The sequence below is a fragment of the Salmo trutta genome, chromosome 39, assembly GCF_901001165.1.
Source record: "Salmo trutta chromosome 39, fSalTru1.1, whole genome shotgun sequence".
Classification (NCBI taxonomy): Eukaryota; Metazoa; Chordata; class Actinopteri; order Salmoniformes; family Salmonidae; genus Salmo; species Salmo trutta.
Genome location: NC_042995.1, coordinates 25,305,487 through 25,449,665, shown reverse-complemented (window position 1 = coordinate 25,449,665; position 144,179 = coordinate 25,305,487). Strand labels below are relative to the sequence as shown.

The following is a 144,179-nucleotide window of genomic DNA, read 5'->3' as shown; positions in this document are numbered from 1 at the left end:
TAAAGATGTTTGCTGGCGGTTCAAAAGTACCCTGGGCACATAAAGCAGAGACGATGCCGAGCATCCACATTTTTCATTCACATGAAATCTTCTAAGCACAGACATAGATGTTTTATATTTGTTTAAATCAATAGTTTTTCTTATTCCACAACTGTTCTGGTTTTGTGCATCTAATTCCAAAGTTACTTTTCAATATGTAGGCCTATACTACTCTTTCAGGTCATCAAAATGTCCTGCCATGTAAAATTTCCACCACATAATCTTCAAAGTGAAGAAACTTCTGTTTTGTTCCATTGATCACAAAATGCTTTACCACAGAAAGGGATGCTCTCTCTGATCTGCTTTTCTTAGTAACTATTCAACAATGGGAAGACTGTTTCTGCTGCATTCTAATATTCCTGATTGCTTTTCAGAGTGTGGTTTATGAGGAAGCTGCTGTTATTCCTTTTCTCAAAGCGAACAGAAAGAAACAGTAAGGCTTCTCTTATTTTTATTCAATTTTTGTTGGCCCATCAACCACCCCCCTCTTTGGAGGACAAAAGTAACTTTGTTCTACATTTTTGTTTTTACACACATATGATTATTTTCTTTACATTAAGTTTATCTAATCTTGTTTTGAATTGCAAGTCTGTCCAATTGTAAAAAAATAATGATAATACTACAACTATTTATCAATATAAATGTCTCTTAAAATGCATGTGTGTTTCATGACAAATACTCAATGCATTCCTTGTCACTTTTGTTTCAGATGACAAACTAGAAGATTTAAAAGTTGAAAAAAGAAAAATCGTAAGTGTAGATTTTTATATCTAATTTATTCCAATAATTTTTGATCTTTCAGGGCAGTGCTGGTTTCCTGGACACAAATGAATCCTAGTCCTGGCCTTAAAAAGCATGCTCATGGAGAAACCAGCCCTTAGTGTTTTGAAGTAAGTGTGTCATTGATCCAGAGCTGATATCTTAATGACACAATGACTCTTTCCCTGATTTCCCTTTTAATAGCCCTAAGTGTTTAATCGTATCAGGAGCCCCTTGCACAACTCGCATGCGCTCTAACCTTTGAAACGCATTGATGTAATTTGTGCTGATCTATGCATATTACACCCCTTTTTAGAATTTTGGCCCCCCCATCTCCTACCCCATTCCCTTAGTAGAGGGAGGCTCTTTGCTACAGCAGGCAGACATTGAGTACAGGTGCCTCAAGCTTACAATGGAAGTCTCCTGCCTTCTTAGGAAGCCTTTATTGAGCTCTTAGAGCACTTTGCAGTGAGCTAATTGCCAGTGCTAAGAAATAATCTAAAATCAATGCAGGCTAATTGGCAGAGAGACTGTGTTCCATAAAGCGCTCCCTTAGCGATTCTCTGTAAATTTATAGCAGTAAGCATGGCGAGGATGTCATTTTCTGTCATGTCTAATAACTTCCAATAATTGCGGCTGATGGATTTTCACACCCCATTACCGATTTTGGTGCATGTTATTATTTATCTTCTACTAGCTAACAATTAACAATGTTTGGTGTTTTCCTGATGCAAAGTTGAATTGCAAACCATATTGCTGGCTTGCAAAATCAGAATTTCCTTACTTAGCAGTTTTTGTGTTCGCACCTACGGGTCCCCTTCTGCCACTGAGTACACATTTTCGTTTACAACAAATGAAACCACTAGGATAATGTTATAAGCGTAAAATTATTTTAAAATCCTGTTGTAGGGTATTTACTATTAGTGTTTATCATGCTATTGTATTTGTATTTATTATTGATCCCCATTAGCTGATGCCAAAGCAGCAGCTACTCTTCCTGGGGTCCAGCAAAATTAAGGCAGTTTATACAGTTTTAAAACATTACAATACATTCACAGATTTCACAACACACTGTGTGCCCTCAGGCCCCTACTCCACCACTACCACATATCTACAGTACTAAATCCATGTGTATGTATAGTGCGTATGTTATCGTGTGTCTGTGCCAATGTTTGTGTTGCTTCACAGTCCCCGCTGTTCCATAAGGTGTTTTTTTTATATGTTTTTTTAAATCTAATTTCACTGCTTGCGTCAGTTACTTGATGTGGAATAGAGTTCCATGTAGTCATGGCTCTATGTAGTACTGTGTGCCTCCCATAGTCTGTTCTGGACTTGGGACTGTGAAGAGACCTCTTGTGGCATGTCTTGTGGGGTATGCATGGGTGTCCGAGCTGTGTCAGTAGTTTAGACAGACAGCTCGGTGCATTCAATATGTCAATACCTCTCATAAATAAAAGTAGTGATGAAGTCGATCTCTCCTCCACTTTCAGCCAGGAGAGATTGACTTACATATTATTAATATTAGCTCACTGTGTACCGCCAAGGGCCAGCCGTGCTGCCCTGTTCTGAGCCAATTGCAATTTTCCTAAGTCCTTTTTTGTGGCACCTGACTACACGACTGAACAGTAGTCAAGGTGCGACAAACTAGGGCGTGTAGGACCTGCCTTGTTGATAGTGTTGTTAAGAAGGCATAGCATCGCATTATTATAGACAGACTTCTCCCTGTCTTAGCTACTACTGCATCAATATGTTTTGACCATGACCGTTTACAATCTGGTGTTACTCCAAGCCGTTTAGTCAACTCAACTTGTTCAATTTCCACATTATTTATTACAAGATTTAGTTGAGGTTTAGGGTTTAGTGAGTGTTTTGTTCCAAATACAATGCTTTTAGTGTTAGAAATATTTAGGGCTAATTTATTCCTTGCCAAACACTCTGAAACTAACTGCAGCTCTTTGATTGTTGCAGTCATTTCAGTCGCTGTAGTAGCTGACGTGTATAGTGTTGAGTCATCCACATACATACAAACTCTGGCTTTACTCAAAGTCAGTGGCATGTCGTTAGTAAAAATTGAAAAAAAGCAAGGGGCCTAAACAGCTACCCTGGGGAATTCCTGATTGTAACTGGATTATATTTGATAGGCTTCCATTAAAGAACACCCTCTTTGTTCTGTTAGACAAGTAACTCTTTATCCACATCATAGCAGGGGGTGTAAAGCCATAACACAAGTTTTTCCAGCAGCAGACTATGATCAATAATGTCAAATGCCGCACTGATGTCTAACAAGACTTGTGCCCCCACAATTTTTATTCATTTATTTATTTCACCTTTATTTAACCAGGTAGGCTAGTTGAGAACAAGTTCTCGTTTACAACTGCGACCTGGCCAAGATAAAGCAAAGCAGTTCGACACATACAACAACACAGGGTTACACATGGAATAAACAAACACAGTCAATAATACAGTAGAAAAAGTCTATATACAGTGTGTGCAAATGAGGTAGGATAAGGGAGGTAAGGCAATAAATAGGCCATGGTGGCGAAGTAATTACAATATAACAATTAAACACTGGAATTTTAGATGTGCAAAAGATTAATGTGCAAGTAGAGATACTGGGGTGCAAAAGAGCAAGATAAATAAATACATTATGGGGATGAGGTAGTTGGATGGGCTATTTACAGATGGGCTATGTACAGGTGCAGTCATGTAGCAGTCATTTTATCATCAATTTCTCTCAGCCAATCATCAGTCATGGTGTCAGTGATGTGCTTATTGAGTGTCCTTCCCTATTAGCATGCTGAAATTCTGTTGTCAAGTTGTTTACTGTAAAATAGCATTGTATCTGGTCAAACACAATTTTTTCCAGAAGTTTAGTAAGGGTTGGTAACAGGCTGATTGGTCAGCTATTTGAGCCAGTAAAGGTGGCTTTACTATTCTTGGGTGGCGGAATGACTTTAGCTTCCCTCCAGGCCTGAGGGCACACACTCTCTAGTAGGCTTAAATTGAAGATGTGGCAAGTAGGAGTGGCAATATCGTCTGCTATTATCCGCAGTAATTTTCCATCTAGATTGTCAGACCCTGGTGGCTTGTCATTGTTGATAGACAATTTTTTTCACCTCTTCCACACTGAATTTATGGAATTCAACAGTACAATTCTTATCTTTCATAATTTGGTCCGATATACTTGGATGTGTAGTGTCAGCGTTTGTTGCTGGCTTGTCATCCCTAAGTTTGCTTATCTTGCCAATGAAAAAGTAATTAAAGTTGTTTGCAATATCAGTGGGCTTTGTGATAATAAATGAAGGAGCAGAGTTGGCTTTTTTCCCAAAATGTAATTTAAAGTGCCCCAAAGCTTTTTACTGTCATTCTTTATATAGTCTATCTTTGCTTCATAGTGTATTTTCTTTTTCTTTTCATTTAGTTTAGTCACATGATTTCTTAATTTGCAGTACGTTTGCCAGTTGGGCTGCCAGACAAAATTGCCATACCTTTTGCCTCACCCCTCTCAACCATACAATTTTTCGATTCCTCATCAATCCAAGGGGATTTACCGTAATTTCCGGACTATTAAGCGCACCTGAATATAAGCTGAATTGATTTTTTTTTTTTTTTTTTGAACATAAATAAGCCGCACATGTCTATAAGCCGCAGGTGCCTACCGGTACATTGAAACAAATTACCTTTACACAGGCTTTAACGAAACACGGCTTGTAACAAAAATAAATAGGCTTTAACGAAACACGGCTTGTAACAAAAAAATCTAAAATTAGCAGTAAGCTTTAGTTGTCTTTTTGCACTGAGTCAATTCCTCACGCTGCTGTTTCCAACGTCTTATCATCGACTCATTAAGACCAAGCTCCCGTGCAGCTGCTCTATTTCCTTTTCCAACAGCCAGATCAATCGCCTTCAACTTGAAAGCTGCATCATATGCATTTCTCTGTGTCTTTGCCATGATGAGGGTGACAAAATTACTACCGTAATCAGAATGATGGGAAGTTTGAGAGCGCTCGATTTAATCTAAACCGTAAACCAAAAAGTTATTTGACCTTAACCCGTTCGGCAATTTCATTGTTCTAATGAAAGCTTCATGCCGCCAAAAAATTGAGCATTTCACAGAATGTGTTTTTTTGGAGAAAAAACAATTGAAAGCGGGAAAAATCCATATATTAGCCGTGTCATTGTTTAAGCCGCGAGGTTCAAAGCCTGGGAAAAAAGTTGCGGCTTATAGTCCGGAATTTACGGGAACCGTTTTTACAGTCCATTTTCTTAATGGGTGCGTGCTTATTAATAACTGGAATAAGTCGTTTCATTAATGCGTCAAGTGCAGCGTCTGGTTGCTCCTCATTACACACCACAGACCAGCAAATATTTTTTAGATCATCAACATATGAATCACCTCAACTTCTTTTATAACCTCTTATACACTATATTAGGCCAAGGCTTTGGAACTTTGGTTTTCCTAGATATGGCTTTTGTGTATTTAAGAAGGTCATCAAAAGATTTGCTGTGCTAGGGTTGCAAGCTACCAGTAATTTACCAGTGGTAACTTTGGTCATTTATACTTGTATTTATTTTTGTATATCTATGTCCATATTGTCCTTGGGTTTCTAGAGGACAGACATATGGTTCAAGAGAGAATAGCTTAATTAATGAAAAAAAGCATCTACAATGACATAATTTTCAATTAACTCTAACTCTTCCAACTATTGTTTTTTTCTCACAACATTTACAACAAAGACATAAAATAACAGTATGTTAACAAATATATGAAGGATATTTCATGCTGAAACCCTCATAGTAAACACAAATGGTATTCACTTAGTTGATGATTTATTTTTAGGTTAATGTTTTACAGCTTTGTCATTCAATTATTTGATTATTTTACATGTGAAAAGGCCGCACAGAGGGCCAGAAATAATTAGACACCTGTGATAATCTGAAGTACCCCAAAAAGCCACTAGATGTTTTCTGATGTATGCACTTAACAAAAATATAAGTGCAACATGCAACAATTTCAAAGATTTTACTGTGTTAAAGTTAATAAGGAAATCAGTCAATTGAAATATATTCATAATGCCCTAATCTATGTTTTCACATGACTGGGAATACAGATATGCATCTGTTGGTCAGATAGGGGCGTGGATCAGAAAACCAGTCAGTATCTGATGTGACCACCATTTATCTCATGCAGCGTGACATCAACTTTGCAATGGAGTTGATCAGTGTTGATTGTGGAATGTTGTTCCACTCTTCTTCATTGGCTGTGCGAAGTTAATGGATATTGGCGGGAACTGGAACACGCTGTTGTACACGTCGATCCAGAGCATCCCAAACATGTGCAATAGGTGACATGTCTGGTGAGTATCCCATGGAACAACTGGGACATCAGCTTTCAGGAGTTGTGTACAGATCCTTGTGACATGGTGCTGTGCGTTATCATGCTGAAACGAGGTGATGGCGGCGGATGAATGGCTCGACAATGGGCCTCAGGATCTCGTCACGGTATCTCAATCAATCATTCACATTTATTCATGAAGCCCTTTTACCTCAGCCAAAGTCACAAAGTGCTGTACAGAAACCCAGCCTAAAACCCCAAACAGCAAGCAATGCAGGTGTAGAAGCATGGTGGCTAGGAAAAACTCCCTAGAAAGGCCGGAACCTAGGAAGAAACCTAGAGACGAACCAGGCTCTGTGGGGTGGCCAGTCCTCTTCTGGCTGTGCCAGGTGGAGATTATAACAGAACATGGCCAAGATGTTCAAACGTTCATAGATGACCAGCATGGTCAGATAATAATAATCACAGTGGTTGTAGAGGGTGCAACAGGTCAGCACCTCAAGAGTAAATGTCAGTTGGCTTTTCACTGCCGATCATTCAGAGTTAGAGACAGCAGGTGCGGTAGAAAGAGTATCTCTGTGCATTCAATTTGCCATCGATAAAATGCAGTTGTATACGTTGTCTGTAACTTATGCCTACCCATACCATAACCCCATCGCCACCATGGGGCACTCTGTTCACAACGTTGACATCAGCAAACCGCTCGCCCACAGTATGCCCAGTACAGTTGAAACCAGGATTCATCCGTGAAGAGCAGACTTCTCCAGGGTGCCAGTGGCCATCAAAGGTGAGCATTTGCCCTATGAAGTCAGTTACAATGCTGAACTTCAGTCAGGTCAAGACCCTGGTGAGGACGATGAGCACGCAGATGAACTTCCCTTAGAAGGTTTCTGACAATTGTTGCAGAAATTTTTCGGTTTTGCAAACCGACAGTTTCATCAGCTGTCCAGGTGGCTGGTCTCAGACAATCCCGCAGGTGAAGAAGCTAGATGAGGTCCTGGCTGGCGTGGTTACATGTGGTCTGCGGTTGTGAGGCCGGTTGGACGTACTACCAAATTCTCTAAAATGACGTTGGAGGTGGCTTATTGTAGAGAAATGAACATTAAATTCTCTGGCAACAGCTGTGGAGGAAAGTTCTGCATTCAGCATGCCAATTGCACGCTCCCTCAAACTGCACATTTTTGAGTAGCCTTTTATTGTCCCCTGCACAAGGTGCACTTGTGTAATGATCATGCTGTTTAATCAGCTTCTTGATATGCCACACCTGTCAAGTGGATGGATTATCTTGGCAAAGGAGAAATGCTCCCCAACAGGAATATAAACTAATTTGTGCACAACATTGGAGAGAAAAGCTTTTTTTGTGTATGGAACATTTCTGGGATCTTTTATTTCAGCTCATGAAACATGGGACCAACACTTTAAATGTTGCATTTATATATTTTTCCAGTTTATATGTATTTTAACTTGAAAGCTATCAAAATGTTTGTTTACTGGTAATATACCCTCCCTTTGTAACCTTATGCTGTGCAGATAGAGTTCCTTAACTGATTTTAATTTTAAAACCTTTTTTCTACAGTTGGAAGAGGTGATGGAGACTGAAACCTACAAAAATGCCAAGTTAATTCTTGAGAGGTTTGATCCTGACGCAAATAAGAAAGTGGCAAGTACAGTATCTGTTTTTTTAAACGAACCAATGACTTAATCTGCTATTTATTTAAATTATGAATTGATCTGAGATTCTTATTTTATTTTGAAAGGAAATGGAATTCACGCCAATCAGGCCAGGTCAGATGACTCCTAGACCGGGCCAAGGTGAAGGCGTCCTCTCTACATTAGTTGTGTTTCTGTATTCAAGCATAAAACCAAAGATTGTGAACCTATAAATGCCTTACTCACCTTTTGATTGCTACCACATAATTCCTGTGGTTGACTTGGTTACATAGAATTAATCTGTTCATGTGCTCACGGTTTGAGCCTGAGCTGTCAGTCCTGTATAATTGATTACATTCAGGAGAGCAGTCACACACTTCTCTTTCTCTACGTTTAGTCAATGAACAAATAAGTTGACCATAATTGAGTGAGTGCTTGTGGGAATTGTTGTTTATTCAATGCCCCTTGAGGACTTCAGTTCAATCAATGGGGGCGGCAGGTAGTCTTGATGTTATGCTGCAAGGTTGGGCAAACTACGAGCCCAACCCTGTTTTATTTTCAGGGTGGGGGGCCATAATTGTTTTTATTATTAATATATGTCCAGGCCTCTCTTGGATGTCTAAAACTTAATAGAAAGTATGTAGAAATGATAATGGACCAATGTAAAATAAAAGGTTAAATAACTGCACTTTTTCTGGCACAGAAATAGATTTTGACAAACAAATCGGTCAACAACAAAAACATATTGTTCGTCTCTGTTGAATTTCGAAATCCTGATGTGGCCCTCGAGCCAAAAAGTCTGCCCACCCCTGCACTAGTGTATACACCCCTATGTTATACTGGGAAATTGTATTTCCATAGCTAGAGCTGACAGTGAGGACTTGTGAAGAATCAACCACCTCTGCATAATAAAAACAGTTTCTTTGTGAGAAGGTGGAAACGTTTAGTTAGACATTGATATGCAAATGCAGGCTGAAAAGTACCAGTGGCCCTGCTTTGGCCCCAAGTGAGAGCAGGTCCGCAGGAGCCATAGCCCAGTGAGACACGGGTGCCGGCCCGCGTAGATGGAAACAGAAAAGCATGAACTTTCTGCGTAAAACACTGGGGTAAATCTTGCATGGAAATGTGCCGTTAGAGATGTGGGCCAGCAACTGGAATGTTGCCGTTTTGAATCCCTAATCAGACAGGAAAAATCTGGCATAATGTGAGCCGGCAACCGAGGGTTGCTGGTGTCAAATCCTAGATGCCATCTCCTGCCGTTGTGCCCTTGAGCATGGCAAGAAAATGTCCCTGTACTTCAACCCACATTGCCGTAGATATGCAAATTAACAGAATGCCTTAACTCTGAGAACCATTTGTGTAGTGTCCCCATTTTGAGAAAGGATACCTTTTCTACATGTCCCTCTTCTTCAGAACTCCGTCAACGCAACATAGCCTTGAGGCCCCCTGTCATGGGCGCTGGAACCACCCCTACGGGTCCCCTTCCTCACTCAGCCCCAGGTGGGCCCCCAGGAGGACCCCCCGATAGAGGCCTGTCTGCCGCGGTTGCCCAGCAGACCATAATGAGGAGACCCCCTATGACACCCTGCACCCCTATCCCAGGAATGGGTGAGTAAAGCTCTACTGGATAGTTTTATATCTTTCAGTGGGATTGTAATGCCACAGACACACCAGAATGGCTTTCCAAGAGGTGTTGAGGGTTCATGAGTGGTCCAGTCTCAGTCTTGACTTAAATCTGCTTGATAATCAGAGACAAGGTTTGAATATCGCTGTCCATCAATGGTTCCCAACCAAACCCGTTTTAGCAATTGATAAAAATAATGGTTTTGTTACATTAAGAGTTGTGCAAACTTGGTAGAATCTTATTCAAAATGATTTACAGCTGACAAATGTAATCCTTCTTTAAATGTTTTTATTTGAAGGCAGCAAAATGTGAAAACTGCAAGAGGTGTGTAGACTTTCACTTAGCACTGTATGTAGCCCTCCAAGCTGCTTATAGGTTGTTCATGGATTCCAGTGTAGATTATTAAAACACTTGAGCTTATTTTCTGTAGCCTATACTTTTATGTATCCCAAATCTAAATGCCATATTATGCACTAAACAAGGGTGATTTACATTCTTACCTTTCAAGAGGACCTGTTAAAAACCAGCCCGTGTAGTTTTTTTTAAGGCTGTAGTATTAAAATGTGTAGAAACTAAACTAAGCACTAATTGTCACTGTGTTCCTATGATGTGCTATAATGTTAGGTATGCACCCCCCAGGCCCACCCCTGGCTAGACCCGTCTTACCTCGAGACCGAGGTGCCGTGGACAGAGTCATCGAATACCTTGTGGGAGATGGCCCTCAGAACAGGTCTGTACTTCCGTCCAAAGCATTTCCAATGACCTAATTACTGATGTGCTTCGTAGAGTACTATGCCTACAGTGAGCAGAGGATCGTATTCTCTATGTGTGGCCTCACTATTTTGTGCTCGTCAGTTGTGACGGTCACTGTAACATACAGCTTTAAATGGTAGACCTTTACTGGAGTTCTCCTTTTAACAGTTTTGCATCTAGGCAACTTCAAGGTTGATCTCTTCTCACTGTTATGTATGCTCTTTTATCCCCAGATATGCCCTTATATGCCAGCAGTGCTTCTCCCATAATGGCATGGCATTGAAAGAGGAGTTTGAATATATTGGTAAGATTTGGAGAAATACTGCTTCCTGTCACTACCCTTCAAACACTGCATTAACTTTGCCCTTCAGTGCTTGGCTGCCATCTTTGTATTTTGTATTTATTATGGATCTCCATTAGCTGCAGACAAGGCAGCAGGTACTCTTCCTGGGGTCTGGCAAAATTGAGGCAGTTATACAATTAAAAAAACATTACAATACATTCATAACATGTTTCACAACTCACTTTGTGCCCTCAGGCCTCTACTCCACTACCACATATCTACAACACAAAATCCATGTGTACGTGTGTGTATAGTGCGTTTGTTATTTTGTGTGTGTATGCATGTGTCTACGCCTATGTTTGTGTTGCTTCACAGTCCCCGCTGTTCCATAAGGTGTAGTTTTATCATTTCAAAAAATCTGATTCTACTGCTTGCATCAGTTACCTGATGTGGAATAGAGTTCCATGTAGTCATGGCTCTATGTAGTACTGTGCGCCTCCCATAGTCTGTTCTGGACTTGGACTGTGAAGAGACCTCTGGTGGCATGTCTTGTGGGTGTCTGAGCTGTTTGCTAGTTTAAACAGACAGCTCGGTGCTTTCAACATATCAATACCTCTCACAAAAACAAGTCCATATCTCCTACACTTTAAGCCAGGAGAGATTGAAATGCATATTATTAATTTTAGCTCTCTGTGTACATCCAAGGGCCAGCCGTGCTGCCCTGTTCTGAGCCAATTGCAAAGTCCCTCTTTGTGGCACCTGACCACACGAGTGAACAGTAGTCCAGGTGCGATTAACTAGAGCCTGTAGGACCTGCCTTGTTGTTAGTGCTGTTGACAAGGCTTGGGCTTTTTTTATGGACAGACTTCTTCCCATCCTAGCTACAGTTGTATCAATATGTTTTGACCATGACAGTTTACAATCCACAGTTACTGGATTGGAGCTTCGTCATCTCAACTTGCTCAGGTTCCACATTACTTATTACAAGATTTAGTTGAGGATTAGGGTTGAGTGAATGATTTGTCCCAAATACAATGCTTTTAGTTTGAAATATTTAGGACTAACTTATTCCTTGCCACCCATGTTAGGTGTTGCAGTCATTTCAGTCGCGGTAGTAGCTGACATGTATAGTGTTGAGTCATCCGCATACATAGACGCAAAACCAGTGGCATGTCGTTAGTAAAGATTGAAAAAATGGGTCTAGACAGCTGCCCTGTGGAATTCCTGATTCTACCTGGATTATGTTGGAGAGGCTTCCATTAAAGAACACCCTCTGTCTTCTGTTAGACAGGTAACTCTTTATCCACAATATAGCAGGGATGTAAAGCCATAACACATGTTTTTCCAGCAGTAGACTGATCAATAATGTCAAAAGCTGCACTGAAGTCTAATAAAATAGCCCCCGCAATCTTTTTATAATTTCTCTCAGCCAATCATCAGTAATTTGTGAAAGTGCTGTGCTTGTTGAATGTCCTTGGCATATGTTTTTTTTGTAATATGCTGGTGCAACCAACTTTTTGTAACCAAAGTAGCTCAAGCTATGACATCGAAATAAGGTAATCCATTGAGCAGATGCAGTTATGCATCTTCAACAAAAAAAGTGGGGCAATTGGTGAAGCACATGGCACCTTGCCTTTGAAATAATGTTACTTACATTATGACCGTTTAGCTTTCAGGTGTGCTTACTGTTATGTCCTGAACCATGCAAGGAAGACCCGACCTCAAGCTCCAAGACTCCCAGAATTTAGCTTTGAGCGGAGAATGCGCTCGGAATCACCCACCCCAGAAAAATCTGCGGCATCAGAGGCCACTGATGAGAGCGCACCCCCCTCTGGAGGTATAGTAACTAGAGTTACCTTTGGAAATGAACTAATCATATATGTAGCACTTGGCCAAATCCAAGGGTCAAAAGATCAGAGGAGTTAAGTGGACCCAAATGTATCAGTGTTGACATTAAAGTAAAACAAGTTGTTTATTTTATTCAGGGCTCTAAATGAACAGGTTGTAAATTAACAGCACTGGTGCTCCCAACTTTAAACATTTCGTTTAAATTTAAGAGCAACCAGAAAATAAGATTTTTTTTCAATCGATTGAGATATATCCTATATGAATTCTAGCTACTTCTGAAGCACATTTTGTGCCCTAGAAACTCATGTAACCCTGTTGATATAAATACCTGTCATTGAAATTAGTCATTTGTGGAATATTAGGTTTTGACATTATGTAATTGCACTATTTTGCTATTTTTACATTTCTGTAAAACATTTGTAATTTATCAGACACTCATCCAGAGCCTAAATAAGTTCAGGAGTAAAAATGTGCTTAATAAGAAACATAATACATTGCATAGTGATTAATATAATTTTTGAATGACTACCTCATCTCTGTACCCCACACATACAATTATATAAGGTCCCTCTGTCAAGCAGTGAATTTCAAACACAGATTCAACCACAAAGACCAGGGAGCAAAGACCATGTCTCGCAAAGGGCACCTATTGGTAGATGGGTAAAAAAAAAAAAGCAGGCATTGAATATCCCTTTGAGCATGGTGAAGTTGTTAATTGCATTTTGGATGCTTTATCAATACACCCAGTTACTACAAAGATATAGGCATCCTTCCTAAACTCATTTGCCAGGGAGGAAAGAAACTGCTCAGGGATTTTACCATGAGTCCAGTGGTGATTTTAAAACAGTTACAGAGTTGAATGGCTGTGATGGAAGAAAACTGAGGATGGGTCAACAACATTCTAGTTACTCCACAATACTAACCTAAATGACAGAGTGATCAACTTGGTTAGTCATGAATTCTTAATCTTCCGGTCATTAAAACCACATGGTAAATGTAGCATAGTGTTTGTTGCTATAACAAACTCAATGATCAATTTAACATTGTCGTCTTTTTGTGCATGTTTGTTTTATCCTAATATTTACCATTGCTTTATACTTTGTCTTTGAATAGCTGATCAAAGTGAAGACAGTGGTCCCAGTCATTTGGCTACCAGGGCGCCCACTGTATCTTTAGCAACTGCTTCATGGAGTGCAGTGCACAGTTTCGCCATTGTCCACCATCACCACAAAGGTCCCATCCTACCACAGCCTGGTGCTTTGCAGATTTTAGTCCCACCAATCACTTACCCTGATTAAAGGCTATTTAAATTGACTTCTTGTGGCATCTGGCCCCATAATCATATCACGATCTTAAAATGATCAAGCAACTAACAATCAGATTTGGGGTCAATTTATTTTTAATTCAAGAATTGAAATGAAATTCCAATTTTACTCTTCTGTCTGATATTACAGCTACACAAGCTATTGCATGGCATCACACAATGATGTTGATGCATTATTTCTTGTTGGACCATCAAATGACCATTGTACTGATCCCATTTTTTGACCCTGAGAGTTGTTGATAATTAACTTCATTCTGGAGTAATGTAAAGCTTTCTGTGTTTGCAGATCAAGTCATTGTATATAATATTAACAGGCTGTGCATGCTGCAAATTATTGTAGTGTAATTACACAAAGTTAGTGATTTAATGGTTTGACTGTTAAAATTATTTAACCCTGTCACTCACTCACCCCCCCCTCTCTTTCTGATATTTTTTTGAATGTTTGAAAATGGGCTGCTCTGACAGTTTGACAGTAATACTTTACAGTAAATATATTATAATGGCTTATGAATGTGTGGTTTGTACATAGTGGCTCAGAGGCAGAGAGAGAGAGAGAGAGTCCTGTTATCAGAAACAAACAAGTGGTAGATATGTATGGTTAATGTAAGCTTTATAAATGTATGTCTTCTGGTTGCAGATGAGAAGGAGCTGGAGGCCCCTTCTGATGAAGTGGAGCCTCAAGTTGAAAAGGCCCAGTCTACAGAGGAGACCCCAGACCCCAATGTAGAGAACCCAGAGGCCGCAGAGACGGTACACACAGAAGAGGAGCCTGAGAGACCAGGAGAAAAGCAAGAAGTCCCCCAATTGGAAACAGAGTAGAAAACATTGAATTCCCACCCTCCCCTCTATGTATATCAGCTGACATGGTGTAGTGTTTGTTTAAAAATCATGTGGTACCCAGCTCCTGGATTTACATAAAATGCTTGTAATGCACAATATTCTTTGGAAGTGAAATAATAATCTAGAAATAATAATCTAGAATTGACCACTTTTTCTCACTTAAACCATAACTTGGCAGGTGTGAGCATTTCTTACATTCACTTTGATGATCAAAATTACTGACTTGCCAAATCCACTTTCTCTTTTGAAAAGATACATTTGCCAAATGCACTGCTCTGGTCTGTCTTTCAAGATTTGCTCTGATTGTGTAATTCTTTAGGCTACACAATAAATAGTTAAGACATGTTTTAAATTTATTTACAGCAGTTCTGGAAATATTGAAACTTATTCAATCGTAAGCCTAGTCGGGCAAAACTTTTGTTTATACAGTGAGAATAGAATGAATTGCGATATTATTTATTATGGCCAAGAAGCAGTTCCACATATCTTCTTTCAGGCCTGTGTTATGTTCAGCCATGAAGTAAATAAAAAAAAATATTTTGTGTTGGAGCTTAATTTGTATGTCAGGTTTTCAGCATACCAAATCTTTGCAAATGCCTGTTTCTATTAATATGTACATGGCACGCCAAATAATGTTTTTTTTTGTTTTTTTTATGACGTAAAAAACATGTTCTCAATCAATTCATGGTAGACTATTGAAACAAGACAAAGGGTGCTTCTACTTCATATTACTCCAGGATAGACTGCAGTGCTTTGCAGGCAGTGCCATAGTGGGCAATTCCATACAAGATTGTCCCAAAGATATTTATTATGTTTTGGTTCTTACTGACATGAAATACATGGGAAGGATGTTTGGCATACCTTTGACGTTTGCAAAATGTTTATTGAGAACTAATAAGTTGGGGAATTTGTGACATTTAGGCCTTACCCAGGCCTTAAGACACTACAAAGATGAGTAAAATTGTGCTTAAGTCAGATAAGTTCCATGGACTGTGCAATGGTGTTTAACATGTGGTTAATTTCTTTATGATCAAATAAGGAGAGACTTATCACACAAGTTAGAGTTATACTTAAACTAAATATTTATCCACTTAGAGAGCAGGTCAATACAACACACACATAGTGAATCGATTGAGTGCTCTGCGATAACGATGGCTGGTCGACGAATCCCTCTTAGATTCGTTGAGAGCCCCGACACAAAGGATACAAACACATAGCAAAGATACAACCTCTTAGTCTACATGACACACAACAGATGTGTGGAAGATACTAATAATTCACAGCAGACCGTGTCTGCTGTAAAGACTGTTCTCATTGTGTAGAAACCAGGTCTGGCCCCCAAAACAAAGTTCCTCTCATCGTTATCCATACCGGAGCCATCTCCATCCTGGTACCTCCCAGCACACAAACAACTCATGCTATGGAATGCAGTCTTGTTAGGTTTATCACCTAAGGAATCGTAACTCTTCTGTCAGCATTAAGCCCCCAGAGGCCCAATCTCAGTTCACACAGACAATATAATTCTAAGAACCCCCTATTCTATTGCATAAAACAACCATTTGATGCAATTACAGTATTTATAACATAATCTTGTAATTTTGCTCTCACAAATATGATTTTTGAATGACTACCTCAACTCTGTAGACCACACATACAATTTAATTGTAAGGTCCCTCAGTCGAGCAGTGAATTTCAAACACAGATTCAACAACAAAGACCAGGGAGGTTTTACAATTCCTCGCAAAGAAAGGCATCCATTGGTAGATGGGTAAAAATAAAAAAGCTGACTTTGAATATCCCTGTGAGCTTGGTGAAGCTATTAATTACCGTAATTTCCGGACTATTAAGCGCACCTGAATATAAGCCGCACCCACCGAATTAAAAAATATATATTCTTTTGAACATAAATAAGCCGCAGGTGCATACCGGTACATTGAAACAAATGAACTTTACACATGCTTTAACGAAACACGGCTTGTAACAAAAATAAATAGGCTTTAACGAAACACGGCTTGTAACAAAAATAAATAGGCTTTAACGAAACACGGCTTGTAACAAAAAATAAAAAATTTGCCTGTAAGCTTTAGTTGTCTTTTTGCACTGAGTCAATTCCTCACGCTGCTGTTTCCAACGTCTTATCATCGACTAATTAAGACCAAGCTCCCGTGCAGCAGCTCTATTTCCTTTTCCAACTGCCAGATCAATCGCCTTCAACTTGAAAGCTGCATCATATGCATTTCTCCATGTCTTTGCCATGATGAGGGTGACAAAATGACTACCGTAATCAGAATGATGGGAAGTTTGAGAGCGCTCGATTTAATCTAAACAGTAAACAAAAAAGTTGTTTGACCTTAACCCGTTCGGCAATTTCATTGGTCTAATGAAAGCTTCATACCGCCCAAAAAACTGAGCACGTCACAGAATGTGTTTTTTAAAAAAAAAAAAAAAATTGAAAGCGGGTAAAATCCATATATTAGCCGCGTCATTGTTTAAGCCGCGAGGTTCAAAGCCTGGGAAAAAAGTTGCGGCTTATAGTCCGGAATTTACGGTACACTTTGGATGGTGTATAAATACACCCAGTCACTAAAAAGATACAGGCGTCCTTCCTAACCCAGTTGCTGGAGAGGCGAATGGTGACTTTAAAACATTTAGAGTTTAATGGCTGTGTTAGGAGAAAAGTGAGGATAGATCAACAACATTGCAGTTACTCTAAAACACGAACCTGATGGATTGAAAGAAGGAAGCCTGTACAGAATATAATATTCCAAAACATGCATCCTGTTTGCAAAAAGGCACTAAAGTAAAACTGAAAGAAATGTGGCAAAGAAATTATGAATACAAAGCATTATGTTTGGGCAAATCCAACGCATCACTGAGTACCACTCTTCATATTTTCTATCATGGTGGTGGCTGAATCATGTTATGGGCATACTTGTCATCTGCAAGGACTAGGGAGTTTTTTTTGGATAAAAAGAAATGGAATAGAGCAAAGCACAGGCAAAATCCTAGAGGAAAACCTGGCTCAGTCTGCTTTCCAACAGAAACTGGGAGACAAATTCACCTTTCAGCAGGACAATAACCTAAAACAAGGCCAAATATACACTGGAGTTGCTTACCAAGACAACATTGAATATTCCTGAGTGGCCTAGTTACAGTTGTGACTTAAATCAGCAAGAAAATCTATGGCAAGATTTGACAAACGTCTGTCTAGCAATGATCAACAATCAACTTGACAGAGCTTGAAGAATGTTTTGCATAGTTTGGGCTTTAGACAATCAATCATGCAGAATCCGCTGCCAGTGTTTGGCACTAGATTACAGCTGTGATTCTTTCTGGGTAAGTCTAAGAGCTTTGCAAACCTGGATTGTACAATAGTTGCACATTATTCTTTTAAATTCTTCAAGCTCTGTCAAATTGGTTGCTGATCATTGTTAGACAGTCATTTTCAAGCCGATTTAAGTAAAAACTGTAACTAGGCCACTCAGGAACATTCAATGTTGTTTTGATAAGAAACTCTTGGTGAATTTGTCTCCCAGTGTCCAGAGCCGGATTAATGCAGGGCCTTACCGGGCCTGAAGCCCCTGTGCCCAGGCCCGTGGGGGGCTCAAGTGGCCGCAATATATATACACTGCTCAAAAAAATAAAGGGAACACTAAAATAACACATCCTAGATCTGAATGAATGAAATAATCTTATTAAATACTTTTTTCTTTACATAGTTGAATGTGCTGACAACAAAATCACACAAAAATAATCAATGGAAATCCAATTCTGGATTTGGAGGTCTGGATTTGGAGTCACAGTCAAAATTAAAGTGGAAAACCACACTACAGGCTGATCCAACTTTGATGTAATGTCCTTAAAACAAGTCAAAATGAGGCTCAGTAGTGTGTGTGGCCTCCACGTGCCTGTATGACCTCCCTACAATGCCTGGGCATGCTCCTGATGAGGTGGCGGATGGTCTCCTGAGGGATCTCCTCCCAGACCTGGACTAAAGCATCCGCCAACTCCTGGACAGTCTGTGGTGCAACGTGGCGTTGGTGGATGGAGCGAGACATGATGTCCCAGATGTGCTCAATTGGATTCAGGTCTGGGGAACGGGCAGGCCAGTCCATAGCATCAATGCCTTCCTCTTGCAGGAACTGCTGACACACTCCAGCCACATGAGGTCTAGCATTGTCTTGCATTAGGAGGAACCCAGGGCCAACCGCACCAGCATATGGTCTCACAAGGGGTCTGAGGATCTCATCTCGGTACCTAATGGCAGTCAGGCTACCTCTGGGGGGCACATGGAGGGCTGTGCGGCCCCCCAAAGAAATGCCACCCCACACCATGACTGACCCACCGCCAAACCGTTCATGCTGGAGGATGTTGCAGGCAGCAGAACGTTCTCCACGGCGTCTCTAGACTCTGTCACGTCTGTCACATGTGCTCAGTGTGAACCTGCTTTCATCTGTAAAGAGCACAGGGCGCCAGTGGCGAATTTGCCAATCTTGGTGTTCTCTGGCAAATGCCAAGCGTCCTGCACGGTGTTGGGCTGTAAGCACAACCCCCACCTGTGGACGTCGGGCCCTCATACCACCCTCCTGGAGTCTGTTTCTGACCGTTTGAGCAGACACATGCACATTTGTGGCCTGCTGGAGCTCATTTTGCTGGGCTCTGGCAGTGCTCCTCTCTATTCCTCCTTGCACAAAGGCGGAGGTAGCGGTCCTGCTGCTGGGTTGTTGCCCTCCACGTCTCCTGATGTACTGGCCTGTCTCCTGGTAGCGCCTCCATGCTCTGGACACTACGCTGACAGACACAGCAAACCTTCTTGCCACAGCTCGCATTGATGTGCCATCCTGGATGAGCTGCACTATCTGAGCCACTTGTGTGGGTTGTAGACTCCGTCTTATGCTACCACTAGAGTGAAAGCACCGCCAGCATTCAAAAGTGACCAAAACATCAGCCAGGAAGCATAGGAACTGAGAAGTGGTCTGTGGTCACCACCTGCAGAACCACTCCTTTATTGGGGGTGTCTTGCTAATTGCCTATAATTTCCACCTGTTGTCTATTCCATTTGCACAACAGCATGTGAAATGTATTGTCAATCAGTGTTGCTTCCTAAGTGGACAGTTTGATTTCACAGAAGTGTGAATGACTTGGAGTTACATTGTGTTTAAGTGTTCCCTTTATTTTTTTGAGCAGTATAGTTGCAGAAGACAGTATATTTCAGTGACAACAAAAGGTGTAATCATAGCCAAACAGTTGCAACTAAAACTAGAGTTTGTATTGGACAAATTCAGATAGGTCCTTCCCCAATTCGTTCCGTTTGCTTCCATTTAAGAAATGTTTGCGTCCTTCTTCCGTTTACACCAAGGGTTGGAATCCAAATCATTTTTCAATCGTTTCGTTCTGAACAGTACCTAGGTGTCTGGTTAGACTGTAAACTCTCCTTCCAGACTTACATCAAACATCTCCAATCCAAAGTTAAATCTAGAATTGGCTTCCTATTTCGCAACAAAGCATCTTTCACTCATGCTGCCAAACATACCCTCGTAAAACTTAGCAGGACAGGGAAATGGTCTAATTCACAACCTTATCAAGAGAACATCCCTGGTCATCCCTACTGCCTTTGATCTGGCTGACTCACTAAACACATGCTTCATTTGTAAATGATGTCTGAGTGTTGGAGCGTGCCCCTGGCTATCCGTAAATAAAAATTATGCTGTCTGGTTTGCTTAATATATGGAATTTGAAATAATTTATACTTCTGATTCTTAAGTATATTTTAGCAATGACATTTACTTTCGATACTTAAGTATATTTAAAACTAAATACTTTTAGACTTTTACTTGAGTCATTTTCTTTTAATGTATCTCTAGTTTTACTCAAGTATGATAATTGGGTACTTTTTTCACCACTGATCATGAGGTACTGTACCTCAAAGGAGCAATATCTCGAGACTTCCTTAATATTAGACATTGCACACCAGCTGTTATTGACAAATAGACACACACCACCACCCCTCGTCTTACCAGAGGTAGCTGTTCTGTCTTGCCGATGCACGGAAAACCTAGTGTCGTCGTTCAGCCACGACTTGGTGAAACAATATATTACAGTTTATAAGATGTTCTGTTGGTAAGATAGTCTCGAACTGAGCTCATCCAGTTTATTCTCCAGTGATTGCACGTTGATTAATAGAACGAATGGTAAAGGCGGGTTACCCACTGGCAGACAAATTCTCACAAGGGACTCGAATCTGCGCCGATTTTTTAATTAGAGAAGAATTAATTCCCTTTTTCAATGCTAGTTAAGGATACTATAGTTATCACATTTTACTTTGGATTCATTAACTACAAAAAGCTAAGAAGTGTTTTCATTTAAATTCTGGTGGCACTCTGCGCACACACCAGTGGTGTGTATTCATGGATGCCAAGGGAAGCCAGGATTCCCCAAAGAATTTACAACAAAAAATAATTTGTAAAAAGTAAAATAATAATCCATTATCTTTTGTCTCTCTGTGTTTCGTAAGTGTTATTCAACAAGCTGAATCTATCTCACCAGTGAAAGCATCTGAGCGAACGAAACAGTTATCTATTTGATGCTGTCTGGTCAAAATAGAGTATTACATTGTTGCAAGCATTTGGCCTCCCTTTATTAAATAATAGCCAACCAGCGTTGAGCTAAACTGAGTGATCTCAGCTGTGAATGGTCATAGTGCACCAAAAAAAAGTGTCAAAGGAAGCCAGTTTGGATTTGGCTTCAGAGCAATCACATCAGAAACCAAACGTCATGGAGATAGGGATTTGGACTTGGTTTTACTTAATTCTCCGTACTGCCCAATGATTATAACGGCGATTCTGATCCAACCATAAATTCATACATTGTGCCCCTGACCTGAGAGGATGGAAGTTCAACATGTAGCTAGATGTAGTATGCTAATGTTTACTAGCTGGCCTGGCGCATTGTTGCTCCTGAAATGAAGTTAGGCTAGCGAGCAAGCATTTTAGCCTGGTAGCTTAGGACAACAAAAACTAAAACTGTGTACTGTATGAGAGAGTCCTAGACTGTTTAGGCAACATGAAAGAAAAGGACGTCATTGGTGTTTCTACAAGTAAGGTGAGTCAACATGTTTTTTCTACTTGCAAACACACACATACTCACACACACAGAAGTCAGAACCATGGACAACCACACCATATTTAGTTTAAGTTGATTGGACTAAATAGTTTTTGGTATCTTTTAGTTGTCACTGTATTAGACTAAGCATAGGTGATTAGATGATGTTGAAGTTGAAATGGTGCTGGAATAGTGGAGGAAGCTCCTGTTTTCTTTACGACTTGCGGTAACTCTCTGTGGTTCTAAATTTACAGTTGTTTTGTAGTCCCAAAATGTCGGAAACATTACCTTGCTTGACCTTGCTGTAGGTCATGTAACTATTTGTTACATGCAATATGTTTTGTGGACTTCACCGGACAGATGTTGCTCTCTGGTTTGTAATGAAACAATTGTGTGGTTTAATTTATTTTGCCACTGTGTCATCTTATTGTCTTGGCCTTAGGCCTATATATCACGGTGTCAATGCGTATATGAACTAACAGGTTATAGAGCAAACAATGCAATACATTTTTGGGGGGGCTTGGCTTCCCCAGTGATTTTACTCACGCACCACTACTAGGGTGACCACATTTAAAATACCCAAATGCAGGACAACCGGATGATTTTGCGGGACATTCCCTGGACATTTTAGCCTACATTAATAAAAACATTTGGCAGTTAGGCCTACTGTCCCCTTCAAGTTTAACTGGAATTTAAGCCGAAAGGATTTAAGAAATATGATTGGTTGACAATAGGCCTATCTATGACATTGGCCTACTTCTCGTCTTGAGCAGAATATCAAATCTCAACAATGATTGGAGAAGTGTTTAACATTACCAGTGGGCTTAGGCTACCAAATCCTTATGATATATATATATATATATTTTGTGACTGCAATGTGACTGCAAGAGACAAGTTGTAATGTGTGACTAAAATAAGAGACAAATTTACCTTTTTTCTAAATTAGTGTTGCTTGAATTTGTTGATCAAATGTGACATGATTGTTTTGTTGCCGGACAAAGAGTCAAAATGCATGACTATCCCGCACAATCTGGGACATGTGGTCACCCTAACCTCTACTGGCACACACAAGCTTGTAGCTCTGGTCCAACGTTAGGCCAGCTCTCAGAAGTTCAGACATAGAAAGTTCCTTCATACCATGCCAACTATTAGCCCTTACAAAGTTAAAAAACACCACCCCATTCCACTATTTAACCCTATCTAATCCTACTACAGGCCAACGGTCTGAGAAGACAGAAAACTACCACCAATCCCAAGTACTACCAATCCCAAGTACTGCAGCTGCCACCACAACAGCTATTTTCTGTGACTTACGTTCCATTTCTGCAGTTGACAACCATGGCTATGAATGCTAAGAAACCCACCTTACTGAAGTACATATTATTCCCATCCCTCTCTATTGGCCTCTGCCTACTTGCAGAAATCCTCATAGGATCCCTAACCCTGTACCCATCTTCCTCTACCACTCTCTTCACTGCTTCAGCATACAACACTTTCTGTACTACTCTGACAACCTCAGCCTGCCTTTCTCTCACTGGACACCTCCGATCTTCAGCCCCATGGCACCCCCACAGGTAACACACACAACTTTCTCCACCCATACTTTATATTCCTTCCTCTAATGCCCTCCTGCACACTTCTCACATCTAGGAATCTCCATAATACACACTGCTGCAACATGACCATAAGCTTGGCACCTAAAACACCATAGTATTTTTGGAACAAAATCTCTCATGGGATAACTGACACATCCTAACTTGACCTTGTCGGGCAAAACTCATCAGGACAATGTCTTCTCCAATTTCACCATGCTCTCCACTGGGTCTGCGTCGCACCAAACAGAGGGCGTCACAGACACCACTAATCTTCACTTTCAGCTAATCCTCCTCAACACTTAATGCCACCCCCGTTATAAATCCTTTCAACGGCGCCCTGCTTCGCAGAACAAAGCAAGTCACAGTTCTTGTCCATAGTTGTGTGGTCCAAAGCGCACCCTTCCTCTGGACGGAAGGAACACAATAAATCATCACGAGTCCACTTTGCGTGATTTTCACCTACTCAACAGTCCCCAACCTCATCTCCACCCAACCTGACACCACATATGGGTTAGACAGAATACAAGGATCCATTCTCTCCACAAATCTAACTCCCGCTGGGCCAGTATCATCCTTGTCATCATTGGGACGAGGCTCAAACTCGGCAATCCTCACCGCAGGTACTTCATCCTCACTCTTGTCACGTTCAATCTCTGAACTACTGGAGCACTTATCCCTCTTTTTGCATTTGACACCAACCTTCCTCACCACACCACTTCCCTCTACACTCAGCTCCTTCTCGGCGGTCATCACTGCACCTGCCACCAAATTTAATTCATCCTCACTCTCGTCACGTTCCATTTCCCTCTTTAGCTCTTCCAAACGCACTGTGTTATCCTCCATTCCATATTCACAAAAACATATTCCCCTTTTTTTCTTGACCGCCATCTTCTCCCTCATCAGATCTTCCAGAAGTCTTGTGCAATCCCCCACTACATATTTATTCATATGTTCCTTTTTTTTCTTATCCGCCATCTTCCTCTTCCGTTCCGCCGCTTGCCCCCTTTCACTGCCATATCTCTGGCCTAATTCAGATAATGCAAGATGTCCAGCGCTTCAAGCCAAGCCTCCTCCTCCACCCTCTCTCGCTCTCTCCCCAGCTGCAAAATTTCAGTCACATTTCGCGCCCTACACTTCTCTGTCCAATGCATGTAAACAACTATATCTGGCCCGCTCCTTAGCAAGCTGCTCTATCCAGATTGATTGGTGAAGTAATTTAATGTGCCGTTAAATGTTTAAAAATATATATATATACCGATTTCAGAGGTTCAAAAAGTAACAGAAAGAAACGATATAAACTGTTACTTGTTTTGGTTCAAACTGGTTCAGAACTTTATTTTGCTGGTTGGAACAGTACTGGAACGGAACCCCAAAAATATTTCAGTTTGCGTCTCCTTCCTGAGTGGTATGACGGCTACGTGGTCCCATGGTGTTTATACTTACGTCCTATTGTTTGTACAGATGAACGTGGTACCTTCAGCCGTTTGGAAATTGCTCTCAAGGATGAACCAGACTTGTGGAGGTCTACAATTTTTTTTCTGGGGTCTTGGCTGATTTCTTTTGATTTTCCCATGATGTCAAGCAAAGTGGCACTGAGTTTGGAGGTGGGCCTTGAAATACATCCACAGGTACCCCTCCAATTGACTCAAATTATGTCAATTAACCTATCAGAAGCTTCTAAAGCCATGACATCATTTTGGGGGGATTTTCCAAGCTGTTTAAAGGCACGGTCATCTTAGTGTATGTAAACCTCTGACCCACTGGAATTGTGATATAATGAATTATAAGTGAAATAATCTGTCTGTAAACAATTGTTGGAAAAATTACTTGTGTCATGCACAAAGTAGATCTCCTAACCAACTTGCCAAAACTATAGTTTGTTCACAAGAAATTTGTGGAGTGGTTGAAAAATGAGTTTTAATGACTCCAACCTAAGTGTATGTAAACTTCCGACTTCAACTGTAGGTCTGGGACTGGGATGTAAATGGGACGTAAATTCCCATTCCTTTTCATAACCAGGAATACCGTCTGTACCAGCAGTCCTGGATCTTCAACACTTGGACTGCCTGCTTCTGGAGATGGGAGGATTTTTCCTCCCTCAAAACGGGCACTGAGGCCTCAGGAACCGTCAACGTGATGACGCTGTAGAAGCATGGGGGGCGCTCAACAATTTGTAGCTTGTACCCTGACGTCAGTGTTCGCATGATCCAGGGCAACACTGCGGATCCGCAGCATTGGTTGGAGCAGACCTTAGTCAGGGACCTAAGCCATTTAGAAGATGCTCTTATCCAGAGCGGCTTACAAGAGCAATTAGGTTTAAGTGCCTTGCTCAAAGGCACATCGACCACATTTTTCACCTAGTCAGCTCAGGGATTCAAACTAGCGACCTTTCGGTTACTGGCCCAACGCTCTTCACCGCTAGGCTACCTGCCGCTGACAGTAAGACTCCGGTGAAGTGCTATCTGAAGGGGCGGGACATTCTTGACAACCGTGTGTCTGAACATGGAGAAGGAACACTTTTCATCTAACTCGCATATGTGAAAAACTGTGTTTATGTGCGAAGGTTTTCCTAAAGCCCAGCCCACTCTGGGTACATGGGCTAGGGCGATCAGTGACGTACCCCGATTGGCCATGCCACATGAGGGTACTGTTGTCATAACAAGCCTCACTCGGTTTAGGTGGTAAGATGCGTTCCGGTAAACGGCTGGCACCCAGCACTGGCTGGGCCACACACATTAAAAATAGACCAAGGGAAATAAAACGTTATCATGTAGATTACTCTACTGACCAGTCATAGGTCGGTGACAAATTGCCTTGTAACTTAGCTGGGAATATGAACCACAGAGACTGTGTGTGGGATAATAGCATGGCCATGTCCAACCCTGCCTGTTCCCCCAACTCCGCTACCAACAACTAATTGCCTATAGAGCCCATAACCTAAACACCTCATAGGGACTAGTGAGCTACAGGCAGGATTCAGCAATGGATCCCAGTAATGAGTCACCTATGGGGTATACCCTGTGAACCCTGTGGTAACAGAGGGGACAGCATTAAACATGGACTAGCTTCCAACATATGTTGTGCTTCCGTGAGACTGTATAATCTGCCTGAAGCGGGGGCTCTGGCAATGGCTGATGTAGTACTCCGTTTGCCAAACGTGGGGGAAATGTTGTCACAGTAATATTTTTGCAGAGGGGCGCAGTGGTCACTCAGATCCGTGCCAAGGCCCCTCGCTCCAGCCAAGTGCTCGGGGGGCTGCTTCTTCATCAGAGGTGCAAGCAAACCGTGTTTCCTTTACTCCCTCCAATTCCAAGAACCTAACATAGGAATGGGGTTGCCATAACGTCATGGGAAAGGTAGTAAGCTTCACTCACCGGAAGTTACGCATGCTAGCCGATGTTGGCCTGGAGGCGTTATTGCATAAGCTAAACTAGCTAGCCTCTTTGACTGCAGTACGGTCCGTTTAAAATAACCAAGTGACTTAATGCTACGTATACTAAACAAGAGAGCTACCCCAGCAACTCCAATGTGGAGAGGCAGGAATAGCTAGTAATGGCTAGCTTGCCTCGGCAAGTTAGCTGAAATGGCTAGCAAGCTATGCAGCGCTCGTTCTCGAAAATCGACTTAGGACCGGATAACCGAGTTGGGACTGGACCCTTCATCAATAAGTCTGTGAAGAGAGGCAAACGGTGCTTGACAGAGGCAGACACAGGCGGCAGTTGAGTGAACTTCACTTAACTTTCTCAAGCAGCGGTCACCAACCGGGTGATTTCATCATTGACTGGCTTTCATCAGGCTGCCCACCCAAGAAAAAACTTCAAACTGTAACCAGTGCCTGCAACCTGGTTCAGGTTATCAGTCAACCTACGTTGGTAGATACAAACAGCACAGGAATGAAATCATCCACATGTATTGATCACATCTTTAATAATGCTGCAGAAATTTCCTTTAAAGCTTTCTCCAAATCCATTGGATGTATTGATCACGATATAGTAGCCATCAATAGGAAAACCAAAGTTCCTAAGGCTGTGCCAAATATAGTGTATAAGAGGTCATGCAAGAAGTTTTGTAGTGATTCTTATGTTGATGATGTAAAGAATATTGGTGTGTAATGAGTAGCAACCAGACGCTGCACTTGACATATTTATGAAATTGCTTATTCCAGTTACTAATAAGCATGCATCTATTAAGAAAATGACTGTAAAAACTGATACATCCCCTTGGATTGATGAGGAATTGAAAAAGTGTATGGTTGAGAGGGATGAGGCAAAAGGTATGGTAAATAGGTCTGGCAAACTGATTGGCAAACGTACTACAAATTGAGAAGTCATGTGACTAAACAGAATAAAAATAATAAACTATACTATGAAACAAAAATTAATTATTTAAAGAATTATAGTAAAAAGCTTTGGAGCACCTTAAAATGACATTTTCAACCCCATCATTCATTGAATCAGATGGCTCATTCATCCCAAAACCCACTGATATTGCCAACTACTTTAATGATTTTTTTCATTCGCAAGTCTAGCACACTTAGGCATGACATGCCAGCAACAAATGCTGACACTACACATCCAAGTATATCTGACCAAATTACGAAAGACAAGAATTGTAATTTTGAATTATGTAAAGTAAGTGTGGAAGAGGTGAAAAAAGTATTGTTGTCTATCAACAATGACAAGCCACTGGGGTCTGACAACTTGGATGGAAAATTACTGAGGATAATTGCGGACGATGTTGCCACTCCTATTTGCCATATCTTTAATTTAAGTCTACAAGAAAGTGTGTGCCCTCCGGCATGGAGGGAAGCCAAAGTCATTCCGCTCCATAAGAATGGTAAAGCCCCCTTTACTGGCTCAAATAGCCGACCAATCAGCCTGGTACCAACCCTTAGTAAACTTTGGGGAAAATTGTGTTTGACCAGATACAATGCTATTTTACATCAAACAAATTGACAACAGACTTTTAGCATGCTTATAGGGAAGGCCATTCAACAAACGCAGCCCTTACACAAATGCAGCAGCTAATGGGGATCCATAATAAATACAAACCGGTCGATCGCGACCAACTGGTCGATATCCAAGGCAGTCCTAGTTGATCTCCAAACATTTCTGTAAAAGAAAACAATGATAAAGCCTTCTTTTCCTATTTTATTTTATTCGTCTCGGGCTGTTGGCAGTAGGTTCAGCAGCCCTGCGCGCTGGGTAGGCAAACTGTTGACATTTTGAACCATTTCATGTGTCAGAGGGTACAAACTCTGCCTTCCCCTGCCTACCACTAATCGGATGGCTTAGATGACCATGTCTGCAGTTAAGTAACGGGCATAAAAGAAAGCTACGGGAAAGTTGATATGAGATTTCAAAACGTTTAAAACCATGACTAGAGAGAGACTGTCAATGAATACAGTAAAGAGATTCTGTTTTTATTAGTGAGTTAATGTTTAAGTTCTTACTCAGCGCTGTCAACACTGTATTCAACACTTTTATATATTTCTACTCAGCGCTACAGCAAGCACTGCAGCAGTAATGAATAAGTAGGAGAGTGTGTCTATAGGCTTGCGTTGTTGTTATTATTTTCTTTTCTTTTTTAATATCAAATAATATTTCACTTTCTCTGTTCATAGGAGTAACAACATGAATTTGTGTATGAGGCAGAAATAATGCGGTGCAACTTGAGTGGAAATACTTCTTAAAAATATCTCTTAGGCGCAGGAGCTTGTGAATTCAAAATAGACTTTATTACAAAGTAACAAGCCGAGGTGGTCCATGGAGCAACTGCCGGTCCCAGACTCTGAGATCGCTTTATATACAGTTTCAATTTGACACATCATACATAGTCACTTCTCTTTATGTAAATAACCAACACCTTTTGGCATTCTGCCACTATTGTTTCCTAGTCTTACAACTAGTTTGTCTTCACCCATCTTTACTTAGTTTCCCCTCCTCTAATTGACACATACTCCAAGGCATAGATTTTATTGGTGGCGTGACCATAGCAAGTGATACAAAAATAATACAGACATACAGTGGTTCCTCCTTTAAAAGTTGCGTCATATGGCGGCTGACCTTGCTGGCTGCTACAGCATTCTGTGGCACGTTATCTATTTGTCAGCCATTTTTTCTGTTAATGCATATTATTGCTAATTTCACCACCAGAGGGCATCTTTGAGTAGCATTTGATAGTTTTCCGTATTGGCATTACCAGAGAATTTAAAATACCATAGTATATGGGATTGATTTTAAGAAATTTGGCATAATACATTTGATTCATATTATGGTGTTTCTATTCAGAGAAAAACAAAAAACGAAACCATCAGGGTTTCCGTTAGGATGGGAATGGAAAATATGGCGCTGTACAACAGGAGGAAGGAGTAGGCTGTCCTTGTAAATAAGAATTTGTTCTTAATTGACTTGCCTAGTTAAATAAAGGTTACACTAAGAGCATAACATTTCTGCACCCTAATTTTCTAATTCTTGTCTAACCAATACCCAAACGGAGACTAAGTGAAAATAAAAATCTAATTTATTTATCAAGACTAGTCCCCATGCTTGCCTCAGAGCAGTGCGAAACGGTGGTAAAATAGTTGTAGGCTTTTGCCACTAACTTCAATATGCTCTTTAAATGAATAAAACCTACACTATTTTTTAACAGCACATTACTCAACACTAGTGAGACTCATTTCGCCTACGGTAGGACCTACAGTATATCTACAAATATTTTTTTCAATGAAGTGACTCTCCGCCAATAATTACATTTAGAGGATTGGAGAACTCTAAATTAATATCTAAGGGGCATTTTCTGTTAGGATCAGTGAGAATATCTGACAATATCTAAGGGGCTTTTATATCATTCTAAATTCATTAATAATAATTATTAATATTGCTTTGTTTAAAACTTCTTAGGGCTAGTCCCTTTTTTCTCAATTTCCGCCTGACTGACGTGCCCAAAGTAAACTGCCTGTTGCTCAGGCCCTGAAGCCAGGATATGCATATACTTGGTACCATTGGAAAGAAAACACTTGGAAGTTTGTAGAAATGTTAAAATAATGTAGGAGACTATAAAACAATAGATATGGTAGGAGAAAATCCAAAGAAAAACCAACCAGAATTTATTTTGTGAGAGATCATGCTTTTACAATGGAAAGGGGCATACTGAATTGTAGCTGCCAGGATGCAATTCCTATGGCTTCCACAGGGTGTCAGCAGTCTATGTTCAAGGTTTCAGGCTTGTAACTCCAAAACAAATAAGAAATATTAGTTTTAGTACAGGGACACAGTCTTGGAAATTCGTGTTTGGGCGAGGCAATGAAGACACACCTGCTAAAATCGGTTTCCTATTGAACATACTTCTTCCCATAACAAAAAGTATAGTTTATTACATTTTAGGGTATCTGAGGAGTAAATATAAATGTATTTTGACTTGTTGAAACAAAGTTTAGTGGTAGATTTTCAGATTCCTTTCTTGCCTGTTGAACAAGTGGATTACTCAAATTGATGGCGCCAACTAAACAGACTTTTTGGGATATAAAGAAGGATTTTAAATAAAAAACGGCACTACATGTTATAGCTGGCACCCTGTGTATGACAAATCAGAGGAAAATTTTCAAAAAGTAAGTGAATATTTAATCGCTACTTGTGAATTTATGAAACCTGTGCCGGTGGAAAAATATTTGGATGTTGGGCGCAGTACTCAAACAATCGCATGGCATGCTTTTGCTGTAATGGCTACTGTAAATCAGACAGTGCAGTTAGATTAAAAGGAATTTAAGCTTCAACGGATATAAGACACTTGTATGTACCTAAATGTTTAACAGCCATTATGATTATTTATTTGAATTGCGCAACCTCCAGTTTCACTGAAAGTTGTCCCACTAGCGGGATTTCTAGCCCTAAGAAGTTTTAAAAAGTAACGATATTTTGGAGATTTTGTTTCCATTTAACTTAGAGTGAGTGAGAAAAAGGCAATTCTTGAACATGGGGGGAGACATTCTCACTAATTTGTAAATAAATCCGGTTTGTTATTTAGAATGATTTATTTCTGGAGAAACCTAACTTGATTACAGAATAAAAAACATTACATCCTGCCAGCACTCCCACAAGCAAGCAACTCAGGCGGAGAATGACGCATGGATGAGAGCGAGGAACGAGATGGGAGTAACAATCCAGGATTATTTGCTCTGAGACTGGCAAAATAATGTAATGAAACAAGCAAGGAGCAGGTTTTGAACCCTCAACATTTTAGCCCAAAGTCCAGCACATTATCGACTGTGCCCAAATGTATTAGTTGGGGTTGGGGCTGATTGTGGCTAAAAACACTTTATCATTTGGAATCTTTAACATGTGGAAAGGGAAAAAGTATTAGTATTGGTTTTTCACAAGCATAGCAGGATGGGCTATTAGCTGAACAGTAGACTATTCAACCTTTACTAAAGAATTGTCTAATAGCCGATCTAGGTGTGAAGCCCCAACTTGACCCCAAGCCCCAACTTGAGATAGGTTTGATCCCCCCCAAACTTGCAAAAAATAATTTGTATCTATCTTTCCACATCTAGCTACACACGTATCAACCTACACACAGTTAATGTTCTGAAAAAACAATGAATACAGTTGAAGTCGGACAATATATACAGTTGAAGAAATACTCCCATCTCCAGAAGCAGGCAGTCCAAGTAGTTCCTATGTTGAAGATCCAGGACTGCTGGTACAGACGGTATTCCTGGTTATGAAAAGGAATGGGAATTTACGTCCCATTCTAGACCTACAGTTGAAGTCGGAAGTTTACATACACTTAGGTTGGAGTCATTAAAACTCGTTTTTCAACCACTCCACAAATTTCTTGTTAACAAACTATAGTTTTGGCAAGTCGGTTAGGACATCTACTTTGTGCATGACAGAAGTAATTTTTCCAACAATTGTTTACAGACAGATTATTTCACTTATAATTCACTGTATCATAATTCCAGTGGGTCAAAGGTTTACATAAGTTGACTGTGACAGCTTGGAAAATTCCAGAAAATGTTGTCATGGCTTTAAAAACTTCTGATAGGCTAATTGACATCATTCTAGACAATTGGAGGTTTACCTGTGGATGTATTTCAAGGCCTACCTTCAAAGTCAGTGCCTCTTTGCTTGACATCATGGCAAAATCAAAAGAAATCAGACAAGATCTCAAAAAACAAATTGTAGACCTCCACAAGTCTGGTTCATCCTTGAGAGCAATTTCCAAATTCCTGAAGGTACCACGTTCATCTGTACAAACAAAAGTACGCAAGTATAAACACCATGGGACCACGCAGCCGTCATACCGCTCTGGAAGGAGACATGTTCTGTCTCCTAGATATGAACGTACTTGGTGCGAAAAGTGCAAATCAATCCCAGAACAACAGCAAAAGAACTTTGTGAAGATGCTGGAGGAAACATGTACAAAAGTATCTATATCCACAGTAAAACGAGTCCTATATCGACATAAACTTAAAGGCCGCTCAGCAAGGAGGAAGCCACTGCTCCAAAACCGCCATAAAAAAACAGACTAAAGTTTGCAACTGCACATGGGGACAAATATTGTACTTTTTGAGAAATGTCCTCTGGTCTGATGAAACACAAATTGAACTGTTTGGCCATAATGACCATCGTTATGTTTGGAGGAAAAAGGGGGAAGGCTTGCAAGCCGAAGAACACCATCCCAACCGTGAAGCACGGGGGTGGCAGCATCATGTTGTGGGTGTGCTTTGCTACAGGAGGGACTGGTGCACTTCACAAAATAGATGTTATCATGAGGCAGGAAAATTATGTGGATATATTGAAGCAACATCTCAAGACAGTCCAGTCAGGAAGTTAAAGCTTGGTTGCAAATGGGTCTTCCAAATGGAAAATGACCCCATTGCATAGGTCTGTACACAAACAATTTGAACTTCTTCTTTTAAAAATCCACCTCTCTAAAAACAAGTCTCTCACCGTTGCCGCCTGCTATAGACCACCCTCTGTCCCCAGCTGTGCTCTGGACACCATATGTGAACTGATTGCCCCCCATCTATCTTCAGAGCTCGTGCTGCTAGGTGACCTAAACTGGGACATGCTTAACACACCAGCCATCCTACAATTTAAGCTTGATGCCCTCAATCTCACACAAATTATCAATGAACCTACCAGGTACCACCCCAAAGCCATAAACACGGGGACCCTCATAGATATTATCCTAACCAACAACCAACAAATACACCTCTGCTGTTTTCAACCAAGATCTCAGCGATCACTGCCTCATTGCCTGCATCCGTAATGGGTCAGCGGTCAAACGACCTTCACTCATCACTGCCAAACGCTCCCTGAAACACTTCAAAATCAAATCAAATGTATTTGTCACATACACATGGTTAGCTGGTGTTAATACAAGTGTAGTGAAATGCTTGTGCGTCTAGTTCCGACCATGCAGTAATATCTAACAAGTAATATAACCTAACAATTTCACAACAACTACCTTATACACACAAGTGTAAAGGAATGAATGCGAATATGTACATAAAAATATATAAATGAGTGATGGCCGAACGGCATAGGCAAGATGCAGTAGATGGTATAGAGTACAGTATATACATATGAGATGAGTAATGCAGGGAATGAAAACATTATATGAAGTGACATTGTTTAAAGTGGCTAGTGATACATTACATCAAGCTGGCAAGATGCAGTAGATGGTATAGCGTACAGTATATACATATGAGATGAGTAATGTAGGGTATGAGAACATTATATAAAGTGGCATCGTTTAAAGTGGCTAGTGATACATTTAATTACATCAGATGGCAAGATGCAGTATAGCGTACAGTATATACATAAGAGATGAGTAATGTAGGGTAAGTAAACATTATATAATATAAAGTGGCTAGTGATAAATTGATTACATCAATTTTTCCATTATTAAAGTAGGTGGAGTTGAGTCAGTATGTTGGCAGCAGCCACTCAAGGTTTGTGATGGCTGTTCAACAGTCTGATGGCCTTGAGATAAAAGCTGTTTTCAGTATCTCGGTCCCCGCTTTGATGCACCTGTACTGACCTCGCCTTCTGGATGATAGCAGGGTGAACAGGCAGTGGCTCGGGTGGTGTTGTCCTTGATGATCTTTTTGACCTTCCTGTGACATCGGGTGGTGTAGGTGTCCTGTAGGGCAGGTAGTTTGCACCCGGTGATGAGTTGTGCAGACCTCACTACCCTCTGGATAGCCTTCCGGTTATGGGCGGAGCAGCTGCCGTACCAGGCGGTGATACAGCCCGACAGAATGCTCTCGATTGTGCATCTGTAAAAGTTTGTGAGTGTTTTTGGTGACAAGCCGAATTTCTTCAGCCTCCTAAGGTTGAAGAGGTGCTGCTGCACCTTCTTCACCACGCTGTCTGTGTGGGTGGACCATTTCAGTTTGTCCGTGATGTGTACGCCGAGTAACTTAAAACTCTCCACCCTCTACACTACTGTCCCGTCGATGTAGATAGGGGGCAGCTCCCTCTGCTGTTTCCTGAAGTCCACGATCATCTCCTTTGTTTTGTTGACATTGAGTGTGAGGTTATTTTCCTGACACCACACTCCGAGGGCCCTCACCTCCTCCCTGTAGGCCGTCTCGTCGTTGTTGGTAATCAAGGCTACCACTGTAGTGTCATCTGCAAACTTGATGATTGAGTTGGAAGAAGTGCATGGCCACGCAGTCATGGTGAACAGGGAGTACAGTAGAGGGCTGAGAACGCACCCTTGTGGGGATCCAGTGTTGAGGATCAGCGGGGTGGAGATGTTGTTACCTACCCTCACCATCTGGGGGCGGCCCGTCAGGAAGTCCAGGACCCAGATGCACAGTGCGGGGTTGAGACCAAGGGTACTATGGTGTTAAATGCTGAGCTGTAATCGATGAACAGCATTCTTACATAGGTATTCCTCTTGTCCAGATGGGTTAGGGTAGTGTACAGTGTGATGGCGATTGCGTCGTCTGTGGACCTATTGTGGCGGTAAGCAAATTGGAGTGGGTGTCAGGGTGTCAGGTAGGGTGGAGGTGATATGGTCCTTGACTAGTCTCTCAAAGCACTTCATGATGACGGAAGTGAGTGCTACAGGGCGGTAGTCATTTAGCTCAGTTACCTTAGCTTTCCTTAGCCTGTTGGGGATAGGGGGCAGTATTTGCACGGCCGGATAAAAAACGTACCCGATTTAATCTGGTTACTACTCCTGCCCAGTAACTAGAATATGCATATAATTGTTTGATTTGGATAGAAAACACCCTAAAGTTTCTAAAACTGTTTGAATGGTGTCTGTGAGTATAACAGAACTCATTTGGCAGGCCAAAACCTGAGAAGATTCCAAACAGGAAGCGCTCTCTCTGACCATTTCATGGCCTTCTTGATCATCTCTAACCAAAACAGGGGATCTCTGGCATAACGTGACATTTTCTAACGCTCCCATAGGCTCTCAGAAGGCGCCAGAACGATGAATGGTGGCTTTGCAGGCCATGGCTGAAAAACATTAGCGCATTTGGATAGTGGTCGATCTGAGGACAATGAGACTGGAGGCGCATGCACGAGCCGACACCATCTTTACTTTCTCTCTCTTTGAACGAAAACAACGACTCCTGGTCAGAATATTATCGCTTTTTTACGAGAAAAACCGCATAAAAAATTGATTTTAAACAGCGTTTGACATGCTTCGAAGTACGGTAATGGAATATTTTGAATTTTTTTGTCACGAAACGCGTCGGGCGCGTCCCCCTTCTTTACCCTTCGGATAGTGTCTTGAACGCACGAACAAAACGCCGCTATTTGGATATAACTATGGATTATTTTGAACCAAACCAACATTTGTTATTGAAGTAGAAGTCCTGGGAGTGCATTCGGACGAAGAACAGCAAAGGTAATCTAATTTTTCTTATAGTAAATCTTAGTTTGGTGAGTGACACACTTGGTGGGTATCAAAATAGCTAGCCTGTGATGCCGGGCTATCTACTCAGAATATTGCAAAATGTGCTTTCACCGAAAAGCTATTTTAAAATCGGACATAGCGATTGCATAAAGGAGTTCTGTATCTATAATTCTTAAAATAATTGTTATGCTTTTTGTGAACGTTTATCGTGAGTAAGCTAGTCACATGCTAGTCTCATGCTAATGTAAAAAGCTGGTTTTTGATATAAATATGAACTTGATTGAACAAAACATGCATGTATTGTGTAACATAATGTCCTAGGTGTGTCATCTGATGAAGATCATCAAAGGTTAGTGCTGCATTTAGCTGTGGTTTTGGTTTTTGTGACATTATATCTGAGCTTGAAAAATGGGTGTCTGATTATTTCTGGCTGGGTACTCTGCTGACATAATCTAATGTTTTGCTTTCGTTGTAAAGCCTTTTTGAAATCGGAATAGAAGCCTGCCAGGGAAGCACGAGAGGCAGCCCCCGGGTAGATTGGCGGAGTCAGGGGTGAGACCTGAGCCAACTCCCTGTGCTTATCGTGGTGAGCATGTGCCTGCTCCTCGCACTCACCCTCCAGTGCGCCTCCACAGCCCAGTACGTCCTGTGCTTGCTCCTCTCACTCTCCCTTCAGTGCGCCTCCACGGCCCAGTATACCTTGTGCCAGCTCTGCGCACCTGGTCTCCAGTGCGTCTCCCCAGTCCGGTGAGACCTGTTCCAGCTCCACGAAAGAAGCCTCCAGTGATAATCCATGGCCCGGAGCCTGTAGGGATGATCCATGGCACGAAGCCTCCAGAGATGATCCATGGCCCGGAGCCTGTAGGGATGATCCATGGCCCGGAGCCTGTAGGGATGATCCATGACCCGGAGCCTGTAGGGATGATCCATGGCCCGGAGCCTGTAGGGATGATCCATGGCCCGGAGCCTGTAGGGATGATCCATGGCCCGGAGCCTGTAGGGATGATCCATGGCCCGGAGCCTGTAGGGATGATCCATAGCCCGGAGCCTGTAGGGATGATCCATAGCCCGGAGCCTGTAGGGATGATCCATGGCCCGGAGCCTCCAGTGATGATCCATGGCGCTGAACCTGTAGTGATGATCCATGGCCCAGAGCCTGTAGGGATGATCCATGGCCTGGAGCCTCCAGTGGCGCTCCCCAGTCCGGTGAGACCTGTTCCAGCTCCACGAAAGAAGCCTCCAGTGATGATCCATGGCCCGGAGCCTGTAGGGATGATCCATGGCCCAGAGCCTGTAGGGATGATCCATGGCCCGGAGCCTGTAGGGATGATCCATGGCCCGGAGCCTGTAGGGATGATCCATGGCCCGGAGCCTCCAGTGATGATCCATGGCGCTGAACCTGTAGTGATGATCCATGGCCTGGAGCCTCCAGTGGTGCTCCCCAGTCCGGTGAGACCTGTTCCAGCTCCACGAAAGAAGCCTCCAGTGATGATCCATGGCCCGGAGCCTGTAGGGATGATTCATGGCCCAGAGCCTGTAGGGATGATCCATGGCCCGGAGCCTGTAGGGATGATCCATGGCCCGGAGCCGCCAGTGATGATCCATGGCGCTGAACCTGTAGTGATGATCCATGGCCCGGAGCCTCCAGCGGCGCTCCCCATTCCGGTGAGACCTGTTCCAGCTCCACGAAAGAAGCCTCCAGTGATAATCCATGGCCCGGAGCCTGTAGGGATGATCCATGGCACAAAGCATCCAGAGATGATCCATGGCCCGGAGCCTGTAGGGATGATCCATGGCCCGGAGCCTGTAGGGATGATCCATGGCCCGGAGCCTGTAGGGATGATCCATGGCCCGGAGCCTGTAGGGATGATCCATGGCCCGGAGCCTCCAGTGATGATCCATGGCGCTGAACCTGTAGTGATGATCCATGGCACGGAGCCTCCAGCAGCGCTCCCCAGTCCGGAGCCTCCAGCGGCGTTCCTCAGTCCGGAGCCTCCAGCGGTGCTCCCCAGTCCGGAGCCTCCAGCAGCACAGTCTGGTTCCTTCGACGACAATCCACGGTCCGGTGGTACTAAAGCAGAGGGATCAGCAGGTGGAGCGGGGGTTACGCCCCGAACCGGAGCCGCCTCCTCTGCTGCAGGATAAGGTTATGTGGACTGCACTAGGTTCGCCATAGATAGGAGTTACCCACCCTACCCTCCCTTTTTTTGTTTGTGTTTTTTAGGAGCATTCGGAGTCTGCACCTTTGGGGGGGGGGGGGGGTACTGTCACGTCCTGACCCTAGGAAGATGTTATTTTCTATGGTAGAGTAGGTCAGGGCGTGACAGGGGGTGTTTTGTTTTTCTGTTTTCTATATATATGTTTAGTTTTAGTTTTCTATTTCTATGTTGTTGTTTTTTGGGATGATCTCCAATTAGAGATTAGAGCTGGATCTCGTTGTCTCTAATTGGAGATCATACTTATGTAGGGTTTTTTTTCACCTGCGTTTGTGGGTAGGTTTTTTCTGTTTAGTTATCTGTTACCTGACAGAACTGTTGGCTGTTTGGTTGTTATTTTGTCTTTAGTATTCTGAGTTAAAATAAATATTCACTATGAGCACTCAACACGCTGCGCCTTGGTACCCTCTCTACGACAGCCGTTACACATTTGCTCACTTTGTATATAGACTTATTTTTCTACTATATTATTGACTGTACGTTTGTTTTACTCCATGTGTAACTCTGTTGTATGTGTCAAACTGCTTGCTTTATCTTGGCCAGGTCGCAATTGTAAATGAGAACTTGTTCTCAACTTGCCTACCTGGTTAACCTCTCTGGGCTAGGTGGGACGAAATCGTCCCACCTACGCAACAGCCAGTGTAATCCCGTGGCGCGATATTCAAATACCTTAGTATTAGTATTAGACTTAAAAAGAATCATCCAGCGATCATACACTGTTTACCAGGGGGCAGGGCTACCGACGTTAAGGCTAATCTGAAGATGGTGCTGGCTAAAGCTAAAACTGGTGAGTGTAGAGAGTATAGGGATATTGTTATCCACGTCGGTACCAACGATGTTAGGATGAAACAGTCAGAGGTCACCAAGCGCAACATAGCTTCAGCGTGTAAATCAGCTAGATGTGTCGTCATCGAGTAATTGTCTCTGGCCCCTTCCCAGTTAGGGGGAGTGATGAGCTCTACAGCAGAGTCTCACAACTCAATCGCTGGTTGAAAACTGTTTTCTGCCCCTCCCAAAAGATAGAATTTGTAGATAATTGGCCCTCTTTTTGGGACTCACCCACAAACCAGACCAAGTCTGGCCTGCTGAGGAGTGATGGACTCCATCCTAGGTGGAGTAGTGCTCTCATCTTATCTACGAACATAGACAGGGCTCTAACTCCCTTAGCTCCACAATGAAATAGGGTGCAGGCCAGGCAGGAAGCTGTTAGCCAGCCTGCCAGCTTAGTGGAATCTGCCACTAGCACAGTCAGTGTAGTCAGCTCAGCTATCCCCATTGAGACCGTGTCTGTGCCTCGACCTATGTTGGGCAAAACTAAACATGGTGGTGTTCGCCTTAGCAATCTCACTAGAATAAAGACCTCCTCCATTCCTGCCATTATTGAAAGAGATCGTGATACCTCACATCTCAAAATAGGGCTACTTAATGTTAGACCCCTCACTTCCAAGGCAGTTATAGTCAATGAACTAATCACTGATCATAATCTTGATGTGATTGGCCTGACTGAAACATGGCTTAAGCCTGATGAATTTACTGTGTTAAATGAGGCCTCACCTCCTGGTTACACTAGTGACCATATCCCCCGCGCATCCCGCAAAGGCGGAGGTGTTGCTAACATTTACGATAGCAAATTTCAATTTACAAAAAAAAAACAGACGTTTTCGTCTTTTGATCTTGTAGTCATGAAATCTATGCAGCCTACTCAATCACTTTTTATAGCTACTATTTACAGGCCTCCTGGGCCATATACAGCGTTCCTCACTGAGTTCCCTGAATTCCTATTGGACCTTGTAGTCATAGCAGATAATATTCACATTTTTGGTGACTTTAATATTCACATGGAAAAGTCCACAGACCCACTCCAAAAGGCTTTCGGAGTCAGTGGGTTTTGTTCAACATGTCTCCGGACCTACTCACTGCCACAGTCATACTCTGGATCTAGTTTTGTCCCATGGAATAAATGTTGTGGATCTCTTCTAAACTCGGACAAAACAGAGATGCTTGTCCTAGGTCCCAAGAAACAAAGAGATATTCTGTTGAATCTGACAATTAATCTTGATGGTTGTACAGTCGTCTCAAATAAAACTGTGAAGGACCTCAGCGTTACTCTGGACCCTGATCTCTCTTTTGACGAACATATCAAGATTGTTTCAAGGACAGCTTTATTCCATCTATGTAACATTGCAAAAATCGGAAATTTTCTGTCCAAAATTGATGCAGAAAAATGAATCCATGCTTTTGTTACCTCTAGGTTAGACTACTGCAATGCTCTACTTTCCGGCTACCCGGATAAAGCACTAAATAAACTTCAGTTAGTGCTAAATACGGCTGCTAGAATCCTGACTAGAACCAAAAGATTTGATCATATTACTCTAGTGCTAGCCTCCCTACACTGGCTTCCTGTTAAGGCAAGGGCTGATTTCAAGGTTTTACTGCTAACCTACAAAGCATTACATGGGTTTGCTCCTACCTATCTTTCTCCTGACCCCTCCTGTCTCAGCCTCCAGTATTTATGCCGCAGTAGTTTATGTGTCGGGGGGCTAGGGTCAGTCTGTTATATCTGGAGTATTTCTCCTGTCTTATCCGGTGTCCTGTGTGAATTTAAGTATGCTCTCTCTAATTCTCTTTCTTTCTTTCTCTCTCTCTCTCAGAGGACCTGAGCCCTAGGACCATGCCTCAGGACTACCTGGCAGGATGACTCCAGTGTTGTCCCCAGTCCACCTGGCCGTGCTGCTGCTCCAGTTTCAACTGTTCTGCCTGCGGCTATGGAACCCTGACCTGTTCACTTTGATTACTATTATTTGACCATGCTCGTCATTTATGAACATTTGAACATCTTGGCCATGTTCTGTTATAATCTCCACCCGGCACAGCCAGAAGAGGACTGGCCACCCCTCAGCCTGGTTCCTCTCTAGGTTTCTTCCTAGGTTTTGGCCTTTCTAGGGAGTTTTTCCTAGCCACCGTGCTTCTACACCTGCATTGCTTGCTGTTTGGGGTTTTAGGCTGGGTTTCTGTACAGCACTTTGATACATCAGCTGATGTAAGAAGGGCTATATAAATACATTTGATTTGATTTACTTGTCAGACTGCACAGTAGCCTAAAAAACCAATGCATTTGGCTTAAATCTTCAAAATGCTTTACATTCTTTATTATGCAGTGTAAAAACATATACTGTACAGTACTGTATTTCTTCATCAGCATCTTTCTGCTTTCGTTAATAAAATAATGATAAATTCTCTTTCAAAATGCTGATGTTTATTTAGTTATGGATCCATAATGAATTACTTGTTCAAATATTCCATGATTGTAACGGTTGTCTTTGGGAATGGAGGACCAAAACGCAGCAGGAATGTGGAGGCTCATCTTGATATTTATTTTAAATAAAGTGAACACCAAAATAACAAAAATGAAAAACTCACGAACAACAAAACAGTCTTGTCATGCTCACACATGCAAAACAAGAAACAATCTCCCACAACACTACACCAAACAATTACCCATATATAGGACTCTCAATCAGAGGCAACGAGAAAGCACCTGCCTCCAATTGAGAGTCCAACCTCCCATTAACCTACACATAGAAATACACCAACCCAGAAAGAACATAGAAGTACAAAACATAGAACATAAACCAAAACCCGGAAATAGTAAATCAAACGCCCTACTAAATAAACCACCACCCCGAACCACATAAAACAAATACCCTCTGCCACGTCCTGACCAAACTACAATAACAAATAACCCTTATACTGGTCAGGACGTGACAATGATATTCTTAAGATATGTGTTGACTGAATATAAGCAAGGGATGTCTGCTAAATAATCAAGTTAGGTTTCTCCAGAAATAAATCATTTAAAATAACAAACTGCCTTTATTTACAAATTAGTGAGAATGTCTCACTCGATGTCCAAGAATTGCCTTTTTCTCGCTCACTCTAGGTTAAATGAAAACGAAATCTCCAAAATATTGTTACCTTATAAACAAAGCGATTATTATTATTATTAATTAATGTAGAATTATGTAAAAAACCCTTAGGATCTGTAAGAATATCTGAGAATATCTAACGGAAAATGCCCCTTAGATATTAATTTAGAGTCCTCAAATCCTCTAATTATTGGCGGAGAGTCACATCATTGAAAAATATATTTTTTGATATTCTGTAGGCCTACTATAGGCGAAATGAGTCTCACTAGTGTTGAGTCTGTCAAAAATGGCCAAACCCAGACAACGCTGGGCCAACTGTGCGCTGCCCTATGGGACTCCCAATCACGGCCAGATGTGATATAGCATAGAATCGAACCAGGGACTGTAGTCACTCCTCTTGCACTGAGATGCAGTGCCTTAGACAACTGTGACACTCGGGAGCAGTAAGCCAAAACACAGGCCAAAGATGCTCGGGAGCTACAATGGTAGGATCATTCGCTTGCCAATGGAACAATCAGCGTGAACAAGCAGCTTGAACGAGCAGCCAATGAGGCCCTTTTTCTACTTCCTCAGTCAGATGAACTTGTCGATACCAATATGAAGGAAGTTAGAGATAGTTTCGCAAGCCAATGTTAACTAAAAAGAAACGTCCACTCACTGTCACCTGCGTTTATTTTCAGCAAACTTTACATGTGTAAATATTTGTATGAACATTAGATTCAACAACTGAGACATAAACAGAACAAGTTCCACAGACATGTGACTAACAGAAATGGAATAACGTGTCCCTGAACAAAGGGGGGAAAAAATCAAAAGTAACTGTCAATATCTGGTGTGGCCACCAGCTGCATTAAGTACTGCAGTGCATCTCCTCCACATGGACTGCACCACATTTTCCAGTTCTTGTTGTGAGATGTTACCCCAATCTTCCACCAAGGCACCTGCAAGTTCCCGGACATTTCTGGGGGGAATGGCCCTAGCCCAAACCCTCCGATCCAACAGGTCTCAGACGTGCTCAATAGGATTGAGATCCGGGCTCTTCGCTGGACATGGCAGAACACTGACATTCCTGTCTTGCAGGAAATCACACACAGACCAAACAGTATGGCTGGTGGCATTGTCATGCTGGAGGGTCATGTCAGGATGAGCCTGCAGGAAGGCTACCACATGAGGGAGGAGGATGTCTTCCCTGTAACGCACAGCGTTGAGATTGCCTGCAATGACAACATGCTCAGTCCGATGATGCTGTGACACACCGCCCCAGACAATGACGGACCCTCCACCTCCAAATCGATCCCGCTCCAGAGTACAGGCCTCGGTGTAATGCTCATACCTTCGACGATAAACGCAAATCTGACCATCACCCCTGGTGAGACAAAACCGCAACTCATCAGTGAAGAGCCCTTTTTGCCAGTCCTGTCTGGTCCAGCGATGGTGGGTTTGTGCCCATAGGCGACTGTAAATTGGACAGTGCAGATATATTAACAAGAATTTAAGCTTTCAGCCGATATGAAACACATACAGTATATGTACCGACATTTGTTGTTTCTCTACAATCTGCAATCGTGACACAAGGCGCTGCATGATTTACAACTGTCCAGTTGATGGGACGCCTATCCCTAAGAAGATTTATTAATGATGGTGTTGAAGTTTTGCTTGGCCATGCAGTCATGGGTGAACAGGGAGTACAGGAGGGGACTGAGCATGCACCCCTGAGGGACCCCCGTGTTGAGGATCAGCGTGGCAGATGTGTTGTTACCTACCCTTACCACCTGGGGGTGGCCCGTCAGGAAGTCCAAGATCCAGTTGCAGAGGGAGGTATTTAGTCCCAGGGTCCTTAGCTTAGTGATGAGCTTTGAGGGCACTGTGGTGTTGAACGCTGAGCTGTAGTCAATGAATAGCATTGTCACGTAGGTGTTCCTTTTGTCCAGGTGGGAAAGGGCAGTGTGGAGTGCAATAGAGATTGCGTCATCTGTGGATCTGTTGGGGTGGTATGCAAATTGGAGTGGGTCTAGGGTTTCTGGGATAATGGTGTTGATGTGAGCCTTTCAAAGCACTTCATGGTTACAGACGTGAGATCTAGTCATTTAGGCAGGTTACCTTGCTGTTCTTGGGCACAGGGACTATGGTGGTCTGCTTGAAACATGTTGGTATTACAGACTCGGTCAGGGAGAGGTTGAAAATGTCAGTGAAGACACTTGCTCATTGGTCAGCGCATGCTCAGTGTACTGCTAATCTGACTGGCCCTGCGGCCATGTGAATGTTGACCTGTTTTAAGGTCATACTCACATCGGCTATGGAGAGCGTGATCACACAGCCATCAGGAACAGCTGGTGCTCTCATGCATGCTTCAGTGTTACTTGCCTCGATGCACGAATAGAAGTCATTTAGCTCATCTGGTAGGCTTATGTCACTAGGCAACTCACGGCTGTGCTTCCCTTTGTAGTCTGCAATAGTTTGCAAGCCCTGCCACCTCCGACGAGCGTTGGAGCCGGTGTAGTAGGATACAATCTTAGTCCTGTATTGACACTTTGCCTGTTTGATGGTTCGTCGGAGGGCATAGCGGGATTTCTTATAATTGTCCGGGTTAGAGAATCTGGTTGGCGTATGTGGGGATGACATCGTCGATACACTTTTTGATTGATGATGTGGTGTAATTCTCAATGGCATTGGACGAATCCTGGAACGTATTCCAGTCTGTGCTAGAAAAAAACAGTCCTGTAGCTTAACATCTGCGTCATCTGACCACTTCCATATTGAGCGACTCACTCGTACTTCCTGCTTTACTTTTTGCTTGTAAGCAGGAATCAGGAGGCTATTGTCAGATTTGCCAAATGGAGGGTGAGGGAGAGCTTTGTGGAGTTAAGGTGGTCTAGAGTTTTTTCCCTCTGTTTGCACATGCTGGTAGAAATTAGGTAAAATGGTTTTAAGTTTCCCTGCATTGAAGTCCCCGGCTCTGGATGAGCATTTTCTTGTTTGGTTATGGCCTAATCAGGAGTAGGCCTAGTGGTATTCTATAAATGCATGTAGCAATGGTAATCACACTGATAGAAAATAGAACGTAAGGGGTACATACAACATTTCTCTCTAATCCAAACAAGCAGTAGAGCTGTAGGATAGCAAACAACACTGCAAAATTGGGATTTTCTGAAATTGAGGCCACAAATGCTCAAATCTAAGGTCATCCAATCTTTAATAATATCACTGTAGTAAATTATTTTTAATCATTTTGTTCACAATGTTATTTCCCTTCATTTAAACTGACTAACACCATGTGATACTTCGGATTTAGACACACCAAACTATTCATGGAATCCTCAAATGTATGACATACTAAAAGGGTGAGATTAGCTAATCATTTTCTTTAATATAGACCCCTCCCCCGATAATTTTCCCACTGAGGAGAATGCTCAAAGTCCTTGTATGCCTTTGTAATCAGTTATTTTTCAGGTGGTAACACCAATTGCATAAAACTGAGAGACATACATTATACTACTAAAATGTTTTGTATTTTAATAGCCTTTGAAGTATATATGTTATAGATCAATAAAAACAATCAATCACCTAACCAAACCTACATGTAAATATTACCTCAATCAATCACCCCAACTACCTTATACCCCAGTACACTGTACTCCTTGTACACTGCTCAAAAAATAAAGGGAACACTTAAACAACACAATGTAACTCCAAGTCAATCACACTTCTGTGAAATCAAACTGTCCACTTAGGAAGCAACACTGATTGACAATACATTTCACATGCTGTTGTGCAAATGGAATAGACAACAGGTGGAAATTATAGGCAATTAGCAAGACACCCCCAATAAAGGAGTGGTTCTGCAGGTGAGGACCACAGACCACTTCTCAGTTCCTATGCTTCCTGGCTGATGTTTTGGTCACTTTTGAATGCTGGCGGTGCTTTCACTCTAGTGGTAGCATGAGACGGAGTCTACAACCCACACAAGTGGCTCAGGTAGTGCAGCTCATCCAGGATGGCACATCAATGCGAGCTGTGGCAAGAAGGTTTGCTGTGTCTGTCAGCGTAGTGTCCAGAGCATGGAGGCGCTACCAGGAGACAGGCCAATACATCAGGAGACGTGGAGGAGGCCGTAGGAGGGCAACAACCCAGCAGCAGGACCGCTACCTCGCCTTTGTGCAAGGAGGAGCATGAGAAGCACTGCCAGAGCCCTGCAAAATGACCTCCAGCAGGCCACAAATGTGCATGTGTCTGCTCAAACGGTCAGAAACAGACTCCATGAGGGTGGTATGAGGACCCGACGTCCACAGGTGGGGGTTGTGCTTACAGCTCAACACCGTGCAGGACGTTTGGCATTTGCCAGAGAACACCAAGATTGGCAAATTTGCCGCTGGCGCCCTGTGCTCTTCACAGATGAAAGCAGGTTCACACTGAGCACATGTGACAGACGTGACAGTCTGGAGACGCCGTGGAGAACGTTCTGCTGCCTGCAACATCCTCCAGCATGACCGGTTTGGCGGTGGGTCAGTCATGGTGTGGGGTGGCATTTCTTTGGGGGGCGCACAGCCCTCCATGTGCTCGCCAGAGGTAGCCTGACTGCCATTAGGTACCGAGATGAGATCCTCAGACCCCTTGTGAGACCATATGCTGGTGCGGTTGGCCCTGGGTTCCTCCTAATGCAAGACAATGCTAGACCTCATGTGGCTGGAGTGTGTCAGCAGTTCCTGCAAGAGGAAGGCATTGATGCTATGGACAGGCCCACCCGTTCCCCAGACCTGAATCCAATTGAGCACATCTGGGACATCATGTCTCGCTCCATCCACCAACGCCACGTTGCACCACAGACTGTCCAGGAGTTGGCGGATGCTTTAGTCCAGGTCTGGGAGGAGATCCCTCAGGAGACCATCCGCCACCTCATCAGGAGCATGCCCAGGCGTTGTAGGGAGGTCATACAGGCACGTGGAGGCCACACACACTGCTGAGCCTCATTTTGACTTGTTTTAAGGACATTACATCAAAGTTGGATCAGCCTGTAGTGGGGTTTTCCACTTTAATTTTGAGTGTGACTCCAAATCCAGACCTCCATGGGTTGATAAATTGGATTTCCATTGATTATTTTTGTGTGATTTTGTTGTCAGCACATTCAACTATGTAAAGAAAAAAGTATTTAATAAGATTATTTATTTCATTCAGATCTAGGATGTGTTGTTTAAGTGTTCCCTTTATTTTTTTGAGCAGTATATATAGCCTGTATATAGCCTCGTTATTGTTATTTTATTGTGTTACTATTTTATTTTTATCTATTTGTTAATTTTGTTACTTTTTAACTCCGTTGTTGGGAAAGGGATCGTAAGTAAGCGTTTCACCGTAAAGTCTACACTTGTTGTATTCGGTGCATGTGACAAATACCATTTTATTTTATTTTGTTTTGATAGGCTGGTGTTGACTGAAAAACAATTTATGTAAGAATGCCTTTTTATCAAAAACAAAAATTTTTGGAATTTGCTGGTGTAGGCATACTGCAGCCCACAGGACCTCCGTCAGTGTGACTTTATTGCTCTGCTCTGAGTCAGACTTAGGGCGTAGCTGCAAACTGAACCAGTAAAAGCATCCGATTCCAATCACTGTCAACTAAGACAAATATAATACATGTTTAAAAACCATGCAACCTCATTTCCATGAATGTACAAAATTAAATGAGTGATTTATCAAATCACTATTATAGATTCCTTACAAATTATTGTAGAGTATGATGAAGGTCCTAAATCCTCCCATTTACAGTTTATCTCCAAACAGACGTTGGCACCTCCCCATCTGTCTGTTTATGAAATATGTACAATACCAGTCAAACGTTTGGACACACCTACTCATTCAAGGGTTTTTTCTTTATTATTTACAAATTTCTACATTGTAGAATAATAGTGACGACATCAAAACTATGAAATAACACAAATGGATCATGTAGTAACCAAAAAAGTGTGAAACAAATCAAAATATATTTTAGATTTTATATCCGTAGTCTAGCTTTTTTATGGCAGTTTTGGAGCAGTGGCTTCTTCCTTGCTGAGCGGCCTTTCAGGTTATGTCGACATAGGACTCGTTTTACTGTGGATATAGATACTTTTGTATCTGTTTCCTCCAGCATCTTCACAAGGTCCTTTGCTGTTGTTCTGGGATTGATTTGCACTTCTCACATCAAAGTATGTTCATCTCTAGGAGACAGAACGCTTCTCCTTCCTGAGCGGTATGAAGGCTGCGTGGTCCTGTGGTGTTTATACTTGCGTACTATTGTTTGTACAGATGACCTTCAGGCTGTTTAAAGGTACAGTCAACTTAGTGTATGTAAACTTCTGACTCCAACTGTAGACACTCATGCTTTACTCAAAGCTCGTTCATAAAGTTTTTATAAGCAAGGTGCCTAAACAGTTACCCTAGGGATTTCCTAATTTGAACTGGATTATGTTTGATAGGCTTCCACCCTCTGTTTTCTGTTAGACAAGTAACTCTTTATCCACATTATAGCAGGGGGTGTAAATCCATAACACATACGTTTCTCCAGCAGCAGACTATGATCTATAGTGAGTTGTCATAATGCTGCATCAAATGTACATTTTCCTTGTGGCGTTTGCAGACACAATGTAAGAAACATAATTTATGTCCCCCTAATTGCCCTGAATAACTCTGTTGATCCTGCTGCTATTGTATGAAGTAATCAGGAGCCTATTAATCAGAGTTACACCATTAGAAATGAGGTGGTGTGCCCTAGTAGGAAGAGCACTTTGTGCATTTCATCCTGCACAATCATCTCCAATATAAATAAAATGAGCAAGTCTACTTCTGATAAGCTTCCCAGTAAAGCATTAAAATCAATCAAGAATGCCAGAAAAGTGCTAAAATAGACCAGATTAACATGTGCAGCCTGAGAAACAAAGTCCATGAAGTCAATAAATTGCTTGTAACAGATTACTTTCATATTCTGACAATCTTTGAAATTCACTTAGATAATACCTTTGATGATACAGTGGTAGCAATACATGGTTATAACATTTACCGAAAAGACAGAAATGCAAATGGGGGCGGTGTTGTGGTCTATATAAAGAACCACATTCCTGTAAAGCTTAGAGACGATCTAATGTTAAATACTATTTAGGTAATATGGCTACAGGTTAATCTGCCTCACCTAAAGCCCCTTCTTTTGGGAAGCTGCTATAGACCACCAAGTGCTAACAGTCAGTATCTGGATAATATATATGAAATGCTTGATCATGTATGTGATATCAACAGAAAAGTATATTTTCTGGGTGATTTAAATATTGACTGGCTCTCATCAAGCTGCCCACTCAAGAAAAAATGTCAAACTGTAACCAGTGCCTGCAACCTGGTTCAGGTTTTAGATCAACCAGGGTAGTTACAAACAGCACAGGAAGGAAATCATCAATATGTATTGATCACATCTTTACTAATGCTGCAGAAATTTGCTTTAAAGCATTATCCAAATCCATAGGATGTAGGGATCACAATATAATTGCCATATCTAGGAAAACCAAGCTTCCAAAGGCTGGGCCCAGTATAGTGTATAAGAGGTCATACAATAAGTTTTGTAGTGATTCACATGTAAACAGTATTTGCTGGTCTGTGGTGTGTAATGAGGAGCAACCAGACGCTGCACTTGACTCATTTATGAAATTGCTTATTCGAGTTACTAATAAGCACGCACCCATTAAGAAAATGACTGTAAAAACTGTTAAATCCACTTGGATTGATGAGGAATTGAAAAAGTGTATGGTTGAGAGGGATGAGTCAAAAGGTATGGCACATCTGCCCTACTCCCTGTGCAGATTGGAGATCTGAAAGGACATGGCATAGGTATGGTAATAGCTAAACCTAGGCTTCAGATAGGCTAGTTGGATTTAATGCCATATTGCTAACAACAGTCAAACCTTCTCAGATCGCTGAAGTGCACAGGGCGTTAGGGTTGAGGGTTGACATTGGGATTGGGTCAGTATAGCAGGAATGATACCTTGCCTAGCTGCCACTACATCACACAGGTTTACACAACATCCCCCTCTGCTGGAGATGGATCATATTGCATATGGTCTGCTATAGTGCAAAACCAAACTCTATGAATAAATGAATGGTTTTATATATATTAAAAAAAATGTAATAGACAAGAGAACATTTGAAAAAGATGACACTGTCCATATATGAATACAACAAAAGGCTAAAGAACAGGAAAACTAGAATTCAAAATTATTTTTGGGTTAAAACAAATATGTGGGGTAAAACTAATACATACATTAACAGAGAATTTAGAAATAGCAGTTCAACATCATTGGTGAACAGTGTGGCACTCACACAAGTAGAAAGAAACCCTTTTGAGTTTGCCCTACTATCACCTTGCGTTTATGAGTTTATTATCACTAGTAGCATGATTAAAATATGTCATATTGTCATTGAAAACGAATACAATATAGATTTGATTGATATATAGAAACATAGATGGTTGATAGAAACAACATTGAATACGCTGTGATTGTATTTTTTTTTATTTCCAATGTTCCTAAAAGGGGCTAGCTAAGGTATGAGGTCTGATGTCGTAAATCCCGTCATCCGGGAATATGATTAAATACGGTTTCGGGCATGCGCAGTTGTTCCTCAGCGCTTCGACCTCAGCAGCCGGTAAGTGAAGGGGAGGCAAATGAGGGTCTGCGCTGAAACATTTTAACAATCCATTTTCATCTTCTATCTGAAGTCGTTTTGATCCCACACCGACACATCATTTATGTGAATACAGTTGTTTTCCACATAACGTGAATCATTTTTATGGATTCGCTGTTTCTTTGAATTTGTAGTGAAATTGTCATTGACCTTAGCTACTGTTCTCTTTTTTTTGAGACAAAACCAGGTGACTCGTCTTTAGTTGATTTTTTTTAATCGGTCAACACATTAAACTAATATGTACGCCTGTGCGAAGTTCGTCTCTACGCCTGCACTGGTGAGTTGTGAAAGTAATGATGCATATAAGTTGTCATAGCATAATGTTAACTAGGCAAGTTAGATTGGCCTGCTGAACTTGTACTTATTTGTGACTTAGGAACTGCAGTAACGTTTCAGTGCATGCAATTGTGCACACTGAATTGTAAGTAGCTTGGTTTGAAATGTAATTGAAATGAACGTAGCTAGCTAACCTTTAGAAATAATAATGATAATAATTGTTAAACCTGCTCTTGGAAAATAACGTTACCTCTTGTCACCTAAGCTAGGTAGCCAGCTTTAGCTTTGCTTACGTTGGGTTACTAACCATCGCTCGTTAGCTTTCGAATGAGATTTGTAATTTCAAGGTCATGCAGAAATAAAGCAGCAAAGACTTCTTTCATTTGGCTATGTGCATTTGCTACTAGTAATGTCAATCCTAGTTGTGCACTTTGCCAGTTTGGCGTTTGTGTATTTTGGACCATGGCACTACATCTTGATCCACTCCATAATGCCCTCTGAGTTGGTCGTCTAGGACATCTGAAAGGGCTGGTTCAGTAGAGGCAGATATTTGGAACTCAACACTGCAATGCTTCCATGCATTTGTCATGTTTAACAGCACATTCGCCACAGTGTGTGTGTGGGAGGGGGGCTCTGTAGCTTGCTAGTAGTATGTAGCAAGCTACTAGTTATTTATCATGTTGTACTGCCCACATCTGACTTGTACAGTTGGTCAGTGGTGATGTACATATGATTTGTCCATGTGTCCCCTTGCGACTGTTAACAAATGTTATTTATTTTTGTGGTGGTGTGTTTATAATCAAGTTACAATGATGTTATGGAAGTTGCATCACTTAACGTATACCATTTTTAATGTACAGGTCCGTGCTGGATCCAGGGCATTATACAGACCTCTCTCTGCGTCTGTGCTTTCCCGGACGGATGTCAGAACAGGAGAGGTGAGTGTCTACCTGCCCCTTTTACCCTTTAGCGCCCTTACCCTGAGGATCAACATCAACTTCTATGGACAACTGATGCTACCTTTCAGTCTAGATTTTCTTCCTTAGGTAAAAGGTTGCTGAGAGAAATGATAAGAAAACAGCCCTCTGTTCTCTTCCAAATTATATTGGACCCCTCTGCAATGATTTAAATGTTGTCTTAATCATAAATGATTGTAATATTTATCTTCAAGCTGTTTTTATGGTCAATTGGTTCATTTTATTTATTTTTGACTTTTTCTTTGTTGCTCCCAGGCTAGCACTGCCTTTGTGTCACAGAGTGCCTTTTCTCAGGTAGCACTGCGGGGTTTCCAGACTAGTGCTATGAGCAGAGACATTGACACAGCAGCCAAGTTCATCGGCGCTGGAGCTGCCACAGTTGGAGTGGCTGGTTCTGGTGCTGGAATCGGGACTGTGTTTGGCAGCCTTATCATCGGATATGCAAGGTAAGTATTGCCATTAGTAGATATGGTGCACTACTTTATGCCCTCAACTATGTGAATCTTTGTTGATTTTTGTCAAAGATGTTTTACAATGTTTGTGAAAATGGTAAACAATCGCTATGGCTGCAAGTCTCTCCCACAGCTTTGATTCATGGCACTAGCAATTATGAATTTTTTTCTCCCCAGGAACCCTTCTCTAAAGCAGCAGCTTTTCTCCTATGCTATCCTGGGATTTGCCCTGTCTGAAGCCATGGGTCTGTTCTGCTTGATGGTTGCTTTCCTGATCCTGTTTGCCATGTAAATATGTCCACTGCAGATGGTGATCATGATTTTGAAACCACAGCTGTGGCTACCTATTTTACTCGAGCAACCCAAATTGTTCAGTGTTGGGGTCATAAAATGTTACATTTTCCAAGTTTTTGTTGAAGGCTGACAAAAGAAAAGGCATGTATTGTAAAAATGTAACCAATTACAGAATTAAATGCATGTATTTCACTATTTAAAATGGTTTAGTTACTTTGTGTATAGCCCCACTTTCCTGCAAAACATTTTCAAAGGAACCCCAGATTTTGGATTAACAAATGCATTTCTCTAGTGTGTGCCCTTCAGATCAGAACAAAGCATATAGTTATGTTAACTGCAGGTTGGTTGCAATCAAGTGAGTTTAAGTACATTTTCACTGTTCTTTTGGTTATCATGTGCTTTTCTTAATTGTAATAAATACTGAAGTTATCTTTCACTGGTGTAATACAATGTCCTCTTGTGCTATTCCATGAAAAATGATCAACATGACTCTGCTTTGCATTTATTTTTTCGAACAGCCATTTAATATATGTTAAAGTTGCCAATAGATGCTGATATTGGGTCAGTTTTGCGTTAGGATTGGGGAAGCTGATCTGAGCTCTTTACCTAGAGCAAACTTCACCCCAAAGCCATACATTTCGCTCGATCTTGAAGATATTTTAGATTTGGGGAGTGATTTAGTTCAGCTGTTGGATTGCAATTGAATAGACACTTCCAATCTCTTGCATTTTGAGATTATAAATTTAATAGCGCTAAGTAAACATTTTGGTTGTCATGAGCAGAAATTATTTATGGATGGTTAAAACATTCATAGCAGAGATCTAACATTGGCTGTTTAATTTAATCTGCATGGTAAATTGAAACAGTTTGGGTCCATTGAATTTCACTTTCTATATTAAATACAAAAAATGCCGTTTGGATCCTGTGCAGTGCCTGGGCTTTTGAATTAACCCTCCATTATGGCTCACACTTTGCATTGCTTTGTAGTAGTAGGATAGCCTTTGGAGCATAGTTGGCTTGGTGCGAATATGAGGAGGATGCTTTAAGAGTGGAGGGAATAATGCAACTGGTTGTATGTGAGTGGACAGTGAGTTGTGCTGCTATTTGGCTCTGGACCTGTCTGATTCTGACCAATGAACCCCCTCCCCCCACTGTGACCTTCATTCCTGTGAATGCTGCCTTCCACCGCTCAGCCCATTGACACTACCAAAAACAAACTGTTTCTGCTCCCATCCTGATTTTTAACTGTTTAATTACTTATGTGCTATGTATGTAATTTAGCTATAGCTGCCAAGTACAGCCTACATGTGTAATAAATGACTACTATTATGGTGCCTGGCACAAGGCCTGGGCTTTATCTGGCTGTGCTCCTTCTCATGACCCTACAAGATCAACTTGGTAGCACACACACCTTCCATGATAGAATAGGTCTTTTGTATTTCTATTTATTATGGATCCCCATTAGCTGCTACTCTTCCCGGGGGCCAGCAAAATTAAGGCAGTTATAAAAAATAAACATTACAATACATTCACAACATATTAGGTGTGGGCCATCAGGCCCCTACTCTACTACCACATATCTACAACACACAATCCATGTGTACGTGTGTATGACTGGTGGCACAAGTAATGGTCTTGCCTTTGAACTGCAGGATCTATGAATCGTTAGCTCAAACATTGCCTGTACTAGGTCTACTTGCAGAGCTGAGTTAAGCTTTCCATTTAGGATGTCCCCAAAAAATGAGAATGAAATTACAAGGACATCTCAACGGTATATTAATCTAATCAGATGTATGGATTCTCTCATCCTTCTAATATGGTGATTTAACTGGATTGCTGCTGCACCGGTCCATGCTTTCCGGGATCCTTGGGACTTCCCAAATTGAAATTTTAAATTGTTACGGTTAGGGTAAGGTTTAGGGTAGGGACATCCTAAGGATCCTGGATAGCACCAACCCTGCCCCATCCTTTTCTGAGAAGCTTCACATGGTAACCATGGTAAAACTACGGCCTAAAATTGAGGCTGATGGTCACGTGATATCACAAGATGGCAACTTCGTTATAGAATATAGATACGGTGTTTGTTGGGATCAATTATATTAGCTATATGCATGCATATGCAACCGGATAGATTACATCTTGGCTTTATCCTCACTAGATAAATGCATGTTTGCATCTACGCCTGCTCCCATTCCTTAGGTTTGTTTATTTTTTAAATGAAGTCGGCGGCGCTACTAGCGGTGACTCACAGTGAGAAAACGCGTTAACTTAAGTGGCCAACGCTATCTAGCCTGGACTGGCTCTGTTATTGTAGTATAAACATTTTGATAGTTTAACATTTTTCCTAGTTGCTGAATGTTTTCTCGCAAAATAATATTTATTCACTGTATTCCCCTTATCAGCTTTCTAACGACGGGGGAAATAGTCATATATCAGTTATTGCACCAAGAATGGCTCTAAATGTCTTTGGTAAGTTAACTAACGTTAGCTAGCTAACTGTTCCTTTCTGTCAGTTTGATATCTCGCTAGTTCCAATACCAGCTCTAACGCCAGCTTCCTAGTTATGCATGTGACAGATATGCAAATGTTTTGCTATAGAAATGTGGTAAGCGTTTGTCCATCTAGCTACCTTTTTTTTGGCCTTGTCGGGAGGCCTGTAGAGTTATTTTGCACGGGATAGAAACACCGTATTTTGCGTCAGCAGATTTGTAGATACGATGTTAGATAGCTAACGCTAGCTAACTAACAGTTTATTTAAGTCATTATCAACGTTCACGTATTATAGCGTTTTAAGCCATGTTAAAACCCCTTCATCACCAAACGGTATCACAAGCCTTTTCAAGAGGTGGAATAGTAGACTAAAGTATATTGCCTTTTTTGCATTAAACAAAAAACATTGACATATCTGTAACTTTTGAACTAGGAGAGGGAGAGAAAATACATACAGAACAGTTAGGGGGATAGAAATTAAGTGCATTTCAAGTTGAAGATAGAGCTGACATCCAGGCTGTGGGAGATGAGACTGGAAGCTCTGTGCTTTGGGACAGATATCCAGTGTATTCTGTCAGAACACACATGCCATAGTCCTTTCAGGGTGTGGTTGAAAGCACAGTCTGCAGTCCCATGTAGTGCAATAGCTATTTGGTCAGAACATCCTTGTAGTAGCCTAATTGAAATCTTTGTCAGTAGTAAGTAGTAGCTCTCTTTAAAGGTATCCTACACAATGGTGTCGACCCAAACTGCATGTGCTACGGTGTGGTATGGTTCAGTATAGAACAGTGGTAATTATTTTGTAAGGATATGTTGCTATGAGTGGAGAGAGAGCGACCATACCAACAATGGCAGATGTGTGAAAAGTAAATTCCAAGCCCTCATAAAATAGTTTGGCTTGGCACCATAATGTATAAATGTTTTAATGTATTCATGCACTTCTCAAGTACAATAAGCCTAAGCTAATATCAATGTTAGATTTATTCTGAATTTGCATAAAATGCTAATTTTCCCACAGCATTAGTTTGGTATTGTTGATTAGGCTAGTTGCATAGTATCTTGCATCTAGCCTAAAATGAGTGACCCTATATTATGTTTTAAGGCAATTCAGATGCTAGTGTAATCATTTTTTGGGGTCAAAAATATCTTGTCTGTTACTGAATCTGTAGAAAATCAAATTTGTCAGGGTGGCTTAATCAACACAGTTTAAGTGTAGTGTGATAGAATGACCACCTGGAGGCACTGTCAATCAGGATACAAAGATTTTTGGTAGCGTGTCAATGTTAAGGTTTATTAAGACTTGAAATTATGTTTTTCTTTCCTCAGACCATGATGAATACAGGCCGCCAGTGTGGAAATCTTACCGTGAGTATAAATGTATTCTAATGATGAAAATATTGTAGGGAGGACTGTAATTATGTTTTACTGACTGTGTTCTGTTTTTGCACAAGTGTATCAGCTCCAGCAGGAGGCACCACATCCACGGCGACTGACCTGCACCTCTGAGGTAAACAGACACAGAAAAGAGACCAATTGGCCACTTAAAAGAATGTCTGCAGGTATTCATAATAGATTCTCAATAAGAGATTATTAAACAAAATGCAATCTATAACAATTTTATATGAACTGAAAACAATTTACTGCATCACTTGATGAACTATGACATTATGTCTGGACATGGCTAATTTCTTCATCGTGCTCCCGCAGCTTTTTAATACCGCACCCACCACTTACTCCTGTTGTTTTTGTCTGACTCCCGCTTGCTCCTGCAAGAACTGGTCCCACCCAACAGCAGTCCCCAAATGTTATTTTAGGCTTATGTGACACAGCTAACTTGGGAGCCCTGGTCCCAGCAATTTGCCACCCTAGGCAATATCAAAATGCAAAAAAACAGCCCAAAAAATTGGTTAAATTATCAGATATTCTCACATGGCCGATTTTTAAAATTTTTTAATTTTAATTTTTTTTATGTTAGGCTATCGGTAAACTATTACTGGGTTACATATCAGCCAATAAGCCAGAGGTAATTTGAACGAGATCCAGAGTTGGAGCGAAATAGAATAGAGTGGGTACTTCACTTGAGCTACGTTTTGCATAATTTTTAGGAGTGGGACGATTTTCAGACAGAGACAGATGTTTTATTTATTTCCAGTCAATGTAAACTACACTCACCGGACAGTTTATTAGGTACACCCACCTAGTACTGGGTCGGACCCCCCCCCCCCCCCTTTGCCTCCAAAACAGCCGGAATTCTTCAGGGCATTCTACTAGGTGTCGGTAACATCACAGGGATGTTGGTCCATGCTGATGCGATGGCATCAGGCAGTTGCTGCAGATTGGACGCCAGTACATTCATGCTGCGAACAGCCCGTTCCATCTCATCCCAAAGATGCTCTGTTGGTTGAGGTCTGGGGACTGCGCAGGCCACTCAAGTAAACTGAACTTGCTGTCATGTTCCAGGCAATGTTTTTTCACTCCTGAATTGTCCAGTGTTGGTGATTGCGTGCCCACTGGAGCCGCTTCTTGTTTTTATCTGATTGATGACTACCTTGTGTATTCATCTGCTGCAACAGCCCGTCCATTCTCCACATCACCATTATTTGTTTGTGGCCCGCCTGTTAGCTTGCGTGATTTGTTAACATTCTCTCATCAACAAGCTGTTTTCGCCCACAGGACTGCCGCTGACTGGATATTTTTTGTTTGTCGCACCATTTTCAGTAAACCCTAGATCAGGCTTACTTGAGTACTATTGGAGAAGGTCCGGTCACAAAAATGTTTAGCTGTAGGTTGCAAAGGTCCGGATGGATAATGTAATCGAACGGCGTAGTAACAAACCCCCACCTCGCAACCCATGCGACCACAACCGTTCACACCCCTCTTACCCCTATTGTTGGTAGATATAAAATGTTGCAATTTTAAAGAAAAATCTACACATTTTGCATGGGGCAGATATTTATTTAGCTGTTTTTAAAGCTAATTTCCTGCAATTCTATGAATTCTTCCATGTCTTGTGTGTTTTATTGATACCAGGGGTCGAAGCCCGGTCCGTATTGACCCCGTTCTGGGTCCAGACCCGGTCCGCAGTCCGCCAGTTGAGTATGGAGGCTCTGTACCCATCTCTGTATGGGTTCACATACCAGTGTAGCTTTTTCCAATACCGTCTATAATGATATTTTAAAGGTGAAATATGCAGAAATCGTTTCACCGTTTCGTGGTTGCTAAAATTGTAATAGTTCGCCTATTTTCAATTTGTTTGACAAAACAAGCGGTCATTGTCTACACAATCATTGGACCATCTAAACTGCTGTAAAATACAGTATATTTTCCATAACCATGAATAATGTGTTTTAAGATGGTTTACAAAACTGAAAGTAAAAGACACAAAAACTAAACTTAAGAACGTGAAGCATAAAAATAACGCACATTAAACAGATCTACTGCTTCTTAGAGCTGCAACATACACTTAAACTGGACAGTTTTATCTCAATCTCTTCATTCAAAGACTCAATCATGGGCACTCTTACTGACAGTTGTGGTTGCTTTGCGTTAGGTATTGTTGTCTTTACCTCCTTGCCCTTTGCTCTTGTCTGTGCCCAATGTTTGTACCCTGTTTTGTGCTGCTGCCATGTTGTGTTGCTACCATGCTGTGTTGTCATGTGTTGCTGTTATGTTGTCTTAGGTCTTTCTTTATGTAGTGTTGTGTTGTCTCTCTTGTCGTGATGTGTGTTTTGTCCTATATATATTTTTTGTTTTATCCCGGGCCCTGTCCCTGCAGGAGGCCTTTTGCTTTTTGGTAGGCCATCATTGTAAATAAGAATTTCTCAAGTCAGTTCTCAACTGACTTGCCTAGTTGAAAATGTTTTAAATAAAGTAAAAAATTAGACTTGCTTTCAATTAAATTTCGATGTGAATTTGTTCGGGTCACCCAAAAAGTTACATATTGCAGCTTTAGGTGCTAAATAGTAAATGAAAAGTTCTACAAATAATCTTACTTCACTGTCAGTTTGGTTCAGTATAAAAATGGAGAAAGCCCATTGAAAAACTACTTCACACTGTTGTGTTCAAATTTTTCAGAGTAAATAACCGACGGACACTAGAGAAGTTTAACCAAGTTTAATTCTTCCCAAAGGGTCGATACAGCTGGATTCAGACAAAGACATGTTCCTACCATCACAAGTGTATATATACTCCACTTTACACTCCTCCTTCTCTCCAAACCTTACATCTTATGGTTCGACAGGAAGAGGGTAATAAGATAATAAACCATTATTTCTCTCTTCAGGGGATCTGAACTCAACCCCTCCTTCCCCTAATCCACAGATGTACATCCGCTTCCCCTATAGCAATCCTGTGACTTCCTCCCATCCACCCAACACATTCCAAAGCTGTCTTTCTACAGAGAACCATTAACTTCTGATGTAAAACCAGTCTCTTACACTGTTCAGTCCACAAGAGATTAGGAAATTAAAGAGAATTGGCCCATGCTTTTCCACCCGTACCTCTGGGCTATTTAATTGAATCCATACACTACTACTCATCAAGGGTTTTTCTTTATTTGTACTACTTTCTACATTGTACAATAATAGTGAAGACATCAACACTATGAAATAACACACATGGAATCATGTAGTAACCAAAAAAGTGTTAAACAAATAAATATATTTTATATACAGTTGAAGTCGGAAGTTTACATACACCATAGCCAAATACATTTAAACATAGTTTTTCACAATTCCTGAAATGTAATCCTAGTGAAAATTCCCTGTCTTATGTCAGTTAGGATCACCACTTTATTTTAAGAATGTGAAATGTCAGAATAATAGTAGAGAGAATTATTTCTTTCAGCTTTTATTTCTTTCATCACATTCCCAGTGGGTCAGAAGTTTACATACACTAAGTTAATATTTGGTAGCATTGCCTTTAAATTGTTTAACTTGTTCAAATGTTTCGGGTAGCCTTCCACAAGCTTCCCACAATAAGTTGGGTGAATTTTGGCCCATTCCTCCTGACAGAGCTGGTGTAACTGAGTCAGGTTTGTAGGCCTCCTTGCTCGCACATGCTTTTTCAGTTCTGCCCACACATTTTCTATAGGATTGAGGTCAGGGCTTTGTGATGACCACTTCAATACCTTGACTTTGTTGTCCATAAGCCATTTTGCCACAACTTTGGAAGTATGCTTGGGGTCATTGTCCATTTGGAAGACCCATTTGAAACCAAGCTTTAACTTCCTGACTGATGTCTTGAGATGTTACTTCAATATATCCACATCATTTTCCTGCCTCATGATGCCATCTATTTTGTGAAGTGCACCAGTCCCTCCTGCAGCAAAGCACCCCCACAACATGATGCTGCCACCCCCGTGCTTCACGGTTAGGATGGTGTTCTTCGGCTTGCAAGCCTCCCCCTTTTTCCTCCAAACATAACGATGGTCATTATGGCCAAACAGTTCTATTTTTTCTGAGGTCTTTGCTGATTTCTTTTGATTTTCCCATGATGTCAAGCAAAGGTTAACCTATCAAAGGCTTCTAAAGCCATGACATCCTTTTCTGGATTTTTCCAAGCTTTTTAAAGGCACAGTCAACTTAGGTGTATGTAAATGTTGGACCCACTGGAATTGTGAAACAGTGAATTATAAGTGAAATAATCTGTCCGTAAACAATTGTTGTAAAAATGACTTGTGTCATGCACAAAGTAGATGTTCTAACTGACTTGCCAAAATTATAGTTTGCTAACAAGAAATGTGTGGATTGGTTGAAAAATGAGTTTTAATGACCCCAACCTAAGTGTATGTAAACTTCCGACTTCAACTGTGTGTCATATATATATATATATATATATATATATATATGAGAGAGAGAGTTTATATATATATATATATTCAGTTTTACCGAACGTGCACACGTGCACACGTGCCGTCCCTTGTGTGCACGTTCGGTAAAACTGAATATCCTGATATTGTACAGAAATGTTTTGAAAATAGGAATACCTCCCAACTCTAATTGCAACACAACAGTAATACATTTTGATATGTGAATTTCCAGTAGATATTTCCACTAGTGTAGGATTGGACAACTGCACTGGATTCTCTGTGACGTTGACCACACTGTTAGTGTTTGCAAGTGTGTCTTGTCACATTCCCATAGAAACGTTGAGACACCGCACATATATTCATTTCACTTCATAGCCAGTTGAATATATTAAAGAAAAGGCTTGCAAGAGTGTGATAAGGGATGCAAAATTGATTTTCTAGCTGTCCCACTGAGTATTATTACATTCCGGCTTGGCCAGCCCCTGTGCCTGCTAGCATTGTCTCTGACCATGGTGCTTATCCAGTGACCTTCCTCTACTTAAGTTTGCTATATGTCTTCACAGTAGTCAAGTCGCATAGCATACGGTGGATAATTCTTTATTTTATCCTCCATGATGTTGAGTTGTGTCCTACAGAATGCATCCCAGTGTTATAGCTGATGCAAGGAAAGTACTATTGCGGTGACTTAGTTCTCCTCTGGTTAACCTTCCAACCTTCACAATCCGAAAACTAGAGGTCTATTTTTCTTGATTTACTTATCAATGGAATATTCTATTTGCTTTCAGGTGGATAACCGACCCAAATACTATGGGAGAGAGTAAGTTGGATTATTTCAATTTAGAATTTATATACAAAACTAGTCATTGCTGTAGTTGTTTATCCAGTCTGTATCTTTATTTCCAATGTTCTGTCTTTTCCCCAGGTACCATGGGATGATCTCCAGAGAGGAGGCTGACCAGCTGCTGAGTGTGGCAGAGGGGAGTTACCTCATCAGAGAGAGCCAGAGGCAGCCTGGGACCTACACACTGGCCCTACGGTTAGGCACACGCACACCTTTTCTACAGATAGATTTTCCAAACAGTGTGATGCATGACTTCTTTTGATTAGTTTAGAATTTTTTGTAGTTTCACCCCTTTTTTCTCCCCAATTTCGTGATATTCAATTGGTAGTTAGTCTTGTTCCATGACTTTAACTCCTCTACGGACTCGGGAGAGTTGAAAATCGAGAGCCATGCGTCCTCCGAAACACGATCCTGCCAAGCCACACTGCTTCTTGACACACTGCTCGCTTAACCCGGAAGCCAGCCGCACCAATGTGTCTGAGGAAAAAATACCTTTCAGCTGGTGACCTCAAAGTCTAAGCCATTTGGTGGGGGGGGTTCTACTAAGCTAACATATGGAATTGCTTTAAGTTGATCATACCATGGATCATTTATCTATTTGATTTTGAATTTTAAGAACCCTTTAGGTACGCATATATATATATATATAGCTCCAAAAAATAAAGGGAACACTTAAACAAAACAATGTAACTCCAAGTAAATCACACTTCTGTGAAATCAAACTGTCCACTTAGGAAGCAACACTGATTGACAATAAATTTCACATGCTGTTGTGCAAATGGAATAGACAACAGGTGGAAATTATAGGCAATTTGCAAGACACCCCCAATAAAGGAGTGGTTCTGCAGGTGGTGACCACAGACCACTTCTCAGTTCCTATGCTTCCTGGCTGATGTTTTGGTCACTTTTGAATGCTGACGGTGCTTTCACTTTAGTGGTAGCATGAAACGGAGTCTACAACCCACACAAGTGGCTCAGGTAGTGCAGCTCATCCAGGATGGCACATCAATGCGAGCTGTGGCAAGAAGGTTTGCTGTGTCTGTCAGCATAGTGTCCAGAGCATGGAGGCGCTACCAGGAGACAGGCCAGTACATCAGGAGACGTGGAGGAGGCCGTAGGAGGGCAACAACCCAGCAGCAGGACCGCTACCCTTGCCTTTGTGCAAGGAGGAATAGAGAGGAGCACTGCCAGAGCCCTGCAAAATGAGCTCCAGCAGGCCACAAATGTGCATGTGTCTGCTCAAACGGTCAGAAACAGACTCCATGAGGGTGGTATGAGGGCCCGACGTCCACAGGTGGGGGTTGTGCTTACAGCCCAACACCGTGCAGGACGTTTGGCATTTGCCAGAGAACACCAAGATTGGCAAATTCGCCACTGGCGCCCTGTGCTCTTCACAGATGAAAGCAGGTTCACACTGAGCACATGTGACAGAGTCTGGAGACGCCGTGGAGAACGTTCTGCTGCCTGCAACATCCTCCAGCATGACCGGTTTGGCGGTGGGTCAGTCATGGTGTGGGGTGGCATTTCTTTGGGGGGCCGCACAGCCCTCCATGTGCTCGCCAGAGGTAGCCTGACTGCCATTAGGTACCGAGATGAGATCCTCAGACCCCTTGTGAGACCATATGCTGGTGCGGTTGGCCCTGGGTTCCTCCTAATGCAAGACAATGCTAGACCTCATGTGGCTGGAGTGTGTCAGCAGTTCCTGCAAGAGGAAGGCATTGATGCTATGGACTGGCCCGCCCGTTCCCCAGACCTGAATCCAATTGAGCACATCTGGGACATCATGTCTCGCTCCATCCACCAACGCCACGTTGCACCACAGACTGTCCAGGAGTTGGCGGATGCTTTAGTCCAGGTCTGGGAGGAGACCATTCGCCACCTCATCAGGAGCATGCCCAGGCGTTGTAGGGAGGTCATACAGGCACGTGGAGGCCACACACACTACTGAGCCTCATTTTGACTTGTTTTAAGGACATTACATCAAAGTTGGATCAGCCTGTAGTGTGGTTTTCCACTTTCATTTTGAGTGTGACTCCAAATCCAGACCTCCATGGGTTGATAGATTGGATTTCCATTGATTATTTTTGTGTGATTTTGTTGTCAGCACATTCAACTATGTAAAGTATTTAATAATATTATTTATTTCATTCAGATCTAGGATGTGTTGTTTAAGTGTTCCCTTTATTTTTTTGAGCAGTATATATATATTTTTTTGAGCAGGTGTATAAAATCGAACACACAGCCATGCAATCTCCTCCCTAACATTGGCAGTAGAATGGCCTTACTGAAGAGCTCAGTGACTTTTGCATGGCACCGTCATAGGATGCCACCTTTCAAACGAGTCAGTTAATGAAATTTCTGCCTTGCTAGAGCTGCCCCGGTAAACTGTAAGTGCTGTTATTGTGAAGTGGAAATGTCTAGGAGCAACAACGGCTCAGCCGTGAAATAGTAGGCCCACGCTCACAGAACGTGAAACCGTCTGTCCTCGGTTGCAAAACTCACAACTGAGTTCCAAACTGACTCTGGATGCAACTTCAGCACAAGAACTGTTCGTTGGGAGCTTCATGAAATGGGTTTCCGTGGCCAAGCAGCCGCACACAAGCTTAAGATCACAATGCCAAGCGTCGACTGGAGTGCTGTAAAGCTTGCCGCCATTGGACTCTGGAGCAGTGGAAACGGGCTCTTGAGTGATGAATCAAGCTTCGCCATCAGGCAGTCCGACAGAAGAATCTGAGTTTGGCGGATGTCAGGAGAATGCTACCTGCCCGAATGCATAGTGCCAACTGTAAAGTTTGGTGGAGGAGCACTAATGGTCTGTGGCTGTTTTTTCATGGTTTGTTTTAGGCCCCTTAGTTCCAGTGAAGGGAAATCCTAACGCTATGGCATACAATGACATTCTAGACGATTCTGTGCTTCCAACTTTGTAACAACAGTTTGGTGAAGACCCTTTCCTGTTTCATCATGACAATGCCCCCGTGCACGAAGGGAGGACCACACAGAAATGGTTTGTTGTGATCTATGTGGAAGAACTTGAATGGCCTGCACAGAGCCTTGACCTCAACCCTATCAAACACCTTTGGGTTGGAATTGGAACACCGACTGCGAGCCAGGACTAATCAGCCTAAATCAGTGCCCAACCTCACTAATGCTCTTGTGGCTGAATGGAAGCAAGTCCCCGCAGCAATGTTCCAACATCTAGTGGAAAGCCTTCCCAGAAGAGTGGAAGCTGTCATAGCAGCAAAGGGGGGACCAACTCCATATTAAAATGATTTTGGAATAAGATGTTTGACGAGCATGTCCACACTGTTGGTCATGTAGTGTATTAAAAAAGTATTATTGAATATCGCATTCAGAAATGTCAAAGACTGCTCAGACTGTTACTGGGCTCATGTGTGACTCCAAGGTTTGCTGAGTCTTGCACACGTGTACACACACACACACTCGTACTCACTCACACACACCGCCTACATATCAAACTTTATTTGTCACATGCGCCAAGTACAACAGGTGAAATGCTTACTTACAGGCCCTTAACCAACAATGCAGTTCAAGAAAGAGTTAAGAAAATATTTACCAAATAAAGTAAAAATAATATAAAGTAACACAATAAAATAACAATAGCGAGGCTATATACAGGGGGTACCGGTACCAAGTCAATGTGCGGGGGTACAGGTTAGTCGAGGTAATTTGTACATGTAGGTAGGGGTAAAGTGACTATGCATAGATAATAAATAGTGAGTAGCAGCAGTGTAATATGAGTTTGGGGGGAGGGGGTGGGCATCAATGTAAATAGTCCGGGTGGCCATTTGATTAATTGTTCAGCAGTCTTTTGGCTTGGGGGTAGAAATTCTTAAGGAGCCTTTTGGTCCTAGACTTGGTGCTCCGGTACTGCTTGCCATGTGGTAGCAGAGAGAACAGTCATTGACTTGGGTGGTGGCGTCTTCGACAATTTTTTGGCCTTTCCTCTGATACCGCCTAGTATATAGATCCTGGATGGCAGGAAGCTTGGCCCTTGTGATGTACTGGGCCGTACGCACTACCCTCTGTAGCACCCTCTGTAGCGTCAGATGCCAAGCAGTTGCCATACCAGCCGGTGATGCAACCGGTCAGGATGCTCTCGATGGTGCAGCTGTAGAGCTTTTTGAGGATCTGGGGACCCATGCCAAATATTTTCAGTCTCCTGATGGGGAAAAGGTGTTGTCGTGCCCTCTTCACAACTGTCTTGGTGTGTTTAGACCATGATAGTTCGTTGGTGATGTGGATATGACATTCGTTTTCTACATCTCCCCACTGACCACTTCCCACATTGTTGTGTTATAAATATTGTTTCATTATCACTTTTTGGAAGTTCGCTTTGGGTGGGAAAAAGTTTCTGTGAACAAAGACATTCCTTTGGTTGATACTAAAGAGCACGTGAGAGAGTTCTCCTGCTTAAATTTATGACCGGGTGTTAGCTGTCAATCCGGCAGTTGGTTGTCAGTCCTTGCCAAGCTGAGCTGACCCATTTGTGATCTTCACAGGACAGTTATGACACCGGGATGATGCTTGTCATGGCTCACATCAACAGCCTTTCAAAGCACTTCATGGCTACCGACATGAGTGCTACGGGGCGGTAATCACTTAGGCAGGTTACCTTCGCTTCCTTGGGCACAGGGACTATGGTGGTCTGCTTGAAACATGTAGGTATTACAGACTCTGTCAGGCAGAGGTTGAAAATGTCAGTGAAGACACTTGCCAGTTGCTCTGCGCATGCTTTGAATACATGTCCTGTTAATCTGTCTGGCCCTGTGGTTTTGTGAATGTTGACCTGTTTAAAGGTCTTGCTCACATTGTCTACCCAGACATTTCGTCCGGAACAGCTGGTGCTCTTATGCATGCTTCAGTGTTGCTTGCCTCGAAGCGAGCATAAAAGGCATTTAACTTGTCTGGTAGGCTCGCGTCACTGGGCAGCTCGCGGCTGGTTTTCCCTTTGTAGTCTGTAATAGTTTTCAAGCCCTGCCACATCATCTGACGAGCGTCAGAACCAGTCTAGTAGAATTCAATCTTAATCCTGTATTGACACTTTGCCTGTTTGATAGGGCGTAGCGGGACTTCTTATAAGCGTCCAGATTAGTGTCCCACTCCTTGAAGCGGCAGCTCTAGCCTTTAGCTCGATGCAGCTGTTGCCATGGCTTCTGGTTGGGATATTTACGTATGGTCACTGTGGGGATGATGTCGTCGATGCATTTATTGATGAAGCAGGTGACTGAGGTGATATACTCCTCAATGCCATTGGATGAATCCCGAAACATATTCCGGTCTGTGCTAGCAAAACAGTTCTGTAGCGTATTGAGCGAGTCACTGGTACTTCCTGTTTTAGTTTTTGCTTGTAAGCAGGAATCAGGAGGAAAGAATGATGGTCAGATTTTCCAAATGGAGGGAGAGCTTTGTATGTGTCTCTGTTACAACCCAAAAACGACATCAAACTCCATAGATGGCTTTAAAGAGCTCACACACATTAACGTACTATTCTTAATTTGGTCATTAAGAACATTAGGAAGGGAGAGTCAGTTTATGTCCTACACTGATGATCTGAATCACCAGGAAAATAAACATTGAATGATGTAGGGGAGTTTTCTAGTACAGAATGTTCTAAAAAGTGTGTGTGTGTGTTCTTCTTTATCTTGAAAGTTCAAATGTAATTCCATTGAGGGACATAGGTTGTATGAGTAGCATTGATCAGCTTCTCTCAGCTGTCAAGTGCTGTATTGCTTATGCACTGGGGCCTGACTAAATTTAATTATTTATCCAGATAATTTTCCTTGAAGCTGCTGTGATGAAATTGTTGATTTCTTGTATTTGAGATCAGCCAAGTTGTGCTTCAAGTGTCAATCTGCCACTCTGTGCATTGCTTCGCTTATGTGTTTGCCTCTGCGACAGAGGAGTATACCTTCCTCTGTCGCAGATGTCGTTAGCGTGGTAAATCTAATGCACAGTGTATTCCCAGGTCTGGGCTCTGTCCTTGAAGCCAGTGAGAGGGCTGTCAAGTGTTTGTTTTTTCCATAATCCCCCAGTCTGAGGCTTCCCTCAAAAACCCTTTCTGTCGCATATCTCATTTGGTCTCGCTAAAGCAGATCAGCAGAGGTGATGAATGTTTTCGTCTCTGATTTTGTGTTTTTACAAACTAGGGTAGCGTTTGAAATTCTCATGTGAAAATGCATTGTTTTCCAAACAAGCAATGAGGTTTTGAAATGCAAATAAACCGCATTGCTTCCTCCTGTATATCTGATAGAAAAACCAGAAGGCTTTCTTTTCTTTCTGCTTAAGTGTCTCACCTTTGCTGATTCTTTGCTGTAATTGCTTTCCCTAAATATAATCACCTTTGTAAGGATGGCTGGAAAATGGAGTCCAACTATAGGCATCCTTGGATCTGAATTTGGAAGGGTTAGGTAATGAACTTTGCGTCTGGTTAGTATTGGGGTAAGGATTCTTAGCTAGTTAGTTTAAGATGTCTCCTGAGTTATTTGTGCTGGTTTGTGTTTTTCTTTTCACACAGGAGCACTTTCTTCTCTTTGCCAACTATCTCCCTTTATTTCTCATTGACAGATAAGGTTGAAATATTGGTCTCTTGCATCTACTCAATGATGAAGAATTCCTTGCATTGTTCTGGCTCATGTTGTGCACAGTGATTGGATTTGCTGTCCGTACACAGTGTAATGGTTGGCTCTTTTGCAGCATGCACATCTGAGAGGCCTTTTTCTTGTAAGATGAGGAATTTTTTTCATTCACTATACATTTAATGTATTGATCAGCTCTAATAAAGGTCTCCATTATTTATAACCACTGTGCAGGGAAGAAATTATTTGATCTAGCAGTCATTACTGGATATAAAAACCTTTTTTAGCGCTTTTGTGAAAATGATTTAATTTGGTTTTCCACTGATCTAGGGTACGAGGAAGGAGAGGCAGGCAAAGTTTTACTTTTAAGGTCGGCTCTTCATCCTAGGATTTTCCTTCCCCCCCCAGCTGTACGCCCTCCTTATGCTCCCCACTTGAGACGATGTAAAAACACTCTCCTACCCATAGAAACTGATTCTCACTGATTTTCCTCCCCCCTTCCCTTTTCCTCTTTCCCCCCTATATCCTGAACCCAGCTTTGGAAATCAAACCAGGAACTTCCGCCTCTACCGTGATGGGAAACACTTTGTTGGGGAGAAGCGCTTTGAGTCCATCCACGACCTTGTGACAGATGGGCTGATCACGCTCTACATCGAGACCAAGGCAGCAGAGTACATCGCTAAGATGACCATCAACCCAATCTATGAGCACATTGGCTACACAACACTCAACAAGGAGCCCACGCTGAAGAAACACTTGCCTGTGTGCCAGGAGGTTCCTGATGGGCCTGCGCCACAGGGAGAGCGGGGTGACGAGGAGAAAGGGGTAAGGAACACTCTGTCCTGAAAATGTCAGCCTTTTACTGTACTGGAAAAGGAAACAAATGGAGCAGGTGCTGAAATGAATGCAATGTGAAAACTAGGTAGAAGTGAATGTTTTCCATGTCAAGTAATTCCAGCTCTACTATTCTAATGTGCAGAAAGTTGGTAGCACTGCTCTTGTTGCTCACCAAAAGAAGATATCCAGAAAATGTTTAGATGCATCCAGAGATCTGTTTTTAATACACTTCATACTATTGAACTGAACTTTGTCGTTTTGTGATTCATGGAACCTGGATTTGCTGGCGTGTGGGTGTGTACGGTGCGTCCTGAAAGTATTCAGACCCTTTGACTTTTTCCACATTTTGTTACGTTACAGCCTTATTCTAAAATTGATTAAATTGTTTTTTCCCCTCATCAATCTACACACAATACCACAATATGAGAACGTAAAAACAGGTTTTTATTTATTTCTTTGCAAATGTATTAAAAATAAAAAAACACACCTTTTTACATAAGTATTCAGACCCTTTGCTATGAGACTCGAAATTGAGCTCAGGTGCATCCTGTTTCCATTCATCATCAAATCAAATGTATTTATATAGCCCTTCTTACATCAGCTGATATATCAAAGTGCTGTACAGAAACCCAGCCTAAAACCCCAAACAGCAAGCAATGCAGGTGTAGAAGCACGGTGGCTAGGAAAAACTCCCTAGAAAGGCCAAAACCTAGGAAGGAACCTAGAGAGGAACCAGGCTATGAGGGGTGGCCAGTCCTCTTCTGGCTGTGCCGGGTGGAGATTATAACAGAACATGGCCAAGATGTTCAAATGTTCATAAATGACGAGCATGGTCAAATAATAATAATCACAGTAGTTGTCGAGGGTGCAACAAGTCAGCACCTCAGGAGTAAATGTCAGTTGGCTTTTCATAGCCGATCATTGAGAGTATCTCTACCGCTCCTGCTGTCTCTAGAGAGTTGAAAACAACAGGTCTGGGACAGGTAGCACGTCCGGTGAACAGGTCAGGGTTCCATAGCCGCAGGCAGAACAGTTGAAACTCGAGCAGCAACACGGCCAGGTGGACTGGGGACAGCAAGGAGTCATCATGCCAGGTAGTCCTGAGGCATGGTCCTAGGGCTCAGGTCCTCCTCCTCAGAGAGAGAATTAGACAGAGCAAACTTAAATTCACACAGGACACCGAATAAGACAGGAGAAATACTCCAGATATAACAGACTGACCCTAGCCCCCCGACACACAAACTATTGCAGCATAAATACTGGAGGCTGAGACAGGATGGGTCAGGAGACACTGTGGCCCCATCCGATGATACCCCCGGACAGGGCCAAACAGGCAGGATATAACCCCACCCACTTTGCCAAAGCACAGCCCCCACACCACTAGAGGGATATTTTCAACCACCAACTTACCATCCTGAGACAAGGCCGAGTATAGCCCGCAAAGATCTCGGCCGCGGCACAACCCAAGGGGGGGGGGCCAACCCAGACAGGAAGACCAAGTCAGTGACTCAACCCACTCAAGTGACGCACCCCTCCTAGGGACGGCATGGAAGAGCACCAGTAAGCTAGTGACTCAGCCCCTGTAATAGGGTTAGAGGCAGGGAATCCTAGTGGAGAGAGGGGAACCGGCCAGGCAGAGACAGCAAGGGCGGTTCGTTGCTCCAGAGCCTTTCCGTTCACCTTCACACTCCTGGGCCAGACTACACTCAATCATATGACCTACTGAAGAGATTAGTCTTCAATGAAGACTTAAAGGTTGAGACAGAGTCTGTGTCTCTCACATGGGTAGGCAGACTATTCCATAAAAATGGAGCTCTATAGGAGAAGGCCCTGCCTCTAGCTGTTTGCTTAGAAATTCTAAGGACAATTAGGAGGCCTGCGTATTGTGACCGTAGCGTACGTGTAGGTATGTACGGCAGGACCAAATTGGAAAGATGGGTAGGAGCAAGCCCATGTAATGCTTTGTAAGTTAGCAGTAAAACCTTGAAATCAGCCCTTGCCTTAACTTCTATGGGCTAGGTGGGACGTTAGCGTCCCACTCTATTCAACAGCCAGTGGAATCGCGTGGCGCGAAATACAAATACCTAAAAAATGCAATCATTTCAATATTTCAAACATACGACTATTTTACACCATTTGAAAGACAAGACTCTCGTTAATCTAACCACATTGTCCGATTTCAAAAAGGCTTTACAGCGTAAGCAAAACATTAGATTATGTTAAGAGTACATAGACACAAATAACCACACAGCCATTTTTCAAGCAAGCATATATGTCACAAAAAAACAAAAACACAGCTAAATGCAGCACAAACCTTTTGATGATCTTCATCAGATGACACTCCTAGGACATTGTTATACAATACATGCATGTTTTGTTCAATCAAGTTCATATTTATATCAATAAACAGCTTTTTACATTAGCATGTGATGTTCAGAACTAGCATTCCCACCCAAAACTTCCGGTGAATTTACTAAATTACTCATGATAAACATTGACAAAATACATAACAATTATTTTAAGAATTATAGATACAGAACTCCTTTATGCAATCGCTATGTCAGATTTTAAAATAGCTTCTCGGCGAAAGCACATTTTGCAATATTCTGAGTACATAGCTCAGCCATCACGGCTAGCTAATTTCACACCCGCCAACGTCGGGGCAACCTAAACTCAGAATTACTATTAGAAAAATTGGATTACCTTTGCTGTTCTTCGTCAGAATGCACTCCCAGGACTGCTACTTCCACAACAAATGTTGTTTTTGTTCCAAATAATCCATAGTTATGTGCAAATATCCCCATTTTGTTCGTGCGTTCAGGTCACTATCCAAAGGGTAACGCGCGAGCGCATTTCGAGACAAAAAATGTCAAAATGTTCCATTACCGTACTTAGAAGCATGTCAAACGCTGTTTAAAATCAAATTTTATGGTATTTTTCTCGTAAAATAGCGATAGTATTCCAACCGGACTATGCTGTATTCATTCAAAAAGGAAGAGAAAAAATGGTGAGGTCTCGTGACTGCGCATTTCCATTCCCTTTGTCCTCAGGCAGAACACTGACAAACTGAGTTACTATACTTTGCCCAGAGACAGGAGATGCCCCAATCCGCTTTCTGGCGGTTTTAGAGAGCCAATGGAAGCCTTAGAAAGTGCAACATAACCCCACGGATTCTGTAGTTTCGATAGACAAGCAAAAGGAGAACTTCAAAATCGCAGACAGGCCACTTCCTACTTGGAATCTTCTCAGGTTTTTGCCTGCCATATGAGTTCTGTTATACTCAGACACCATTCAAACAGTTTTAGAAACGTTAGTGTTTTCTATCCAAACCTACTAATAATATGCATATTCTCGTTTCTGGGCAAGAGTAGTAACCAGTTTAAATCGGGTACGTTTTTTTATCCGGCCGTGAAAATACTGCCCCCTAGCCCAGACAGGTTAACAGGAAGCCAGTGTAGGGAGGCTAGCACTGGAGTAATATGATAAAAAAAATGTGGTTCTAGTCAGGATTCTAGCAGCCATATTTAGCACTAACTGGATTTTTATTTAGTGCTTTATCCAGGTAGCCGGAAAGTAGAGCATTGCAGTAGTCTAACCTAGAAGTAACAAAAGCATGGATGAATTTTTCTGTCATTTTTGGACAGAAAATGTCTGATTTTTGGAATGTTACGTAGATGGAAAAAAGCTTTCCTTGAAACAGTCTTGATATGTTCGTCAAAAGAGATCACGGTCCAGAGTAATGCCGAGGTCCTTCACAGTTTTATTTGAGACGACTGTACAACCATCAAGATTAATTGTCAGATTCAACAGAATATCTCTTTGTTTCTTGGGACCTAGGACAAGCATCTCTGTTTTGTCTGAGTTTAAAAGTAGAAAGTTTGCAGCCATCCACTTCTTTATGTCTGAAACACAGGCTTCTAGCGAGGGCAATTTTGGGGCTTCACCATGTTTCATTGAAATGTACAGCTGTGTGTCATCCGCATAGTAGTGAAAGTTAACATTATGTTTTCGAATGACATCCCCAAGAGGTAATATATATATATATATATATGTGTGTGTGTGTGTGTGTGTGTGTGTGTGTGTGTGTGTGTGTGTGTGTGTGTATAAATATAAATATATATATGTGTGTGTGTGTGTGTGTGTGTGTGTATATATGTCGGAAAGATATCAGTTTGTCTCTGTGAATGGTTTGTCCTCTGACAAATCAACTGTAAATTTCGGTGTTCCTCAAGGTTCTGTTTTAGGACCACTATTGTTTTCACTATATCCTCAAGGTTCTGTTTTAGGACCACTATTGTTTTCACTATATATATAGTGAAAACAATAGTGGTCCTAAAACAGAACCTTGAGGAACACCGAAATGTACAGTTGATTTGTCAGAGGACAAACCATTCACAGAGACAAACTGATATCTTTCCGACAGATAAGATCTAAACCAGGCCAGAACTTGTCCGTGTAGACCAATTTGGGTTTCCAATCTCTCCAAAAGAATGTGGTGATCGATGGTATCAAAAGCAGCACTAAGGTCTAAGAGCACGAGGACAGATGCAGAGCCTGGTCTGATGCCATTAAAAGGTCATTTACCACCTTCACAAGTGCAGTCTCAGTGCTATGATGGGGTCTAAAACCAGACTGAAGCATTTCGTATACATTGTTTGTCTTCAGGAAGGCAGTGAGTTGCTGCGCAACAGCTTTTTCTAAACCCATCCTTGATGTTTCTACAACTTGATTGTAGTCCACCTGTAGATGCATTCAACTGGTTTCATTATTTGGAAAGGCTCACTCTTGTCTAAGTAAGGTCCCACAGTTGACCGTGCATGTCAGAGCAAAAACCAAGCCATGAGGTCGAAGGAATTGTCCGTGGAGCGCCGAGACAGGTTTGTGTCGAGGCACAGATCTGGGGAAGAAGTTTGGAACCATTAAGACTCTTCCTATAGCTGGCCGCCGGCCAAACTGAGCAATTGGGGGAGAAGGGCCTTGGTCAGGTGACCAAGAACCAGATGGTCACTCTGACTGTGCTCCAGAATTCTTCTGTGGAGATGGAACCTTTCAGAAGGACAACCATCTCTGCTGCACCCCACCAATCAGGCCTTTATGGTAGTGCCCAGACAGAAGCCTCTCCCTAGTAAAAGGCACATGACCGCCACTTGGAGTTTGCCAAAAGGCACCTAAAGGACTCTCATACCATGAGAAACAAGATACTGAGTAAAGGGACTGAATACTTATGTAAGTGTAACATTTCTGTTTTTGTTTTTTTATAAATTAGTGAAAATGTTGAAACCTTTTTTTTGCTTTGTCATTATAGGGTATTGTGTGTAGATTTAGGAAAACACAACTATTTAATCAATTTTAGAATAAGGCTGTAACATAACAAGATGTGGAAAAAGTCAAGGGGTCTGAATACTTTCCCGAAGGCACCGCATGTACATACAAACTAAACAAAAATATAAATGCAATTCTCGTCCAAAAAGTTGACTACATTTTGCCAAAAAGCACCTGGATGATCATCAAAACTATTGGAAGAATGTTCTATGGACAGATGAGTCAAAAGCAGTGAAATTGATCCTATTTATCCCTCGCGCAAACCAACACTGCATTCCACAGTAAGAATCTTATACCAACGGCCAAGCATGGTTGTGGTAGTGTGACGGTTTGGGGTTGCTTTACTGCCTCAGGACTTGGACGACTTGCCTTAATAGAAGACATCATCAATTATCCTCTGTATCAGATAATTCTGCAGGAGAATGTCAGGGCATCAGTCTGTGAACTGAAGCTGAAGCACAGCTGGGTCATGCAGCAAGACAATGATCCAAAACACACAATCAAGTCTACATGAAAATGGTTAAAAAGTAACACATTTTAAGTTTTGGAATGGCCTAGTCCAAGTGGAGATTTAATCCCAATTGAGATATTGTGGCAGGACTTGAAACAAGCAGTTCATGCTTGAAAACCCACAAATGTCGCTGAGTTAAAGCAGTCCTGGATGCAAGAGCTGGCCAAAATTCCTCCAAAGCGATGTGAGAGACTGATCATCAACAACAGGAAAGATTTGGTTACAGTCATTGTAGCTATAGGTGGCACAATCAGTTATTGAGTGTAATGGGGCAATTATACTGAACAAAAATATAAATGCAACAATTTCAGGTTTACAGTTCATATAAGGAAAAAATTCAAATAAATTAGGCCCGAATCTATGGATATCACAGATGTCTTTAAAAAAAAAAAGGTAGGGGCGTGCATCAGAAAACCAGTCAGTATCTGGTGTGACCACTTGTGTTGCGCTGCATGAGACATCTCCAGTGAGGGGAAAAAAGTACACTGCTCAAAAAAGTAAAGGGAACACTAAAATAACACATCCTAGATCTGAATGAATGAAATAATCGTATGAAATACTTTTTTGTTTACATAGTTGAATGTGCTGACAACAAAATCACACAAAAATAATCAATGGAAATCCAATTTATCAACCCATGGAGGTCTGGATTTGGAGTCGCAGTCAAAATTAAAGTGGAAAACCACACTACAGGCTGATCCAACTTTGATGTAATGTCCTTAAAACAAGTCAAAATGAGGCTCAGTAGTGTGTGTGGCCTCCACGTGCCTGTATGACCTCCCTACAACGCCTGGGCATGCTCCTGATGAGGTGGCGGATGGTCTCCTGAGGGATCTCCTCCCAGACCTGGACTAAAGCATCTGCCAACTCCTGGACAGTCTGTGGTGCAACGTGGCGTTGGGGGATGGAGCGAGACATGATGTCCCAGATGTGCTCAATTGGATTCAGGTCTGGGGAACGGGCGGGCCAGTCCACTTCATCAATGCCTTCCTCTTGCAGGAACTGCTGACACACTCCAGCCACATGAGGTTTAGCATTGTCTTGCATTAGGAGGAACCCAGGGCCAACCGCACCAGCATATGGTCTCACAAGGGGTCTGAGGATCTCATCTCGGTACCTAATGGCAGTCAGGCTACCTCTGGGGGGCACATGGAGGGCTGTGCGGCCCCCCAAAGAAATGCCACCCCACACCATGACTGACCCACCGCCAAACCGGTCATGCTGGAGGATGTTGCAGGCAGCAGAACGTTCTCCACGGCGTCTCCAGACTCTGTCACGTCTGTCACATGTGCTCAGTGTGAACCTACTTTCATCTGTGAAGAGCACAGGACACCAGTGGCGAATTTGCCAATCTTGGTGTTGTCTGGCAAATGCCAAACGTCCTGCACGGTGTTGGGCTGTAAGCACAACCCCCACCTGTGGACGTCGGGCCCTCATACCACCCTCATGGAGTCTGTTTCTGACCGTTTGAGCAGACGCATGCACATTTGTGGCCTGCTGGAGGTCATTTTGCAGGGCTCTGGCAGTGCTCCTCCTTGCACAAAGGCGGAGGTAGTGGTCCTGCTGCTGGGTTGTTGCCCTCCTACGACCTCCTCCACGTCTCCTGGTAGCGCCTCCATGCTCTGGACACTACGCTGACAGACACAGCAAACCTTCTTGCCACAGCTCGCATTGATGTGCCATCCTGGATGAGCTGCACTACCTGAGCCACTTGTGTGGGTTGTAGACTCCGTCTCATGCTACCACTAGAGTGAAAGCACCGCCAGCATTCAAAAGTGACCAAAACATCAGCCAGGAAGCATAGGAATTGAGAAGTGGTCTGTGGTCACCACCTGCAGAACCACTCCTTTATTTGGGGTGTCTTGCTAATTGCCTATAATTTCCACCTGTTGTCTATTCCATTTGCACAACAGCATGTGAAATTTATTGTCAATCAGTGTTGCTTCCTAAGTGGACAGTTTGATTTCACAGAAGTGTGATTGACTTGGAGTTACATTGTGTTGTTTAAGTGTTCCCTTTATTTTTTGGAGCTGTATGTATATATATATATATATATATTTAGCAGTATATTTGATCCCCTGCTGATTTTGTATGTTTGCCCACTGACAAAGAAATTATCAGTCTATAATTTTAATGGTAGGTTTATTTGAACAGTGAGAGACAGAATAACAACAAAAAATACTGAAAAACGCATGTAAAAAATGTTATAAAATGATTTGCATTTTAATGAGGGAAATAAGTAAGGAGGCCTACAAACCAGACTCAGTTACACCAGCTATGTCATGAGGAATGGGCCAAAATTCACCCAACTTATTGTGGGAAGCTTGTGGAAGGCTACCCAAAACGTTTGACCCAAGTTAAACCATTTTAAGGCATTGCTACCAAATACTAATTGAGTGTATGCAAACTTCTGATCCACTGGGAATGTGATGAAAGTAATAAAAGCTGAAATAAAGCATTCTCTCTACTATTATTCTGACATTTCACATTCTTAAAATAAAGTGACCTCAGACACTTTTTTATTTTTTATTTATTTTTTATAGATATCTCATGCAGCCGTGTTACAAGTTTGAACACTGGAATGTGTGACGTAATCTACACCTCAATTAGGCTGATATAAATCCATAGTTTGAATGATTTTACATTTGAGTGTCATTAATTCGATATAGCCCACACTTTCTTGTTCTGAACTTCTAAAGCGTGTGGGATATACAGTGCCTTGCGAAAGTATTCGGCCCCCTTGAACTTTTCGACCTTTTGCCACATTTCAGGCTTCAAACATAAAGATATAAAACTGTAATTTTTTTGTTAAGAATCAACAACAAGTGGGACACAATCATGAAGTGGAACGAAATTTATTGGATATTTCAAACTTTTTTAACAAATAAAAAACTGAAAAATTGGGCGTGCAGAATGGGGGAAATATCCTTTCTATTTTATTCAGCTAAGTTCAATTATATTCTTCTTACTATAAAATCATATAATATAAAATAATGGCATGGGACTTATAAGCATATCTTGTCTGCCTATGGCATGGCACATTGCCTGATAACAAACAGTAGGCAAACTCATATTCTGTTCTCCTGAAATGCATTTTCTTTATGTTTTTGAGGACTTGCTTAAAATAAATAATGGATTTATTGTGATGGTGTATGTTCAATTGATTTTTTTCAAGTTTAAAAAAAAAGTTATTTAAAAAGGCATGTGTCAGTGGATGGTGTGGCCTGGAGATGCTAAACGTGTTTATGTTCATTAACGGTCACTTACCGTGAGACGAGACTGGCAGTCTTTTCCATGAAAATAGCCGTCTGACAAAATGTAATAACCGCCACAGCCCTCCTCATGACAGCTGCTGCAGTTTCGATTGAGCTTGGGACTGGCCACTGTTGGTCCTTCGAGGAGGGGGAGTGGAGCTGCTATGAAGTGTAGATACATAGCCACCATGGTGCTTTAATGCTAATGAGCCAGGGTGCTGATGAAGTGCAGTGCCCCATCAAAGTTTCTCTCAACGCAAAGGCATTTTGCTGGCTCTGAGAGCCTCGTAAAACTCCATCACTTCTGACTCCCAGGCTAAGCCATTCCATCTCATTTAGAATTATCCTGCAGTAGGAAGGAAAGCACAGATAAAACCAAAATGGGACAGCGGGGGCAGCTGTAGTCAGTGCAGGAGAAGAACAGATTGTTCTCTAAGTGTGGACAGCAGACTGTCTTTGTATAATACATTTGTTTTCAGTTTATTCAATGGTGAGGATAAGTAACCTGACTAACCTCTCATTTGCTATTTATTTTGAAAATTCATACCAGTTTCAAACAAAATCATCTATTTCAACAATGAGGAAATTGTTCCCTCATTTTAATCATTTAGATTAGAATTTGGCTTTGGATTTAGGGGATCATGTTATTGGTTGTTTTTGGTGGTGTGTAAAGTGTGTGTGTGTACCAGCATCATGCAAGGCGTCCTCCTTTGTGACTTATGACTAATGACAGTATGTGCTGTGAGAGCACCTCATGTATCACTGTCAAGACTGTGTGGTCGGGGTAGAGGAGCCCCTGGTAATGAATTGGTAATTTTATTCTTTACCCCTTATGTGGGGGTGATGGGGTTTGCAGACCAAGTGAAAATGCTGTGACTTACAGGAGCGAGGTGCTTTGTTGTCACCACAGTTCTGGACTCCTTTAGCTATAATTTGAGTATATATTGAGACGAAACTAACACGGCGTCCTCCCAAAAAACGAAATGTTTAGCTTTTCAGTTACCGCTTTGGTGATTAATTTCAACTGGATCACGAACAGAGTGGTTTTCAAACAAATGACTAGCAACATATAAAATCATCATGGCGTAAGTCTCCTCTTTGGTTTAGTGCCTACTGTCATGGTCTGCATATAGATGCAACATCTCAGGATTCAGCCTCAAATGGATGTATGCAATTATTTTTTGTTTTGTTTTACACCACTGAAGTTATCTAATGGTCACCTCCCCCAGCCTTCTTCTCCTTCCTCCCACTGTTCTCTCTCTATGTAGTTAAATGCCTATAATCATCCCAATGCAGGCTCTTTTTGAAGAACCTGGACATAATCAACCCGCCTCAACACAGACTGATAAGGTGGAGTCATGCGTCCTCCGAAACATGACCCGCCAGCTTACATGACCCGACACCCGCCAGCTTAACCCGGAAGCCAGGCGCACCAAGGAGTCGCTAGAGCGCGATGAGCCAAGTAAAGTCCCACCGGACGATGCTGGGCCAATTGTGCGCAGTCCTATGGGACTACCGGCCACAGCCGGTTGTGGCACAGCCCGGGAATGAACCCGGGTCTGTAGTAAAGCCTCTAGCACTGCGATGTAGCGCCTTAGACCGCTGCGCCACTTGGGAGGCCCGAATTAAAGGTGATTTTATTGAGAATAATACAACACTAAACTCACTCCTTGAGTTGCTACTAGTGGCCTCTTCTGATACACGATCAATCTTGGCAATCTTTTTCTGTTTGTCCCATGGTAGCTTTAACAGGCTATGTATACAGAGGACACTATCAAGATCACTCAATTTCCTTTCTGCCTTTTCCCTTCAGGGAAGATGGTCTAATCATGATTGTTTTATAGAATCTGTAACCTGGAAGGTTTGGGCTGTTAGTGCTTTCTATAGAGTGAGGTCAACGTATTTAGACAGACTTTTTTTGGTGATTTTGTATGTGATTTTGCATCCACATTAAAGTGTTCAGAAACATATTTTATTCTTATTTACAATAAAAGTGACTCAAATGACACAGTACATGATTTACCATTCATTTCTATTGGACACAAAATAATCTGAAAAACAACCAAAAACTGCAAATGCATCCAACAAGTTTGTAATGTCACAAGCTTGTTATAGTCATTACATGCTAGGAATTATGGGACCAAATACGAAGTTTTTGACTACTCAAATAAGTGAATTTGTCCAAATACTTTTGGTTGCCTAAAATGGGCTATGTACCAAAAGTGCTGTAATTTATATTTCTATGTAATTTCTATAGATGAAAATTCCCTCAAGTCTTCACCTTAACCTCAATGTCATTGTATCATTTTAAATCCAAAGTGCTGGAGTACAGAGCCAAAACAACAAAAAATGTCACTGTCCAAATACTTTTAGCCCTCACCACCAAGAGAGTGCTACACACACAGAGGGTTAAATATGGTGGTGGGGAGAGTGTGAGGGGAAGATGCAATTGGGCAAATTTAGAAGTAAGGATTAAAGGTGAGTGGGAGAGGGAGAAATCTTTCCATTTCTCAGAGCTTCTGTGAACCTCAGGCAAGTCTGGGCCTGATTTTATGTCAGATGGCTGCTGTTATCTATCCATTTTTTTAATGTACTGTACATATTGTTAACAGTCCTGAGCTGCAGGCAGAGACCAGCTTCTACAATCATGATCTGTACCCCCATTTCTGCTACTTTCTGCTACTATCCACAATCATGCACTCTTCCAGCTTACAGTGCATTTGGAAAGTATTCAGACCCCTTGACTTTTTCCACATTTTGTTACATTACAGCCTTATTCTAAAATTGATTAAATCATTTTTTACTCATCAATCTACACACAATACCCCATAATGACAAAGCATTTTTGCAAATGTATTACAAATAAAAAAACGAAATACCTTAGTTACATAAGTATTCAGACCCTTTGCTATGAGACTCAAAATTGAGGTCAGGTGCATCTTGTTTCCATTCATCATCCTTAATGTTTCTACAGCTTGATTGGAGTCCACCTATGGTAAATTCTGTTGATTGGACATGATTTCGAAAAGGCACACTTCTGTCTATATAAGGTCCCAAAGTTGACCGTGCATGTCAGAGCAAAAACCAAGCCATGAGTTCGAAGGAATTCTCCGTAGAGCTCCGAGAAAGGATTGTGTCGAGGCACAGATCTGGCGAAGGGTACCAAAAAATGTCTGCAGCATTGAAGGTCCCCAAAAACACAGTGGCCTCCATTATTCTTGAATTGAAGAAGTTTGGAACCACCAAGACTCTTCCTAGAGCTGGCTGGCAGGCCAAACTGAGCCACCAGGGGAGAAGGGCCTCTGTAGAGATGGGAGTACCTTCCAGAAGGACAACCATCTCTGCAGCACTCCACCAATCAGGCCTTTATAGTAGAGTGGCCAGACGGAAGCCACTCCTCAGTATAAGGCACATAACAGCCCGCTTGGAGTTTGTCAAAAGGCACCTAAAGGACTCAGACCATGAGAAACAAGATTCTCTGGTCTGATGAAACCAAGATTGAATTCTTTGGCCTAAATGCCAAGCATCACGTCTGGAGGAAACCAGGCACCAACCCTACGGTGAAGCATGGTGGTGGCAGCATCATGCTGTGGGGATGTTTTTCAGCGGCAGGTACTGGGAGACTAGTCAGGATCCAGGGAAAGATGAATGGAGGGAAATATAGAGATCCTTGATGAAAACCTGCTCCAGAGCGCTCAGGACCTCAGACTGGGGCAAAGGTTCACCTTCCAACAGGACAACGACGCTTAGCACCCAGCCAAGACAACGCATGAGTGGCTTCGGGACAAGTCTCTGAATGTCCTTGAGTGGCCTACCCAGAGCCTGGACTTGAACCCGATCAAACATCTCTGGAGAGACCTGAAAATAGCTGTGCAGCGACGCTCCCCATCCAACCTGACAGAGCTTGAGGATCTGCAGAGAAGAATGGGAGTAACTCCACAAATACAGGTGTGCCAAGCTTGTAGCGTCACACCCAAGACTTGAGGCTGTAATCACTGCCAAAGGTGCTTCAACAAAGTAAAGGGTCTGAATACTTAGGTAAATATTATTTTTATTTTAATTGTATTTTTTTATGCATTTGAAAAAATGTCTTAACCTGTTTTTGCTTTGTCATTATGTGGTATTGTGTGTAGATTGATGAGGGGGGGAAACTATTGAATCAATTGTATAATAAGGCTGTAACGTAACAATGTGGAAAAAGTCAAGGGGTCTGAATACTTTCTGAATGCACTGTATATAACAAGTAATGTGTAAAATTATTTTGTAAATAGTTGTTTTGAATACATGCAGATCCTATAGTGTGTTTTTTTTACTCTGGAAGTTACAACCATGTTGGACTAAGTTGTCTGAAAGTTCAATCAATTGCACCATATCCTAAAATTTGGGGAATTATTTTCTTCTGTATGTGGTAGATATGTTTTTGTAGCTTTCAGATTAATGCTCAGTCTCTCAACCCTGGAGCTACAGTGACATTGAGCTGTATTGTAGGATTGAGCTCTCTCTCCCTCTGCCTGTGGGGTAATAGGAATATACTACAGCACTGGTGATAAAGCCGAGCCTGTTCTTTTCTCTGATTGGCTTATTCTCAATGTGACATTTAAATCCAGCAGTGACTACCCAATACTTCACCTGCTTTCACTCGCTCGCTCTCTCTCTCTTGCTTCCTCCCCCCCGCCCAGTGGCTGTATTCACTCTGGGTTTTGTCTGTGCACCAGCGACAGTATCAGCGCGACATGGAGAGGATAAACTCAGCCACACACCTCATCTGCATCGATGCACACAGTCAAGCCGGATCTTTTGAGGAGGAATCTCGTTTAGACACCCTGATCAGCACAGGATTAAGGACACAATTCTGTGGCACTGTAATTTTAAAGGAATACTCTAACTACTTTTTTTTCCTTTTAGATCTTTGGATTCTTAGTGGATTTTACATACTGCTTTCGTTGGCTTGTTTTGGTTTACCTGATGCGTTGATTTTAACGATGCAAGCAGCGGTGCTGAGTACAGGCTTGCTCTGATCCGCTCCGAGTTGACCTCTGTGAGCTCGCTCTCCAGCTCTGTCAGTCCTCCACATAGGCATCACATCAGCTGTTCTGAGAAAACGGGGGGAATTTCCCTTTTATTGCCCACCCATCATGCCATCCAGGGAGTTGTACATAGTCAGGGAGGGGAAGAAGTCTCTGGTACACGAGGCTAAGAAGGAGGGGGCGCAGAAGAACATTATGGCCACAGCCCTGGGTGTGAGGATGGGGTCAGGGACCCAGAAGCCCCGTGCCACCTTCTGGCAACCTCTCAAACTGTTTGCCTATTCACAGCTCACCTCACTGGTCCGTCGAGCCACCCTGAAGGACAACGACCACGCGACCAAGTATGAGAAAGTCCACAATTTCAAGGTAAGACCTGAACTTGCCTGCTTAACACTTCTTACTTTTCCTCTTCAGCTCTTTCTTTTTCACTGCCTTTATGGTGGTTATATCACATTTTGAGGTTGTTTGATTGGCATATTTTACATTTTTGGAATGACGGGGGAGACAATTGCCTCTTTGTAAAAGATCGAATATAAATTCTGATCGGCTTCTGACTAGTGAGCATCATTTTGAGTAGTCATGAAGGAGGAGGGATTGTAGTAGTCCTCAGCAACCAATAGAGTAGTCTGACTGGCTACCGGACCTGTCGTGGGTAGCTCATATAAACTGGGAGAGGGAGACAACCTGACAGAACACAACACAGCCCTTAATCCCATTCTGCCCAACCAGACGCTTGGGGACCCTCACAGAATCCAGCCGCATCTTGCTAACCACGCCACTTACCAGTCAAACACAGCAACCATCTTCTCCTAAAATAATCTCAGCCAGATATAATTTTACTAGAGCATGTGAAAATAATTAATTTGGTTTTGTGAGGTTTTTTTAAATACCAAGACTGCTATAACACCAGTCATTAGGTTTTCTCATTTGTTGTTTGTCTTGTCATTTGCACAAGATGCCTATCCTCCACGTTCCCATTCCCAAAATAACAATCTAAAACAAGAGTCCACCATGCTTTTCACAGATATATGTTGAGCATTTCTGATTTGGTCTAGCCATTACCTGGCAGAACTAGGCATTTGTTTGATGTAGTCCCTTTTAGATATGTGATAACCCTGGCATTGTCAACCATGGTACACACATACACTCCCACCACCGCCACTCTCCAACCCCCATTAAGGCCTGCCAGTCTACTTTCTAGTGCTGCTTATCTCTCACACAGGGATAATTCCCAATTGGCTCCTTCAGTGTGCGCAGGCTGTGGAGAGCCAGGGGAAAGCCTAGTATGTCCATCTATCCTTCCATCCAGTAAAAAAGTGACCATGTTTTCATCCTCTCTTCCTCTCCCCTGCAGGTGCACACCTTCCGGGGACCCCACTGGTGTGAATATTGTGCCAACTTCATGTGGGGCCTCATCGCTCAGGGAGTTAAATGTGCAGGTAAAGGGAGGGTGGGAAGCAAACTGTGGTCTCTGCTTTGTGTTTTGTCTTTTAACACACAGCTAGTTTGAACCAGGTTTCGAGGAGATGTCATATACAGCACCATACCAGTGTCTACAGGGCGTTCGTAAATTCTATCTGGTAATCTATTCGAGTTCAGAGCACTCTGGTTTGAGAGTGTCAGAGCACAGAATAATTTATGAATTTACGAACGACAAGTTGTGCCTGTTGATATGACAGGTGCCAGTAAACATTGGCTAAAAAAACGAATTGAAATGTTGCAAGTAAGTTACAATCACTAACCATCTTGATAACATGAAAATAGTCTAACCAGCGCAGCAAAGGTGAGTAAAATTAGTCAGAGTGAGCTGTTCTCTCATTTTTGTCTTTAAAGTAGCTAGCTAGTCAATGTTAGCCAGTTAGCTTGGATGCTTGGCTGCCGTTATTAGAATTTTTTTATTTAACCTTTATTTTAGGGAAAACATTTGAAAACCTACATATCTTTCGGAAAGTATTCAGACCCCTTGACTTTTTCCACATTTTGTTACGTAACAGCCTTATTCTAAAATGGATTAAATTGTTTACCCCATAATGGCAAAGCAAAAACTGGTTATTAGAAATGTTTGCAAATGTATTAAATCAAAAACTGACATTTCCATAAGGGTAAGGGTAGGCAACAACACGTCTGCCACGCTGATCCTCAACACAGGGGCCCAATGGGTGCATGCTTAGTCCCCTCCTGTACTCCCTGTTCACCCATGACTGCGTGGCCAAATACGACTCCAACACCATTTAATTTTGTTGACGACACAACAGTGGTAGGCCTGATTACCGGCAACGATGAGACCGCCTATAGGGAGGAGGTCAGAGACCTGGCCGTGTGGTGCCAGGACAACAACCTCTCCCTTAATGTGAGCGAGACAAAGGATCTGATCATGGACTACAGGAAAAGGTGAGCCGATCAGGCCTCCATGAACATCGACGGGGCTGTAGTGGAGTGGGTCGAGAGTTTCATGTTCCTTGGTGTCCACATCCCCAACGAACTATCATGGTCCAAACACACCAAGACAGTTGTGAAGAGTGCATGACAACAGCTTTTCCCCATCAGGAGACTGAAAGTATTTGGCATAGGTCCCCAGATTCTCAAAAAGTTCTACAGCTGCACCATCGAAAGCATCCTGACCCGGTTACATCACCGCCTGGTATGGCAACCGCTCGGCATCTGACCCAAGGCCCAGTACATCACTGGGGCCAAACTTCCTGCCATCCAGGACCTCCACCAGGCGGTGTCAGAGGAAGGCCCTAAAAATTGTCAGACTCCAGCCACCCTGTTCTCTCTGCTACCGCACGCAAGCGGTACTGGAGTGCCAAGTCTAGGTCCAAGAGGCTTCTAAACAGCTTTTACCCCCAAGCCATAAGACTCCTGAACATCTAATCAAATGGCTACCCAGACTATTTGCATTGCCCATCCCCCCCTTTCCCCCTCGTTCACACCGTTGCTACTCTCTGTTGTTATCATCTATGCATAGTCACTTTAGTACCTCTACCTACATGTATTTATTACCTCAACTAACCGGTGCCCTCGCACATTGACTCTGTACCGGTACCCCCCTGTATATAGTCTCGCTATTGTTATTTTACTGCTGCTCTTTAATTACTTCTTAGTTTTATTTCTTATTCTTATCTGTATTTTTTTTAAACTGCATTGTTGGTTAGGGGCTCGTAAGTAAGCATGTTGTGTTCGGCGCATGTGACTAATACAATTTGATTTGCTCTAGTTTTCAATGTCACTTTAAGGGCAAATTGATCAGAGATCGCCACTGCAGACCTTAAGAAATGATGTGCATGATAAAGTGGGTTCTTACTATTGCTCTTGTAATACAGGGCTCCCTTGCAAACAAGGCTGGTCTCAATGGGACCCCCTGCCTAAATAAAGGTTAAATAAAACATACACAATTCATCTCCAATTGGAAAAGAAATCAGATTGGCATAACATTGAGGATGCGTTTATGCGTTGTAACAGAAGAATCGTTTTTAGTGCTGCCTGCCATTTTAAATTGTGATAATGATACTTTATTTAGGCAGGACTACCCTGCCTAAATAAAGGTTCAATTAAATGATACAGCATTATTGCTAGTCTCTTTTTCTGCCCAGATTGCGGTTTGAATGTCCACAAACAGTGTTCCAAAATGGTGCCAAACGACTGTAAGCCTGACCTCAAGCATGTCAAGAAAGTATACAGTTGTGACCTTACGACCCTGGTAAAAGCCCACAATTCCAAGCGACCCATGGTGGTGGACATGTGCATACAAGAGATTGAGTCTAGAGGTGAGCAGTAGAAAACGACCCACTTGTGATGTTTTTTTGCTATACGGTTGTTATGGTTTCAGACATCCTCCAGTAACAATGTTCATGTTACTTTGTTCGAATTTCCTGACAAGTAATGGAGAGGTATGAATTTGTACTGGTGTTAGTTTGATAAATGTAAAGCTGTTTAATTTGTCATTGTCTTTCTCTCCCGTCCTTCTCTAACTGTAGGTGTTCAGTCTGAGGGCCTGTACAGAATCTCAGGCTTCAGTGATCTGATTGAAGATGTGAAGCTGGCTTTTGACAGAGGCAGGGCCCTTTTCCCTTTTGCCACTGTATCGCATTCAGTTACCTGCTTTCTGGCTGGGGCAGTCAGTGGGTATCAATTGGACTTAGGCCATGGACAGCATTTTTCAAGGACTATTGTTGATATTGCTGAAAGATTGCGGGGACTAGGTTGGACAAAAACTGATTTAATTGTTAATGGCAGTTATCAAGTAAGGCCAATCGAGTGCCAACTGAGTTTATAATCTCTAGACTGGCTGCATAGCCACAAAACAATGTCATTCTAAGTTCTTATTTTGGATGCATGCAACCGTTGTGGCATCTTTTAATTAACTGCCCCATCTATAGTTAAGTTAAACAAATTCTCCCTCTCTCCCAATAGATGGTGAAAAGGCGGACATTTCTGTGAATGTGTATGAAGACATCAATATAATCACTGGCGCACTGAAACTGTACTTCAGGGATTTACCTATTCCTCTTATCACGTATGATGCCTACCCAAGGTTCATGGAGGCAGCAAGTTAGTCCTAAACTTAGCCCGTTTAATGAATATTTCTATTTAGATTTTTATTTGGTGTGTGTTACGGTTCCTATCCTGCAGACGCTGACTGTGTGTCCGTTTTGTCGGGTTCTAGAGATTACAGATCCAGACAAGCGGTTAGAGGACCATCATGAAGCTCTGAAGCTGCTGCCACCTGCACACTGTGAAACACTGTGTTATCTCATGGCCCACTTAAAGAGGTGAGACCAAATATTGTAGTATATTATGGTAAAACAGGCGTATAGTGCCTAGTCATTGAGTAGAGACAATGATTAGATGTACAGTCTATTAAAACTTCTTAGGGAGCGACGTCCCGTCAACGGGACAGTTGTAAGTCATGCAGAGCGTTGTGTCATGATCGCAGATTTTAGAGAAACAACAAATGTCAGTACGTATGTGTCTAATATCGGCTGAAAGCTTCAATTCTTGTTAATATAACTGCACTGTCAATTTACAGTAGCTATTACTGCGAAAAAATGTCATGCTATTGTTTGAGAGCCCCTAACAACAACACTTTTTTCACCGCGATAGGTTTGATAAATTCACCGCTGAAGGTGAAATGTGTACTTACATTCTGAAATCTTGCTCTGATTTATCATCCAAAGGGTCCCAGAGATAACATGAAGTGTCGTTTTGTTGGATAAAATCCTTTTTCATATCTTAAAAAGGTCCATATAGCATGCATGATGGATTTTGTATTTCCAGTTGTTCAATTTGCAAAGAACAGAATCTGTGAAAATCTAACCCTAAACGTTGTTTGAACCAGTCAAATCACATTTGTATGTATTCCTCTGAGATCCTAGAACGTAACCGGACTTCACTATATCATTAGGTTTGTAGTATATCCTATAGGACACCAAATTTGGTCAGAGAGCGACGCTTTCATGGCACGCCAATGACACGGGCGGTCTTCAACTTTGTCAAATAAGCATCAATCGGGGTCAAACAAAGCTAACTAGATAGCCAATGATCTGGGCTTAACGGGAGTATCTGGAAACCCTATATCTGTCGCAAAATGCAGCTGCTAACCTTGTGCGACAGCATGCCTTTTCCTTTTGGACAAAAATTATACGAATATTCCGAGTTACGAAGTTATGAAAACTGGTTGTTTTGCAAATGTTTAACTTATAATATGGCTACTAATACTGGAAAAGCTAAATCAAAGTCCAAGTATACAGATTTGACGAAATTCTTGAATAAAAACGTTATATGAATGCAAAAATGTCTCCTTCACGATTTGCCCAAATGTCATGTAGTTCGCTCATACTTCAAGATATCTGTCTGAAACTTTGCGCATACACAGCTGCCATCTTATGGACACCATCAGAATTACAACCAGAGTGATAGCTTGAAGTGAGACCTTTCAGTTGCATTTCAAAGATGGTGGTAAAAAGAAAAAAAAGCGGTTGGTTTTTTTCTTTGTATTTTCTTCTACCAGATCTTTTGTGTTTATATTCTCCTACATTCAATTCACATTTCCACAAACTTCAAAGTGTTTCCTTTCAAATGGTACCAAGAATATGCATATCCTTGCTTCAGGGCCTGAGCTACAGGCAGTTAGATTTGGGTATGTCATTTTAGGCAAAAATTGAAAAAAAGGGGGCTATCCCTAAGAAGTTTTAACAATAACAAAAAAATCTGGAGATGTCTTGATTGCATAAATATGTGCGCACCTGAACAATAGTTGGTGGAAGCACCTTTGACAGCCATTAGGATGTTAAAAATAGTTTTTTGGCCACAAATAAAAATGCCTATTTGTAATTCTCACACCACTTTGCAATGAGCTGGAGGCAGTATGCGTTTCTAAAACATATACTATAGCTACTTAATTGTTTGAAACCTGTGCATTTTACTACATAGTATGAGGCATGTTTTACCTTGTTTCAACGTAGCCAAGGCAACATGTCACCATCAGTAGAGGCAATTATTTTATACAGACATTGAAACTAGTAGCTCATTTCTTGTTCTATTTTTATTTCAACTGTCTTTCATTTTCCGGTAGCCAAATGCACATTTGCGTGTAGCCTACTGCCTTGTGCATATTGCTGTGCTAATAATGTTAAGCAATAATAGTTTATCAACATTTTAAGCTAAACGGTCTTGATCTGTTGTATCAGATTCATTGCTTTTAAAAAGAAAATGTATGTCACCTAGGCCTTCTGATTTTATGAATGAATGTGGTATCTATCCACAACTGAGTCTGGGCTATTTATTTCTCGACAAGCTGACCAATAGAATAGTTAAACTTTTTTTCTACTATGCGTATAGTAGATTTCCCCAAGTAAATTGAATTAAATTGCCAACATGTATATAGCCGAATTAGCCTACTCCTGTCTATACAGAAATAAGTAAAATAATTCAAAATAGACTACTAAAGCATGATTTGGCCACAGAGGATCATTAGCTTCAGTCGGAAGGAAAGGCAGCGAGCGCTGCAAATACCAAATAGATTGTTGATTTACGACTGTCACTGAAAAGTAGAGGCCCAGCCAGGCATATTACAATATTTCTAAATTACATCGCAGGAAAACATAGTTTGGAAAGCAAATGGCTATTGCTGTAAAGAGAAGACAATGAAAAGACTAATCTGTATTTTAGATATCAAAATGTTCATCTTAATTGAGCGAATAACAGTAGTCCTATAGCCTACCTTATTGGCACCAGCGGAGAGCATCGGCTATCATTGTTGGGTCAGTCCCACTTAAGTTTGTTTTTGGACAATAATTTCCTCCTCCAGTTTAGATGAACGTCGTATTTGTGTCTCCCCTTATCGTAGGCCTATTATATGGACAACCTTGTTTTTATTAATTGTGAGTTTCAGCAGAGTAGGCTACCCTGTAATTTGTCTTATTAAAAAAGATTCTGCTAATGTCTCCAGTCATATAAAGTGTAGTAGAATTGCATGAAATGTGTTTTTCACGTGCAAAGAAAGAAGAAATGTATCTGATATAGCCCAGGCCTCTACACTATACTCGCTCAGCCATGCATTGATTGGTATTTTATTTGCAAACAGTGATTGAGTCATAGCCTACTATTTGTAATGTGATCTTACATCAGACTTCAAATGTGATGATGAATGGTATTTTATATTATAAAGGTGCATTTTTATGGTGAAAATTTGCTTCCCCAAACTTATGGGTCTGGTACATTTCTCAAATGTAATTTAAATGAAAATGCTGCCGGTCAAATGTGTGGCGCCACATTTTCCTAACGGAGTCCCTGGCATGCACGTATTTTGCCGCTCTGTTCCAGTGGAATCTAACAGCATCTTTATCTCACGTTGAATAGTTGATTCCTGCCATGTCAATTAATTTATTCTGTTATAGTATTTATAATATAATGCAATATAGTACAATAAAAATATTTTTTTTCCATATGAATAACTAGTGAGATGTTCCAAATTCTAATCCATCTTCGATACAGTGTGCGCATCAATTCACTTTGTTTTTCTTGCCATTGTGAACTAAGCGTTGTACATTTGTAAATTCAATCACCCCTCTTCCCGACAGCTAAAGGTCCGAACCTTCTGCGCAGGTGCTGGGTTCTCTACTTTGCACAGTCTCTGCTCTACTCGTTGAGCTGCCCAGAGAACATGCTACCCTGGCGAATGATGCTTTTTTAATAAAGTTAGATCAAAGCTGAATCAATGTCTACAAGATCACATAATGATAGTATTCTATATAACATAACCGAATATAATAGCATAGTATAACATACTGTAAGTCAAATTACATCACCTAATTTCATATGAGATTTTCGGGTGATTGTGCGCATGGTCACATTTTTCTCATGCGGCCAAAACTCAGCAGCGCTTGCCAAAGAATCACATGCACAACGTGATTCGAATCTTCAGTTCTGGGGAAAAGGGATCCATGGGGGTGGGATCCGCAGCCTCTGCCTTATTTTAATTACAAAATCAAATACCCGTCGGCCAATGGCGGTTCTAGTGTTAGAATGTGTAAATACTTGTGAAGCAGCTTATTGTGTGACTTAAGGAAAATCTTAGGACAAATACTTATGCAATCAAGACAGGCCTTTTTTCAATTATTATTAATTGTAAAGTTAATATTTTTTACTAGGCATTATATGTTAACAGTAGCCAATAATTTGTTTTATGGTAGAAAACTAATTTGGCCTTGAATGAGCATGTCAATGGCACCCAAAGGTTTTTTTTTTTTTTTTTTGCTGTTTCTCTCTCTTTGCCTGACCCTTTCCTGTTCCTCTTCAAAGGGTAACCCAAAATGAGAAAGACACCCTGATGAATGCAGAAAACCTTGGCATTGTTTTTGGGCCCACCCTCATGCGTGCCCCAGACCTGGATGCGATGACGGCGCTCAATGACATCCGCTACCAGAGACAGGTGGTGGAGACGCTTATAAAGAACGAAGACATTCTGTTCTGAAAGGGGATGACAAACAATGAAGGAATCTTAAATCATGAATAAGCTATTTACTCATAATTTAGAAAGGAGGAAGTGACAATGTTTTTAATATTTTCCCTTTGTAAAACCAAGACTTGAATAATAATGGAGTTTTTGCACCATTGTACATGATTTTCCACTCCCAGTGAACCATGTCTGAAGAGATGTCTGTTGGGTTTGAATCACGTACCTTAGACTTGTCTTTTGCATGTTCATCCCCCCCATTTGTGTCGGGGTAATTGATGGAACACACATTCCTTTGGATAGCTAGTATGTGATTTTGTTTTCAGATATTGGGTCAAACCAAAAGGAAAGAGAGAGGACTCAACTTTATCTCTGACATTGTAGTGTCTTTGACAGCATGGGCAGTGCCATTGATGCTAAAACCCATAGGAATCCCCATCCAGTTGGCTACTTTTAATACTTTGAAATGGCGGCGGCATGGTGGAAGCCCTCAATGGCAATGTCCATGCCAAAATGGGTTATATACATGATGAGTCCTCTATCTCTATGGGTCACACTCACTCATTAACGGCTCTCTCTGATCTTGTAGATGTGGCTCATTTGTTTCATGATGGGTTTATTTTTCCTGTGAATCACTAATGTACCTGGATGTAACATAGAATACCATCAGTTAAAAACCTTGTTTATTTTGTTTAAAATTGTCGTTTGTATGTTGTTCATTTCAAATAAATGAAGTGGGATATTTATATAATTTCAGCCAGTAGTTCTAAAGTTAGCCTAGCACTCACAAGCCATAAAAGGTGCCTTAAATGTAGTATATCATATTAGCGGTGTGTCCCATGTACATTTGCACTTCATTTATATTATAATGAGGTGCCACACCATTTGTCCTGACTGCCCCTATTGTCAGAGTATCCAATGTGCCCAAGTGATCAAGCCTGCCACTTTTACCTTGCAGCATCATTGTATGTGTACCTTCCTATCAACATTGTCCATCTGTTTTGGTTGTTTGAAGTATCCCTTTATTCCTTGACAGACTATGGCACAAAACTTTTCTAGTTTAAAAAGTATAAATGGTACCAAATAGCTCAATGGATGCAAAGTTGAGTCAGTCTGGTTTAATTCGAACCTAACTAACCAGTTTGATTACAATGGGAAGCCCATCCACAGTGGATGGCCCATCATCAGGCAATTAAGTATGCTAAGCCTGTGACAAGGTCTGTGAGAGTTTTGTGCAAGAAGGATCAGTCATGTATCCCAGTTTTGCGGAACAGTGTAGCTTAATAACAGGAAGAATAAACCGATATCATGACATGCCTTGCTCATATCGCTATCAAAATATTAGATTTCTATCAAATTATTAATATTGGTGCCCACCACCAAAAATTTACAAAATGTAGGGCCCTATAAAATCACTTTTTCTCAAATTAGTTTTGTTGCAGTTTTTTCCCAATTTTTTTTTTTTAGGTTTTTGCTCTCAATCTTTATAGAAAGAAAACCAAGTTGGATGTTCTAAGTTCACAACAATGCTTAAACCACATCAGGGGACTACTTTTGAGCTCTGAGTTTTTTTAAAAGAAATTAAGATTGTGTGTAAATTAAGTGCACAACAGCAACACACCGTGTTTTGGTTAGCATAGGTTTCTGTAGCACTCGTGATCGCAAAGTTTGCTAAACAAATGGCCACTGGATTGATGCAAATAATCATATCATTTTGCCAGGTAGGCTACTTTGTAGTATAACATTTAATTGAGAAGGTTTTTGGGAAAGCCTTCCCATATCTACCAGAAGATGGTTATCATTAGCATCATTGCTAACGGCTACACAAAGTATAGACATACACACACACACACACAGATGGGGGCATTCCTGTGCTGTTTCAGAAAGTTGCAGGAAAATACAAATCACTGATGCATTTTGTTCAGGTCTTATGATTAACTTTTTTAACGTTGTTGAATTCTGTTTTAATATCTGTATTCCTTTTCCTTCCACATTCTCCGGAACGCAGATTTGATAGAGCCCTAAAAATTATGCCAAACTACCTTCCTCGAGCGAGCAAGTGAAACTTGTGGGTTCTATGTTGTGGATTACCTGTCATAGGGACTGGCCTGTGTTGCAGGTTTATCAAGACCAACATGGAATTATTGATTTCGATGGCAACATTACAAAAAAGGTAGGCCTGTATTTTCTCAATGGCTGAAAAGCAAGCTAAATGTATTATATTCCTTGAGCAAAAAGTATTTTTCATCCAGCTCTACGCAGTGAGTAATGAAAAGTAGCCGATACAGCAATATTGTTTTCCGTACAAAGTACACAAATAATTGTTAGGAATAATATTTAGGCCTAATTAAAATGTTTAAGTACCAACACTAACGGACCAGTTATACTAGGCACTACCTCTAGCAGCAATCAAAATAATGGAGACCAGTCATTTTTGATGGAGGGTAGCAGACACGAGTATACATTCAGACTTAAATCAGCAGTTATGAGCTTGGCAACCAGGGCTCACCGTCCCGCGTTTATGCGATAAATCGGAGGTGGGATTGTCTTCCTAGCTAGCTCTAACACCGTGCTGGACAGGCTAATTGCAAATGTGACGTGCAAAGGAAGATCTTGGTGATTCCTAGTCCTACTACTTTGTAGCTATTGATATAACTGGGTCTTGAAGGGGCAATCTGCAGTTGCTACATCCATTTGTGGACTTTTAAATTAATGATATACTCATTGATTCTTGATGAATATAACTTATAACCTAGTTCAACTGTTTTACCCCATCAGAACCCAAACTATAAACTCAAAATAGAAAATATAAGCCCAAAATATAAGCTTACAATGTAAATGTAAACAAACACTGTATAGCCTCAAAACATGATTAATTCAAATCTATTTTTTTTATATATATAAAATAATTAAGGCGCAACAGCAAAATAACAGTAGTGAGGCTATATACAGGGGGTTCCGGTACAGAGTCAATGTGCAGGGGCACCGGTTAGTTGAGGTAATATGTACAGTTGAAGTCAGAAGTTTACATACACCTTAGCCAAATACATTTTAACTCAGTTTTTCACAATTCTTGAATTTAATCCCAGTAAAAATTCCCTGTCTTAGGTCAGTTAGGATCACCACTTCATTGTAAGAATGTGAAATGTCAGCATAATAGTACAGTGATTGATTTCAGCTTTTATTTATTTCATCACATTCCCAGTGGGTCAGAAGTTTACATACACTCAATTAGTATTTGGTAGCATTGCCTTTAAATTATTTCACTTGGGTCAAACGTTTTGGGTAGCCTTCCACAAGCTTCACACAATAAGTTGGGTGAATTTTGGCCCATTCCTCCTGACAGAGCTGGTGTAACTGAGTCAGGTTTGTAGGCCTTCTTGCTCGCACACGCTTTTTCAGTTCTGCCCACACATTTTCTATAGGATTGAGGTCAGGGATTTGTGATGGCCACTCCAATACCTTTACTTTGTTGTCCTTAAGCCATTTTGCCACAACTTTGGAAGTATGCTTGCGGTCATTGTTCATTTGGAAGACCGATTTGCAACCAAGCTTTAACTTCCTGACTGATGTCTTGATGTTGCTTCAATATATCCACATAATGTTTCTCCTCATGTTGCCATCTATTTTGTGAAGTGCACATTTGTAAGTGACCCCAAACTTTTGAACGGTAGTGTATATGTGTGTGTGTGTGTGTGTGTGTGTGTATATATAAATATAGAAAGGTGTTCTTACCAGATACACACTTAAATTTAAAATGGCCAATATAAGAGTCTCTAGCTCTGGTATTGTACTGCTGAATGTCTCTAATAAAAGTAAAATAGTTGGGGGCTAAGTCAGTAATAACCAGTTTAATTAATATAACCCTTAATTAATACAAGCCAACCTAGCTGATTTAAAATGTTCGACCTCCAGTACATGGGGATAGTTTAATTGGCTGGTCAGTAGCTTATTCTTTAGATGTTTGGGGCTGCTGGTGAATCATGGTGTGCACGCATAGTCAAAGTGATACTGAACTAGCCTACCTGCTAGATGGTGTCACTATCAAGCCATTTTGAGGTCCGAGCTAGGAATTAAATGTTTTTGCTTTATCTTTGTTAAAACCTTCAGGGCCATAGCTTACCAGTCAGGTACCTATCCAATTCACACCCAAGGTAGCTGACTGATGTACTTGGTGTAACTTCTGAGTTGCCAACTTTGACACTAAAACAGGGGACCTTGCAAGCTTTGCTCTGGAACCAAATAAGATTGATTGCGTTTTTCCAAGATGCAGAGAAAGATTTATCGAAAAATCTATTTGCTGATATTGGATAACTGCACTGAGTATATTTTTCTTATGGGACACAAGTAGAGTCATTTGCATACAAAACAATTGACAAGAGCAGGATGATTTATGTTAAAAAAAAAAAAATGTAGGGTTGGGGTGACCGAAGGAAGACATGGGTGACTGCTTGTATCTCTCAGTCTTGGGCTGTGGACAAGGCGGCAGTTAGCTAGTCTTGTAAAGGGACCTTTAAAGAGGAAAAAGTCCAGGCACAATTTCTCTCTTTGCTCATGGAATGAGGGTAGTGATAATGAATTTAGTGCAGCCTTGTATCTGAGATATGCTGTGCCAAGGATGATTCGCCAAGCCTGCTTTTGGTTGCGCTCTAGCTGGTCAGAGTGCCTGAGTTTAGGAGTCAGTGCCAGGGCCGGCAGGGGAAGCGGGCCCGATTCTTTCCCTGGGCGGAGTACACCCAGAATTCACTTCGTCACTCCTCCACCAGGCTGTCTCCTTTCCAGTGCGTCCTGGGGTACCAGCCGGCCCTGTCTCCGTGGACCCCGAGCCAGAGCTCCTGTAGAGGAGGTTTGGAACACTGCCCAGGTTATGCTCCAACGCGCCGTCCGCCACCAGAAAGAGCTCCAGGCTCCAGTGTTTCATCCTGGTGATCGCGTCTGCCTTCCACCAGGAACCTCCCACTCTGCCTGACCTGCCGGAAGCTGAGCCCCCGGTTTGTGGGGCCATGCAAAGTCCTCCAGAGGATCAATGAAATAACGTACCCATTACAGCTCCCCACTAGAACTGCCTTATCCTGTTAAGGACAGGGGGCAGTATTTTCACGGCCGGATGAAAAACGTATCCGATTTAAACTGGTTACTACTCTTGCCCAGAAACGAGAATATGCATATTATTAGATGTATTATAGTAGATTTGGATAGAAAACACTCTGACGTTTCTAAAACTGTTTGAATGGTGTCTGTGAGTATAACAGAACTCATATGGCAGGCAAAAACCTGAGAAAATTCCAAGCAGGAAGTGGAAAGTCTGAGAATTGTAGTTCTTCTTTAGATTCTCTATCGAAACTACAGTATCTGTGGGGTTATGTTGCACTTTCTAAGGCTTCCATTGGCTGTCTAAAGCCTTCAGAAAGCGGATTGAGCCTTCTCCTGTCTCTGGGCAGAGTATAGTAGCTCAGTTTCTCAGTGGTCTGCCTGGGGACAAAGAGATTGGATATGCGTGTTCCCGCGAGGATGTTGTTTTTTCTTTTCCTCCTTGAATGAATACGAGAAAAAAAATGGCATAAAAATGTATTTTAAACAGCGTTTGACATGCTTCTAAGTACGGTAATGCAATATAAAAAAAAAAAAATCCACCGTAATTTGCAAATAAATTCATAAAAAATCCTACAATGTGATTTTCTGGAGAAATTCTTTTTCTCATTTTGTCTGTCATAGTTGACGTGTACCTATGATGAAAATTACAGGCCTCTCTCATCTTTTTAAGTGGGAGAACTTGCACAATTGGTGGCTGACTAAATACTTTTTTGCCCCACTGTATATGCTTGCTTTGAAAATGGCTGTGTGATTATTTTTGGCTGGGTACTCTCCTGACATAATGTAATGTTTTTCTTTCGCTGTAAAGCCTTTTTGAAATCAGACAATGTGGTTAGATTAACGAGAGTCTTATCTTTAAAATGGTGTAAAATAGTTGATTGTTTGAGAAAATTGAATTGTGGTATTTTAGTTGTTTTTGTATTTCGCGCCATGCGATTCCATTGGCTGTTGGCTAGGGGTCCCGCTGGCGGAACGGCGTTCCCCCTGGACATCGAGGGAAGCCCGTCAGATGCCGTCAGATCCCTCCTGGACTCCCGACGTCATGGGGGTCAGCTCCAGTATCTGGTGGACTGGGAGGGGTATGGTCCAGAGGAGTGCTGTTGGGTTCCAGTGGATGACATATTGTATCAACAGAAAATCCTCAAATCTACACCATTTTGCGATTCTACATAATTTGTGCTCTTGCCCATATATACTGCCAATTTTAATATGTTCCCTAATATCCACTGTCCTTGATTCTCACAAGGATTATTCAACCCCAAAATCTGCTAAGGAGCAGGGTTGATTCAAGCTCTCTGATTGATAAAATATAATATTTTTCTTGCCTCACACCCAAGCTAACTGGCTGAAGTTGGCTAGCTTGTTAGCTAAAGCTACTTCCGGACACAGAAAAGAGATTACATCTTCACTCTCCATTCTACTCACCTAGCAGAGCTGGTTAGGCTTTTTACATGTTCTTCAAAACATTGGTGACTAACTGTGCTGCTGGCAATAATTCAAATTATGTTATTTCCCTAACGTTTACTGACACCGGCCATATTTAACCTGCAAAAGTCAGGGCGAATTTACCAAGTACCCCATTTAACAATGTCCATTCTCAAATTACTTCACAAATCAGTATGGCTAGTGCGATTACACTGATAGAACGCTAACATCAATACGCTGATGTATTGAGCTAATGACTCTTTTAAATCATTGTGCCAAGTCACAATGACATCACTGAATTCTCTAAAATTTGAATTTTTCTGTCAGCAGGGCCGAATTTTATCCATGATTTAGATTTCTTTCCCCATATTCGAGCCGAATTGGTAGAATGTGCATGCGCTTCTATTAGTGATTTTATGGCTTTGCTATAGTGTACCTCTTCTATGAATTTATTCCCGCTCCCCTCTCCTCACGGTTTTAATATATGCAGATCTTTTTCTGAGACTATTTCCAAAATCCTGTAAACAGTCATATAATTCTCTAACAAATTATCCATAAAGAGACCACTCTGAAACTACGTACGTCTACATATTGGTTGTTTAAGTTGCATCTCAATATATTCCCAGTACTATTTTATCAAATCTCTAGTAATTGATTATACACACACGTTTATTTCTCATTCATGTTTTTTCATAACTTCACAGAATCAATATATAACGTAGGAAATCTTAGATACTCACATTAATTAACCACTCCATCTGCGTTTCCAACAACTGTTGATCCATACACTCCCATTGGAACCCAAAAAAGTTAGTTTACCGGATGCTGCCCTATGGGAATAATGCTCCACACGTATCCTCAACAATTCCTTAGACTTCCATAAATTATAGACTTGCTATTTTCTAAAATAACATCTAGCACTGAATAATACCACCCTGTAATATTCTGATGGCTATTCTATCCTAATTTAAGTCAGCTTATTTTACACATTTCTACATGTATCCAAACTTCAGATTTACCCTTATTTCCACACTCACATTTCACACAGTACTGTTTCCAAAACATACTTAATCAATTAGTTGTTTTCTACAATATTTTTGAAACCTGCAGGAATATTTTCTAATGTCTATCTCAGGATTAGGTCCTGAGATAACACCACTCATACATGTATGTCTTACAATACAAACCCATGGTAAACACCCACCACATCTGATCTATGGAATGCCAGCTGTAGTTTTTTTTTTATCACCAAGCCATCACTTAATCAGTTGCCAGCCCAAGATACATAAGACTCCTCACAGTTAACTCAGAAAGGAGAGAGTCTTAAGAACCTTACTCTATTAAAACCTCTCTGGGATAGGGGGTAGTATTTTCACATCCGGATGAAAAGCATGTCCAAAGTAAACTTACTCAGGCCCAGAAGCTAGGGTATGCATATAATTAGTATATTTGGATAGAAAACACTCTGGAATTTCTAAAACTGTTAGAATGTCTGTGAGTATAACAGAACTGATTTGGCAGGTGAAACCCCGAGCACAATCCATCCAGGGAATTTTGTTGTTGTTGCGGTCATTGTGTTTTCCAATTATTTATTAGGGCCCAGATTGCAGTTCCTATGGCTTCCACTAGATGTCAACAGTCTTTAGAAATTGTTCGATGTTTTTCTTTTGAGAAATGAAGAAAATACACCGGTGTCACTCTGAAGGGCTTTAGTCTTTTATTGCGCGTTAACTGGAGCGCGCTTCACGTTGTTTTTATCTGGTATTAGAAACAGTTTATTCCGTGTTAAATGTTATAATTTATTTACATTTTAGGATACCTAAGGTTGGATTAGGAACGTGGTTTGAAATGTTTGGACCAAGTTTACAGGTAACTTATTAGATACTTTGTAGTCATGTTGGAACCGGTGTATTTCTGAATCAAACGCGCCAAATAAATTGACATTTTGGGGATATAAAGAAGGAATTTATCGAACAAAACAACCATTCATTGTGTCACATGAGATTGCAAAAAGAAGATGATCTTCAAAGGTAAGGCATTTATTATATGGCTATTTCTGACTTTTGTGTCGCACCTGCCTGGTTGAAAAATGATTTTCATGTGTTTGTATGTGGGGCTCTGTCCTCAGATAATAGCATGATCTGCTTTTGCCGTAAAGCCTTTTTGAAATTTGACACAGCGGCTGTATTAACAAGATGTTAACCTGTTGGGGCTAGGGGGCAGTATTTGCACGGCCGGATAAAAAACGTACCTGATTTAATCTGGTTACTACTCCTGCCCAGTAACTAGAATATGCATATAATTGTTTGATTTGGATAGAACACACACTAAAGTTTCTAAAACTGTTTGAATGGTGTCTGTGAGTATAACAGAACTCATTTGGCAGGCCAAAACCTGAGAAGATTCCAAACAGGAAGCACTCTCTCTGACCATTTCATGGCCTTATTGATCATCTCTAACAAAAACAGAGGATCTCTGGCATGACGTGACATTTTCTAACGCTCCCATAGGCTCTCAGAAGGCGCCAGAAAGCTGAATCGTGGCTTTGCAGGCCATGGCTGAAAAACAGTAGCGCATTTTGATAGTGGTCGATCTGAGGACAATGGGACGGGGCGCGCGTGTCCGAGTCGACTCCATGTTTACTTTCTCTCTCTTTGAACGAAAACCACCACTCCCGGTCGGAATATTATCGCTTTTTTACGAGAAAAATGGCATAATAATTGATTTTAATGGATATGCAATAGTTCATTGGATCAGTCAAACTTTGCAGCTGCCATCTAGTGGCCAAAGTCTAAATTGCACCTAGGCTAGAATAATTCATTATGGCCTTTCTCTTGCATTTCAAAGATGGTACAACAAAATACAAAAAAACTCATGCTTTTTTCTTTGTATTATCTTTTACCAAATCTAATGTGTTATATTCTTCTGCAATAATTTCACATTTCCACAAACTTCAAAGTGTTTCCTTTCAAATGGTATCAAGAATATGCACATCCTTGCTTCTGTCCTGAGCGACCGGCAGTTAGATTTGGGTATGTCATTTTAGGCGAATTTAAAAAAAAAGGGCGGATCTTTAAGAGATTTTTAAGGAACTTGACAACAAAACAATTTTTGTTATTTTGTTACTTTAACAGAACATTTCTTAAAAGTTCAAACATGGTTAAATTTAAATTAAAACATTATTAATGTTCTAGGACCATTCTCAAACTGGTTTGACATTGGGAACATGAAGAACGTGCACCTTTTCTTGATGGTAGCAAAAGATCAATCACAGGGTAGAAAAAGACGATGCACTTATGCTCAACTTTTGTGAAAAGTAACCCATGGAGATGAGCATCGATATCAGGTTGAGCGTCCACCTGTTGTTATTTTGTCACAACATGTCACTGAAGATGATCAGCTTGATCACCTCTGGTTTGGTAAGTGGAGTTAACTTTGTCTGCACCCACTTCAGTATGCAGCTTCCCAACTCAAAGAACCATCTGTATGCAATTCCCTCATGCCAGACACATATGTACTCTATGTAGGATCTTCTGTTCCAAGTTCCTGGATGCACAGATTGAAGTTGGACAGCTGCCACTGGTGGTAAACATTGGAGTGGGTCACATTTTGGTGTGTACGCCACTCCCTGCAGATTGATAGAAATGACATGGCAGGCCCAGGAAATTTATTATGTTGCTCTTTTGTGTGCTACAGTCTTTCCAGTATGTGATAGTACAGTAGGGTTTTAGTGCTCCAAAGTCATGGCTATATGGCATGAAAGTGACATGTTGGCTGTAATATTTTTGTGCATGGAAATTATGTAGACTATATATTGAATTGAAAGGAAGGCGTGATTTCAATTACATATCTGTTGTACCAATTGGGAGTGGAGTTAGTCAAAATTAGATTTTTTTGTACTGGTTGCTTCATATGGTGGTGTTGGTTTAAAGTTGACAGAAAGGGAAAGTAAGTGTTTAACCTTTTACTGCAGTGGGCTAAATCAGGGTCACACATTGATTAATGGTAGTTTTAAACAAATCTACTTTGAAACAAAAGTATTCTCCTCACATACATGGTTATGGGCTTTAAAAAAAATAAGACACCTGTACCATGTTAGATAGAGAGTTGAGATGTATTCCATTTTGAGTTTGCATCCCAATATTACACTTTATATACACACACACAGAAGACTGAAATAAAACAAAACTGTTTGACAAACAGCAGATTTTCATCGTAAAAAAAAAACTTTATTAATTATGAAAAATATTAAGAACATTCCACCCATGAGGCTAAAGAGGGCGCTTTTGGTCAATTAATGCAGGAAAGGGCTACTCACACTTGTTTATTGGAAAATCTTTCGCATTAAGGAAGCTTAAAACTAACTTAATTTTAGCTGTAAGGTAAATGGACTGTAACGAAGACGCAGGGAGTCAGGAAGCAGGTGTAGTCAGATTAATATGAACAAACAGAGAGAATGCAAGAACAAGACAAGAGTAGCGTTTGAACATGAACACAAACAATTGTGGTAGCAGGATAACAAGATTGTTATAATTATGCACCAAATGGTTGTTTTATTTTTAAATTTGATCTCCACTATCCTATTGAAAATGAACTTGTCAGGACGAGACTGACATCTTTTCTCAGCCAGTCGAAATCATGAATCAGCATAATTTTTATGGATATATACAAAGAAATGTCAATAGAAAAACAGGTTAAACTAAATTAAATGCAGCTACTTTGCTGTTATTCTAGCTGCACGGTTTGACGTGACTGTCTTAGCCGTAGTTGGCTAACTAGCAAGCAAGGGATAAGAGCATTGCCAGCCAGCACGGCAACAGAACATTTAGAACGAACGACTGGGTTGCGTCTCTGGCAACCTAACAGCAACTATACAGTAGATGTGTCAGGACTATGCCTATATTTTCATTGAGGGATGACATAGTAGCCTATTAATACACTTATCAAAATGTATTTATCAAAACATTTTTTTATTTACTTGGTAACCTGTTGTAGAAAGCAATTGTACACTCAAGGTTGTGCTAAATGACTTGTAGCATGCCTTCTCGTGTACAATTGCTTTATTTTAGTAGGGAAAACATATTGGGACCTAGGCCTCTTTAGAAATGTGCCCTGTATATACAACATAAATATACACATTACACCCATATATATTAAGATTAAATGTATTTTGAATAGAGGATGCTTTTACACCTTCTTCTGCGCATGCCTTTCCTTTCCTATGCACTTCTAGTTGGTATTCAGACTTACCTTATGCAGGTGTGTAACAGGCTTTGTAGGCGTGGTTGTCATGTGCATGCGGAATACATTTAATTCAACCGCTGAAAACCCTTCCACTTGCTTGCCAACATATTTTCTCATGGAGTTTTCATTCAATAGGGTTTTAAGTACAATTATCTTAAGGCATCGCTTTACATTATGTTGTACCTTTCATTAGAATTTTGTTGACAGACTAGAATACATCGAGAGAACGGGTTAAGAATATAGGGATCAATGAAAGCAATTCGTCTCTGTTTCAACACCAACTGGTAGATTAAAAAATGCTCTGATTTTAGGGCCTCCCGAGTGGTGCAGCGGTCTAAGGCTCTGCATTGCAGTGCAAGCTGCGTTACTACAGATCCTGGTTCGATCCCGGGGTGTGTCGCAGCTGGCTGTGACCAGGAGACCCATGAGGCGACGCACAATTGGCCCAGCGTCGTATGGGTTAGGGGAGGGTTTGGCCAGCCGGGATGTCCTTGTTCTATTGCGCTCTAGTGACTCCCGTGGTGAGCCGGCCACATGCACGCTGACACGGTCGCCAGGTGTACGGTGTTTCCTCCGACACGTTGGTGCAGCTGGCTTCCGGGTTAACTTGCATTGTGTCAAGAAGCAATGCGGCTTGGCGGGGTTGTGTTTCGGAGGACGCATGGCTCTCAACCTTCGCCTCTCCCGAGTCCGTACGGGACTTGCAGCGATGGGACAAGACTATAACTACCAATTTGGATATGACGAAAAGAGGGTAATAAAGGGTTAAGAAACTATATATGAATCATAAAAGAAAATAGGTTTGGAAAGCTTTTTTCAAACTTCCAATATTTTATGGCTTGAACATGACAAACCACTGTATTTTTGATTAACCAATGTATTTTGTGAGTAAAGTACATTGGTTAGTCAAAAATAGTGGTTTGTCATATTCAAGTTCAAGCCATAAAATATTGGAAGATTGAAAAAAGTGTACAATAAGAGTTGAACAATAGTCCTATTTAATCCTCACGAATCATGGAACTGTATGAAAACAATCCAGTCGTCATGAACCATGCGCCAGGCTCCAGGTTTAACCTGCTACGTGTGGTCTGAGTTCCAAAATGTATGTAAGCGTAAAAATGGTGGAATTATGTCAATGTCAGAATACAGCATATCTGTAGACACACCTCTGCCATACCTTCATTTCTTAGATCTCCACCCCGAATAAATACTGAGTGAATAGCATGCCTAAGATCAAAGTCAGAATATGCATAGAAAGAAAGTGCAAAGGGAATTACGTTCCAAAGCATGCGGGTTGGAATCAGCCCCTAAGTACAAGTGGCTCCACAGGACACAAATGTATTACGGAATGCACATCAATCCTAGATGATAGTGCAGATCTAGCACCCACTATCAGCTGCCTAGGCTACATACTTGCCATCTCCCATGGCTACAGTGGACACAACTCAGCCAGGTATCACAATGACATTAGTATGACACCATTTCACAGTAGAGACTCTTACTTTGATTTATTTTTTTATTTAACTAGGCAAGTCAGTTAAGAAAAAAATCTTATTTACAATGACAGCCTACCATCGAACAGTGGGTTAACTGCCTTGTTCAGGGGCAGAACAACAGATTTTTACCTTGTCAACTCTGGGATTCAATACAGCAACCTTTCGGTTACTAGCTCAACGCTCTAACATTTGTGACATAATTGACGGCACAATTACTAGTATCAATGATAAGAACAACTTGAATGATGTAATTTAGTCATTTAACAGACACTCTTATCCAGAGAGACTTACAGAAACAATTAAGGTTAAGTGCCTTACTCAACAGATATTTCACTTAGTCGGCTTGAAGATTCAAACCAGCAACCTTTTCGTTACTGGCTCAAAACTCTTAAAAGCTAGGCTACCTGCCACCTGCATAGGTTGTTAATTCTTCTTGCCACAAGTCTTTAGTGTCACACTTCTGATGGAAACACAATAACACTAGAGCATACATTAACATAAAACACTGGTATGGGGCTAAATCTCATTGTAAAAACACCAAATGGCTATGTTTACACAGGCACTCCAATCCTTATCTTTTCTCCAATTATTGGAAAAATAACTGATCTGATTGGTCAAAAGACAAATTAGTGGTAAAAATATCAGAATTGCCTAAATGTGATTTAAAACAACATTGATGTACTCTTAAATAACATAAGGCTGCGTTTACACAGGCAGCTAAATTCTTACAATTTTTCCACTAATTGGTCAAATATTTTCCAAAGCTGATCTGATTGGGTGGCAGGTAGCCTCGTGGTCAGAGCGTTGGACTAGTAACCGAAGGTTGCAAGATCGAATCCCCGAGCCGACAAGGTAAAAATCTGTTGTTCTGTCCCTGAACAAGGCAGTTAACCCACTGTTCCTAGGCCGTCATTGAAAATAAGAATTTGTTCTTAACTGACTTGCCTAGTTAAATAAAGGTAAAATAAAAATTGGTATTGGTTTTGAATATTAGGTTTCCAGTGGCCCATGTTGACCTTGAATTAGAATTTGTATTTGTGGATCCCCATTAGCTGCTAATTTGGCAGCAGCTACTCTTCCTGGGGTCTAGCAAAATTAAGTCAGTTTATACAATTTTGAAACATTAAAATACACTGCTCAAAAAAATAAAGGGAACACTTAAACAACACAATGTAACTCCAAGTCAATCACACTTCTGTGAAATCAAACTGTCCACTTAGGAAGCAACACTGATTGACAATACATTTCACATGCTGTTGTGCAAATGGAATAGACAACAGGTGGAAATTATAGGCAATTAGCAAGACACCCCCAATAAAGTAGTGGTTCTGCAGGTGGGGACCACAGACCACTTCTCAGTTCCTATGCTTCCTGGCTGATGTTTTGGTCACTTTTGAATGCTGGCGGTGCTTTCACTCTAGTGGTAGCATGAGACGGAGTCTACAACCCACACAAGTGGCTCAGGTGGTGCAGCTCATCCAGGATGGCACATCAATGCGAGCTGTGGCAAGAAGGTTTGCTGTGTCTGTCAGCGTAGTGTCCAGAGCATGGAGGCGCAACCAGGAGACAGGCCAGTACATCAGGAGACGTGGAGGAGGCCGTAGGAGGGCAACAACCGAGCAGCAGGACCGCTACCTCCGCCTTTGAGCAAGGAGGAGCAGGAGAAGCACTGCCAGAGCCTGGCAAAATGACCTCCTGCAGGCCACAAATGTGCATGTGTCTGCTCAAACGGTCAGAACCAGACTCCATGAGGGTGGTATGAGGGCCCGACGTCCACAGGTGGGGGTTGTGCTTACAGCCCAACACCGTGCAGGACGTTTGGCATTTGCCAGAGAACACCAAGATTGGCAAATTCGCCACTGGTGCCCTGTGCTCTTCACAGATGAAAGCAGGTTCACACTGAGCACATGTGACAGACGTGACAGAGTCTGGAGACGCCGTGGAGAATGTTCTGCTGCCTGCAACATCCTCCAGCATGACCGGTTTGGCGGTGGGTCAGTCATGGTGTGGGGTGGCATTTCTTTGGGGGGGCCGCACAGCCCTCCATGTGCTCGCAAGAGGTAGCCTGACTGCCATTAGGTACCGAGATGAGATCCTCAGACCCCTTGTGAGACCATATGCTGGTGTGGTTGGCCCTGGGTTCCTCCTAATGCAAGACAATGCTAGACCTCATGTGGCTGGAGTGTGTCAGCAGTTCCTGCAAGAGGAAGGCATTGATGCTATGGACTGGCCCGCCCGTTCCCCAGACCTGAATCCATTTGAGCACATCTGGGAGATCATGTCTCGCTCCATCCACCAGCGCCACGTTGCACCACAGACTGTCCAGGAGTTGGCGGATGCTTTAGTCCAGGTCTGGGAGGAGATCCCTCAGGAGATCATCCGCCACCTCATCAGGAGCATGCCCAGGCGTTGTAGGGAGGTCATACAGGCACCTGGAGGCCACACACACTACTGAGCCTCATTTTGACTTGTTAAGGACATTACATCAAAGTTGGATCAGCCTGTAGTGTGGTTTTACACTTTAATTTTGAGTGTGACTCCAAATTCAGACCTCCATGGGTTGATAAATTGGATTTCCATTGATTATTTTTGTGTGATTTTGTTGTCAGCACATTCAAATATGTAAAGAAAAAAGTATATAATAAGATTATTTCTTTCATTCAGATCTAGGATGTGTTGTTTAAGTGTTCCCTTTATTTTTTTGAGCTGTATACATTCACAGATTTCACAACACACTGTGTGCCCTCAGGACCCTACTCCATTACTACCACATATCTACATTACTAAATCTATGTGTATGTATAGTGTGTGTGTGTGTGTGTATGCATATGTCTGTGTCAATGTTTGTGTTGCTTCACAGTCCCCGCTGTTCCATAAGGTGTTTTTTTAAATCAGTCTTTTACTGCTTGCGTCGGTTACTTGATGTGGAATAGAGTTCCATGTAGTCATGGCTCTATGTAGTAGTGTGCCTCCCATTGTCTGTTCTGGACTTGGGAACTGTGAAGAGACCTCTTGTGGCATGTCTTGTGGGATATGCATATGTGTCCGAGCTGTGTGCCATTAGTTTAGACAGACAGCTCAGTGCATTCACCATGTCAATACCTCTCATAAATAAAAATAGCGATGAAGTCAATCTCTCCTCCACTTTCATCCAGGAGAGATTGACATGCATATTATTAATATTAGCTTTCTGTGTACATCCAAGGGCCAGCCGTGCTGCCCTGTTCTGAGCCAAATGCAATTTTCGTAAATCCTTTTTTGTGGCACCTGACCACACGACTGAAAAGTAGACAAGGTGAGCCAAAACTAGAGCCTGTAGGACCTGCCTTGTTGATAGTGTTGTTAAGAAGGCAGCGCATCGCTTTATCATGGACAGATCTTAGCTACTGCTGCATCAATATGTTTTGACCATGACAGTTTACAATATAGTGTTACTCCAAGCAGTTTAGTCATCTCAACTTGCTTAATTTCCACATTATTTATTACAAGATTTAGTTGAGGTTTAGGGTTTAGTGAGTGTTTTGTTCCAAATGCAATGCTTTTAGTTTTAGAAATATTTAGGACTAACTTACTCCTTGCCGCTCAATTTGAAACCTACTGCAGCTCTTTGTTGAGTGTTGCAGTCATTTCAGTCGCTGTAGTAGCTGACGTGTATAGTGTTGAGTCATCTACATACATAGAAACTCTGGCTTTACTCAGTCAGTGGCATGTCGTTTGTAAAAATTGAAAAAGCAAGGTGCCTAAACAGCTACCCTGGGGAATTCCTGATTCTAATTGGATTATATTTTATAGGCTTCCGTTAAAGAACACCCTCTGTGTTCTGTAGACAAGTACTTATTTATCCACATTATAGCAGTGGGTGTAAAGCCATAACACATATGTATTTACAGCAGTAGACTATGATCAATAATGTCAATCATTGTCACAATCATTTTATCCTCAATTTATCTCAGCCAATCATCAGTCATTTGTGTAAGTGCTGTGCTTGTTGTGTCCTTCCCTATAAGCATGCTGATATTCTGTTGTCAATTTGTTTACTTTAAAATAGCATTGTATCTGGTCAAACACCATTTTTTCCAGAAGTTTACTAAGGGTTGGTAACAGGCTGATTGGTCAGATATTTGAGCCAGTAAAGGGGGCTTTACTATTATTGGGTAGCGGAATGACTTTAGCTTCCCTCCAGGCCTGAAGGCACACACTCTCTAGTAGGCTTAAATTGAAGATGTGGCAAATAGGAGTGGCAATATCGTCTGCTATTATCCTCAGTAATGTTCCATCTAGATTGTCAGACCCTGGTGGCTTGTCATTGTTGATAGAAAACAATATTTATTTCACCTCTTCCACACTGACTTTACAAAATTCAAAAGTACAATACTTATCTTTCATAATTTGGTCCAATATACTTGGATGTGTAGTGTCAGCGTTGTTGATGGCATGTCATCACTAAGTTTTCTTATCTTGCCAATGATAAAGTCATTAACTTCTTTGGGATAGGGGGCAGTATTTTCACGGCCGGATAAAAAACATACCGGATTTAATCTTGTTATTACTGCCCAGAAACTAGAATATGCATATAGTTAAAGTGTTTTCTATCCAAATCTACTAATGTTTCTAAAATTTTTGAATGGTGTCTGTGAGTATAAGGATAAATATAATACTTTACTGAGAAACAGTAGCCGCAGGATCACAGTACACTTGAAAAAAACAACAAACACTAAGTCTCGAAAACTCACTCAGGAATCAAACACACATGGTAAACAATTCAAGCTTCTGCAAAGGACCACAGAAACACACCTCTTTTAACAGAGACACAATCATGAAATAATAAGACACACCTGAGTCCAATAAAAGTCTCTGGGGGGGTCTCTGCCGCCCTCTAGTGCCAGGAGGAACCATGACAGTGTGTGCTGAAATTGCCATAGGGACATGAGAGATACTATACAATGTTGTACTGCTGTGTGGCCTTTACATGTTGTATTTTTTCTCTGCAGGAGACTACATCTCTGTGCTGGAGATTCTAAAGATTTGGAACCATGCATTACATGACCAAGTAGAGAGGGTATGGTGGCTGTTTTCTGCTTGTGGTGAAGCGCTGATGACATTTTCCCCTATACTCTGGTCGAACAGCCTCCGCAGAGCCCTAACGGGGAGACTGACCTTCGACAAGGTCAGCATCTGTAGGGTTCATGAGCGTCATTATGGAGAAGTACCACCTGTCAGCCCCTGGTTGTCGAAACGCAAGCAAATGCTCTGAAAGTCAAAGTGTGAGGAGGTGTTATTAATATTGGTATTGAAAGATGAGACTAACGTGTGGGAATTGATGGTCCTGTTCTGGGTTGCTGTGGGGGGTGACTGGGCTTTAGCAGTTTGGATTGGAGACTTTTTTGTACTACCTTTGAATCTCTCTTTCTGTCTCTGTGTGCCTCATGAGAACACCAATCCAGACACTAGGTCAGGATTCTCATTGCTGTCGTGGAATTACCCTTTAATAATTGCATCATTAATCAAATGCATTCATAAAACTCTTTTACATCAACAGTTCTCACAAAGTGTTTAACAGTAGCCCGGCCTGGACCAAAGCGCAAGAAGAAGCACAGGTGGCAAAGGACAAACTCTGTAGAATTGCTCTTTAATGTAATCTTCCACACCACATTTACTGCAAAGCCCAGGTTGATATTTAACCACCCACAGAGATAACACATTATATGGTAATAGGTCTACTCACTTTATTGTAGGCCTATGTGTAGTCCTTCAATGAGCAAGGTCTGTTGGGTGACAAATGCCACAGGTTGGAAAGATACAACCAATGTGCAAGATAAAGCAGTTTCATGTGTTCAACCAGGGCATCCCTGAAACAAAATGTGATCTAAACACACTCATATGATGCCAATACTAAATTACGATATTTGATCCTGAGTCGGAGCCCGTCGCTGTAGCCTTGGTACTACAGTAGGATTCGGTCATCTCTCTGTCTTTGTCTTTGGCTGTGTGTGTAGAGGACGTCTGTGTGCGGAGGATGGCTGACTGGCTGTCATGGCGTGTTGTCTTTGTCCGGCAGATCCCTGTGCCCTGCGGGGACGCTGGCCTCTGTGCTGACAAAGCTTTTTAATATTTCACTGTATGCCAAGCGCACCATATGCTACCCTGTTATTCACCCCTCATGAATTATACATCCAAAAATGTAGTTAGAGGGGGAAAATATGTGCACTTAGCACTCCTGGCGGGTCTTATTTCAGCCACTCTCTCTCTCACTTTCAGAATAACAATTGTTTCATTGTGGATGAAAGTGCCAGAGGAATGGCTATAAAGCTTTGGTAGAGGAGCATAGCAGATGTGGTAAGGGAGTTTTACATGAACATGGGAAATATCTTGACATTATGAAATGTGTGAACAGTGGCTCACAGCATATTATCACTTACATCCGTCTTTTTGGAAATATGACAGCAACCATGTTATATTGTGCACATTGACCTAGACCCACACTATACAAAGGCAAACTGGATCTTCAACATCACGAATAATCAACATGTAGGATTTGGAAATGCTATTAATAATTCACATCCAGATGTATCTTGAAAGAGTGATACAGTAGACAGGGTTAAGTACTGCCCATTCATCAATGTGCCAAAGGCTTTTATGAAGGTAATGAATTGGATACGGCAGCTTTACACTGTGTTAAGACTGTAAGGGGAGAAGTATAGGGGAGGTTGGGCAAGTTTTCATGACCCAATTAAGACTGTCTATTGCTACAGGTTTTGTGCTTCCAGGCATGCTTGGCCTTTTGGGGGCGTAATGGAAAACTTTGCCTGTAGCCCAAGGCAGTGAGAACCAGAAATGTCCTGCTACCAGCTTTTACACCCTGACCATGTTAGTTCCTTTCCCCTTGAGAGATGAAGCCTGATTTGTTAAATTTAATCAATTGAGTCAAAACTTGAGAGTAGATATGCTTGGATATGATTAGAAAAAGATATGTAGGACTGGGATTCAAACCAACTTGTGTCAACATCGCACTGTACTTGATTTGCAAACAATTCCAAGGATGTCGGCTCAAACATAAATTACATTTTGGTTATTTAGCTGATGCTCTTATCCAGAAAGACTTAGTCATATCAGAATGTATTGAAGTCTTCACTTACTGTGTTAAATACACAAGTATGTGAATAATGTGGCAGTGTAATGTCCAGCATGTGGTTGGGTTAGGCTTCACGGGTGGATAACCTTTTGCCACATACTCAGCAGTACTGCGTTTACTCTACAAAAACATGAGGGGGGTAAAATTCGATGATTTGGCACTTATTGATACTGTTTCAGAGGGCAGATATGCAGAAGGATCAAAGATGCATTGTGTGATGCATAGAATAACAAACCCAACCCTATGTCACGCCCTGACCATAGAGACGCCTTCGGGGTTCTCTATGGTGTAATAGGTCAGAGTGTGACTAGGGAGGTTTTCTAGTGTGTGAGTATGGTTCCCAATTGGAGGCAGCTGATTATCGTTGCCTCTAATTGGGGATCATACTTAGTGTGTCCCTTTTCCCACCTGCGTTGTGGGATATTGTTTGTATGAGTGCCTATGTGTGCTACGTATTGCACGTTCGTTAATTCTTTGTTGTTTTACTGTAATAAATATGTGGAACTGTACTCACGCTGCGCCTTGGTCCGATTATTTATATAATGATCATGACAGAATATCCCATCATTACAGGATCAAGCAGTGTGTCCAGGAGGTAAAGGAGAGTTGGACATGGGAAGAAATACTGGGTGGATGTGAGACCCTTCCTGGCGGGAGTCGCCGAGGAGTATAGGAGGACAGCGATGATGCCGGGGTCCACGGCCACAAACAGCCCAAGGGCAACCCCAAGATTCTTTTGGGGGGGGGGCACAAGGGGCGGTCGGCCGAGGAGAGAGCCAGAGACCGTCTGGGAGTTGATGGAGCAGTTGGAGGAGGGAGATCGGAGAGAGATGTTGGTTAGGTGTATTCTGCAGTGCACTCGCCCTGAAGAGCATGTCATCAGTCCGGTGAAACCTGTGTCGGCTCGACGCACCAGGCCTCCAGTGCGCCTCCCCAGTCCGCTACATCCTGTGCCGGCTCCCCTCACTCACCCTGAAGAGCGTGTCATCAGTCCGGTGAAACCTGTGCCAGCTCCACGCACCAGACCTCCAGTGCACCTCCCCAGTCCGGTACGTCCTGTGCCGGCTCACCGCACTCGCCCTGAAGAGTGTGTCACCAGCCCTGAGTCTCCAGCGACGGTCTACAGCCCGGAACCTCCAGTGACGGTCCACGGCCCAGAGGTTCCAGCGACGGTTCACAGTCCAGAGCCTCCAGCGACGGTCCATGGCCCGGAGCTTCCTGCGCCAGTGCCATGGCTGGAGCCTTCCTCTGCGCCGGTGCCCAGTCCAGGCACGGCGTCCAGTCCCACTCCATGGCCGGAGCCTTCCTCTGCGCCAGTGCCCAGTCCAGGCCAGGTGTCCAGTCCCGCTCCATGGCCGGAGCCTTCCTCTGCGCCGGTGCCCAGTCCGGGCACGGTGTTCAGCCCTGCTCCATGGCCGGATCCGTGGTCTGAGCGGGTGCTACGTCCCACACCGGAGCCGCCACCGACGCTAGTTGCCCACCCTAACCCTCCCCATCTAGGTTCAGGTTTTGCGGTCGGAGTCCGCACCTTTGGGGTGGGGGGTACTGTCACGCCCTGACCATAGACAGCCCTCAGGGTTCTCCATGGTGTAATAGGTCAGAGCGTGACTAGGGGGGTTTCTAGTTATCATAGTTCTATGTTGGTGTGTGAGTATGGTTCCCAATTGGAGGCAGCTGATTGTCATTGCCTCTAATTGGGGATCATACTTAGTGTGTCCCTTTTCCCACCTGCGTGACGTTTCGCACAATTCGCTACGTATTGGACGTTCATTAATTCTTTGATGTTTTGAAGTTTCACTGTGATAAATATGTGGAACTCAACTCACGCTGCGCCTTGGTCCGATTATTTATGTAACGATCGTGACACCCTAGGCCTGACAACTGTGAATTCTCTAGTTCAAAGAAATTATGCCACAGTTTTCTTCAGTTATTCAAAATTATGATTATGGAATCCAATGAAATTCTTCTACCACCGAAAAATACTTGCGGGATGAAATTAACAATAACATAGACTGCTAGACAGGAGAGCACCTGACCGGTTGCATCACCGCCTGGTTTGGAAACTGCTTGGCATCTGACCGTGAGGCGCTACACTGGGGCCAAGTTTCCTGCAATCCAGGCGGTGTCAGAGGAAAGCCCATAAAATTGTCAGAGCCTCCAGTCACCCAAGTCGCAGACAGTTTTCTCTGCTACCTAACGGCAAGCGGTACCGGAGGACCAAAAGGCTACTTAACCTCTCTAGGGTAGGTGGCACCAAATCGTCCCACCTACGTAACAGCCAGTGGAATCCTGTGGCGCGTTATTCAAATACCTTAGAAATGCTATTACTTCAATTTCTCAAGACTCTCGTTAATCTAACCACACTGTCCGATTTCAAAAAGGCTTTACAACGAAAACAAAACATTAGATTATGTCAGCAGAGTACCCAGCCAGAAATAATCAGACGCCAGCCCACCTATGAGTAGCTCTCCAAACATTTCTGAAAGTACATCACGTGTTCCACCGCAAACTGTCATGAACAAATCTCTCAATTATCACACACTGCAAGCTCCCAGCTACTATCCAATCAAAGCCACAATGTTAGTATCCCTCCTTGGTTTAGCCACAATCGGCTTGAAAAGTCAAACTTAACACAATATCTGCAAATTCATTTCAAGCAATATTGTGTCTATCAGTATGCTCCTGTCTTATATATCTGCCTTATGAAAAAAAAAGTCATATCCCCAAATTGTAAACAAAAAAATTTAAAATTAAAAAAACTGTATTAAGTAATACAATTGGATGTGCCTTTACGTGTCATTAATGGAGGAGCTAGAAATAACAATTTCAACCTAGAGCTGGAACAGAAAAAAGTGGCTGTACCAGTTGTCCCTGACTAAGTGAGATCACAACAGCCTAGCTAGCAGAGCCTGCAAATTATTCTGAGGATGGAAGTGCGAAGTCATTAAAGAACATTACTCTGACCTACAAACGGAGATACTCTGTCACATGTTGGTTGAACTGAGATGCTTACACCAATAAGATTATTTTGATCACACCAGTCATCCAAGTCATATACCTGAAATGTATTCCCCTTGTGTAGTCTTGTGTGGTGCACCCGGACATAGGTGCCCGCATTTTTCTCCATGTCATCTTGGTCAACAACAACTCCAGGTTCTTTCCACTCTGCACTCATTCCCTTCTACTCCTAGTCCACTTTGTTTCCTGTTTGATTATTCTCATTAGTTGGACAGGATGCCTGTTGCAAACCAACAACAGGCTGGCCATATGTTTGCTGTAATTCTTCTCATCGCTTAAAAAAAAGTATATATTCTGACATCATCCCCTTTTCAGTCCTACTTTCTGCACTGTGTTTGTCTAGAATGTGGACAATAATGTCCTGAAGGGGTCAGTTCAAGAGTGAATGATTGAAAAGACAAAACAGTACTGCTCAAATAAAGTCCAGTCCAGTACTGCTCCTGCTCTCTTCAGGAAGACGCTTTGCCCTGCTGCAGGGAGCTGAATCGTCAGATTTGTAATCACATATTCGGGCGGGCTGATTGAAAGTTTGTTTTTGTGGACCAGTGACCACTGTTTGGAAAGCTGTGGCTAGCGATCAATCGTTGATAAAACAATCAATCAAACTTTACTCTGTGTGGCGGAGGTTCGGCGCGGCTGTGGTGTGACTGGGTCAGAGATGGTGATGGAGAAGAAAGTGAAGCAAGTGTGGAGCATAGTGGTACAAATAAAGGAGGGAGGAAGAAGAAGAAAAAGAAAGCGGGAGAGAAAGGGAGCAGGGGTTTAAAGGGGAGCGAGAGGTCTATGGAGGGACAGAGAAGGCAGAAAAGGAAGATTGGGGAGAGCAACAGATTCCAACGCTATGGCGACAGTTTGTAGGTAAAAAGTGCAGAGGAAGGGCAAGATAAGATGCGAGGGGAGCATGGAGTTGAGGAGGAGCATAAAGTTATTCTGAAGTTTAGGGAGGAAGGGGGAGTTGGGGTGATGAGTTCGATAAGGTTGATGTCTGTGATAAAAGAGTTGATTGGAGAAGTTGTCAATGCTAAAGTGTTAAGAGATGGGAACTTGTTGGTGTTCTGTTAGGACATGGCACAGAGGGAAAAAGCTCTCAGAGTGAAGCAAATAGGGGAAGTGTAAGGGGGTGTCAAGCAATTGGATTGATCAAGCAGGGAGCAGTGGATTAAAGGGGTGATAACAGGAGTGCCTGTGAGTGTTAGCACTAAAGAGGTAAGCGACAATTTGAGAGGAGACGTTCTAGTTCTGCAAGTAACAAGGGGTGTAGTTAGGGTAGATAACCCAACTCTTCTGTTACACTTCAAGGACCGGGTACTGCCAAATAAAGTAACCATAGGATATATGAGTTATTATGTGAGGGCTTATGTCAATGGACGTGCAACAAGTGAGAGTGGAGAGAAAGGTGTCATATGTTTAGGCAGTGAGGGTGGTCCAGGGAGATACAGGTTCAACTAAGACCGGGGATTACGGGGCAGGTGGGAGGCGATATGGTATACATAGATAAGAGAAAGCTGGTGACGTTCACAGCAGGAGCTATCAATTGCACTGCTAAAGTATAATCTAAAAGAGAGAGGATTCAGCTAATAGTGAAAGTTGCTGGGAGACATTGAGTATGACAGGGTTGACATGGGAAGAGGTTCAAGATGACCTCAATCAGCCGAGGGTGGAGTCATGTATTACTGGATCTTAGTTATGGTGGTAGTACTGCAATGAAATGCTCAAAGCCTGTTGGCTAATGGGCATGTGTTCAAGCAGTTCATTGTAGGTATGCAAGCTAAGCCTGATGTGATTTGTGTGCAGGAAACATGGCTCAAACCGAATGTGGAGTTTATCATACAGGGGTATGTAGTGGTCTGTAGGGACAGAGCTGTAGGGGAATGGGGGATGTGCCACGTTCATAAAGCAAGGACTTCCCTACAGGATGCTAGGCAGAGGTATTGAACAGGAAAATGTGGTGGTGGAGGTGTGGTTGAGAAGAGGGGTGCTAATGGTAGTGAACTACTATAATCCTTGTCAGATATTGGATCTAGAAGTGCTGGAGAGGGTTGAGGGCCAGGATAGAAGTAAGGTAATGTGTTGTGGGGATTTTAATGCCCACATCATGCTCTGGGGGGATGGTTGGAAGTGTCCAAATGATGGAAAATCTGATAGAAATGAAAGATCTGGTGTGCCTGAATGATGGCAGAGGGACCAGGATTGATGTAGCCACAGGGAAAGAGTCTGCCTTGGACCTCACACTGGTATCTAGTGTGATGGCAGGAATCTGTGGGTGGGAGGTATGGGAGGAGTCGACAGTAGGGAGTGATCATTACCCCATAATAGGCCGGAGGAAGGAGGGAGGAGCAGGTATCAGTGGATGGAGTAGGCAGGGGGTGTTTGGAAGGGCATAGTGGGATCAGTTTCAGGAGCTGAGAGAGCAGGTGATGGCTCGGGTGGATATGGGAGGGGATGTGGATAGTTGGTAGAGCATGGTGTTTGCAACGCCAGCATGGTGTGTGCAACGCCAGGGTTGTAGGTTCGATTCCCACGGGGGGCCAGTACAAAAAAAAGAAAAGAAATGCATGAAATGAAATGTATGCATTCACCTTTGTAAGTCGCTCTGGATAAGAGCGTCTGCTAAATGACTAAAAATTTAAATGTAAATGTAAAACAATGTAGGAATAACTGGGTGCGAACAGCATTAGTGGGGGCAGCTACTGAGGCTATACCTAAGAGTTCAGGGAGGAGGAGGAGAAGGAAAGCATTCCCATGGTGGACGGAGGAGTGAGGAGTAGGAACAGGACATTTAGACTACTGAAAAGGATGCATAACTTCCAACATCTGATTCAGTATACCCAGGCCCTGGTGAGGAGAACTATCCGTCAGGCAAAGAAGTCATGTTGGCGTCAGTTCTGTGACACATTTGGAAGGCGTCAGTTCTGTGACACATTTGTTCAATCAAGTTCATATTTATATCAAAAACCAGCTTTTTACATTAGCATGTGACGTTCAGAACTAGCATTCCCACCGAACACTTCCGGTGAATTTACTAAATTACTCACGATAAACGTTCACAAAAAACATAACAATTATTTTAAGAATTATAGATACAGAACTCCTTTATGCAATCGAGGTGTCCGATTTTAAAATAGCTTTTCGGTGAAAGCACATTTTGCAATATTCTGAGTACATAGCTCGCCATCACAGGCTAGCTATTTTGACACCCACCAAGTTTGACCCTCACCAAAGTCAGATTTACTATTAGAAAAGTTTGATTACCTTTGCTGTTCTTCGTCAGAATGCACTCCCAGGCCTTCTACTTCAATAACAAATGTTGGTTTGGTTCAAAATAATCCATAGTTATATCCAAATAGCGGCGTTTTGTTCGTGCGTTCAAGACACTATCCAAGGGTGACGAAGGGTTACGCGCCCGACGCGTTTCGTGACAAATAATTTCTAAATATTCCATTACCGTACTTCGAAGCATGTCAACCGCTGTTTAAAATCAAGTTTTATGCTATTTTTCTCGCAAAAAATCGATAATATTCCGACCGGGAAACCCTGTTTTAGTTCAAAGACAGAGAAAATAAAAACATGGGGTCGCCTCGTGCACGCGCCTCCAGTCTCTGTTCTCTGATCGACCACTATCAAAATGCGCTACTGTTTTTCAGCCAGGGCCTGCAAAGCCACCGTTCAGCTTTTTGCCGCCTTCTGAGAGCCTATGGGAGCCGTAGGAAGTGTCACGTTACAGCAGAGATCCCCTGTTTTGGATACAGATGATCAAGAAGGCCAAGAAATGGTCAGACAGGGTACTTCCTGTACAGAATCTTCTCAGGTTTTGGCCTGCCAAATGAGTTCTGTTATACTCACAGACACCATTCAAACAGTTTTAGAAACTTTGGAGTGTTTTCTATCCAAAGCTAATAATTATATGCATATTCTAGTTTCTGGGCAGGAGTAATAATCAGATTAAATCGGGTACGTTTTTTATCCGGCCGTGAAAATACTGCCTCCTATCCATAACAGGTTAACATAATGTCCTAGGAGTGTCATCTGATGAAGATCATCAAAGGTTAGTGCTGCATTTAGCTGTGGTTTTGGTTTTGGTGACATATATGCTTGCTTTGAAAATGGCGGTGTGATTATTTTTGGCAGGGTACTCTCCTGACATAATCTAATGTTTTGCTTTCGCTGTAAAGCCTTTTTGAAATCGGACAATGTGGTTAGATTAATGAGAGTCTTGTCTTTAAAATGGTGTAAAGTAGTCATATGTTTGAGAAATTGAAGTTATAGCATTTATGAGGTATTTGTATTTCGCGCCACGCGATTCCACTGGCTGTTGACTAGGGTGGGACGCTTGCTAGCCCATGGAAGTTAAAATCTGTTTATAGGCCTGTCCAGAATTTCGCTAGTTCGGGATGACCAGAGTCACCGTTTTAGAGTCACAAATATGAAGGGAAAAAAAATCAGCACTTTTTTTGAAATGGTATTAAAAAAAATGTTTAGGCCTGTCCAGAATGCCGCTAGTTTGGCATGACCGGAGTCACCGTTTTTGGATCATAAAAATAAAAATCTGCACTTTTTTGTGAAAATGGTTTTAAAAAGTTATTTTAGGCCTTTCTAGATTGTCGCTAGTTCGGCATGACCGGAGTCATCGTTTTTGGGTGACAAAAATTAAAATTAAAATCTGCACTTTTTTGTGAAAATGGTTTTAATATGTTATTTTAGGCCTTTCCAGAATGTCGCTAGTTCGGCATGACCGGAGTCACCGTCTTTGTGTCACGAAAATAAATGTAAAAAAATCTGCGCTTTTTTGTGAAAATGGTTTTACAATCTTTTTTTTAGGCCTGTCCAGAATGTCGCTAGTTCGGCATGATCGGAGTCATCGTTTTTGGGTGACAAAAATAAAAATCTGCAATTTTTGGTGAAAATGGTTTTAAAATGTTTTTTTTTAGGCCTGTCCAGAATGTCGCTAGTTCAGCATGACCGGAGTCACCAATTTTGGGTCACGAAAATGAAGAAATAAAAATCAGGATTTTTTTTGGAAAATGGTTTTAAAAAGACATTTGTGGAATGGTTGAAAAACAAGTTTTAATGACTCCAACCTAAGTGTATGTAAACTTCCGACTTCAACTGTAGGTAACCTAACAAGCTCGTTACAACACTAATCTAAAAACTATATTGTTGTCCCCAGTCCACCTGCTGCTGCTCCAGTTTCAACTGTCCCGGACCTACTGTTTTGGACCCTCTCTCTACTGCACCTGCTGCCTCTAACTCTGAATTATCGGCTATGAAAAGCCAACTGACATTTACTCCTGAGGTGTTGACCTGTTGCACCCTCTACAACCACTGTCATTATTATTATCTGACCCTGCAGGTCATCTATGAACGTTTAAACATCTTGGCCATGTTCTGTTATAATCTCCACCCGGCACAGCCAGAAGAGGACTGCCCTCCCCCCAGAGCCTGGTTCCTCTCTAGGTTTCTTCCTAGGTTCTGACCTTTCTAGGGAGTTTTTCCTAGCCACCATGCTTCTACATCTGTGTTGCTTCCTGTTTGGGGTTTTAGGCTGGGTTTCTGTACAGCACTTTGTGACATCGGCTGATGTAAAAAGGGGTTTATAAATACATTTGATTGATTGTGGAGAGAGGTAAAGAGAGAGAGAGAGGGTGTTAAAATTGGGATTGGGTACAATCCTAGAGCTATGGTCTGGGGCATTTCTATTCGGGGTAAGGGGGTTCAAAGGCGGTGAAACACACAGCGGAACAGTTTGGCCAAGAAAGCATCCAGAAGAGAGAAGTCAGAACAGCATCCTCATGGGTTCCTCATGGGGCTCTGTAACAAGTATCCTCAATTTTGATTTGTTAAACCTTCTCACCAGTAGGACAAGCATAGAAAATTAAAGAATAGAATGAGAAACAGAGAGCAAGCACCAGGGCTGTTACTCTGTGGGTAAAAAGATTGGTGACAACGGACATGTTAAGCTGGTGTGTGTGTGTGTGTGTGCTCACCTCACTAGATGTATTCATTCAAACTCAGTGAGCTCTTGGAAGAATGGGGCAATGTAGGGGTTGAGAACTGTTGGCTTCCTCTGTGCCACCTTGACATGCACTGTCCCATATTCAGGGCTCATCATCTTGGGTTGATTCGACCTACAGCATATATCCAATATAGTTTGTGAAATCAATTGAGGCATTGAACACATACAACTAGGACAGCTGGATATACCTACTTCAAAACTTTGCTATAGTCTTCACAATACCGCAGATTATTTTACAAGACTCAGTTTCATTTTTTTCTATGCCACCAAATGTTTGCATACTACTGGTCAAGTGAACAGTTTTACTAATACCATAACATTTATATAGAACAATGTTTAAATTAAACAAATGGTTAGTGGGGAGAGGGTATATAGACACCCCTGGCCTGCAAAACGATGACATATGTTGCACAGCTAAGAGTGAGTGAACAGAATCACACATGGTTGAAAAGGACACTGTGTCCCGGTGTGGCCTTTCATGCTCTCCCAATTGACTATATCACGGTGACATCTAGATGGCTACCAACATTAGTTATTTTCTGTGTAGGTAACCACCCTACTTGAAATATAATCATGGGATGGAAAATATTTGCCCCGTTACTTGCTGCTGCAGGCAATAGGCTACAGCTGCCCACTGCACATTAGGTCAGCATGCAGCTCGATTCAACACCTGTGGACTGGACACCTGTGCACTGGTCATTCGCATTGGCTTTAGCTTCCGGTATGTATAATATGCTGACCATCAACCAACCCCCCCAAAACAAAAAAAAGAACATTGTGCCGGTACTATATGGGTCATATCTTTTTAACTGCTAGAAACAATAGAAACAAGCCATTTCTCTTTAGTAATAGTCAAAAACATTCCTGTCAATAATTATCTGGGTGATGTTTTTCTAGGTCCCATCGCAAGATATTTATGCAATTTAGAGCAGACCGAAATGGTTTGTCAGCTTCAGCTAGCAAACGTTAGCTTGAAAAACGTGGTAATTCAACATTGGCTAGCAATAAAAATCCCTATAAACAAGTCAAAGTACCTATCCAGCAGCTGCTGAAAATATAAAATATAAAAAGATATTTACTCAAATAGTCTGAGCTTCATGTGTCTCACCCGGCAGCATTAGGTTGGCGCCTGCAACTGATCATTTGAATCTACAGTAGGCATGAAGAGAAAAAGGAAGAATATGATAAGAGAGTTTAGGCCTTGTCATGTAACTGACAAGCTTGTGTTCATCATGGTAGATAAAAGTTGTTGTACATGTTCGACTTGGGAAATCCGGTAGCAATTGCCCATACTGCGTAAGATCTTACCCACAGGAGGGCGGCCCCTGGCTATGCCTCACACCCATGGGAATGAACGCTAAGCTATGCCCCCAAACAGCCCTAAATGGATCACCTTGCCTTGTCACCCACAAGAGAAACACAGGAACAGTCAGTCAGTTTAGTTTATTTGTTTGATTATATCAGCATTAATTGCAGTCCAGCACCATCTGATCCTCCAGTTCTTGGGCTGGTGTTTGGACTGTTGACCAGTGGCGATTTTAGCATGTAAATCTTGCTGGGGAAAACTCCCCAATTTTTTTTAGATGCATGCCAGCAAGCCACTGCACAACACAACAATACATTAATCACACCATAACGGTGACAAACAGTGCCCACAAACTGTTAGGGCCTACATAAAAAGGGACCAAATTATTAGGGTGAGGCACATGGGCTACTAACAACTTCTACACAACATACACTTAGTATTACTTTCTTAGCTACAGTATACATATCTCCCTGGCATATGACATAATTTATGCAGCAGCATACAATACCTTTTAGGACTCACCTTGTGCTGTGCTCACATGAACAGGAAGGTGGCGCGGCGGTTCTTAGTGGGAAAATGTTGTCAAAGTCTGGCATTCACTGGATTTATGGTGATTTCAAGACAACTGGGAACTCAGGAAAAAACAAGCTCGAATTATGATGTCTAGATAGACGCCAGAGTTCCCGACTTGGATGACCATTCACAACTTATTTTCCCAGTCTGAGATTTCCCATTTCCGACTTTCCAATTGTTTTTAACGCTGCAGAAGTAATGCTGGATTGACAGCATGGCCAATGTATTCAAACTTTTCTAGCTAAAATTTTGAAAGTATGATGTTGACATGATCAGTCCAATCAAAGCTACGGTAGATATAATGTGATTTGACGTCCTTTTATCTGTGGCCAATGACCTTGAGCCTTCTCGGATGGGCACTTCTTATGGAACTCTATGGCGGCACCCAAAGGGCTTGAATTTTCAAGCTCTCCCCTTAGATTTTGCAGTGACAGAACACTGAGCCAACCCCTATGCTTCGTATTTTCCGCTGACTGCCCCACTGCCAGAGAAAGTACTGAGCTAGCCTGAAACACCTGCATCTTGGAGCTGCCTTACTCAAAGTAAAAAAGAGACCATGTTTGTATGCGGCTTGATTACCTCAATGATTTTTCTTTTTACATTGTTTGCAAACTAGCATGTAACACATATTCATGCCAAAATAACATGAAAGCAGGCATAGCTAAACAGGTGGGGCTCAAATCCGCCCTGAATGACAGATCGCTACTGCTGTTGACCCATGGCGTACTACGCAGAGAACCAGCTCCAAACAAATATCAATGTTCAGTGTGTTCTGACGTCTGTCAGGTCCCAGGCAGGGGACCTGACAGCTGTGTGATCTGTGTGGTCTGACAGCTGTGTGATCTGTCCAACTACTGTGTAGATCCCTCCATTTTAAAATGCCAATAAGGACACATTACGACATACAGGGGAATATTATGATTGCTAAAACAGCCTCTTACTGACCATCATGGAACAAGAACACTGATAGATACTGCCCTACAATTCACAAATTGTTGAAAAAATCTATAATGTCCTATTGCAATTGAGTTCAGAAATATATTTTGTACGTATTAAAATTACATACTGTATTACTATTGCTACATCCCATATGCTGTTATTTTCGAAAGGCCTCGCAGCTCGCACCACCCACTTGATTAGGAGGGTAAAATTGCATTGTGTATATTGCACAGTTGTGCTGAGGCTATTCTTTGGGGAATTTCAATGTGACAGTTATTACATGCACAGGGAATATTGCCTGTCTGCACTGTTATCTCCTGCCATTCAAAGTGGTCCCTTTGGGAGTGCGTAGCCTCATACAGCTATCAGCAGCAAGCGTTTACAGTACCTCTCCCCATGCAATTGGGCAGCTCTGATTAAAACAGGAAAATGATCTATGGGATTTAAACCTCCACATCCGAGAGAACCAGTGTCAATATTAACATGACTGCCCACGGGAAAGCTTGCAAACAGCATCATAAACACCAACTCAAAGTGAAGCAACATTTTCCTCTGAGGCAAGCAATTTTAACACTAATGGTAGATCTCTCTCTCTCTCAATTGGAAGTTGTTTGGGGAATTCTGGCTGAAACCACAGAGATAGAGATTTGTATCAGGCAAATTGGTTTGATTTTATCAAACAAAAGTCATAATTTGACACTAGTAGCATTAGAGAAATCGAAATATATAAAGATGTTTTGATGAACAACTTAATTTCCTTAACAAAAGTGTACTTAATTGCTTTAGTCTCCTTGTGATCGTTATCCTTTCTCAGAATTTTGGAACATGTCATTGTGCATTGTGTGAGGTCTTCTTCATACTTAACTGGAGAGTAAAATGTGTCTCATGAATTTATACAAAGCACACTGACTGAAATTATAAAGCCTTTGCTAAAATAGATCATCCATCCACTACTGTTAAAACAAACAAATATTTTGATTGAATAACCTACATTCAGAATCATTTTGTTTCTCGATACAAGGGACCATGTAATTATAGAGTTGTGAAAAGGTGTTATTTATCTGCTATATTTACCTTTAGAAAATAGTTTTTTGATAGAGGTGGAGCAACAATAAACAACCTGAATGTAAATATAACACAACCGTATGAAATAAACACCGGATTTTCTATGATTAATTTGTTTCAATGTTTATTAATTATGAAAAATATTTACATTCCATATGGGAGCGCTATGGTCATTTGACTGCAGGAAAGGGCTATATATTTTCTATAATTTCTGAATGTCATATGTGAGAGCAACACCTGCATCCTGTAGATAACATGAAATATGTCTTGCAACAAAAAAAAAATCATGAAATTCAGCTACTAACATAATTCATAGTAAAAGAAAACAACAGGTTTGACCTGCCCGAAAACCCCCAGCAGGTAAACACCACAATTCAAGGGAATTGCCATTGCTGTAAACACACTTACGCAACAATTACTGTAATCTTATCCAGCTCTGAAAGAATGTTTTGTTCAGCTAGCCACAGTATTCTGGGAAAAAAGACGCTTGTTATAGCCTACCCATTCAGGAATTTGTTGCAACACAAACAGTTTAATTTTCTATTACTGTTGTGTTGACATGACAATTAATAATTTATCTTGGGTTTAGTATACATTTCATATAAAAGTTATAATGCCTCTTTTCAAACAAAGTAATAAGATTCTCAGAGTCACTGCTGCAGGACACAGGGTGGGAGGGCCAGTTATGCCTGTTACTCACCTGTCAATGTAGTGATGTATTGGCCGGTGGAGAGATGTGCACTAGTGTCTGCCTATTCATTGCCAGGGCCGTGGTTAATGCATACCCGCTGGCTGAGCATCCATTATATGAAACGACTATATCCTCCATTCACTCTGCTGAGAATGGCCATGGCCTTGAAGCTGTGAGTAGGGAGGTGATGTGACATTACAAGCAAAAGCAGGGTAATTAGACAGAAGGTCCGTGGCATCATATCAAATCAAATGTATTTATATAGCCCTTCTTACATCAGCTGATATCTCAAAGTGCTGTACAGAAACCCAGCCTAAAACCCCAAACAGCAAGCAATGCAGGTGTAGAAGCACAGTGGCTAGGAAAAACTCCCTAGAAAGGCCAAAACCTAGGAAGAAACCTAGAGAGGAACCAGGCTATGAGGGGTGGCCAGTCCTCTTCTGGCTGTGCCGGGTGGAGATTATAACAGAACATGGCCAAGATGTTCAAATGTTCATAAATGACCAGCATGGTCAAATAATAATAATCATAGTAGTTGTCGAGGGTGCAACAAGTCAGTAATACAAGAGTGAGTGCCAGTTGGCTTTTTCATCGCCGATCTTTGAGAGTATCTCTACCGCTCCTACTGTCTCTAGAGAGTTGAAAACAGCAGGTCTGGGACAGGTAGCACGTCCGGTGAACAGGTCAGGGTTCCAGCAGGTCTGGGACAGCAGGTCTGGGACAGATAGCACGTCAGGTGAACAGGTCAGGGTTCCATAGCTGCAGGCAGAACAGTTGGAACTGGAGCAGCAGCACGGCCAGGTGAACTGGGGACAGCAAGGAGTCATCAAGCCAGGTAGTCCTGAGGCATGGTCCTAGGGCTCAGGTCCTCCGAGAGAGAGAGAGAAAGAAAGAAAGAAAGAAAGAAAGAAAGAAAGAAAGAAAGAAAGAAAGAGAGAAAGAGAGAATTAGAGAGAGCATATTTAAATTCAAGGACGAGAAATACTCCCGATGTGACAGACTGACCCTAGCCCCCCGACACATAAACTACTGCAGCATAAATACTGGAGGCTGAGACAGGAGGGGTCAGGAGACACTGTGGCCCCATCCGATGAAACCCCCGGACAGGGCCAAACAGGTAGGATATAACCCCACCCACTTTGCCAAAGCACAGCCTCCACACCACATATCCATGTGTATTATTACTACGTCAATTAAGTCAAATACAAGTATTGACATATTCCGGAAAGAAATGTTCAATCTAGTGAGATGCCTGGTTTCCCTTTGTTTGAAGTCCTTTGCCTTCAATATGTCCTGAGAGAACTATGTAATATTATCTGTCAAACTTCAGTGACAAAAACAATTACAATGCAGATGAATTGCTCAATAATTAGTTCCCAAACCACAAGAAATATTGAAGATGGATGGGAAACTTGGGGATCAATATGGCAATGGGGTTAATAAGAGTGTTTGCTCTTATTAATATCTCATTTATATGCAGAGATCGAGCCTTGGACATATTTTGTAATTGAGTTCTGCTGGGCTAATCCAGACAATGTTATAAAAAACAACATTCAATATGGGGATGCCACGGTAAATATTGATGATGGATAAAATAATGTGCTGGGGCTGCAGTGTTCCCATAGAGATGCCATTTTCAATTTAAATTATTGAATAAATGACATGTTTGACGTGTCTGGCGTATTCATGTCCGTCAAAAAGAACTTCCCAGCATGATGCGTAGGATCCGGCTATGTGATTATCTAACAATTACATTGGTCAGATGTAAAACAGTGCTGTGAAAAGAGAAATGCCACTTAATTTATGGTACAAAAGCATATAGATTAACTTTAAAAAAATACAAATCAAATTAAGAACTGCCTGAAGTACTGAAGGGCTCTTCCCTGACCCCTTCAGGGGCCGTAAGAATCTGAGTAGGAGTACTGATTTAGGATCAGTTTTTCCTTTTACATCACAGTTAATTAAATTACATGGATAACGGACACTTGATCCTCTACAGCACTTCTACTCTGGGATGCTTAAAACATGCTGTCCTTCACTGTATTGCAGGATTTATCCTCCCTGTGAAACTCCTTATTTTTGACACCTGTGTTTGTGTGAATCAATGCCTTGGCGATTTGTGATCATTCAGTTCTGCGTAAAACATTGTAATAAGGACATCAGCGGTAAACAAGTATTTCTAAACTTAGTTGAGTTTAAAATCTGTTGCATTGATGACCTCTTACTGAACTTGCAGCAGATACTCAAACTGCAGCCACAAATCAGTTAAGTAAAATACCTTAACTTGCAAGATGTTTAAATTTCTTATTCATCTCTTAGAAAAATACTGCAAACTAATTTAGGTAAGACTGCAAAAGGCAGAAATTATGGTTTTGCAATGTTTTTAAATGGTATTTTAAGTGAAACTGTATACCACAGAAAACTGTTTATGCTAAGTCAAAAACATTATTTACATAATATGTTCGAATTCAATCCAAGGCAATAACAAACATTGTTAAATTAATATAGTACAAAGTATTTGTTTATATACCTATTTCTATTGAGAAGTGGCTGTCCCAAACCCTGGATAAGTTCATTAGATTTACCAGCCTCAGAAATCCACCAATCCACATTTCTGTCAAGTTCAGGTAAGTGTGAATTGTAAAAAAAAATATCCCGACCTAACCTCAAAGGAAACCTTGTGTTCTTGGTTGGTGATTATTGTTAACATGCATCTCTGACAGGAGCTATACTGTAGATCATTCTGATTTGACCCTAAAATATGACTGTTATTTCCTAAAGATAAACTGCAGAATTCTTGCCTAAAATGTCATTTTCATTTATTTTTCCAGTTAGTATGTCAACAATTACATATATAAACTTTTAACTGGAAGCTAGCTGACTGAATGCTACAAAGGGCTTGAATGTGCTTTACAGTAAGGCCATGATTTTTGTATCCACTCCAATACCTTGACTTTGTTGTCATTAAGCCATTTTGCCACAACGTTGGAAGTATGCTTGGGGTCATTGTCCATTTAGAAGACACATTTGCGACCAAGCATTAACTTCCTGACTGATGTCTTGAGATGTTTCTTCAATATTTCCACATATTTTTCCTACCTCATGATGCTATCTATTTTGTGAAGTGCACCAGTCCCTCCTGCAGCAAAGCACCTCTACAACATGATGCTACCACCCCCGTGCTTCACGGTTGGGATGGTGTTCTTCGACTTGCAAGAATCCCCCTTTTTCCTCCAAACATAACGATGGTCATTATGGCTAATCAGTTCTATTTTTTTTTTTAAATCAGACCAGAGAACATTTCTCCAAAAAGTATGATCTTTGTCCCCATGTGCAGTTGCAAACCGTAGTCTGGCTTTTTTATGGCATTTTGGAGCAGTGGCTTCTTCCTTGCCGAGCTGCCTTTCAGGTTATGTTGATATAGGACTCGTTTTAGTGTGGATATAGATACTTTTGTACCAGTTTCCTCCAGCATCTTCACAAGGTCCTTTGCTGTTGTTCTGGGATTGATTTGCACTTTTCGCACCAAAGTACGTTCATCTCTAGGAGACAGAATGCGTCTCCTTCCTGAGCGGAATGACGGCTGTGTGGTCCCATGCTGTTTATACTTGCACACTATTGTTTGTGCAGATAAACGTTGTACCTTCAGGCATTTGGAAATTACTCCCAAGGATGAACCAGACTTGTGGAGGTCTACATTTTTATTTCTGAGGTCTTGGCTGATTTCTTTTGATTTTCCAATGATATCAAGCAAAGAGGCACTGAGTTTGAAGGTAGGCCTTGAAATACATCCACAGGTACACCTCCAATTGACTCAAATTATGTAAATGATGTCAATTAGCCTATCAGAAGCTTCTAAAGCCATGACATCATTTTCTGGAATTTACTAAGCTGTTTAAAGGCACAGTCAACTTAGGTGTATGTAAATGTTGGACCCACTGGAATTGTGATACAGTGAATTATAAGTGAAATGATCTGTCTGTAAACAATTGTTGGAAAAATGAATTGTGTCATGCACAAAGTAGATGTCCTAACCGACTTGCCAAAACTATAGTTTGCTAACAAGAAATTTGTGGAGTGGTTGAAAAATGAATTTTAATGACTCCAACCTAAGTTTATGTAAGGGAACACCCCCCTGAAATGGACAAAAATGAATGGGATCTTATTGGCACCGTACCAAACATATACATGATGTACAATACCACTCAAATGGACGTCGTTTCATTCAAAACTGATTGCAAATGCCATATTGCAAATGGCAAGTGTCACACAGCAAAAATCCAATAGTTGGTGAGCGCGCTCCACCGTAAACTTTCATATTGCAAATGTAACACAAGTCAAGACCCAAGGGTCAAATTTTGAAAAAGTGAGAAAAAAAATCTAAAACTTAAAAACCCTTAACCTGTTAGGGTATAGGGGGCAGTATTTTCACGGCTGGATAAAAAAATGTACCCGATTTAATCTGGTTACTAATCCTACCCAGTAACTACAATATGCATATACTTATTATATATGGATAGAAAACACCCTAAAGTTTCAAAAACTGTTTGAATGGTGTCTGTGAGTATAACAGAACTCATTTGGCAGGCAAAACCCTGAGACAGATTCTGACAGGAAGTGGATACCTGATGTGTTGAATTGACTTTAAGCCTATACCATTGAAAAACAAAGGGGGTGAGGAATGTTTTGGCACTTCCTATTGCTTCCACAAGATGTCCCCAGCCTTTACAAAGTGTTTTGAGTGTTCTACAGTGAGATCTGACTGAAGAAGAGCTTTGGAACGGCGATGGCCCATTAGACACCTTGCGCGCGAGTTGATGGTGGGTACTCTCATTCCGAAACGTTTTAAAAGAGAACCCAATGGTCCGCCTTGAATTTTATTCATGTTCTGGTTAAAAAAGGCCCTAATGATTTATGCGATACAACGTTTGACATGTTTGAACGAACGTAAATATATTTTTTCCGTTCGTGATGTGAACGGAAAGTAGCAGTATTTATGCTGCAGTAGTTTATGTGTCGGGGGGCTAGGGTCAGTCTGTTACATCTGGAGTATTCTCTTGTCTTATCCGGTGTCCTGTGTGAATGTAAATATGCTCTCTCTAATTCCTACTTTCTCTCTTTCTTTCTTTCTCTCGGAGGACCTGAGCCCTAGGACCATGCCTCAGGACTACCTGGCATGATGACTCCTGCTGTCCCCAGTCCACCTGGCCATGCTGCTGCTCCAGTTTCAACTGTTCTGCCTGCGGCTACGGAACCCTGACCTGTTCACCGGACGTGCTTGTTGCACCCTCGACAATTACTATGATTATTATTATTTGACCATGCTGGTCATTTACGAACATTTTAACATCTTGACCATGTTCTGTTATAATATCCACCCGGCACAGCCAGAAGAGGACTGGCCACCCCTCATAGCCTGGTTCCTCTCTAGGTTTCTTCCTAGATTTTTGGCCTTTCTCAGGAGTTTTTCCTAGGGAGTTTTTCCCAGCCACCGTGCTTCTTTCACATGCATTGCTTGCTGTTTGGGGTTTTAGGCTGGGTTTCTGTACAGCACTTTGAGATTTCAGCTGATGTACGAAGGGCTATATAAATAAATTTGATTTGATTTGATTTGATTTGAGGTCCGGCTGGCTTAGATCATGTGCTACAACACGGAGGTTTTTGGACATAAATGATGAGCTTTTTTGAACAAAACTACATTCGTTATGGACCTGGGATTCTTTGGAAGTGACATCTGATGAAGAGAATCAAAGGTAATGGATTATTTACATAGTATTTTCGATTTTAGATCTCTCCAACATGGCGGTTAGTCTGTATTGCAATGCGTATTTTTCTGGCGCAGTTCTCAGATTATTGCAAAGTGTGATTTCCCAGTAAGGTTAATTTTAAATCTGGCAAGTCCATTGCGTTCAAGAGATGTAAATCTATAATTCTTTGAATGACAATATAATATTTTACCAATGTTTTCTAATATTAATTAATTATTTTGTTGTCATGACTTGACTGCCGGTATTGGAGGGAAACGATTTCCTGAACATCAACGCCATAGTAAAACGCTGTTTTTAGATATAAATATGAACTTGATAGAACTAAAAATGCATGCATTTTCTAACATAATGTCCTAGGAGTGTCATCTGATGGAGATTGTAAAAGGTTAGTGCATAATTTTAGCTGATTGTATGGTTTTGGTGACGCCTGTCTTTGAATCGACAATACACTACACACAGCTATTGTCAATGTACTCTCCTAACATAACCTAACTTTATGCTTTCCCCGTAAAACCTTTTTGAAATCGGAAAACGTGGTTAGATTAAGGAGATGTTTATCTTTCAAAGGCTTTAAGTTAGTTGTATGTTTGAGAAATTTGAATTTTGACATTTATTTGGTTTCAAATTTGCGCTCTTGAAATGCACCTGCTGTTGATAGGGTGCGCCACGGGTGGCACGCTAACGTCCCACATAGCCCCAAGAAGTTAACCTCTCTAGGGTAGGGGGCAGTATTTTCACGGCCGGATGAAAAACGTACCCAAATTAAACGGCCTCCTACTCAGACTCAGAAGGTAGGATATGCATATTATTAGTAGATTTGGATAGAAAACACTCTGAAGTTTCTAAAACTGTTTGAATTATGTCTGTGAGTATAACAGAACTCATTTGGCAGGCAAAAACCTGAGGAAAATCCTAGCAGAAGTGGAATTCTGAATCTGTGGAATCTCTTACAGGCTTTGAGTTGGGATGTCGACATCCCAACTCACACACAGTGAGTTGGGATGTCAACAGTCTATAGAAAGTTGTTTGAGTCTTCCATAATGAACAGAGAGCCAACAGAAGAAGTTGGATGTTGTTGACTCGGAAAAGGACATGACTTCATTCGCGCGCTTTCACGTTTAGCTCCAGAACGTTTTTCAAAACAACGGATGGGTCCGGTTGGAATATTATTGAAGTTCTCGTTGAAAAAGGCCCTAAAGATTGCTGCTATACAACGTTTGACATGTTTGAACAAACCTAAATAGAACTTTTTTTATTTTTTGTTGCGATATTTTGGGTGCGCTTCCTACATTTGGAGTGGCTGACTGAACGCGCTATCAACAAGGAGCTATTTCGACATAAATTATGGAGTTTACGAACAAAACAACATTTATTGTGGACCTGGGATCCCTGGAAGTGCCTTCTGATGAAGATTACTAAAGGTAAGTGAATATTGCTATTTTATGTATGCGTTTATATGAGTCCAAAATGGCTAGCTTGATGTCTTTTTCTGAGCTCAGTACTCAGATTATTGCAAAGTGTGCTTTCCACGTAAAGTTATTTTGAAATCTGACAATGCGGTTGCATTCAGGAGATGTTAATCTATAATTCTTTGAATAACAGTTTAATATTTTATCAAGGTTTATAAATAGTATTTTTGTAAATTGGTGTGCTGATTCAACGGCAGTTTTGAAGGCTAAATATTTTCTGAACGTCACGAGCCATAGTAAAATGCTGTTTTTGGATATAAATATGAACTTGATAGAACAAAAAATGCATGTATTGTGTAACATGATGTCCTAGGAGTGTCATCTGATGAAGATTGTCAAAGGTTAGTGCATCATTTTAGCTGGTTTTCTGCTTTTGGACGGCTACCGTTGCTTTGAAAATGCTAGGAAATGGTGTAAAATAGTCCTATCTTTGAGAACTTAGAACTTTTAAATTTGGCGCTCTGATTTCACTGGCTCTTGAATAGTTTGGGACGATTTTGTCCCACCTCCCCTAGAGAGGTTAAAAAAGTGCTTTCTGGACCGTTTTTTAAAAATTATTTAGATTTGTTGTCAATTACACATGTATAAGAACTGTATGAACATAATAATTTTTTAAAATGTCCATAAGGCATATGTTTTGTCCATTTGCAATATGATTTCATAGGAAGTCAAAAGTACATGTCAAAAGTCAGTGAACCATTGCCAAATGCCATAAGAAATGTCCAAATGCAATATGAAAGTATTGAAAGTTCCAAATCAGGGTGTTATGTCCATATGCCATGTACGATCATAGGAAGTCAGTTTCCAAACCCAAAAGTCAGTGAACCATGTCCAAATGGCATTTATACTGCCCAAATGATATATAGCCCTATGTCAAGCCATGAATCAACCTAGATGGTCTATTTGTAATGCATGATGAGGGAAAAGTGGAACTCTGTTGTTTTTTAACCATTGTTTGAAAAACGTCCAAAATGACCCCTATTGGATGGGCACGGGTGGGGGGTGCTTCCTACCCAACTGTAGACCCCTTGCACCCCCTAAAGGCATTAAAACAATTTTAAAAATGTGCTCCTGGTAACGCATTCCAATCACCATGCGCACAGCTGTCCATTTGCAATATGTTTCAATAGGCATTTACTATCACGAATTTGACATGCTTGAAAATACTGCAGAAAAACAAAATTGACTGGCCCGATGAACTCGGGATGGCCGGGCAGTGATATTTTGCTTTTCTGCAGTATTTTTGAGCATGTGAAATTCATGATGCTAAATGCCCATTGAAACATATTGCAAATGGACAGTACATTTGCAGTAAGATTCAACAGTGAAAAAAGATCACCAAATGGGCATGCCATTGCTCATGTTGTTGATTTCATCATGTCTATTGATTGATCTTTTTTCACTGTTGAATCTTACTGCAAATGTACTGTCCATTTGCAATATGTTTCAATGGGCATTTAGCATCATGAATTTGACATGCTCAAAAATACTGCAGAAATGCAAAATTGACTGGCCCAATGAACTCGGGATGGCCGGGCAGTGATAGTGGTTCCTCTCCATCGCTCGTTGTGTTGATTTCATCATGTCCATTTGGTGATGGTCTATCACTGTTTAACATATTGCAAATGGACAAAAGTCAGCCAGCAAGTCACCGTCCATCAGTCAATTAGATATCATTCTGACACCAAACTCATACAAACTGACACCACACCCACTTTTGGGGGCAGTATTTTCACGGCCGGATAAAAAACGTACCCGATTTAATCTGATTATTACTCCTGCCCAGAAACTAGAATATGCATATAATTATTAGCTTTGGATAGAAAACACTCCAAAGTTTCTAAAACTGTTTGAATGGTGTCTGTGAGTATAACAGAACTCATTTGGCAGGCCAAAACCTGAGAAGATTCTGTACAGGAAGTACCCTGTCTGACCATTTCATGCCCTTCTTGATTATCTCTATCCATTACAGAGGATCTCTGCTGTTACGTGACACTTCCTACGGCTCCCATGGGATCTCAGAAGGCGGCAAAAAGCTGAATCGTGGCTTTGCAGGTTCTGGCTGAAAAACATTAGTGCGTTTGGATAGTGGCCAGTAACAGTACTATGAGACTCAGGCTCGTGCACGAGGGGATAGCATGCTTTTATTTTCTCTCTCTTTGTACGTATACACGCTTTGCCGGTCGGAATATTATCGCTTTTTTACGAGAAAAGTGGCATAAAAATTGAATTTAAACAGCAATTGACATGCTTCGAAGTACGGTAATGGAATATTTAGAAATCTTTTGTCACGAAATGCGCCATGCTCGTGACCCTTATTTACACTTCGGATAGTGTCTTGAACGCACGAACAAAACGCCGCAGTTTGGATATAACTATGGATTATTTTGGACCAAACCAACATTTGTTATTGAAGTAGAAGTCCTGGGAGTGCATTCTGACGAAGAACACCAAAGGTAATCAAACTTTTCTAATAGTAATTCGGAGTTTGGTGAAGGCTAAACTTGCTGGGTGTCTAAATAGCTAGCCATGTGATGCCGGGCTATCTACTGAGAATATTGCAAAATGTGCTTTCACCGAAAAGCTATTTTAAAATCGGACATATCGAGTGCATAGAGGAGTTCTGTATCTATAATTCTTAAAATAATTTATGTTTTTTGTGAACGTTTATCGTGAGTAATTTAGTAAATTCACCGGAAGTTTGCGGGGGGTATGCTAGTTCTGAACGTCACATGCTAATGTAAAAAAGCTGGTTTTTGATATAAATATGAACTTGATTGAACAAAACATGCATGCATTGTATAACATAATGTCCTAGGGTTGTCATCTGATGAAGATCATCAAAGGTTAGTGCTGCATTTAGCTGTGGTTTTGTTTTTTGTGACATTATATGCTAGCTTGAAAAATGGGTGTCTGATTATTTCTGGCTGGGTACTCTGCTGACATAATATAATGTTTTGCTTTCGTTGTAAAGCCTTTTTGAAATCGGACAGTGTGGTTAGATTAACGAGAGTCTTGTCTTTAAAATGCTGTAAAATAGTCATATGTTTGAAAAATGGAAGTTTTCGGATTTTAGAGGAGTTTGTATTTTGCGCCACGCCCATCATTGGATATTGGAGCAGGTTTTCCGCTAGCAGAACGTCTAGATGTAAGAGGTTAAGTCTTTACGTTAAAAACTGACTTATTTATAGAGGGTTATTTCAGAAAATCACAGAAATCACGTAGAGTTCCAAAACCAACCTTAACATGCCGCAACTGGATCTGTAACCTTTTTGGGAAAAAAAAACATTTCTTTGAGCATCACCAATTGTACATTGTACGATTTCTCTTAAATTACGATAGGTAAATGTCTGGTTATTTTTTCCTGACACCGTAGGTTTATGTACTTTGACGTGAAGTGGTCAAATTAGCGCTCTATTTTCAATTTTTACCTTTAACCTGTTGAGGATCTTATCCCGATCTTATCCCGGTATTGGGATTCATTGTCATGTGACCATGGCGGGGAATTCAAAACTGCAAGAGTAATCATTTCAAAAAATCAAATAATCAACTATTTTCCTCCATTTGAAAGATATATCTCCTAAATCTAACCACGCTGTCCGATTTTCAGAGGCATTACGGAGAATGCATAAAGTTAGGTTATGTGAGGAGAGTACATTGACAATAGCTGCGTGTAATGTTTAGCCAATTCAAAGAAGGGCATCAACAGACAGAAAACTAGCTAGAATTATGCACTTACCTTTGACAATCTGCATCAGATGACACTCATAGGACATTATGTTATACAATACATGCATTTTTAGTTCCATCAAGTTCATATTTATATCCAAAAACAGCATTTACAGTCGCGGTGAAATTCAGAATTTTTTTCGGCTCGAATGCACCCAGTGAATCCAGCATTACAAATCACGGAATTACTATTCGAAAACATTGGTAAATTATAATATTGTCATTCAAAGAATAATATATTATCATCTCGTAATTGCTACCGAAGGGCCAGATCTCAAAATAACTTTACTGGGAAATCACATTTTGTATAAACTGGGTACTATGCTAACAACAATAAGCTATATGCTAAGCTAAGCTAAGCTATACCGTTAGCATTAGCATCATCTAATATCGATAATAACATTCTAAATATCCCCTTACCTTTGATTATCTCCATCAGAAGGCGCTGCCAGAGATCCCAGGTCCAGAACAAATGTGGTTTCTTTTGACAAAGTTCATAATTTATGTCCAAATAGTTAGCGTTCAGTAGGCTCCCACAAAATGAGGTGGGCAGTGTAAAGTCACGTCGAAAAACTAAAGAAAACCTAGTAAATAATCTATTTACGTTTGTTTAAACATGTCAAACGTTGTTTAGCACTAATCTTTTGTTCCATTTTTAACGTGAAACATCAGTAAACATCAGTAATATTTTCACACAACCTATCAAGTGTCTAGAATAAACGATAATGACAAAGGCACTCTTCTCAGATTCATGCGCAGGCGCAAAAAATGAAGTGATGACGTGTCAACTTGTAAGCTTTCTAATTCGGTGTGTATTTATCACAGATGCTTCAAACAACTTTCTAAAGATCGTTGACATCTAGTGGAAGCAGTAGGAGTTGCGAACTGAATCCTTTCTCACTGTGGTATCTTTAAAACAATGACACTAAATAGTACAGCCACAAAATTCTCATTTTTTTTAATCTATTTTTCTCAGGTTTCTGCCTGCAATATGAGTTTTGTTATACTTACAGACACCATTCAAACTGTTTTAGAAAATTCAGAGTGTTTTCTATCCGAATGTGTTAATAATATGCATATCCTAGCTTCTGAGTTGGTGTAGGAGGCAGTTAAAAATGGGCACATATTTTTTTCAAAATTCTCAATACTGCCCCCGTGGCCCGTAGAGGTTAATCCCAGAAAAATGGCCTTAACTCAAAAAACGTTGAGGCCTCGACGCCATCTTGTTTGGGGCTAACTGCCAAACCTATGCTCACCAAGTTTCGTCTTCGAAGTCTTTTCCGTTTAGGAGAAAAGGCCATGTCGTGATTGGTGATGTTTTGTACATTTGCAATATGATTTCATTCGCCATCTGGTGGTATTTTCTGGGACAGCGGAAAAATGACAAATTAGAACATTTTATAAAACGGAAACTGAATGTCCGAGAGACTTCGTTCGATGACTTCCCGGAAGATCTGGCCCCGGTGCACGGCCCGCCGCTGTCAGCAAATTTTACAAACATTTGCGGACGTCTAGTAAGGGACCGTACATTTGGAATATGGAGTTTCTCATCAACCATACAGCAAATGCCAAAATGTTCCCTTCTTGTTTGGAAACTTATGACTTCAACTGTATAATACACCATTACAATACAGTTAATCCTGCAAGTGCCCCGAGTCTTACATTGTTCACTCCGTAGCTCTCCTCCAACACATCTCCATGGTATTTTCTGTCAGTGTATATTGAATAACGACCTGTACACACACACACACACACACACTTGCACTTCACACCCAAGGTTTTAGATAAGAAATTAAACTTCAATTTCTAAAGTATCCCTGACCTTTCAAAGCTAAATGGATGAAGACATGTCTTTGTGAACGATGACCCACCATCAAAATGTTAAACATAAATAGACCCATCCGGGGAATACTTCAACAGAGCAGTAAAACTCATATCAACTAGAAATAATTATATTGCATCTTGAGGCAGTCTTTTTGCCCTCCATTTATATAGGCAAGATTATTAGAATTTGTAATTGCATTGGGTACATTATGCAACATTTAATGCAGTTCCATAGTGTTGGATTCGACATTTTGAACATTGTAGCACGGTGGATATGGAGAATCATGGGGAAAAGGAGACCAGTGAATCGTTAGACTCGGTGGAGAGATACTGTCGCCGTGTTGTGGGATTTATTGGATGGGGTCTTTTCAATTCAGTTAAATTGGGTTTGCAGGAGGATGGAAATGATTTGAAGAATTATTTAAATGGTTTCCGAATGACAGGGAAAGAAAGGGAGAGGAAACATTTTAATGGTGTCTAAAGCCCTGTATACTAAACATTCCTAATGAGGAATGATCAACCTCATTAGAAATTAATGGAACAGGGGGATTCCATTATAAAATTCATGAGAAACACCATTCTCTATACAAATTGTACCATTACATTAGGATATTATTGTTATTTCCGTAGGGAGTTATAAAGAGATGTCATTCTAAGTTGATTAGTTATTCGAATTTGTTTCTTTTTTATTTAACATGTTTTTTTATCAGGTGTTTGAAAGGGGAAAATTACCAGTTCCCAGAGGTCCTGATCTTTGGGGTACTTATACAGTGGTACTGAATTCAGGCTGCATATAGAAAGGAAAATATATGGTAATAAGGGATGACAGTTACTTCAAATGGATTGTGATACATGTATTGCTGATTTCATGATGTGTTTTTGTTTCTGCGAGGGGTCGGGGTGCTAAACTTCATTATCTGGTAACTCTTCCGAGAGGTTGCCAAGTGAGTAAGGGAGTATGGATTAATTTTGAAAATGGTTTTAGCAGTAACATTATGTTATGCTTCTTGACATTTGTCTTAGAGAAGTTATTAAGAAAAGGTTAATGTCATAATTCGTTATATAGTCAACGTTTGTCTGGTTTCCTGAAACAGAAATGTAATGAACTTAACTGTTGTTATGATTTGTGCTTTTTTGAGGTTATCATGGAAGGTGACGTTAGATCATGTCTTAATGCATGGTAGGAATAATTTGACCATAGACAGTGTGTGTAGACCTCAAACCCTCCCTAACCGGCTGAAGAAACAGCAACAAAGGCGTGCATTGAGAGACAATGACTTTTACCACTACTATCAAAGTCCGAGCCATAAACCGAGGCCGGGGTGCTGAGAGTGTGTGTGGAGAGAGAACAAGCTCAGATGAGAGACTCGTGTACGTGGTAGAAATGGAGGTATCTACTTGGATATTAATATCGGGACATTTTCAAGGGCCATGAAATGTGACAGGCAAAAGTTACCGACAATAAAAGGTTGTTTATAAATGTATGTTCTAGCAGGTATGATGTGTGCTAAGTTGATAAACTGGAATTCGAGCCCTAGACTCAAAGTAAGCACTGAGGTCAGTCATTCTAAATTTGGGTTGGATAATTTATAAAATGTTTTAGTTGTGATTGGGATACAGAGAGAGAGAATTGCTAAAGAACGATGAGTGGTGGGGGCGCAGCTAACATTTATTTGGCCGAGAGAGTCTCCAGAAACTTACCTCTAAGTGTCATCCTGAGGGGAGATGGTTTGTTAGTGGAATCACTGGATGATAGCTTGGGACAACCATGAATGTTTTTTGTTGTCTTTTGTTTTACCCTGTATTCAGAATTTTGATGTTACATCGCATCAAGGGGTGGTGCTAAGTTATTAAACATGTACATTGTTTCTCTTTTCTTTTCAAGTCAATATGTTTTTAGGTTTTGTGGAACATGAGGGAATGATGTTTATTGACTAACTGATTTGAGAATGTGTTAGTATGTTTATAACTGTAGAAAATGTATTAGGAGTATTGTGTGTTATGGGTTAGATGTTATGATAGAGGAGTATAATTCCCAGAGACCTTATATTGTTACAGGAAATGGCTCATAAAAGAGGGAGGACAGCTAACTGTACACAAAATGGGGATTTAGTTAACTTCTATGGGCTAGGTGGGACGCTAGTGGGACACAGCCAGTGAAATATCAGGGCGGCAAATTGAAAAACAACAAAATGTCAATTCAACTTTCTCAAACATACAACTATTTTACACAATTTTAAAGATAAACTTCTCGTTAATCTAACCACATTGTCCGATTTCAAAAAGGCTTTACAGCGAAAGCAAAACATTAGATTATGTCAGGAGAGTACATAGACAAAAAAAATCACACAGCCATTTTCCAAGCAAGGATGTGTCAATAAAACCCAAAACACAGCTAAATGAAGCACTAACCTTTGACGATCTTCATCAGATGACACTCCTAGGACATTATGTTACACAGTACTTGTATGTTTTGTTCGATAAAGTTCATATTTATATCCAAAAACAGCATTTTAAATTGGCGCGTGATGTTAAGAAAATGAATTCCCACCAAAACGTCCGGTGAATGTGCACATCAATTTACAAAAATACTCATCATAAACGTTGACAAAATATATAACAATTATTTTAAGAATTATAGATAGACTACCCCTGGATGCAACCGTTGTGTCAGATTTTAAAATAGCTTTACGGAGAAAGCACATTTTTCAATATTCTGAGTACATAGCTCAGCCATCACGGTGAGCTATTCAGACACCCGCCAAGTTCGGGGCAACCTAAACTCAGAAATAGTATTAGAAATATTCTCTTACCTTTGCTGATCTTCATCAGAATGCACTCCCAGGACTGCTACTTCCACAAGAAATGTTGTTTTTGTTCGAAATAATACATATTTATGTACAAATACCTTTGTTTTGTTCGTGCGTACAGATCACTTATCCAAAGGCATTACGCGCGAGCGCGGAACGAGAGACGAAAAGTCAAAATGTTCCATTACCGTACTTAGAAGCATGTCAAACGCTGTTTAAAATCAATCTTTATGGTATTTTTAACGTAAAATTGCGATAATATTCCAACCGGACAATAGCATATTCATTCAAGAAGAAAAAGGGGAACGGCGTGCTCGCGTGACCTCGCATACCAAATCCCTTTGTTGCCAGGCAGACCACTCAGTGAATGAGCTCCTATTATCTGCCCAGTGACAGGAAAATGCTCAAACCACTTTCTGAAGGCTTTAGACAGCCAATGGAAGCCTTAGGAAGTGCAACGTCCCCCACAGACACTGAAGCTTCGATAGAGAATCAAAAGAAGAACTACAATTTTCAGACTTTCCACTTCCTGCTTGGAATTTTCTCAGGTGTTTGCCTGCCATATGAGTTCTGTTATACTCACAGACACCATTCAAACAGTTTTAGAAACTTCAGAGTGTTTTCCATCCAAATCTACTAATAATATGCATATTCTATTTTTCATCCGGCCGTGAAACTACTGCCACCTAGCCCAGACAGATTAAACATTACACATACAGTTGAAGTCGGAAGTTTACATACACCAAATACATTTAAAATCAGTTTCACAATTCCTGACATTTAATCCTAGTAAAAATTCTCTGTCTTAGGTCAGTTAGGATCACCACTTAATAGTAGAGAGAAGGATTTATTTAAGCTTTAATTTCTTTCATCACATTCCCAGTTGGTCAGAAGTTTGCAAACTCTCAATTAGTAGCATTGCCTTTAAATTGTTTGACTTGGGTCAAGCGTTTCGGGTAGCCTTCCACAAGCGTCCCACAATAAGTTGGGTGAATGTTGGCCCATTCCTCTTGAAAGAGCTGGTGTAACTGAGTCAGGTTTGTAGGCCTCGTTGCTCGGACATGCTTTTTCAGTTCTGCCCACTAATTATCTCTAGGATTAAGGTCAGGGCTTTGTGATGGCCACTCAAATACCTTGACTTTGTTGTCCTTAAGCCATTTTGCTACAATTTTGGAAGTATGCTTGGGGTCATTGTCTATTTGGTAGACCCATTTGCAACCAAGCTTTAACTTCCTGACTGATGTCTTGAGATGTTGGTTCAGAATATCCACATAATTTTCCTACCTCGTGATGCCATCTACTTTGTGAAGTGCACCAGTCCCTCCTCCAGCAAAGCACCCTATAAAATGATGCTGCACCCCTGTGCTTTACGGTTGGGATAGTGTTCTTTGGCTTGCAAGCCTCCCCCTTTTTCCTTCAAACATAACGATGGTCATTATGGCTAAACAGTTCTACTTTTGTTTCATCAGACCAGAGGACATTTCTCCAAAAAGTATGACCTTTGTCCCCATGTGCAGTTGCAACTGCGTCTGGCTTTTTTATGGCGGTTCAGGAGAAGTGCTGAGCGGCTTTTCAGATTATGTTGATATAGGACTCGTTTTACTGTGGATATAGATACTTTTGTACCTGTTTCCTCTAGCATCTTCACAAGGTCCTTTGCTATTGTTCCGGGATTGATTTGCACTTTTCGCACCAAAGTACCTTCCACTCTAGAAGACAGAACGCGTCTCCTTCCTGAGCAGTGTGATGGCGGCATGGTCCCATGGTATTTATACTTGCGCACTATTGTTTGTACAGATGAACGTGGTACCTTCAGGCGTTCGGAAATTGCTCCCAAGGATGAACCAGACGTGTGGAGGTGTAACGCCCTGGCCATAGAGAGGGTTTTTTATTCTCTATTTTTGGTTAGGCCAGGGTGTGACATGGGTGGGTGTCCTAGGTTTATTTTTTATGTTGGTGGTTTTCTTTGTTTCGGCTGTGTATGGCTCTCAATCAGGAACAGGTGTAGATCGTTGTTGCTGATTGAGAGTCATACATAGGCAGCCTGTTTTTATTTTGGGGTTTGT

At 41.5% G+C, this 144,179-nt stretch overlaps 3 protein-coding genes across 9 annotated transcripts in view; all 3 read left to right on the top strand.

The window, feature by feature from the left end:
* Positions 1 to 15,432, top strand: part of lnpk (lunapark, ER junction formation factor) — an 18,153-nt gene extending 2,721 nt beyond the window's left edge. For 3 of the 6 annotated variants that reach the window (XM_029741681.1, XM_029741687.1, XM_029741686.1), the window contains 10 exons: positions 414 to 472; positions 749 to 789; positions 7,710 to 7,793; positions 7,891 to 7,945; positions 9,197 to 9,391; positions 10,032 to 10,137; positions 10,394 to 10,464; positions 12,113 to 12,280; positions 13,405 to 13,524; positions 14,253 to 15,432. In XM_029741681.1, coding sequence (XP_029597541.1) covers positions 414 to 472; positions 749 to 789; positions 7,710 to 7,793; positions 7,891 to 7,945; positions 9,197 to 9,391; positions 10,032 to 10,137; positions 10,394 to 10,464; positions 12,113 to 12,280; positions 13,405 to 13,524; positions 14,253 to 14,434 — 1,081 coding nt within the window. In that variant the 3' untranslated portion in view covers positions 14,435 to 15,432. The remainder of the gene's footprint in view (positions 1 to 413; positions 473 to 748; positions 790 to 7,709; positions 7,794 to 7,890; positions 7,946 to 9,196; positions 9,392 to 10,031; positions 10,138 to 10,393; positions 10,465 to 12,112; positions 12,281 to 13,404; positions 13,525 to 14,252) is intronic. The other 3 variants (XM_029741683.1, XM_029741685.1, XM_029741684.1) reach the window with 3 other exon arrangements.
* A 35,336-nt stretch (positions 15,433 to 50,768) lies between these two features.
* Positions 50,769 to 53,319, top strand: atp5mc3b (ATP synthase membrane subunit c locus 3b). The gene is made up of 5 exons (XM_029740448.1): positions 50,769 to 50,836; positions 51,053 to 51,152; positions 52,012 to 52,089; positions 52,384 to 52,574; positions 52,758 to 53,319. Exons 2-5 carry the CDS (start codon positions 51,114 to 51,116, stop codon positions 52,870 to 52,872), a joined length of 423 nt encoding a protein of 140 aa, XP_029596308.1. The 5' UTR covers positions 50,769 to 50,836; positions 51,053 to 51,113; the 3' UTR covers positions 52,873 to 53,319.
* A 1,580-nt stretch (positions 53,320 to 54,899) lies between these two features.
* Positions 54,900 to 93,263, top strand: LOC115179350 (N-chimaerin). Of its 2 annotated transcripts, XM_029740784.1 has the most exons (14): positions 54,900 to 55,073; positions 55,277 to 55,343; positions 56,691 to 56,729; positions 56,816 to 56,871; positions 61,959 to 61,990; positions 62,096 to 62,209; positions 69,147 to 69,435; positions 83,850 to 83,927; positions 84,916 to 85,000; positions 87,155 to 87,328; positions 87,539 to 87,616; positions 87,975 to 88,112; positions 88,228 to 88,333; positions 92,364 to 93,263. In XM_029740784.1, exons 2-14 carry the CDS (start codon positions 55,325 to 55,327, stop codon positions 92,533 to 92,535), a joined length of 1,380 nt encoding a protein of 459 aa, XP_029596644.1. In that variant the 5' UTR covers positions 54,900 to 55,073; positions 55,277 to 55,324; the 3' UTR covers positions 92,536 to 93,263. The 2 variants fall into 2 exon arrangements, with proteins under 2 accessions (XP_029596644.1, XP_029596645.1); XM_029740785.1 differs by lacking the exons at positions 54,900 to 55,073; positions 55,277 to 55,343; positions 56,691 to 56,729 and having other exon boundaries at positions 56,860 to 56,923.
* Positions 93,264 to 144,179: the final 50,916 nt, after the last annotated feature.

Bases quoted from the DNA above. Each gene is read 5' to 3' on its own strand.
- atp5mc3b (XM_029740448.1), top strand. From the start codon at position 51,114: ATGTACGCCTGTGCGAAGTTCGTCTCTACGCCTGCACTG. The intron at 51,153-52,011 runs GTGAGTTGTGAA...TTTAATGTACAG, and splicing joins TCGTCTCTACGCCTGCACTG to GTCCGTGCTGGATCCAGGGC. The intron at 52,575-52,757 runs GTAAGTATTGCC...TTTTCTCCCCAG, and splicing joins CTTATCATCGGATATGCAAG to GAACCCTTCTCTAAAGCAGC.
- LOC115179350 (XM_029740784.1), top strand. The intron at 83,928-84,915 runs GTAAGACCTGAA...TCTCCCCTGCAG, and splicing joins AGAAAGTCCACAATTTCAAG to GTGCACACCTTCCGGGGACC. The intron at 87,617-87,974 runs GCAGGGCCCTTT...CTCTCCCAATAG, and splicing joins GAAGCTGGCTTTTGACAGAG to ATGGTGAAAAGGCGGACATT.